At 41.3% G+C, this 144,179-nt stretch overlaps 1 protein-coding gene and 1 long non-coding RNA gene across 7 annotated transcripts in view; both read left to right on the top strand.

Annotated features, from left to right (window-relative positions):
- nlgn1 (neuroligin 1) overlaps positions 1 to 9,989 on the top strand; it is a 401,351-nt gene extending 391,362 nt beyond the window's left edge. For all 6 annotated transcript variants that reach the window (XM_055646263.1, XM_055646262.1, XM_055646264.1 and 3 more), the window contains one exon: positions 5,029 to 9,989. In XM_055646263.1, the coding sequence (XP_055502238.1) occupies positions 5,029 to 5,854 (826 nt within the window). In that variant the 3' untranslated portion in view covers positions 5,855 to 9,989. The remainder of the gene's footprint in view (positions 1 to 5,028) is intronic.
- Positions 9,990 to 78,939: 68,950 nt separating this feature from the next.
- Positions 78,940 to 133,175, top strand: LOC129703645 (uncharacterized). Its single transcript, XR_008724599.1, has 3 exons — positions 78,940 to 79,089; positions 99,276 to 99,338; positions 125,141 to 133,175. It is a non-coding gene; the product is annotated as an uncharacterized LOC129703645 (long non-coding RNA).
- Positions 133,176 to 144,179: the final 11,004 nt, after the last annotated feature.

The following is a 144,179-nucleotide window of genomic DNA, read 5'->3' as shown; positions in this document are numbered from 1 at the left end:
AATTTTTTTTGTGTTTATGTATTTACCCTTTTCACATAAATTTTGCAAGAGCAAATTTTGGGAGTTTTGACATGGACAAATTTCCACGACCCAAGTTGGCTTAATGTAGGGATTGCTTGCACACAGGACCAGACATCGCTGTTCCTGGACCCCCTTCAAAATTACGTGAACTGTGCAGGCTGCTACACATTGCGTTTCCTCACAAAACATATCACTCTGCATCAGATTTCAAATCAGTTTATCCGATGTATCCAGTCTGAAAAAGGGTCTCGACCCCAAACGTCACCCATTCCTGTCCCACTGAGTTACTCCAGCATTTATGTCTATCTTCGATTTAAACCAGCATCTGCAGTTCTTTCCTACACGTATCCATGTATTACCCAGTTTATTCGTTTGTTACATTTTTAAATGTTGTATAATTTGCACTTGAAGTACAGGTGCAAGATGCTAATGAAGAATAGCAATTATTCTAAAGATAGACACACAATGCTGAAGTAAATCAACGGGTCAAGCAGCATCTCTGGAGAAAATCTCTGGAGAGCATTTATTCTAACACGGCTCAGTGAAATACTGTTTATACTTCCCTCTACTGAGGAATAAAATCATTCACCTCTGCTTTGCAATCCTTAATTACCTTTACACCCTGGGGGTATAATTTTGTTAAAATCTTATTGCGTTAGTTTTCAAATTTCATTTGAAGATGCAGGTTAACCACATTTCACTGTACCTTAATTGGTGCATGTGACAATAAAATACCTTTGAACTTTTGATCCTTCTTTGTTACATGAACACATCTGTGCAGACTTTAATTTATAACCCGTACCTTTGTAAACGACACTTAATATTGTCCTGGATTATTGCCCCAAAGTTTTCCACAAAACGGATGATCTCTTAATAGGCCCGTAGTTGGCATGGTCACATTTCTGTGCTTTCTTCAAACAAAAATATACCACTTGATCCTCTGATGTCACCTCCATATCCAAGGACAGTTGATACAGTATGGTCCCTGGATCGGGAGATTCCATACTTCCCACAAAAATCAAATTTTTATGCAATCCCATCAGGTGCCTTTTCGCCCTCAAGGACTACAATCTTTAAACTACTTCCTCTTTATTCATATCCAATTAGAAATCATTCTTGTCTTATTTACTGTTCCAGTAGATTCTGTATTCTGGAGACACTGTAGATGCAAAATGTTCGCTACTTCCTCAAATTTATTTTATTTTATCTTCCAAGGATCTTTTCTGTGGTATTGGGGGGATTTCAATATGCAGGTAGACTGGGAAAATCAGGTGGGTTCAGGACCTCAAGAAAGAGAGTTTGTAGAGTGCCTCCGAGATGGATTCTAAGAGCAGCTTGTAATGGAGCCGACCAGAGAAAAGGCAATACTAGTGTTGTCCAATGAACCAAATTTGATAAGAGAACTCGAGATAAAGGAACCGCTTGGAGGTAGTGGTCATAATATGATTAGTTTTAATCTGCAATTTGAGAAGGAGAAGGTTAAATCGGAAGTGTCAGTGATGCAGTTGAACAAAGGGGACTATGAAGGCATGAGAGAGAAGCTGCCCAAGGTAGACTGGAAAGGGATACTAGCAGGAATGACGGTGGAACAGCAATGGCAGGAATTTCTGGGCATAATCCGGAAGACGCAGGATCATTTCATTCCAAAAAGGAAGAAAGAATCTAAGGGGAGTAGGTGGCAACCGTGGCTGACAAGAAAAGTTAGTGATAGAATAAAACGAAAAGAAAAGTTTTCTAATAACACAGCAAAGAGTAGCCGGAACCCAGAGGATCGGGAAACTTTCATAGGACAACAGAAGGAAACAAAACTGACAATATGGGCTAAAAAGATGAAGTACGAAGGGAAGCTGGCCAGGAATATAAAGAAGGACAGTAAAAGCTTCTTTAGATATGTTAAGGGAAAAAGAGTAGCAAAGTCAAATGTGGGTCCCTTGAAGGCAGACACGGGTGAAATGATTATGGGTAACAAGGAAATGGCAGAAGAGTTGAACAGGTACTTCGGATCTGTCTTCACTAAGGAAGACACAAACAATCTCCCAGATGTACTGGAGGACTACAACATCCTCTGATCTAAGGGTGTAGAGGAACTGAAATACATTTTCATTAGGTGAGAAATAGTATAGGGTAGGCTAATGGGACTGAAGGATGATAAATCCCCTGGGCCTGATGATCTGCATCCCAGGGTCCTCAGGGAGGTGGCTCTAGGGACACATTGGTGATCATTTTCCAATGTTCAATAGATTCAGGATCAGTTCCTGTGGATTGGAGGATAGCTAATGTTATCCCACCTTTCAAGAAAGGAGCGAGAGAGAAAACAGGGAATTACAGACCAGTTAGCCTGACCAGTGGTGGGAAAGATGTTGGAGTCAATTATTAAAGAGGTAATAATGGGGCATTTGGATAGCAGTAAAATGATTAGTCCAAGTCAACATGGATTTATGAAAGGGAAATCATGCTTGACCAATCTTCTGGGATTTTTTGAGGATGTGACAAGTAAAATGGATGAAGGGGAGACAGTGGTTGTAGTGTATCTGGACTTTCAGAAAGCCTTTGAGAAGGTCCCGCACAGGAGACTGGAGACTAAAATTAGAGCACATGGTATTGGGGGTAGGGTGTTGACATGGATAGAAAATTGGTTGGCAGACAGGAAGCAAAGAGTAGGAGTGAACGGGTCCTTTTCAGAATGACAGGCAGTGGCGAGTGGAGTGCCGCAAGGCTCGGTGCTGGGGCCGCAACTGTTTACCATATATATATTAATGATTTGGAAGAGGGAATTAGGAGCAACACCAGCAAGTTGGTGGATGACACAAAGCTGGGTGGCAGCGTGAACTGTGAAGAGGATGTTAGGGGGTTGCAGGGTGACCTGGACAGGTTGAGTGAGTGGGCAGATGCGTGGCAGATGCAGTATAATATAGATAAATGTGAGGTTATCCACTTTGGCGGCAAAAACAAGGGGGCGATTATTATCTCAATGGGGTTAGATTAGGTAAGGGGGAGGTGCAACGAGATCTGGGTGTCCTTGTAGACCGGTCACTGAAGGTTGGCGTGCAGGTACAGCAGGCAGTGAAGAAAGCTAATGGAATGTTGGCCTTCATAACAAGAGCATTTCAGTATAGGAGTAAAGAGGTTCTTCTTCAGTTGTATAGATAGATAGATAGATAGCCTTTTATTGTCATTCAGACTTAGTCTGAACGAAATTGCAGCAGTCATACATATAATACAATACAATAAAACAACAATAAACACACATAGGGCTCTGGTAAGACCACATCTAGAGTATTGTGTACAGTTTTGGTCTCCTAATTTGAGGAAGTACATCCTTGTGATTGAGGCAGTGCAGCGTAGGTTCACGAGATTGATCACTGGGATGGCGGGACTGTCATATGAGGAAAGATTGAAAAGACTAGGCTTGTCTTCACTGGAGTTTAGAAGGATGAGGGGGATCTTATAGAAACATATACAATTATAAAAGGACTGGACAATTCTAGATGCAGGAAAAATGTTCCCAATGTTGGGCGAGTCCAGAACCAGGGGCCACACACAGTCTTAGAATAAAGGGGAGGCCATTTAAGACTGAGGTAAGAAAAAACTTTTTCACCCAGAGAGTTGTGAATTTGTGGTATTCCCTGCCACAGAGGGCAGTGGAGGCCAAATCACTGGATGGATTTACGAGAGAGTTTGATAGAGCTCTAGGGGCTAGTGGAATCAAGGGATATTGGGAGAAGGCAGGCAAGGGTTATTGATTGGGGACGATCAGCCATGATCACAATGAATGGCGGTGCTGGCTCGAAGGGCCGAATGGCTTTCTCCTGCACCTATTTTCTCTATTTCTATGTTTCTATGTTTTCTTGCATTCCTTCACATTAATTACCTAGAATCTGTTCCTGTACTGTTTTCTTGTTAATTGACCAAGAATGTTCCCTGCCATGTTCAGGAATTCTCCCATTCTCTCTTTCTCTTCAAGTTTATATTAGAGTCAGAGCGATGCAGCCGAAAACTGGTCCTTTGGCTCAACTTGTCCATACCCGACCACGATGCCCCATCCAAGCCAGTCCCATTTGCCTGCATTTGGCCCGTGTCCCTCTGCACCTTTCCCATCCATGTACCTGTGTAAATATATTTTAAATGTTGTCATTGAACCTGCCTCAACTAGTTTCTTATAGTGTGAATTCTGTGCATCTTTCTGTAATTTTCCAACGTGCTTGTTCATCAATATTCTGCGCACTATTTGGTGGCCATTGATACACAAGCAACGTAGTAACTGAAGAAGGGTCCTGACCCAAAACGTTTCTTATCCATGTTCTCCTGAAATGCTGCTTGTTTCGCTGAGTTACTCAAGCACTTAGTGTCTCTTTTTTGGTAAACCAGCATCAGCAAATCCTGGTTTCTACATAATGTAGTAGCCTCTCATTTGTCCCTAGTTTAAATGCTATTCAAATCTCTCTTTAACTCTTTAATTGCCAAATCTTTCATTGCCTTCATAATTTCTTTACTTTATTCCCTCTATTTCTTTCCTTGCACCCAGAATTATTAGATTACCAGTCCTTGTTTGTGCTGTATTTCCATTATTACCACCATATCGTTCATTGCACCATGTACTGTATAGCACATTGTGCTTGCAGCTCTGTGATCTTGTTTGCCATATTGCTTATATTTACATGTGAGCACTGCAACACTTGAATTGGTTTGTTTTTGCCGATTCGCTGATCCCAGTTTACAACTAAGGAGGGAATTTTATATATGAGTGTGAACAAAAATGAAAATTATTTCTGGGAAAATATGATTGTAAATAAATTTCCACACAGTGCCAACTTACTTTCAGCATTGCTGTTCACTTCATTAACAATCATTTCTCCAAAAAAGCATCAGTTATATTTATTTCCAAGTCCACGCAGGGAAGATTAATTAGTAAAACAACAGAATATCTGGAAAATGTATGATTCTTTTGTTGCTTTTTTGTGCGATTCCATCATGATCTGTTAAATCCAAATGTATTCCCCTCTACAGTGACCCAAATCAACCGGTCCCTCAGGATACCAAATTTATCCACACCAAACCAAACCGTTTTGAAGAGGTTGCCTGGTCAAGATATACTCAGAAAGATCAACTCTACCTGCACATTGGACTGAAACCGCGCGTTAAAGAGCATTACAGAGCCAATAAAGTCAACTTATGGTTAGAGCTGGTTCCTCACTTACATAGTTTGAATGACATTTCCCAGTATACTTCTACAACTACTAAAGTCCCGTCTGAAATTACAAACAGACCATCAAAGAAGTGGTCTGTTACCACGAAACGTCCTGTGACCTCGGTCTTTCCCACTGTCAAGCAAGACGACCAGAAGCATTCTGCGGGCCCTTTCTTGGTTGATCAAAGGGACTACTCAACGGAGTTAAGTGTTACCATTGCAGTTGGAGCTTCCCTTTTGTTCTTAAATATCCTTGCCTTTGCAGCGTTGTATTATAAGAAGGATAAAAGGAGGCACGATGTTCACAGAAGATGCAGCCCTCAACGCAACACCGCCAATGACCTAACTCATGCACAAGAAGAAGAAATTATGTCCCTGCAGATGAAGCACACTGATCTTGATCACGAATGTGACTCCATCCATCCACACGAGGTTGTTCTGCGGACAGCCTGCCCTCCGGATTACACATTAGCAATGAGGCGATCCCCAGACGATATACCTTTAATGACACCGAAGACCATTACTATGATTCCAAATACTATACCTGGTATGCAGCCGCTCCACACGTTCAACACATTTACAGGAGGACAAAACAACACCCTTCCTCATCCTCATCCCCACTCACATTCAACCACTAGGGTATAGCCAGGCAAGATCTGAAGATAACAACAACTCAAAAAGTGTGAGATTGCGAGTGAAGATCATATTTGAATTGGTGTTCATGGTGCATGACCATTACTAAATATTAAGAGGAAACAATCTGTGGTAATTGTCTTTAATACAGTTGGATAAATTCCTAAAAGGCAAGTAAGTTTGGACCCGTCTGATCAATTAAAAAAATTCTAGTAGATGGCAATATTTTGCAGTTCTCTTGGGAAAGGAGAAGTATTTTTCTCTGAAGACTTTGAACTACGTGTTCTGCTTTGGTGCCAAAAGCAATGTTGTCCCGTTAGGCATGTGTTGCACTAATGAAGAAGGATTTAAAACAATAACTTTGAAGACTGCACAAATGCACAAGGAGCAAGTTCCTAGAATGAAACAAATTCTGTCTATTTTCTTTTTGGAACAATGCCATTGTTCAAATTTGCTAATGAAATGTACATTCAGTACATGCTGTTAAGTTTTGTGTAGAGTATTCATGCACAAGGATATGACTGCTTTCTTTCAATGAGACAGAAGAATAGACCAATTACTGCCATGAACAGCTTTTTGCAAAGTGCTTTCAACACAATTTCGGCAAACATGCGACAGGACATTTTTAGCACGATGCGCATGATTATTTATCTGCTTTGTGACTGTGCTGCTCAATAAGCTGTGATAAGAACATACTTTGCTTCCCCATAAAAATTAGTATTAAAAACACTTCCTTCATCAGATGACAACCTGAGGAAGAGTTTGATGCAAATCCAATCAATAAGTTCTTGGTAGTTTCAATAAACAGATCAAAGAAAGTAGTTTTGTACAAAAATGTGCTAGAATAATTGTTGACGTAAACACAGTCATAAATTCTAGAAAAGGGAATTTTCGGTGTTGTAATTTTTCTTCATCAAATTCCAGTCCTTTTCTAATTATTTAGTGCCAGCTTATCAAACAGCAGTAAAAGGAATCTAGTTTGCTCTCGTTCGCAAGTATCATTGACAGTGTGGTTGACAGCAGTATGTTCATTCTAACAATGTGCTGTTGAGAAATGAGACCCTATGCCAAAATAAATAAAGATTTAAGTAAAGTTAAAGTTAGTTTTATTAAATAACAAGTTGATCAGAAATTCTCAGAATGCGAATGCATTGGGAAGGATATTGAATTCAGATTATTTTGCAATAACATTGGCATAAAATGTATAACAAAATAGCAGAATGTGATTAACCATCCTTCTTTCAATTAGTTATGTGAATTGAAAAGTTTACAACCTGCTTAATGTCATGTTACCATTGATTGGATATAACACCACTGCCACTTTTAGGAGGACATCAAAATTGCCAGACGAACTTTCGCCAAATTATTTTTATTTTCTGTTGTATAAATGACTTACAACATTTGATTTTGTTATGCATGCCCCAAAACACTTTTTGTTTATCTGAAAGCATGTTAAAAATTCATCGTTTGTCCCTTTTAAAATAAATATTAGTTGCGGGCATCTTTATATGACAGCCATTGAATTACTCCTGATCATCTGCTCCACGTATACAAGCAGTGTGTAACAGGAGTCTGAAGGAGGGTTTCGGCCCGAAACGTCGCCTATTTTCTTCGCTCCATAGATGCTGCTGCACCCGCTGAGTTTCTCCAGCAATTTTGTGTACCTTGTAACAGATTTCATATGGTTCATTGTAAATCATGCAAACCTAAATGAAATCAATTAAATTAAATAACTTAGTGCTGCATAGATATTTGCTGTTTATTAAACTATTTCCTAATAAGCACGAGTATCAGAACTGATTTGGAATTTTTTTACTCAAGAAAGCTTTTGATTAATAATCTGGAAAAAAATGAGTAATAGGAAGAGATTTCTCCAAGTAGTTTTGCGACATGCGAGGCAATTTATGATGCGAATGGATAATGCTCATTGATTACTTGATGCTTTATTCTAAAACTTAGAATAAAACTTTTGAGTTTTATGGTTTCCCTAGACTCCTAGCAATTAATTAATTCTCATATAAATGATTGTGGTTTGTAAAGCAGTTGTTTACTTAATTTCATTAAGTGATTTTTTTTTTTGGAAAGTCTGGACCTTTTTTGCATAAGTTTGCATTTGGTAACAACATGCTAATTTGATTTGAAATACATTAAAAATTAAGGAACAGAAATGTTCTTTATTGTGCTGTGCTTTCTGTAAATGATTTACCTTGGAATTGCTGTAATTCACATGCACATTGCTTCTGTTGTGTTAAATATCGAAAAGATGCTGCGCAGTTACTATTCGCTAATAGACATTAGAACTGTAACCACCTGTAAAAACATTTTTTTTAATATTTTGTTCACAAAGAAAAGTCCGGTTCGGTTTATTCTCGAGGAACCTCAACATGAGAAATCTACATATTTTGTAAATATTTGCAAATGAGTATTCTGCTCTGAGAGCTCCTGGTGACATTATCTGTAAAATGTATGTAGAAGGTTTTAAAATTGTTCATAGTTGACGGCATGCAGTATAGCATCGGTTGTGATCCCTTATACATTCAGTATGGACATGCTATTTATGAAATCTGACAAGTAAGAAGGATTAGAATGGGAATGAATACTTAAAAACGTTTTACTCCAATTTTATAACTTCACAATTTTGCTAATTTGGATTTTTTTGAATTAAATTACAAGATATCATGAACTTAAACTGAATTTATGACATATTGCGGCTTTAATTGTTGTAAGAAGGCAGAACATGAGATTTATTGCGTGTATTTCACATGAATATTGTGACACAACTGGGGAAATTAAAATAATAAGGGCTGTCAAAAGTGCCCTGACAGTTTGTTGCTTGTAAATTGTTTCTCCTGTGCTGTTTGAGGTAATTTGCCCTTTTCATTTTCCAGTGATAAGTTGTATTTGAGTATTGCTACTTAACGTAAGCGACATTAGATAGTTTGAGTGAACATTTGCCAAAAACCATTTGATTGTTGAAGTGCACAAAAAGCATTTGTTCAGGATCGTTTCCCAAACAAAGTTCATGGTATATTGCACAGCCTGTATATGTTTCTAAGTTTTTGTTTTCACAAGTCAAATGATTTTTGTCATCAAATATTTCCCTGCCATTTGTCACTTGCAGAAACAATCATTTAATTTTATTTGCAAAGGCATAATACCCTCAAATGACTGTGAAATTTATGTCTGAACAACCATGACTCAAACATTTCCTAATATCATTAATAAATATAATATTTTTTAACTTGTCCAGGCTGTTCCTCATTGTTATCTAGTTTTTTGTACTCTGTGACTGGAGTCCCTGTTAGATATTTTATCAAGCTAAATTTATTTCCAGAATTTTATGGAAGGATTTTTTTTACTTTAGAGTATATTTATTTTCCATTTAGTATGCAATAAATCCTCCCAATATTCTCTGTTTCTCCCAAAAATGGCAATTAGTAATAAAAGATTGTATAATGTATATCCTCACAACCTCCTGGCATTCTATACCAGATGGTGCGAAGTCATCTGCAAGGCCAGGTAGCAGCAGCCTGTTTGATTAAGGATCTCAATCATAACTAACCCGAATACCTTTCTCATTCCATTCACATACATCCCTACTTACACACACATGCACCCAAACACATACTCACTAACACCATTTGCCAACAGTAGCCACTGGTTAGCAAGACCATGAACCCTGGTTAAGTTTACAGCACTTCCACTGTCAATAGGGACCATGAATCAAAACTCTACTTTTCCTGATCTGTTTGATGCACCACTGCAGTATAAATAGTAAACCATTACGACCTCAAAACATAACAGGCGGCTGCCATTATTGAATTGTGATTTTGCAGGAGACTCTCTCGCTCTCTTTCTCTCTCTATCTCTCTCTCCATCTTCCCTTTCTCTGCCTGTCTGTCTGTCTCCCTCTCCCTCTCTTTCTCCTCTCTCTGCCAGTCTCTCTCTGGTTCGGTATGTATATGTCTGTCTATCTCTGTTTCTATCTCTCTCTCTCTCTCTCTCTCTCTCTCTCTTTCTCTCTCTCTCTCTCTCTCTCTCTCTCTCTCTCTCTCTCTCTCTCTCTCTCTCTCTCTCTCTCTCTCTCTCTCCCTCTCTCTCTCTCTCTCTCTCTCTTTCTCTCTCTCTCTCTCTCTCTCTCTCTCTCTCTCTGCACCTCTCTCTGTCTCTCTCTCTCTCTCTCTCTGGGTCTCTCTGTCTGTATCTCTCTCTCTCTCGCTCTCTCTCTCTCTCTCTCTCTCTCTCACTGTCTCTCTCTCTCTCTCTGTGTGTCTATCTCTCTCTATCTCTCTCTCTCTCTCTCAGTCTCTCTCTCTCTCTCTCTCACTCTCTCTGGTCCCAAACTGCAAAACTGACACGGGGTAAAATATAAAATATTAATTTTCAGAAGCAAGGGAACGGTCTTCTGATGTGGGATAAAAATGCAATATTGGAACGATATAGCAAATATTCTATTCTAACTTCCAGGTTGGCAATTAGTTCTGTACTCTGGCCTGCTTGATTTTCCTTTCCATGGAAGCAGAAAGAAGTTCTTTGCATAGTACTTCTAACCTGAAGTGCATGTTGATTGAATTCAAACAGCAGATACAAAATGCACAATTTCCCAGTCCCACGTTGAACAACTCTCAACTATAAGAGCACATTATAAATCTAAAAATTTTTATGAAAAGATGTTATTGTGTATTCAGTTGTCCTACACGTTGATGTCTTTGCTAATGCTGCCGAGCCTGATAAACAGTGCAGTTTAAAACTCTGTACCGTATTATACTGTCAATTTACAGTGTTTATATCTGTATATAGTTTTATTATTGTATAAATAAAATTTCTAAAAACAATTTGAAGCTTCATCTTTTGATTAATGTAGTATGTATAAACGTATGTTGTTTTATTGGGCGTTAACCACAATCCTTCAAGGCAAGCTGTAGTAGAATTTGAAGAAAGGTCCCAACCCAAAACATCTTCTGTCCATTCCCTCCGCAGATACTGCCTGACCCGCTAAGGTCCACCAGCACTTTCTGTTTTGCTCAAGATTCCAGCCTCTGTAGTTTGTTGTGTCTCCAAGTATTTATATAATGGGGATAAACACAAAAAGCTGGAATAACTCAAGGAGTCGGGCAGCATCTCTGGAGAAAAGGAATAGGTGACGTTTCAGGTCGAGACCCTTCTTCAGACTCTATCTTTGGTGTAAATCATACTTTATATAATGGGTTTCTTTATTAAAATTAGATGTCTACTTGCGTTATACTTGTAAAACACTAACAAAACAATATAACATCAAATCACATTTTTCTTAGTTATCATTACTCAGCATATATTTGAGCCATTTTGTGCCATTTAGTTTTATATTTATATAAGATGCTTAACATATTTAAATACTTCAACATTGTAATTAACATATTGATTACAGAACAGAAGAAAATTAAGAAAACTGTCTAAAATCTAACCGAGGCATGGATTTTAAACTTGATGTTCATAGAAAAGGGGAAGGGTGAGAGACAGCAGTTTGAGATGGAACTCAAGAACTTGAGATCTGGCCAGGTGAAGCTGTCACTGTGAAGTCAAAGGAGAGGTTTGCATAGATTGCAAAGAAACTGAAGTCAGAAGTGTAGGAAATTCAGTGAGAAGATCACAACGTCTGGAGCGAATCACGGAGAAACTAAGGAGTGTAGTCATGGATTAAATGCAACAAAGAACGTGCAGACTAATTTAATTTAATAAGGACGGGAGTAATGGTAGGTTGGGACTGTAGTAACTAAGGCTTACAGAGCTCGAAGTCAATGGGACAGAGGTAATTGACCCTGGAGGTGACAACAACTCGAGTTTGGCAATAAACACAGAAGATGGATGGTCTCTGTGATAGAAGGTGCAAATCAAAAATCTGATGCAAAAGCAGACGGTGCTGGAAATACTCTGTAAGTGTTAACATTTTAGGCCAAGACCCTTCATCAGATAGATAAGATGCTGTGTAGAGGAATTAGCGTCAGAAAATTAATTTATCATTGAAACGGGCAAGTTAAACTTTGTGATTTTGTCTGAGATGGAGGGTATGGAGGTGAAGGTATAAATACTGGGGAACCAAAGAAATTGTTTTTTGTGAGTTGTAGGACCAGAATTAGGCCTTTCGGCCCATCAATTCTATACCGCCATTTAATCATGGCAGATCTATCGTTCTCTCTCAACCCCATACTCCTGCCTTCTCCCTGCAAACCCTGAAACCCATACTAATCAAGAATCTATTAATCTCCCCTTTAAACATATCCATTGACTTGGCCTCCACAACGTTCAGTGGCAAAGAATTCCACAGATTGACAACCCTCTGACTGAAGAAATTCCTCCTCATCTCCTTTCTAAAGGTAAAGATATTTGTCAGCCCAATGTTTAAAAAGATTCAAGGTTTCTCTGGGAATTGGTCAGAGACAGATCACAACAGGACATATAATATCAGAGACTCTGGCCTGCAACATAATCATAATTCACATTTTTTTGTTATTTAAAATATATATTTTTGGCTTTTTGAGGGGAAATGATTAATAGACAGCCAGGAACACATGGATGTGCCCAGTGTTTTGATTTGGGGGGTCAGTATTTTCCCAAAAATCCAAGGTATAATTGCTGACTCTCATATGCCAACACACATTCTATGCTATCCCATTTTCTCAACTATATTCCCCATATACTGAGGGCAATTAACCTACAAACCTCCACATCTTTGGGATGTGGGATAAATCAAAACATCCGGAGGAAACCCATGTAGGCACACAAAGAATGTGCAAACTCCACATAGATAGCATCCGAGGTCAGGATCAAACCCAGTTCTCTGGCACTGTGAGGCAGTGACTCTACCAACTGCGCCACTGTGCCGCCACTGCACGGATGTATAAATACTTCACAGAACTGAATATTCTAAGCTTTTGTAAATACTATAGAAATATTTTTTGTGGGGGATGAGTTTCGGAAGCTCACCTGCATGTTTAGTAAGTACAGACCAAAGAATATTCCTCAGCCTTCCAAAAAAAAAATGAACTAATTTTTTTCATTTGTGGTGGCACAGTGGCGCACCAGTAAACCTGCTGCCTTACAGCGCCAGAGACACGGGATCTCTGGTGCTGTCTGTACAGAGTTTGCACATTCCCGCTATGACCGTGTGGGTTTTCTCCGGGTACTCTGGTTTCCTCCCACCTCCAAAGATGTACAGGTTTGTAGGTGAAATGGCTTCTGTAAATTGTACATTTTTCCCTAGTGTGTAGGATAGCGCTAGTGTACTGGGTGATCATTGGTCAGCACAGATTCGGTGGGTCGAAGGGCCTGTTTTCGTGTTGCATCTCTGAAGTCCACTTCCAATTCACTTGCATCAGATAACATCAGTTAACAACAGTTGACAGCAATCAGGTACATTTGATGATCTGATCAATGTATCTCACATAGCAGCAGAAGGGCAAATTACTTAGCATTTCCTGGAAGAATGCCATGGTACAATAACTAATAACTTCCCACTGGATGCCAGCAGAGTGCAGATCTCCAGACTGCTTACAATCTCCATCCCCCTTACACAACTATTCTCGGTTCACAATGCAAGTTTCGTTGGCCACCTGTTCTGTCAACGTTTGCCCACCTGATGTGTGTCTTTGATGCCTGATAGCAGCACGTACAATTCTCTGTCAAAGGTCAACGCTGTTGCAGATGTTGCAAATGTTGTAGATATTCTCAGGTGGACTATTTCTGTAATGCATCAATGACGAAGTGTGGAAGGCAATTTACCACGTCGAGCAGTGATCGGGATTTTCAGTCTTCGCAATGAATTGTTAATTCAGCTTAACTATAGGGTTTGTTTTAAGTTACAAAGTGGTGGAGTAACTCAGTGGATGATTGTGGAAGGGAGGAGAAAGCTGGAAAAGAGATGTGGGACATTTCTGTGTCTTTATTGTAAATTGGCATCTGCAGATTTTTTATGTCTATGGTTTGGTTTTTTTCATTTTAGTTTAACTTAGCTTATTGTTACATGTACCGAGGTACAGTAAAAAGCTGCTGTGACTTGCTAACTGCACTCTAGTGTGACAGGATGGTTCAGTTGCCTGATAACAGCTGGGAAGAAACTGTCCCTGAATCTGGAGGTGTGCGTTTTCTGATCTAAAATCGATGTGAATATAGCACCTCAGGACATCACAAATCATTTCACATCAAGAGAAGTGCACATGAGGTGTATTCACTTTGTCTGTGGAGCCAGCAGATAGAACATAGAATGTGGAACAGTACAACATAGGAACAGACCCTTTGACTCACAATGTCCATGCTGAACAAGATGCCAAGTTAAGCTAATCTCAGCCACCTGCATGTGACCCATATCCCTCCATTCCCTACATATCCATGTGCCCATCTACAACCCTCTTGATTTCCAAACACAGAGGGGTTTTTTTATAAATTGAAAAAAATGACCAGAGAAATAAGTGCAAGAAGTGCTGGACAAAACTCCTGGTGTACAGAGTGAAGACAGTAAATTGGTGAATATGTTGCTAAGAATTTACCTGCGAACTCTGGGGAAATAGCTCAGATGGTCTCAGTTTTCAAACTGAATCTTAATCATGTTTCCCTGCCATAAAGTTTCATTTTAAACCTGCAAATTGGTGCAGGTGGCAATCCATCAGCTCAGTGAGCCTCAGACAAATTATGATTTAAATTGTTTTCAGTTCTGGTGTTAGTACATTCACTTCAAGCATAACTTTTTCTCTATTAATGTTTGCCCATCTGATATTTTCTTTAGAGATGCAGCATGGAAACAGGCCCTTCGGCCTATAGAGTCGACCATCGATCACTTGTTCACACTAGTTCTATGTTATTCCACTCTCTACACACTAGGGGCAGTTTACAGTGGCCTAACAGCCTACAAACCTGGACGTCTTTGGGATGTGGAGGAAACCGGAGCACCCGGAGGAAACCCACTTGATTACAGGCAGAACATGCAAACTCCACACAGACAGCATCCAAGATCATGATCAAACCTGGGTCTCTGGGGCTATGAAATAGCAGCATTAACACTGAACGCTTCCAATCCTCTGTCAAAGATCTGCAGATGTCAGCTATGCCTTTTCTCCAGAGATGCTGTTTGACCCACTGAGTTTTTTGTGCCTATCTTCTCGGGAGTAAGCTTGTAGATATTCATTGGTGGACTAACGGATATCTGGCCTACAATGTCTGTCCCAGCATGGGCCCAGCTGGAGATGCAGACTCCAGGCACCGGGCACCTGTTTGATTCTGCAGCAAACTAGGCCCAGCCTCTGCACTCACCTGGGGAGGGAGTGTTTTGGGTGAGAAGGGATGAGTGAATTGAGGAGTTGGATCACTCACACATGTCTCCTCTATGTCCTGTAGTTCTGCTCTTGCTTCCCCTCTCCCCCAGACAGAACAAGGATAGAGTCACCCTGGTCCCAACCCACCAGCCTCCGCATCCAACACATCATTCTCCGTCATCTCTGCCATCTTCAATGAGATCCTGCCACCAGTCACATTTTCACATCCTCACCCCTTTCCATCTTCTTCCTTTCAAAGTTTCAGTGAATAACACTTAGCTCCTGTTAAACAATAATAGTTTAAATATTGCAAATTGGTAATTACATTTTAAACACTGCAATGCTAAATTAACCCGAGTAAGTAATATTGAAAACGAACAGCATGGATCTTGTCTGGCATTCATTTGACTGATGACCTCCCTTACTTGAGCCAGGTCATACCTCCTGCAGAACAGGCCAACAGAGGTCCTATTGCCTTGGTGTCTTTCTGAGCCTCAGCTGAGCTGCACTTGGTGACAACACTGGGATCATGATTGAAGATATTTCCCACTCAAGATAAACACACAGTCATAGAATCATACAGCAGAGTAACATGCCATTCTGCCCAAAATGTCCCATCTAAGCTGGTCCCGTTTGCCTGAATTTGGCACATATCCCTCTAAATCTTTCCTACCTATGTACCTGTCCAAGTGACTGCTAAACTCTGTTTCATACCTGGCTCAACTATCACCTACGGCATCTTGCCTAAGCAACAGAATGTCCCTCGTCTGTTCAACCAGGTAGCTCCATCCATCAAGCTCACTCACTCGTAGAGTCATACAGCATGGAAAAAGGCCCTTTAGCCCGACTCATCCATGCTGACCAAGATACCCCATCTAAGTGGGTCACATTTGCCCCTTTTTTGTCCACAGCACTCTAAACCTGTCCCATGCATGTACGTGTCCATATATAGTACCTGCCTCAACTATATTCTCTGTCAGCTCGTTCCATATACCGACCCCTCTATTTGTGAAAACGTTGCCCCTCAGGTTCCAATCTTTACTCTTTCACCTAAATCCTATGCTCAATAGTTCTTGATTCCCCTACCCTGTGAAAAAGACTGTCCATTCACCCTATCTGTTCCCCTCGTGTCTGTGATATGTTTACAACTTCACAAGCGACAGGAGCAGAATTAGGCCATTCGGCCCTTCAAGTCCACCACACCATTCAATCATGGCTGATCTATCTTTCCCTCACAACCCCATTCTCCTGCCATCTCCCCATAATCCCTGACACCCTCACTGCGCCCTAAAAATACCCACTGCATTGGCCTCCACAGCCGTCTGTGGCAATGAATTCCACAGATTCACCACCATCTGACTAACAAAATTCCTCATCTCCTTTCTAATGGTATGTCCTTTTATTTTGAGACTATAGCCTCTGGTCCTAGACTCTCCCACAAATGTAAAGTGGTAGTCCACCAACGATATGTGTGACAACTGTTCATCATTTAGCATCAGGAGTATACAGATGCAACAACACAGCATCATTAACTGCAAGATATTGCAAAAGCAAAGGCAATAAATTCAATGTCAATGCCAGCATTCAGATAGTCAGAATGCTGTATTTTTTGAGGATGGTGATCAAACTTCCACCCAAAACCGTTTCCTTGTTACAATTGAACCAATGAAGAAATAAAATCTTCCAGCAAAATATCAATAAAAATCAGATTTTCAGATTGTAGAGTTAGAGAACTGCAAGGTCTCAGGAATAATGCATAAACTAAATGGTGCCATTAAGATGACCAAAAGCAAAAATAAAGAATAACTAGATGATAGAGTCATACAGAACTGAACCAGACCCTTCGGTTCTCGATAACCATCGAACACCCATTTCTGCTAATTCCATTTTAATCTTGCCACATTCACGAACAAGGTAGAGGCAAGTTACAGAGGCCAAGTAACCTACCAATTTTGGGGTGTGGAAGTAAACCAGAGCACCCTGATGAGCCCACACAGTCATTCAATATTGTGAAAACTCCACACACATAGCACGGGGGGTCAGGTTTGAACCAGGGTCTGCTCGCTACACAATTGCGCCACCTCTGCATTTAATTGGATTTTTTGGTGAACTTTAGCTGTAGTCACTTTCACCTGATTTTTTAAATATAGAATCGATCTTGGCGAACATTATGTGGAAATTCCTAATGTATCCGTGGACAGTGCAGAATATTGATGATGGCCAGAAGGAAATTTTGGAATTCTCTGCACGTGTTTCAACAAATCAGGTAAAGGACTGGGTTGTGAGTTCTGTCCCTCAACATATATTATCTTTGAATGATCTTGAATTAGATTCTTCGGGATGGCTGCAATGTTTAATCTGATGAATAATAAAATGTTAATATCCTTTTGATCACAGCTTTTAATGCACCTATTCTTACAAAATCTGCTTCATCTCCATTCTCTCTATTATAAACCTATTTATCCACATACAATTACAGTGCATTCCATAATGTTTGGGAATTTAGAAACTCATTTAACTTTTCAATATTTCACATGAAGTAGAATAGAAGATGGAGCATCAAAAGTTATTTGTCTTGAAAACAATAGAATTCTCACTGTTTCTCAAATTAATTGGTATTCCATTTACATGTAGTTGTTATGCTTTGAATTGCATACACCCACCTCTCTCCATATAAATACCGTGTCCTGTACATCACCTTTAAGCTTTGCCCCCTCATCTTAAAGATATATTCTTTAATCTTTGACATTTCTACTCCGGGGAAAAAACATTCTGACTGTCTACCCTATCTATGCCTCTCATAATTTTATATACATTTATCAGCACGGCCATCTGCTGATTAGAGGATCCACCCACTGGGAGTTTGTTTTATAACCAATAAACCCGTGTCATAATGGACTATGAGGGGGGGGGGGGGGGGGAGAGAGAGAGGAAGGGATGGTGTCCGATGTTGCCGATTGTCTGCTATAACCGAATATGATATTCGGATGCTGACTGTACGGAGTTTGCACGTTCTCCTATTGAATGCGTGAGTTATCTCCGAATGCTCCGATTTTCTCTCACACTCCAAAGACAAACAGGTTTGTAGGTTAATTGGCTTTGGTAAAAATTGTAAATTGTTCCTACTTTGTAGGATAGTGCTAGTGTACGGGGGTCGCTGGTCGGTGCAGATTCGGTGGGCTGAAGGGCCTGTTTCCATGCCGTATCTCTAAAACTAAAATACCAAATCTAAAATCTTCATGCTACTTCCTAAATAAACCTCTTGGAGATTTTGCCAGAGACAAAATGTTTAGGTTTTACACAATGGGAAGTTAAAAGTAGTGGGACAATATTATCAGAACCTGTGAATAAAGAAGGTATTTCTAAGCCTGGAGTTCAGACATCGGCTGTTTGATAAAACACTCTTGATAGTCTACTGCCAAGACATTAATTGGCCCTTAACATCCAAAATAATATGACGTGTGTGGTGAGTCACTTAATGCTACCAACAGGTACAAAACGGAAAGTCCTAAAAATATTTTGTATTTCCAGAGAATTTTTATAAAGCAAGGATAACACGTTAACAATTTAAGAATCACCCTTCAATAGAATGCCTCACCTGACCTGCTGAGTGCTTTACCTTTTCTTTTCTTCATCGAGAATTCCTGTTTTAGCAGTAATGAGGCTTTTGTCAAAGTACTGGGTGAAAAGTCAAGCATGAAAGGTCTCGTTTTCAGTATTCTAGTAACTGGATCATATTTAAATCTCAGATGTATTCTATTCATTGACATTGATGCATCAGCTATTCTCAGAACTCCAAGTCTGCCAGAGACTTACTTAACCCAACACAATGACCCTCGAATACACTTCATTGCGCGAGTTATTAGGTAACATTAATATTCTGTCGATGAAAGCAGATTCTGGCTCATTGAAACTGGAAAGTTTGCAAAATGGATACATCAGTATCTGATACACCAAAGCCTACTTAAATACTTATTTGATAATTATTTTGATGAAACAAACATTAGCAGTTTGAACTGAAGCTAATAAACGAAAATAAGATTTAAGGCGAAGTTGGGTGGAGGAGAAGATTCTGAATTTGAAGTCACATATGACGAGTGAAAACGTTTCATGAGAAATATTTAGAGCGGCCATTCAGCCCATCTAGTCAATGCTGATTTTGGCTCGTCCCATTCCCTCACCCTCTCTCCAAAACCCTGCAAATCCATTCATTTCTGATGCATATCCAGCTGCCTTTTGAGTGCCACAGTTGAACTGCACCATTCCTACACCTGGGCGGGCATATCAGATCTTGATTAGTAACTGAATATAATCGTTTTTTTTTCCTTTATCCTTTATTCCTTTATTTGTGTCAAATGGAAAACTTTCACTGTTTGCATCTTCATGATTTTAAATATCTGTATTAGATCCACTTGTAACCTTCGCTGTGCCAAGGAGAGCAAATTCATCTTTGCCATTCTATCACCATAACTAAATACTGGAATAATTTTTAGTAAATCTTAGTACCCTCTCTAAAGCCTTTATAAATTAGGACTTTCCAACTGAACACATTCTGTACCTCCATTTGTGGTCAAATAATTGCATTGTAGAGGTTCACCGGTGCTTATTGTTTGAGTTCCCTGTCTCTACTTATAAACTCATCAAGATTCCACCTGTTCATTTTACCACTTTCCTTGTCTCAACAAAAGATGCATACATTCCCACATATGCACATAAAATTTGAATTAGTCTGAAGATGGATCCTGACCCAAGGCGTTGCCTGTCCATGTTCTCCAGAGATGTTGCCTGACCCGCTGAGTTACTCCAGCACTTTGTGTCCTTTTGTGTTTTAACCAGCATCTGCAGTTCCTTATTTCTACAACATAAAAGATTCCTTTGGTCCCTCAGCCATGCCCTCTCACTCGATGAGCAGATTTTTGGTTTTAGTCTCTTATGACTTTTGCTGTTCACATGCTTTTGGAAAATCTATTGTTTTGACAATCCATAAAGTATAAAGTATCTCTGACCCGAAACGTGAAGTAATTTTCTCTTCCCTCAGATACTGCTCGAGCTACTGGGTGTTTTCAGCATGTTGGAGTCATACAGCATGGAAACAGGCCCTTCGGCCCACTGAGTTTATGCCAATAGTCAATAGTCAATAGACAAAAGACAATAGGTGCAGGAGTAGGCCATTCAATGTGATCATTGCTGATCATCTCCAATCAGTACCCCGTTCCTACCTTCTCCCCATGTCCCTTGACTCCACTATCATTAAGAGCCCTATCTAGCTCTCTCTTGAAAGTATCCAAAGAACCGGCCTCCACCGCCTTCTGAGGCAGAGAATTCCACAGACTCACAACTCTCTGTGAGAAAAAGTGTTTTCTCATCTCCGTTCTAAATGGCTTATTCTTAAAATTAAACTGTGACCCCTAGTTCTGGACCCCCCCCCCCCAACATGTTTCCTGCCTCTAGCATGTCCAATCCCTTAATAATCTTATATTTCAATAAGATACCCTCTCATCCCTCTAAACTCCAGAGTATACAAGCCAAGCCGCTCCATTCTCTAAGCATATGACAGTCCTGCCAACCTGGGAATTAACCTTGTAAACCTATGTTGCACTCCCTCAATAGCAAGAATGTCCTTCCTCAAATTAGGGGACCAAAATTGCACACAATACTCCAGGTATCACCCATTCCCACACCACAATGCCAAGGATCACCCATTGACCACTAGGTCATTGTGGTGCCACTTTCTCATCCACTCCCCACTCACTAGGGGCAATTTACAATGGCTAAATTACATACTAACATTTTCTGTTTTTATTTCAAACCTTAGTGTACTCTCTCTTGTTAAACACAACATGCTATTTCGTGTTCTGATGGCATTTCTTTCTCCTATTCCATGTCCTAACGTTTTGCTTCTTTCTGATACAACTCTTGTGCACAGTTGGTTTAAACCTCCTCTCCCTGCACCACAATGGCAAACCTCTCCTCAGGAACATTGGCTTTAGCTTCCTTTCCCATAAGTGAACACAGTGCCCCAGCAAGCTAACATTCCCCCTCCCACGTCATGTCTTAAGCCATGCAATTACCTGTATTTCCTCCAATTCCCGCCTTCATTGGTGCATGGCCCAGGGACTAATCTGGGAATGACCACCTTTGAGGTTCTGCTCCTTACTCTCTTTCCTAACTCCTTTCAATCTGCCCGCAGAATTTGAACCCTTTTTCCACCTGTCACTGGTCATAGAGTCATAGAGTCATAGAGTATTACAGCGTGGAAACAGGCCCTTCGGCCCAACTTGTCCACACCGGCCAACATGTCCCAGCTACACTAGTCCCACCTGCCTGTGTTCGGCCCACATCTCTCCAAACCTGTCCTATCCATGTACCAGTCCTGGTACATGGATAGGACACTGGTGTTGGCACGGGCCATGACCACTGGCTATTTACTGGCTTTCCAAAGCTCTCTGCAGTTACTCCATAATATCCTTAGGCTGCCTCCTCGAACCAGGTTTAAAATGCTACTGAATCACTGCCTTCCTTCCAGTATATAAAACGACTGGGTATATCAATATCTTACTGTAACTGCTTGCAATAGAAACATCCATATGTATGTCGTTCTGTTAAAAGAGAATACAAGATTTCAGCACATTGAATGTTAGAGTATTTTAAAGTAACCTTTAAGGATATCTTAAAGAGAAGAATAAAATATGAAATTGATTTCTTTTTCTACTGCAGCTCTATCCCTGCATTTTGAATCGTACTTTGGTTGTGACTTATAATGCTTCCCCTTTTATCTCTCCCCCCACTGCCTGTCTTTATTCAGGTTATTTGATCTTTTTCCCTGCTGTATCGATGCAACCACAGTTCCTTTATCTCTTTACTTGCGGTTTTATTCTGTCCATCGTTCTAATTCATGTCCTGGATGTCTCCAGCAGCTTTCAACATTATCATTTCTATTTTAGGTTTGCCAAACCCCTGATACTTTTCATGCAAGGATGCCGGTGATAGCAAGTGGTTCAATGTCAGCATTCCAGATCATTTGAGAAAAAAAAATCAAAGAGGTGTAAGGGAGTGGAGGAGACAAAGGAAATTGAGGAAGAATGTAGAAACAAGGAACTGCTGACATTGGTTAATAGACAATAAGACACAAAGTGCTAGAGTAACTCAGCAGGTCAGGCAGCATTTTTGGAGAACATAGATGATGTTTTTGGTCAAAGACCCTTCTTCAGACTGATTGTGGGGGGGGGGGGGGTTGAGGGGAGAAGAGGGGAGGGGTAGGACAAAGGGTGGCTGGTAATAAGTGGATACAGGCGAGGGGGGTGGGGGCGGGGTTGATAGGCAGATGGTTGGAACAAAGGCCAGAGATAAAAGCCGAAGGTATGAGACAGGTTGCGAGTTGAGAATTGTGAAACTAGAGGGAGGAAATTAGGATACTAGGAAATTGACATTTTTTATGAAAACTAAAGTAGCAAACCCCATTATCAGAATCATTCAGTTGCTATCAATGAGTAGATATAACCCTGGCACCTATTTGCTAGTTTGTATAAAAAAAGACACAAAGTGCTGGAGTAATTCAATGTGTCTGGCAGCATCTCTGGAGAACATGAATAGGTGACGTTTCGGGTCGGGACCTTTCTTCAGACTGATTGTGATGGGGGGAAGAAAAAGCTGGAAGAGAAATGGGGTCCAGGAATAAGCCTTGTGGGTGATAGATGGATACAGGTGATGGGGTGAGGGTTGGTGGAAAGCTGAAAAGAAGATAAGCATCGAAGAGGTGTGAAATGTGAAGCCAGAGGAAGGTATCTCGGTGGAAGGGGACTTTGTTGTCATGCTGTAAAAACTGCTATAACCCTGGTGAAGAGAGGTTATCTTTAAGAGAACATTCCAATGGCCTGTTCATTCTTTAATTGTGCTGTTTTCTAGCTCAGCTGCAGAGAATAAGGATAATATTAGGGGACAGAACCGACTTTATCTGTCAATATGTTTTTTCATTACGATATGCAAGCTAACTTTACACATCACAGTGAGTATGATTTTAATTGAAGATTCTGTCATAAGATAAAGATATAAGCAGATCTTTGGATATTTATCTTCAGCAATTTATCTGACAACCAGTATGGAATCCATCATCTCAGAATGAGGAATGATTAGAAATCCAAATTTAGGTCACAGCCTAACAATGTCCATGTGATAATTGTTGGGTGTGATGTTCAAATAACAAAATGCAGAAGAACAGAATAGATTCTGATTCTGGTGAAGCTTCCAGGCCAGAGGTGGGGAACCTTTTCATGTTGGAATGCCGCATTAAGTTAGCTGTAATCTAATAAGGCCGCAGCCAAGAAACTTCAATTAGATATACTTCAAAATGTACATTATTTTGTTAATATAGCCCTCATGACTTATTAATGTTTTAATTGTGGCCGTCAGTCAGGGAGGATCATTTTGTTGAATCTTCTTTTACTCTTTGGTATTTTAAATATGTTCATTTTAAGATTAAAATAAAAAATTTAAAAAACGAACAAAAACATATTAATGAAAATAAAAGGATTTGTTCTACAAAATTTGGATTAATTCAAAGGGCTGCACATAATGGCCTAGAAGGCCGCATACGGCCTTAGGGCCGCAAGTTCCCCACCCCTGATCCAAGCAATGAGGGTAAGACGGTTCACTGCTTTCCATGTAACCTATGAATGGGCAATCCACTGAAGGGCACGGCGAGAAGTTCAAATATAAAGTATTTAATATGATAACGCAGGGTTTTATCCCTTGGCGTTAACATCTAGAATGACCTGTCCTGGCCCCAGCATATAGATGGATAGGAAAGGTTTAGAGGGACATGGGCCAAATGTGGGCAGCTGGGACTAGTGTAGATGGAGCATTGGTCAGCATGGGCAAGTTGGGCCGAAGAGCCTATTTCCGTGCTGTAAGACTCTACGACTCCATGTAATCGCAGAGAAAGTGAATTGCACCTCTATTTTCTGAGACGTTTAAAGAGATTCGACACATCACTGAAACTCTACAGATGCATTATAGAAAGTATCCTGACTGGATACATCGTGGCCTGTTACAACACACAGGAATGGGAGAGTCTGCAGAGAGTAGTGGACACAGCATAACTCATCGCGGGCACACCCTCGCCACTATTGAAAGCTTCTGCATGGGGCACTGTCTCAAGGAGTTGGCACCTATCATCAAGGGTTCCCAATATTTGGGCCATACCCTCTTCTCGCTGCTACCATCAGGCAGGAGATGCAGATTGGGGGGGAAAATGCTTTATCTTCATCCTATGTTGCATGTTCACTGAAGGATTGGATGAAGGAAATAAAGATAACAAAATGGGACGTTTGGAGATTCGGGCTCGGAAAGTTTGAAACCAGACAGAGTTATGTAGATGCTAGAAACTGTAGATACTAGAATATTGTGGGGGGGAAAAACAAAGTGCTTGAGGATCTCAGTAGGTCAGGCAGCAACTGTGGAAGGAGTGGACTGATGACAATTTGGGAAGGGACATCTCTTCAGACTGATCAGTCATGTATCCATCCCTCCACAGATACTGCCTGACGTTCTGAGTTTCACCAGCGTTTTTCTTCTTGCATCAGAGTTACATTTATGGTACAGATTATCATGACACCTGCCTTCATTGCATGATAGGCCAATTCATGTTTTGCCAGTTGTAGTCAATAATCAGTGGATTAGGATATTTGTACACTTCAACTGTGAAGAGGATGCGCGTATGTTTCCAAAAATGAACTAATATTTTCTCTGCATTTAGATAGAGTGGTATTCATAGATATGTGTCGCAACATCGGTGGCTTGATGCGGTAGATGCAATAAGCAATGATTAGTGAAGTTTCCACATCGTAAGTTAAACAGAAACTGAATTTGTTATAAAAACTACTTATTCATGAAGATTTGATGACTTTGTAGGTCAACATCTAGCAGGACATATCCCTGGCATTATTATATTTTGCAGTGTAATATTGCTGAAGAAGTTCTTCTTGTACTAAGATTGTCATCAGCTGTCCAACTGTTCCACATTATGAGATTATAGACAGAACATTCAGTGGGAAAATGGACTCGGATGTTGGATCTGAAACTATCTGCCAAAATCAACTCTAAATATTGAAACTGTAAGCACAAATTCCCTAATGCAGATAGTCCTGGGGATTTTTTTGAAAAAATATTAAATCCTCCAATCTCGAGCACCTGGCAGCACAAATTAAATCGACTGAACATCTGGTTTGTGTTTTGTTAGCAACTGAATATGAAATATGATTAGTTATTCAAGTAATTCAAACAAAGTAAAAGAGGACCTTTCATCGTATTGACATTTTATTAAACGCAGAAGTAAAGAAGGTTGACCGAATCAAATCAATGACACGGTTTGTGGCCTCCCTGCCGCTTGATTTATAGTGAATGTAACAGGGTGAAAACCGTGCAGGAAATTGAACATCAACCGCTGAATATACAGCCAGTCAGTTCCTCTGGCAGGTGGTTAGTTTATCAACTGTTGGATATTTAGCTTTTCCACTTCTGGAATGGACGGATGTGTGGGTGGTCGGTGTTACTGCTGATGGTGCAAAGGGCCTTGATAACATAAGCAAGACAGGGTCATGCAATGTTACTGCAACTCAGTGCAATTTTCATTTCCACCCACATTGCTACCGCAGCTCTGGACCACCTCATACAAACATTGAACATAGAACAGTACAGCACAAAAACAGGGCCTTTGGCTCACAAAATCTGAACATGATGCCAAGACCAACTCTTATCTGCCAGCTCATAATCCATATCCCTCCATTTCCAGTATATCCATGTCTCCTAAATGCCACTATTGCATCTGCCTCGACCACCACACCCAGGCCACATGTTCCAGGCACTCACGACTTTTTGTGTAAATAACTCATTAGACAATAGACAATGGGTGCAGGAGTAGGCCATTTGGCTCTTCGAGCCAGCACCGCCATTCAATGTGATCATGGCTGATCATCCCCAATCAGTACCCCGTTCCTGCCTTCTCCCCATATCCCCTGACCCCGCTATCTTTAAGAGCCCTATCTAGCTCTCTCTTGAAAACATCCAGAGAACCGGCCTCCACTGCCCTCTGAGAATGCCACAGACTCACAACTCTCTGTGAGAAAAAGTGTTTCCTCATCTCCGTTCTAAATGGCTTATCCCTTATTCTTAAACTGTGGCCCCTGGTTCTGGACTCCCCCAATATCGGGAAAATGTTTCCTGCTTCTAGCGTGTCCAAACCCTTAACAATCTTATGTTTCAATAAGATTCACACATCTCCTTTAATTCAACTCTCCCCTCACATCTCCTTTAATCTTTGCCCCTCTCACCTTAAAGCTACGTTTCCTAGTATTTGTTTTTTTTTTATCCTGGGAAAAAAGGTTCTGACTGTCTACCTTATTTATGCCTCTCATAATTTTAGATACTTCTATCAGGTCTCCCAACAACCTTTGTCGTTCCAAAGAAAACAATCCAAGTCTGTCCAATCTCTCCCTGCATCATTCTGGTAAAGAGCGTGTTGTTTGCCATAAAGGCAGGGCCACATAACTGGGAAAAGACCATCTCCATTGTATTTTTTCAGGGATTCTCACCAGCTTTCAGATAAAATGTTGCAAAAGTTTGCAAGATATTCTGTGTCAGAGAAGACATCATTTGCACTCGGACAAATTTAAATTGGTTGGTATTACCGTATAACATACTGCCCATCTAAGAATCATACGATAATCAAATGTCTTGTTCAGATGGATGATGTGGACTGAGTTCAGTTCAGTTTAGTTTACTGTTACGTGTACTGAGGTTCAGCGAAAAGCCGTTGTTGCATGCTAACCAGTCAGCAGAAAGACAATATATGATTACAACCGAGCCATTTACAGTATGCAGATACATGATAAAGGAATACCGTTTAGTGCAAGGTAAATCCAGAAACGTCCGATCAAAGATAGTCCGAGGGTCATCAAAGAGGTGGACCCCTGGTTGTGATAGGATGATTCAGTTACCTGCTAATTGCTGGGAATAAACTATCCCTGAATCTGGTGGTGCGTGTTTTCACACCTTTTGCCTGATGGGTGTGGGGAGAAGAGGGAGTGGCCAGGGTACGCCTCGTCCTTGATAATGCTGCTGGCTTTGCCGAGGTTAGCGTGAGGTGTAAATTGAGTCAATTGAAGGGAGGTTGGTTTTAGTGATGGTCTGGGCTGCAAACAATTTGCTGCAATTTCTTGCTGTCTTGGATGGATCTGTTCCCAAATCAAGCTGTGACGCATCCCGATAAAATGCTCTCTGTGGTAGAAGTTGGTGAACGTTGTAGGGGACATGCCAAACTTTCTAAGCCTTCTCAGGAAGTAGAGGCGCTGAACAAGAACGTAAGCAATAGAAAGAAGAGTAACTCCGGGAGTCCAGGACTTAAAAATACATCTAAAACAATACTCCACAGGGGACCCACCAATTCATGTTACACCAGAAAAGAATTTTAATTTGTGCTAGGAATGTGCTTAAGCAGTATGCGTCATGATAATTCAGCTGCTAATTTTGACAGTCACTATATTCATTCATAGCTTGAGTTCTTAAGTGGTAGTTTTCAACTGGAATTGGAAATTATGACATCAGAAATAAGCACAGAGGACAGATTGGAGCTGTTCTCTGAGGTGTTTTAGTTTTAGAGATACAGCATAGAAACATGCCCTTCGGCCCACTGAGTCCATTGATCACCAATTCACGCTGTTTCTATATTATCCCACTTTCTCGTCGACTCCCTATTGACAGAGGCAAACTAATTTACAAACCCACATGTGTTTGGGATGTGGGAGGAAACTGGAGCACCCGGATGCAATCCACGCGGTCACAGGGAGAACGTGTAATCACCACACAGACAGCACCCAAGGTCAAGATGGAACCAGGGTATCTGGTGCTGTGGGACGGCAGCTCTAGCCAGCTGTGCCACTGCACCATTCCCACCACAAGTATAAAACAAACTCACCTAAATAATGCTCAGAGCACATTGCATCCAAGATTTCTGTACTGAGCTTATCAACAAAAGTTACCAGTAAATCTCTCAATTACAGTCTCTCCAAGGGCAACGTATTCTTCATAGAACATGTACAACATTTGGAGATGAGTTGCTATTCCCACCTTAACTTCATCTGATGCCTTACACCGTGACATTTATGTTGATTCTGTATCACCACTGATCTACAGGAATGGAGACTTAATGATATTAATAGATTCAGTAAAGCCCTTGTCAGCAACTAACCTATTTAATTCAGAAGTGACAGCACTTTACATTATCCCCAGGACTCCAGTACCAATTCTGAACGGTCATGGACAAAGTGTTGACTTTTATTTGGGTTCTAATGCAAAGGGCTCCTAGAACTAGCTCACAACACAGTAGATGATATTGGTATTACATTGTCCTCCAATGTCCTGGTCAAGCATTTGCTGTATTCAAGCTTTCAACATGATTAATTATTTAATATGCTCAAGGTACAATAAAATAGTCTGCATTATGAGTATGTGCAGGGAAAATGCTAAACAGGCTCGTGATCAACAATCAAATAGATCTTGGAATTGAATTGGCATCTGACCAACATGCAAATGATTAAGTAACTATACTATATTTAGATGTAAATTACACGAGTGGCATTAGTTTTAATTGGAGGAAATATGCATGATTTGTGGAATCAGGTTCAGAGTCATTGAAAGAATTTGCAGTGCCTTGCAATTATGACCTTTCGTTAGGAATCATCGGCTGTGGAGGCCAAGTCAATGGATATTTTTAAGGCAGAGATAGATAGATCTTGATTTGTCTGGGTGTCAGGGTTTATGGGGAGGGGGCAGGAGAATGGGGTTGAGAGAGAAAGATAGATCAGCCATGATTGAATGGTGGAGTAGACAATGGGCCGAATGGCCTAATTCTGCTCCTATCACTAACAAAACCTATGACCACTTAACACATAGGATAATTTATTTTTGCTGCTGGATTGAGCTCTACATATTCATGCAGGCCATTTTATTTTGAAGTTTGCGGAACACATACGGTATTCACAGTTAATATTGCATTGCAGTTGGATAAAACTAGATTTATGTTATATTGGAGAAGGAGTACAGACATTGCAGGTGAAAATAATGCGTCTAGTGAATTTCGTGAGTCATGAAATTCTCCAGTAATTCAGAGTTGATTGCTATGAATTTGCATTGTACATTCTGCACACTCAGTAGATTCCAGCTTTGGAATTTATCACATTCATATATTCAATACAGTGAGTGGTTTACAATGTTTTGTCACAATGGCAGAGAGGAATAAATATTCACAAAACTAAATGTTGGAAATATTATTTTGCAGCCTTCTTCATTTCGGGCTCCAGGTTAAGTTAATGAGATCATTAAACTTACTATCTTCTGGTGTCTTAGAAACAGAACTCAAACTAACATTCAGCTTCTTGGGATACACAGGGGCTCCTTGGGTTATGAGTCATATGGCTTACAGAAATCCAAATTTGTGCAATTTTTTCTACATGTTTTTGAAGCTAATAATAATATAATGTTTCATGGTATTCATTAATGAGAAGATGCGGTACATATTCCATTTGTTTAATTATGGTGAACATTAGGGTGATTATTCAATGTAGTGAATGAATTATAACAAGTGTGGGTAGAACGATGCAGTTTGGGTAGGTATGGAAAATGGATGCTTCCGGTTTACGGAAAAAAAATGTAGTTCTCACAGTCCTCACTGAAGGAGAGTCTTGTTCCGAAATGCCACCTATCCCTGTTTGCCGGAGATGCTGCCTGACCCGCTGAGTTACTCCAACACTGTGTCCTTTTGTGTATAAACCAGAATCTGCTGTTCCTTGTTTATGCCTCAAGAACAAAACCATTATGTAACCCGTATGACATGTGCTTGCTTTCCATAAGCTGTGTTAAACCAATTAATATTGTTGTTGCTATCATTTGTTTCAACTGCAGAATTCTGACAATTGCATTCTTTAAAATCCTCACTTATTCATTGCAGTGTGTTGACAGAACCACAGAACTGCCAGGGTTTTAAGCCACTAGCACATACAGCAAGAATGTTATTGATCTTCCCCCTTCATTACACCCTAATTATTCCCTCTCTGTGCAGGTACCAAGGCTCTGAAGACCATTCTGAATGATTCCAATTCAGAACAAATATTGAATTTTATAAAGTGAGGTCTCTGTGGTGCTGTGCTTTCACTTGTTCAAACGCCCTGTATTATTCAAGATGAACAGTCAGTTAATGTGTGGCAAGTAAGTGGATATGTCTCCTTCCTGCATTAAGTTAATTTGGATGAAATGGTTTAAGTGTTGAAAGAAGCTCATACAAGATGGCATCAGAGCCAAGTGACTCTTTGTGCTGGTCTCAGAAGTGGAACTGCTGTCAATCATAACAGTTGCTCCACTCGTTTAGTCTTTATCTGTACAATGTGGGCCAGTTGATTGGGTCTGAAGAAGGGTCTCGACCCGAAATGTCACCTATCCTTTCTCTCCAGAGATGCTGCCGGCCCCGCTCAGTTACTCCAGCTTTTTGTGTCTATCCTCGGCTTGATTGTAATCATGTACACTTTTCTTTGACTGAATAACGCGCGACAAAAAGCTTTTCACTGTACCTCAGTACACATGACAATAATAAACAATAACAAAGTGTCAGAGGCCCGGGTTCGATCCTGACTATGGGTGTTTGTCTCTACGGAGTTTGTACGCTCTCCCCGTAATCTGCGTGGGTTTTCTCAGAGATCTTTGGTTTCCTCCCACACTCCAAAGACGTACAGGTTTGTAGGTTAATTGGCTTGGTGTAAATGTAAATTGTCCCTAGTGTGTAGGATAGTGTTAGTGTGCAGGGGGATCCCTGGTCGGTGCGGACTCGGTGGGCCAAAGGGCCTGTTTCCATGTTGTATCTCTAAACTAAACTAAACTAAACTAAACTAAACTATAAGTAAAACCTTAATGAGGACATGGACAGAAAGTGTTCTGAAGTAGGAAGGAAGCAAGGGTTAGGAGGGTGGTTTGGAGTGAACAACAGAAGATGGAAAATGGGGCTGAAGAGGAGAGGCAAGAGTTATGAGAGGACATCAGGTCAGATTTTATCACACTCAGCTGGGGATACAGCCCATGGCTCTGAGATATATTTTCAATAACACATCATACAACATTAAAGACAAACAAGAGGCAAGGGGGAGCAAATTAGAGAGAGTGGATTTAAACAGAAAGATAACAAAATTGACCATTCCACACATTGCCACAAAGTTCTACTATTATTTTAGATTACGCCCAATCTTTTTCTCATCGTCACCTAATTGCCTTTTGATTTCTATTGATACTTACAACAGCAAAAATCTGAGCCTCAAATTTAACATCAACGGAAAGCAGGTTCCTGTTTCCCTTGTAAAAAACAATGCCACCTCTTCCTAATCCTTCATGATTTGGGCATCATGCTCCTCCAATTTGTTGTCAACTTTCCACAAAACAGCAGTTGTGCTGTGACTTTTCACACAGTTAGTCGGTGGTATACATTGTGTCGTGAAGCCTTCATTTTCTTTGCATTTCTGATGAACCTGAAAATGAAGAAGAATACATCTTTTCCGCAACAAGATAAAATAATGTCTTTTGCTAAAAGAATGATACATCATTATTTTTCACGATAGGCTTAATTTACTTTAGTTTAAGCATTCAGCATTAAAAGAAGCTCACCGAGACTGCGCCGACCAGCGATCCCCATACACTAGTTCTACCCGATACACAAAGGACAATTTACAGAAGCCAATTAACCTACATACCTGCACGTCTTTGGAATGTGAGAGGAAACTGGAGCACCCGGAAGAAACCCACGTGGTCACAAGGAGAATGTACAACCTCCATACAGACAGCACCCATTGTCAGGATCGAACCCTTGTCTCTGGTGCTGTAAGGCAGCAAGTCTATCATTGCACCACGGTGCTGCCCACAGCATCATGCAACATGGAAGGCCCAACTCATCCATGCCGACCAAGATTCCCCATCTAAGCCGGTCCCACCTGCCCACATTTGGTCCTTGTCCATCTAAACATTTCCTATCCCTGTAAAGGATAGATTTATTGGATGGCATTGGGAGTATTCCCAGGTGATATCAGCCTTCCCAACTTTGCAGTCACCTACTTCCTCAATACTTTCTCTGCCCTGAATCTGCAATGAAGTCTCCTTAAATATAATAAGCGCAGAGTGACTGCAACAATCATTTCCCCCTGTGGCCTTTCTCCCCGATTGTTATGCGCAGCATGGTGCTACAAAAACCATAGGAGGGATTGCTTAATTGAGTTTGCCTTAAGGACATGCATGGAAGCCCATCTATCAGAGTGCTACCCACAGGGAGTATGCTACCAGGATCATGCATCACGTAAGTACAATACGTGGAAGGAATTGACAGAAGGAACAGCAGTTAAGGATGTTAAAAAAAAGTGCTATTAGTGGGGAAAGAGCTGATGAGAAATGTGCCTATGCATGAAATGGGCAATCATGAGAAGCTAACTATCAGACTGTGTGGATGGGAGGAAGCCATTCATGCATGCATATTTAATACAGGCCATTAATGTAATGTTATGGACAAATCTCTTTGCTCTAACGAAGACAGTAAGCTTCCTACAACATTTTAACCAGGGTCACTGAATAGGATTGTTTGTGTTGGAATGTCAAACATCATTCACCCGATCTTCTGACCATCTAGGAAAAGAAATAATATCTCCATTCTGAAGAATAATTCATCGTACCATTTCCACAGCTCCAGCTGAAATTAGTAACATTTTCCTACTGGTAAATAGTCGCAATAAGTTTATACTTGTATTTGATATCATTATAGCCTGTCCCTTCAGAAAATAAATGAGATTTTATGCAACATGACAAAAAAGCTGAGCCATTACTGAATCTCTATATGTACAGCAGCACCTAAGTGCATTAAAATAAAATGTTGCCTTGCTTCATTCAAATTAACGAGATCTATAAAATATAAATGAAATACTGCAGGGCATAGCAGTAAGGTGAGTGGGGGAAAGTTTATAGAAAATGTGTAGGGCAAGTAATTTACACGGAGGGTGGTGAGTGCTTAGAAGGCACTGCCAAGGATGGTGGTGGAGGCAGATATGATAATGGCATTTAAGAGGCTTTTAGATAGGCACATGGATATGCAGGGAATGGGTTATGTGCAGATAGATAAGAGATGGTTTTGGCATCATGTTTGCCACAGACAATGTGGAGTGAGGGGCCTGTATTTGTGCTGTACTGTTCCATGTTCTATATGTTCTATAAAGTTACTGGTAGCAGGAACATGGTTTAACAATGACCATAGTTCCTCATGATGGACAACAATTCCAGAGTAGAAACAGAAGGTTTTAAATTTCCTGTCTAAATTTGGTCTTTTTCGGTGTGTGAGCTGTAATTGCAGATTATATTCATGTAGCAGATGTTCTAAACGTATTTAAGATGTTTAATTACATTCAGAAGTCTCAATTGAATAGATGTGGAGCAATGCTTCTTGCATAAAACAGAAATAGTCAGCAGGTCGGGCATCATCTGCAGAGAATAGGGTACACAAAAAAGCTGGAGAAACTCAGCAGGTGCAGCAGCATCTATGGAGCGAAGGAAATAGGCAACGTTTCGGGCCGAAACGTTGCCTATTTCCTTCGCTCCATAGATGCTGCTGCACCCGCTGAGTTTCTCCAGCTTTTTTGTGTACCTTCGATTTTCCAGCATCTGCAGTTCCTTCTTAAGCAACCTGTAGAGAGTAAAACAGTTAACAATTCGGCTCAATACCATTGACATTTTCTGTTTGTATTTCAGCTTCCCAATAACTGCTACTTTTGATTATCAGCAAAGGAATTATTATTCATTGAATACGTTCGGGACCACTCAATGGATGAGTCTTTATTCTAAGTAATTCACTGCATCTTGTTGCAAGTGTCCATGTTTGCTAAAATGTTTCCTGTCTCCCACTGCAGGAAAATATAACTATTGCTTTCTGACTCAGATGTAATCCCATATTTATGTGAGATTGTAATACCAGAGCAATTCAACTTTGTATTGCAGTGAGGCTTATTTAATGGACACTGCCTTAAGGGACTGTCCCACTTGGGCGACCTAATTGGCGAGTTTAGGAGAGTTTGAAAAAATCCTTCGACTATGTAGAAGACCGCCTTCAACCTCCTTTGACGACCAGCTTCGACTAGCTACGACTAACTTCGGGAAAATTGGACACTGAGTAGTGGAGAGTGAAGACGACCTCCTTCGATCTCTTTCGACCTCCCTTTCGACTATGATGAAGACTATCTACGACTACCTTCGACTACCCTCAATTACCTACGACTAACATGCCGACCTACTACGACTAAACCTACGAGTAAAAACAGTATAGATTTTTCGCATGGCACCTTTTTTTAACATATTGAAAAAAATGGCGCGACCTAGCTGAGGCCTCGAGTACGCGGAGACCACTCTCGAGCATGAAGAAGAGTTACGAAGACCTCTACGACCTCCTCGAGGGCAAACTCGCCAGAACTTGCGGATTAGGTCGCCCGTGGGACAGGCCCTTTAGGTTTTGAATTAAAGTACCAGAGAGTTTTTGTAGCCACTTGGACTGTTGCAGTTGTGCTGGTTTAGAGTTATCAAGTCACACAGCAGAGAAACCTGCCCTGAGGCCCATCTCGTCCATGCTGACCAGGATGCCCCGACTAAGCAAGTCCCATTTACCTGTGTTTGGCCCATATCCCTCAAAACCCTTCTTTTTCTAACTAGCCTTTCTGTATTATTCATCTGCTGGAAAGCATACAAAAATCTTGGGAATATCTCGGCACTGAAAAACATAGAATTAGCGTCAATTTATCTTTATCCCAACTTCAAGTAAGTACCATATTTATATATACACTATATCTTGATATTCGCTGAATGATATTGTGAGTTGGTACCGTGATAAACTAACAGACTTCATGGCGAAGAATGTGTTGTTTGTAGACAGAAGGATAGTATTGTTCTTCAACTAACTGAGAAAACCGTTTTGCATAATAGTTTGGCTCTTTTAGACTTCTGACTTGATTCCATAGATTTGTTTCCATCGCCCCGGCGTGGAGATTTTGTTTCAAAACTAATTTACAAAGTCAATTATCTCAGAATATAATGTACCATCTGAAAAAAAGAACAGCAGAAAATGTTCTTAGTTAATTCAGTTCTTAGTTAATGGAGCAATTACATTACTCATTCATTTTATTCCATGAGGGATTGTTTTCCCCTTGTTTATGCAACTGTGTTCTGGAACTTGTGTTTAGAGATACTGCACGGAAACAGGCCCTTCGGCCCACTGATTCTGTGCTGACGAGCGATCGCTCTGTACACTAATGCCCCTGTCCCACTTAGGAAACCTGAACGGAAACCTCTGGAGACTTTGCGCCCCACCCAAGGTTTCCGTGCGGTTTCCGGAGGTTCCCAGAGGTTTTTGTCAGTCTCCCTACCTGCTTCCACTACCTGCAACCTCTGGCAACCACCTGCAACCTCCGGGAACCGCACAGAAACCTTGGATGGGGCGCAAAGTCTCCATAGGTTTCCGTTCACGTTTCCTAAGTGGGACAGGGGCTTAACACTTTCCTACACACTAGGGACAATTTACAATTTTACCGAAGCCAATTAACCTACATGTGTAGGAAAAAACTGCAGATGCTGCTTTAAATCGAAGGTGGACACAAAATGCTGGAGTAACTCAGCAGGACAGGCAGCATCTCTGGAGAGAAGGAATGGGTCACCCACCCGAAACATCACCCATTCCTTCTCTCCAGAGATGCTGCCTGACCCACTGAGTTACTCCAGCATTTTGTGCCTACCTCCAATTAACCTACAGACCTGCATGTCTTTAGAGTGTGAGAAAACCCTTGTGCTCACAGGGAGAACATACAAACTCCATATAGACAGCACCCATTGTCAAGATCAAACCAGTGCTGTAAGGCAGCAACTCTACCACTGTGCAGCCCCCTATTCAAAAACCTTACAAACAGCATCCATAAAGATACAGTGGACTCCAGCATTGGAAACTCTGATGCTGATATGATTTTCACTCTGACACCATCTACATGAGAATTTGTGGCATCTAGAAATGACGAGGTTAACAAGCAGGCTATCCAATAAATCAGATAGAAGAATTCTCACAGGGAATGAATCGATAAGGAAAAGGCTAGGATTACTGTTAACCTTTTACTCAAGTTATCAAAACGAAATGAAAATTGGCAAGAGCAATTGGGTTCACGATAGAAACTGAAATATCATAAATTTGACAAAAAAAAGTGACTTGCATTCCTCTGAAAATTAATATATTTAAGTTTTAGAGGAAATGATAAACTATTTTTTTTACAAAACAAGGTGGTTCTTGCGCAGTAATAATGAGATAGGACACCATTTTAAATCACAGTTACAATTTATCCACAAGATTTAGCATTCTCAATGGATTTTACGAAGAGAAAATGGGAAAAATGTTTACATCTGCATCACAACACTGTCTCTAAGACTGCATCTGAAAAAAAACTTGAACAAATTCTACAAGAGCAGCATTTCACTACCAAAATTATCCGGACTTCCAAACTCGTATGTGTGTGGATGGCAGAAGTTGTCAGTTATACGCTGTAATGATGGCGAACAGTGACAGTTCCACAGTGATCACCACCTCAAATTCTGAGACAATGTACCAAAGGTTATGCCGGCTGCAGTTTCAGAGCTTGTGCAGAGCACCAGTTAGTAGTCGAGTTGCATGTGTGCCTGCAAGACAAGACAGCTGTCAGCCTCTTTCACAGTGAAACATCTTCTATTGTCTCCCAGATTTGGTAGCTGTTCATCTATTCAGTTGCTTAATCCATCTTGTTAGATGAGAAATGCTATTTTGCTCACTATCTCATTATATGCATTGTGCACTGAGGAAAAAAAATCTTCGGCATCTCTTGCACAATAAATGATTTGTAACTTACTTTATCAAATGCACTGGAAGTTATTTTTTAAATAAAACAGGCTATAAAATCATTATAGAAAAGGAGGCCACTCAGCCACTCTAGGCAATCTTCAAGAGTATTCGAGTCAATCATATTGTCTGTATCCCTGCAAATATCGCTACCTCGTGATTTATCCAGTTTGCTGTTGAAAGTGACAATCGAATATGATTCTACCATCCATTTGGCAGTGAATTCAATATGTGAGAAAAAATCCTCGACTCAACCTCAGCTCTGTGGCCAAACACTTAAATCCATGCTCTCACTATTTTCTCTAATGGGAAAATTTTCCCATTTTTTCATACTGTCCTTTGTGACTTTGAACAACTCAATCAAATGACCCTTCAGCCTTCTCTGCTCTAAAGAGACGTGCAATTTCTCAAACTTGGACTCTCTCTCTCTCTCTCTCTCTCTCTCTCTCTCTCTCTCTTCTCTCTCTCTCTCTCTCTCTCTCTCTCTCTCTCTCTCTCTCTCTCTCTCTCTCTCTCTCTCTCTCTCTCTCTCTCTCTCTCTCTCTCTCTCTCTCTCTCTCTCTCTCTCTCTCTCTCTCTCTCTCCTCTCTCTCTCCCTCTCTCTCTCTCTCTCTCCCCCCCTCTCTCTCCCTCTCTCTCTCTCCCCCTCTCTCTCTCTCTCTCTCTCTCTCCCCCCCCCCCCCCCCCCCCTCTCTCACCAGTGTGTGTTGACCGCAGCCAAATGTTGATCTGTAGTTGCAATCAAACCAATGTTTTACAGCTGTTCAGAATAACCTTCTAGTTATAATCCCGTATGTCTACCTATAAAGTACAGGATTTGAATGCTTTTTCAATCTTTCTCAACCTGTCCTGTCATATTCAATAATTTTGATATACATACGAGACTTTCTCTGACTCCGCATCCCCTTTAGAACTAATTAACTTTTAGATTACATTGCTTTAACTCAGTCCTCCAAGCAAGATATATCACTTCATGCTTCCATGTATTATATTTTATTTGCAGTGCATTATTCTATTTCACAGGTTTTCTGCGTCCTCATAAATTCCACCATTTTCCTCTTTTCCATTTTCCCATATTTCCAGGTTTTGTGCCATCTCCAGATTTTGAAAAAAACCCCTGTGCAACAGAGTCAATGACATTATGTTCCACATCTTGAGAAATGTAGCAAGTTTAAGGATGGCATAGTTGATAGAGCTGCCGCATCACAGCTCCAGGGACCCAGGTTCAATCCTGACCACTGGTGCTGTCTATGTGGAGTTTGCACGTTCTCCCTGTGACTGCATGGGCTTCCTCCGGGTGCTCCGGTTTCCTCCCACATCCCAAAGATGTGAGGGTTTGTAGGTTAATTTGGCTCTGTAAATTGCCCTATATGTGTATGGAGTGGATGACAATGTGGGATAACATAGAACAAATGTGAATAACCATATAACCATATAACAATTACAGCACGGAAACAGGCCATCTCGGCCCTACAAGTCCATGCCGAACAAATATTTTTCCCCTTAGTCCCACCTGCCTGCACTCGTACCATAACCCTCCATTCCCTTCTCATCCATATGCCTATCCAATTTATTTTTAAATGATATCAATGAACCTGCCTCCACCACTTCCACTGGGGGCTCATTCCACACCGCAACCACTCTCTGCGTAAAGAAGTTCCCCCTCATATTACCCCTAAACTTCTGTCCCTTAATTCTGAAGTCATGTCCTCTTGTTTGAATCTTCCCTATTCTCAAAGGGAAAAGCTTGTCCACATCAACTCTGTCTATCCCTCTCATCATTTTAAAGACCTCTATCAGGTCCCCCCTTAACCTTCTGCGCTCCAGAGAATAAAGACCTAACTTATTCAACCATATGAATGGGTGATCGATGGTCTGTGTGGTCTCGGTGATATGCATGTGCTGTCACTAATCTAAATCAAACTATATCAAACTAAACCAAACTAAACTAAACTAAACTAAAATCTGGACATCTAACTTTTCCCTCTGCAATGCTCTCATGAAGCAAGGGTTTCCCACAAAGGCAAGGGTGAAAGAGGGAAGCTCGGACTTCCTCATACCTGACTGTTGGTGATTTCCACACAGCTCTCCGATGTTGGGCTTTTCATGGATTGTGGGGGTAACACACCAGCTTTCCAGCAATTACGATGAGAAATCAATCTAGTGAACTTCCAGCACATCAAACTTTGCATATGATCAGTATCTTCATTCTTTCAAAGCAGTGAATATAGAGAGGTAAGGTTTAATGATTTAGATTTTTTTTAAATAATAGAGTATACTTACATTTTTTATCCTTTCTTTTTATAATATATTTTAATATTTAACAATGTGCTGATTTTTTGTTAGTTTTTAAATGTCTATGAATACGAGAGAAATAATCAATTTGATTGCTGGTTCAACGCAAGGATATGACTTGAGCAATCACTGTCACATTTCTGTGAGTGATATCTGTCATGACTGCAGTGGATCTCAATGGCAAGGTCAGTAGCAACTTCCTGGGCTATTTTCCACTTAAAGTCTGCACAATGTAACCTTCTTTCTGACCGAGAAATGACCATTCACCGTGAGTTTGCTTCTAGCCCAGTTGTCGCCAGGCTGCATCTTTTCCCATGTTCTTCAATCTTGCAGATAGCTTATTATACGGCACCTTATCAAAATCTCTTTTGAAAGTCCATCCATAGCATCACTTTCAACAGTTCTGTATTAGCTCATCAAAACACCAAATGAAGTTAGTGAAGCAGAATTTAATCTTAAAAAATTATGCTGGCTATGTTTTCTTAATCTGTACATATCCATGTGGCTATTAACTTTATTCTCGTTTATGGTAGCCGTGGTTGTCAAGTCTAGTCAAGTCAAGTTTATTTGTCACATACACATACAAGATGTGCAGTGAAATGAAAAGCGGCAATGCTCGCGGACTTTGTGCAAAAAGACAAACAAACAAATAACCAAACAAACTACAAACAGAATGGAACCGAATCACATATTCTTTTACATATTAAATATTGTGCGCTGAAGGAAAAAGGAAAAAACAAAAATGGAAAAATAACCACAAAAAAAATTAGCAATTTTTTTTAAAAAGCAGTAGAGTGGTACAGTAAAGTTAGTCCCTGGTTAGATAGGAGTTTATAGTCCTAATGGCTTTTGGGAAGAAACTCCTTATCAACCTCTCCATTCTCACAGCATGGCAACGGAGGTATTTGCCAGAACATAGCAGTCCCATGATCTTATTGGCTCTGGAGTTGCACCTCCTGATGTATAGTTCCTGCAGGGGGGCGAGTGAAGTTCCCATAGTGCGTTCAGCCGAACGCACTACTCTCGGCAGAGCCTTCTTGTCCTGGGCAGAGCAATTCCCAAACCAGATGGTAATATTTCCGGACAAGTTGCTTTCCACAGCCGCTGAGTAGAAGCACTGAGTCCAACACGAAGGTTAAACTGACTTCCCTGCTGTGGCTGGGTTTATCTTCATGTCCTTTTTTTAACGTAATGTTTGCATTATACTAGCCCTGTGGTCTTAATACTCAGGGAGAATTGAAAGAAGACAATACCTCTGCAATTTCAAAGCTTCAGCAACGTAGGATGTTGTTATATATCCACATATTATCACTTGAAACTGTCAGCTTCTTGCAATGACTCCTTTATCAAATCCAGTTTCCCAATTACCTAACAACATTTAAAAGGCATGTGGACAGGTATAGGCAAGTCAAGTTTATTTGTCACATACACATACCAGATGTGCAGTGAAATGAAAGTGGCAATGCCTGTGGATTATGCAAAAACAACAGAACAACAGAACAGAGCAGAATCAGTATTTACATTTTTTTTTAAAGATACAACACAACAGTAAATTAGTCCCTGGTCAGATAAGAGTTTACAGTCCTCATGGCCTGTGGGAAGAAACTCCGTCTCATCCTCTCTGTTTTCACAGCGTGACAGCGGAGGTGTTTGCCTGACCATAGCCTCTGGAACAGTCCGTTGCTGGGGTGGTAGGGGTCCCTCATTATGTTGCTGGCTCTGGATCTGCACCTCCTGGTGTATAGGTCCTGCAGGGGGATGAGTGTAGTTCCCATAGTGCGTTCGGCTGAACGCACTCCTCTCTGCAGAGCCTTCCTGTCCTGGGCAGAGCTGTTCCCAAACCAGATTGTGATGTTGCCGGACAAGATGCTTTCTACAGCCCCAGAGTAGAAGCACTGAAGGATCCTCAGAGAGACTGGATTTTCTCAGCTGCATGAGGTGGTAAAGGCGCTGCCTTGCCTTTCTCACCAGTGCGGCAGTGTGTGTTGTCCATGTCAGATCCTCTGTGATGTGGACTCCCGGGTATTTAAAAGGATTGGAGGGATATGGGCCAGGTGCGGGCCTAATGGGACTCACTTAAATGGAGCATCTTGGTCAGCATGGATAAGTTGTGTCAAGGGCCTGTTTATGTACAGTTTGATTCAATAATTCTATGGCATTACCTCCTCATTTACTAGAAGTGTCATCTTCTCTATCAGTAACAGATGAAAAGTCATCTTACTTATAACCATTCCTAATGTCCCTGCAATCCAAAGCCCTCCTTCCTGCACCATTTTCTCAGACAAGTATTCACCTGAATTAGACTCTTATTCTAATACAACTTCATGTCCGGAAACATGGTAAGCCTGAGATTGCTACCTTCTGTGGCCGCTATTTTGTAACCTGTTTCTTGTGTCCTAAATTCCGACCGCACAATCTCGTTGTTCTTTCTACATTCATGAATGGTTCCGATACTCCAGGTCTCAGAATTTACAGTGTTAATTTGGTTATATTTTATCTGTACCAGAATTTTTTGTTTTATCTTAGAATTGCACCTACATTCACAGGATGATCTTTCACTGTAGCTTTTCTGACCTCCCATCTCCGCTGCTGTTCCCTCTACCTTTGCAACCCCCCAATCCCCCGGTACAGCAAAACCACTCAAGCTTCCTTGCACTGTCTGAAGAAATGCCTCCTTTACCAGAATTCCTAGCTGATTGGAGAGGAGTTGAAACTACTGCAATACATGCTTGCTCGGCTTTGATTATCAAGCAATCACCCTTTCCCTATCTGCTAGTAGACACTTAAGATAAGGGAGAGCCAGCTCTGAAAAGATGCTATCCACGTAGCTCTCAAACTTGTTACGTTGCCAACTGCTGCTCAAAGCTCAAGCAGCATTTCTCACTTGGTTCTTGGATCATTATATGAGAGGCTCCCTGGATTGCCAACGTCTTAAGATGTGTGTTCACTGAGAATGCTTTGCCCAGTCATGCCTCTGTTAAATAAAATAAAAAGAAAAAATCTAACATCTGCTCTGACACCAGCTTGACATAGAGTCATACAGTGCAGAAACGGGCTCTTCAGCTCAATTCCTCCATGCCAACCTATAAGCCCAATGAAAGCCAGCCCCACCTGTCCACATTTGGCCCATATCCATCTTAACCTCTCCTGTTCATGTACCTGTTCAATTATTTTTAAAATGTCATTATAGTGCCTGCTTCAACTACCTCCTCCGGCAGCTCGTTCCATACGCCCACCACCTTCTGAGTGAACAAGTTGCCCCTCAGGTTCCTATTAAATTTTACCCCTCTCACCTTAAACTTCTGTCCTTTGGTTCTTGATTTCCTTACCCTTTTTTTTATTTATTTAAGAAGGATTATATTCTTAATTTATCTCAATTTATTTTACTTTATTTTTAATTTTTATCAGTTCTCATTTTCCATCTTCATAACTTGAACCACGGCATTTCTCTCGCTGGATTCTAGAAGGATGAAAGGGTTGTGTCATTGAAACCTAGCCAATAATGAAATGCCTAGATAGAGTGGATGTAGAGAGGATGTTTCCAGTTGTGGGAGAGTCTATGGACCAGAGGACACAGTCTCAGAATAAATGGACGTACCTTTAAAATAGAAACAAGGAAGAATTTCTTTAGTCAGAGGGTGGTGAGTCTGTGGAATTCACAAATGGCTGTGGAGCGCAGGTCATTGGGTGTTTTTTAAAGTGGAGATTAATATATTCTTAAGTAGTAAGGGTGTCAAAGGTTTTGGGGAGAAGGGAGGAGAATAGGGTTGAGAGGGAAAGATAGATCAGCCATGATTAAATGGCATAGAGGTCTTGATGGGCCATATGGTCTAATTCTGTTTCTATGACATATGGGCTTTTGGTCTTTCATTGAAAACCAGAAAACCCTGTGGTGCACGCATACATTTAGTTTAGTTTAATTTAACAATACCGCACAGAAACAAGCCCTCCGGCCCACCGAGTCCACACCGACCAGCGATCCCCGCACATTAACACCAGCCTACACACACTAGGGACAATTTATACTTATACCAAGCCAATTAGCCTACAAACCTGTACGTCTTTGGAGTGTGGGAGGAAACCGAAGATCTCGGAGATCTCGGAGAAAACCCACGCAAGTCACGGGGAGAACGTACAGTACAAACTCCGTACAGACAGCGCCCGTAGCCAGGATCGAACCCGGGTCTCCGGTGCTGTAAGCGCTGTAAGGTGGCAACCGCGCTGTAAGGCGGCAACCGCTGCGCCATCGTGCTGATACAAACGAATAATTTTTATTCAAAGTATTTTACGGAATAAATAGACCTGCAGGGTCCATTTTGGCTCCTGCCCTCAGCAAGTTCGTGAAAAGTATTGAGCCATTTGCTTCATTAATGTTCTCCAATTCCAATTGTTCCTATCCATGCCCTCACTCCCAGTATATGTGTTCAGGAAGGTCAGTCCAACTCTTAGAGTTAATTTAACAAATTTCAAGGGAATTGTACAATGTTCTGCATCCCCTTTAGACGATTCTAGTTGCTTGAGGAAGTACAAGTACATAAACCTCCCCTTGACCTGGAAAACCAACATGGAGGATCGCAATTGAAAAAAGCACTGGGCCTTAGCTCCAATGTATTCATGGATATCTTGAAATGCTTTCTAAATCCTTCACCAACATATGTGAATGGAGAGCAATTAAAACATGGTAATGAGTATAACCTTTTTGTCACTTGCCCTACTGAAGAAACTGCAACTACCTAATCTCTCTGCTCTGTACCAGTGATTCAATCTTGCTTCAGTCAGATTTGGAGACAGCAATTTTCAAGATACCAATAATTCCACAGCTAGCAAGACCCCCAGAATGCATTAAAAATTAATCATCATAAAAATGTATAATTTCAACTGAAGGTCTGACATCATATAACTGTTAAAAGTACTTTATTTTTACATGTTTTCGGAGATGTTTGGCGTCTTTGTTCATTTCATTTCAAGGCTACGCAATAGTAATGCATAATGATCTGGAAGCTTTCTACAGGTGTACAGTTGTGACACAGTTGCACAGCTGGTAGAACCACTGCCTCGCAGTGCCAGAGACCCCGGTTCTATCCTGACCTCGGGTGGTGTCTGTGTGGGTTTTGCATGTTCTCCCGTGGGTTTCCTCTGGATGCTCCAGTTTCCTCCCACATCCCAAAGACATACGGGTCTGAAAGTTAATTGGCCTCTGTAAAATTGCCCCAAGAGAGTGGATGAAAAAGTGAGATAACCTGGAACTAGTATAGATAGACACAAAATGCTAGAGTAACTCAGCGGGATGAGCAGCTCATTCATTCTCTCCAGAGATGCTGCCTGTCTTCAATAGTCAATAGTCAATAGTCAATTTAATTGTCATTTGGACCCCTGGAGGTCCAAACGAAATGCCGTTTCTGCAGCCATACATTACAAACAAATAGACCCCAGACACAACATAATTTACATTTTACATAAACATCCATCACATTGCTGTGATGGAAGGCCAAAAAAAAAAACTTATCTCTCCACTGCACTTTCCCCCCCCCGATGTCAGAGTCAAAGCCAAAGCCCCCGGCTGGCGATGGCGATTGTCCCGCGGCCATTAAAGCCACGCCAGGTGATGCAAGGTCGCACACCGGGTCTTGGTGTTGGAGCCCCCGGCGTGCGCTCGCAGAGTCCCGCGGCCATTCCAAGCCGCGCGGGGCAGTGATGTAGGCCCCGCTCCAGGAGCTCTTCGACCCCGCAACTCGGGCGGGAGAAGTCGCCGTTGCAGGAGCCCTGAAAAGCGGTCTCCCTCCAGGGACCCGCGGGCTCCCGGTGCCGCCGTCCGCAGACCCGCAGTTGCAGCCTCAGCGCATCAGCAGCAGCAGCGGCAGCAGCAGCAGCAGCTCCACCACCGCTCCACCCGCTCTGGACTCGGCCAGCTCCGCGACGGTGAGGTGAGTCGGCACCAGAGTCCCCGGCTTCTTCTGTTGGAGGCCGCTCCTCATTGCAGCCCCAACGACAACTGAGACCCGACAAGAAAAGGTCGGGTCTCCAGTGCTGGGAGAGATTTAAAAGATTTAAAACCCCCACCCCCCCACACACACACCCCCCAACAAAAAATAACAAAAACTACATATAAACATAGACAAAAAAATAATAAAAACGCGGACGGGCTGCAGAGGCCGCTGCTGACCATAGTCGCGCCGCCTACCTTGCTGCGTTACTCCAGCATTTTGTATCTATCTTTGGTGTAAAAGCATCTGCAGTTCCTTCCTACATAGAACTAGTGTGGTGTGGAGTTGGTGGGCCAAACGTTTCCGTGTTTCCAAGCTGCATCTATCAATTAATCAACAATACAGACCTGTACTACTGTGCTCTTGCTGCCCAGAAGTGAGAAACAAGGCCAAGAACTCTGTTCATTCAAAACAAGTGAATCACAGAAGTGATAACAAGCAGATATTTTTCCACCATGTTAAAAGGAACATTGCGATGGAAATGCAACCACCGAGGTACATTCAATTATTAAAACTTACAACCAAACTGAAAATAATTGCATTTGTTGCAGTGGGTGTGTTTTAAGGCACACTTGGCTTTATTTATTTAAAATACAATTGCGCCTACAGGAACACTAAGTCAGCATTGTAGCATATTACCAATAAAACAACAGTTTGAGACAGTGAAAGGAGTTTAGAGACAAAAGAGGCTGTAGATTCCGGGGCCTTGAGCAAAACACAACTCTGCTGGAGAAATTCAATGAGGCAGGCATCATCTTGGGAGAGAATGGACAGACAACTTCTTCAGATGGGTACACCGATGTCTTTACCATCATAGCTGGGGACTTCAACAAAGTCAACTTGATAAAATCACTCCCGAACTACCACCAACATGTCTCCTGCAGCACCAGAGGATTAAACGCCCTCGATCACTGCCTTATGACCATCAGAGATGCCCATCGCTCCATCCCTCGCCCTCACTTTGATAAATCCGACCATTCAGCGGTGCTGCTTCTTCCTGCATACACGCAGCAACTGAAGAGCGCACACCCAGAGGTGAGGACTGCACAGGTCAGGGGAGGCAGAGGAACAACTGTGGCACCCCTTGGAGTCAGTAAGCTAGGCAATGTTCAAAGACTCGGCAACGGACCTGAATGAATATGCCACAGTCGTTACAGACTTCATCAGGAAATGTGTGGGGGACTGTGTTCCTCCAAAAAAATATCTGAGTCTTTCCTAACCAGAAGCTTTGGATGAACCAGGAGACCCACATTTTTCTGAGGACAAGATCCCGGGCATTCATGTCTGGTAACGCACAGGTGTACAAGAAGTCCAGATTTGATCTTGACAAGTCCATCAAAAATGCCAAAGGGGACTTTCTCTCTAAACTGGAGGATGAGAGAGAAAGTGGCAGGGCTTGAATGCCATCACTTCCTACAAGGAGAAATCAGGAGGCAGCTCATGTGACAGCGAAGCATCACTCCCTGACGAGCTCAATGCGTTCTGTGCACGCTTTGATAGGGAGAACACGGATGTGCCTTCCTGAGCGCCCATACGCCCTGATGGTATTACAGTCACAGTTACAGAGGCCGACGTCAGAAGATCCTTCAAGGGTGTGAACCGTCGGAAATTGTCTGGATCTGATGGTATACCCGGTCAAGTTCTCAAAACCTGTGCAGACCAACTGGCTGGAGTTTTTGTGGACATTTTGAACCTCTCATGGCTGAGGTCTGAGGTTTCCATCTGCTTTAAGAGGGCATCAAGAAGAGTAAGGTGACGTGCCTCAATAACTATCGACCGGTGGTACTAACGTCCGTGGTGATGAAGTGCTTTGAGAGGTTGGTTATGGCGCATAATCCTAGCTCAACAAGAACCTCAACCCAATACAATTTGCCTACCGCCACAAAAGGTCAACGTAGGATGCAATCTCACTGGCCCTCCACTCTGCTCTGGACCACTTGGACAATAAAAACACATAAGTCATGCTGTTGCATATAAACTACAGCTCGGCGTTCAATACCATCATCCCCAAGCTGGTTACCCAGCTCACGGACCTGGGTCTCTGCACATCCCTCTGCAACTGGATCCGCGACTTCATCATCAACAGACCACAGTCTGTTATAATTGACAGAAACACTTATCCCTCAATAACAATCAGGACGGGGGCACCTCAAGGCTGCTCTACTCACTCTATACTCATGAATGTATAGCCGGACATAGTGCGAACTTCATCTTCAAGTTCTCCAATGACACTATCATTGTTGGACGAATTACAGATGGTGATGAGCCATTTGTCAATCGACCGATTGACAAAATGGTGCCAGCACAACAACCTGTCTCTCAATACCAGTAAGACCCATGAACTGATTGTGCACTTTGGAAGAGGAAGGACGAGGACACACAATCCTACTTACATCAATGGGATGATGGTGGAGAGTCAAAAACTTCAAATTCCTGGGTGTGCATATTTCCAAAGATCTTTCTTGGACCCAGCACTGATGCAATTATAAAGAAAGCACATCAACGCACCTACTTCCTGAGAGTATTACGGAGATGCAGTATGTCTGAGAGGATTCTCTTGAACTTCTACTGGTGTGCAGTAGAGAGTATACTGACTGGTTGCATCGGAGGGAGCGAAGAAGACTGCAAAAGGTTGTGAACACTGTCCAGTCCATCAACGGTTCTAACCTCCCCACCATCGAAGGCATTTACCTGAATGTGTAGGAAGGAACTGCAGATGCTGGTTTAAACCGAAGATAGACACAAAAAGCCGGAGTAACTCAGTGGGACAGGCAGCATCTCTGAAGAGGAATGGGTGACATTTTGGGTCAAAACCCTTCTTCAGACTAGTTAGGGAAAAGGGAACCGAGAGATATAGACGGTGATGTAGAGAGATAAGGAACAATGAATGAAAGATATGCAAAGAAGTAACGATGATAAAAGAAACAGTCCATTGTTAACTGTTTGCCGGATGGAAACATGAAGCTGGTGTGACTTGGGGAGGGATAGAGAGAGAGGGAATGCCGAGGTTACTTGGTTAGAAAAATCTATATTCATACCACTGGGCTGCAAGCTGCCCGAACGAAATATGAGATGCTGTTCCTTCAATTTGCATTTATCCTCACTCTGACAGTGGAGGAGACCTAGGTCAGCGTGGGAATGGGAAGGACTATTAAAGTGTTCAGCAACTGAGATATTGATATTTTTACTGCAGAAAATGCAAATATTCTGCAAGTAGAATGGTTGTAATAAATTAAGATGATTGCAATTGGATAATGCAAATTATATAATTAGCTTTCCAAAGACATAGAACAAAAATAAACAGGCACAAGTGAAGCAATAACCTTCTCAAACAAGGTTAAAATATAGACAAGGTAATTAGTCTGTTCTGTTTCAATGGAAATTTTCCAAATTCAATTTGCTTTTCAATCGAAAAAAACGTATTGGAAGAAGGTATACTAGGATAATAAACACAAATATATCACTAAAGAGATTAAATGTGTTTCCCCAGTAACCATCATAGAGGTCCTCTCTCTCTCTCTCTCTCTCTCTCTCTCTCTCTCTCTTAGAATGTGGATGTTTTTTCACTGGAGTTTCCACAATTCTCCTGTTCGTTTAGGTTCAGAAGATCAGCAAGAAGGGTGGCATAGTGGCGTGTCAGGTAGATCTGCAGCCTCACAGTACCAGAGACCAGGGTTCGATCCTGACCTTGGGTGCTGCCTGTGTGGAGTTTGTACGTTTTCCCTGTGACAGTGTTGGTTTCCTCCGGGTGCTCTGGTTTCCCCCACACTCCAAAGCCAAGGCGGGTTTGTAGGTTAATTGGCCTCTATAAATTGCTGTTAATGTATAAGGAGTACATGAGAAAGTGGGATAACATAGAACCACAGTGAACAGGTGATCGATGGTCAGCTTGGACTGTTTCAATTAGGTCCCCCCTAGTTCAAAGCAACAGCAAGAAACCAAGCTCACCAAGTCCAAGCTGACCATCGATCACCTGTTCACTCTGGTTCTGGTTCTAGTGAAAGGCTTGGATAGAGTGGATGTGGAGAGGAGAGGATGTTTCCACTTGTGGGAGAGTCTAGGACTGGAGGTCGTAGCCTCAGAATTACAGGACATTATTTTAGGAAGGAAATTAGGAGAAATTTCTTTAGTCAGAGGGTGGTGAATTTGTGGAATTCTTTGCCACAGAAAGCTGTGGAGGCCAAGTCAGTGGATATTTTTTAGGCAGATATAGATAGATTCTTGATTTGTACAAGTGTCAGAGGTTAGGGGAAAAGGCAGGAGAATGGGGTTAGGAGGGAGAGATAGATCTGATTAAATGGCAGAGTAGACTCGATGAGCCAAATGGTCTAACTCTACTTGGTATGAGTAGACTCGATGAGCCAAATGGTCTAACTCTACTCCTATCCCTTATGACCTTATAACTAAACCTATTCCACCCAGTTTACAGTATTGGAAATGCACGGGTCCTCCTCCGTCTCAAGACCTTGAACGTAACCACAGCTCCGCCGACAAGTATGTCCAAATAATCCAGCGAGTGAGAGAAACCCGGAACGATGTTTGGAGGTACTGTATGTCCGATGTTTATGAGAACCTCTCTTGTAAAACCTAGAGCTCAATGCTCTTAAGACAGTGGAATTGATTGTAGACTTTAAGAGAGCTCCCCCTCCCCTCACCCCGCTCACCATCAACAACACCACAGTCATATCTGTGGAGTCTTTTAAGTTCCTGGGAACCATCGACAAAAATGTACAACAGAGGATGTACTTCCTACGGCAGCAGAGGAAGCACAATCTGCCACAGGCAATGATGGTCCAATTCTACACGGCCTTCATAGAGTCTGTCCTCACCTTCTCCATCATGGTCTGGTTTGGCTCAGCCACCAAGCACGACATCTGGAGGCTGCAGCGAATCGTCCGATCAGCAGAGAAGGTTATTGGCTGCAACCTTCCCTCCATTGATGAACTGTACACTGCAAGGGCCAGGAAGTGAGCGGGCAAGATCATCTCTGACCCCTCTCACCCTGGCCACAAACTCTTTGAATCACTTCCTTCTGGAAGGCGACTTTGGATTGTCAAAGCTGCCACAGCCAGACATAAAAACAGTTTTTATCCACGAGTAGTTGCTCTACTCAACAGCCAAAAAATCTGAGCCTCCCTTTGATCTGGTATTTTGTTGGTTCACATGCTTGATCAACGGTGTTTTGTCATTAATGTTTTATTATTATAAATGTTTAGTGTTTTCTGAGTCATTCGTAACTGTCACTGTATGTCATGTTGTTACTTGTGGGCAGAGCACCAAGGCAAATTCCTTGTATGTGAATACTTGGCCAATAAACTTATTTACTTACAATGCTATTCCCTTATTGCAACGTCAATGTCATCCCATAACTCCCAAACTAACAGAAACATGAATGCATATTCAGCTCAGATACTGCACAGTTCGAAAACATGACTTAACAAGATCCTCTCCTGGATAATTAAGCATAGGTATGAATACAACATATTGTTAACAATGACCATATCTCGTGAAAGAATGAAAATACATCCTTTCCTTATTTAAAACCTAATTATTTGGCAGTGGTTTGAATGGGAATGCTTATCTAAATGTAATGTTTAAAGACTTTCAAGTCGGGAATGTTATTGAATGTTCTCTGACAGGAGATATTTATTGCTTGCCACTTGTAAGCAGTGAATATATTATTTTTTAGCTCGTTAAAATGTTATCCAAATCTTCCTTTACGAACTGTTTTATTGACTCATCCATGTGGGTGCTGCTTAGGTTCAATGTCAAGAAAGCTGAATGCTGGGGCCGTCTACTGCTCTTGACCCAAGGAGAAAGGAAATTAATTTCTAAAGTACAAATTCTCTGTCACCTTACCAGCAACTTGTTGCAAGCTAAGAGATGTGGCTGGCATTGTGACAGCTTTGTGGAATGGTCTGGGGGAAAAGTGTGAGGCAGAGGCGTCTTTCTCATGGTAAACTCTTTGTGGTGGTCCTGTCCCAATTCCTGCCCTTCACGCCTGGAACATCTGGCGGTCAAGTGCCGACCCTTCTGCCTCTCAAGGTAATTCACTTCCATCATCGTGCCCATGGTCTACCACCCATCCCAGACAGGCATTCATGTAGCGCTAGAAGGGCTGCAGGCCGTGGTCAACAAAAAGCAGACAGCGCACCCCAACACCTTTCCCATCATAACTAGGGATAATGACATAAAAAGGCCAATTTGAAGAAGTCTCTTCCAAACTACCACCAGCAAGTGTCCTGCAGCACCAGAGGATCAGACACCCTTGATCATTGCTGTTCCGCCATCAAAGATGCCCATCGCTCCATCGCTCACCATCACTTTGGCAAATCAGAACACCTGGCTTTGGTCCTTCTTCCTGCATGTAGGCAGTGACTGTAGAGACCAGCTCTTGAAATGACAACTGCACAGAGCTGGTCAGGGAAGGCAGAGGAACAACTCCGAGATAGGGCTCTTAAAGAAAGCGGAGTCAGGGGATATGGGGAGAAGGCAGGAATGGGGTATTGATTGGGGATGATCAGCCATGATCACATTGAATGGTGGTGCTGGCTTGAAGGGCCGTATGGCCTACTTGCACCTATTGTTGATTGTCTATTGTCTATTGTATAGAAACATAGAAACATAGAAATTAGGTGCAGGAGTAGGCCATTCGGCCCTTCGAGCCTGCACCGCCATTCAATATGATCATGGCTGATCATCCAACTCAGTATCCCGTACCTGCCTTCTCTCCATACCCCCTGATCCCCTTAGCCACAAGGACCACATCTAACTCCCTCTTAAATATAGCCAATGAACTGGCCTCAACTACCCTCTGTGGCAGAGAGTTCCAGAGATTCACCACTCTCTGTGTGAAAAAAAGTTCTTCTCATCTAGGTTTTAAAGGATTTCCCCTTTATCCTTAAGCTGTGACCCCTTGTCCTGGACTTCCCCAACATCGGGAACAATCTTCCTGCATCTAGCCTGTCCAACCCCTTAAGAATTTTGTAAGTTTCTATAAGATCCCCTCTCAATCTTCTAAATTCTAGAGAGTATAAACCAAGTCTATCCAGTCTTTCTTCATAAGACAGTCCTGACATCCCAGGAATCAGTCTGGTGAACCGTCTCTGCACTCCCTCTATGGCAATAATGTCCTTCCTCAGATTTGGAGACCAAAACTGTACGCAATACTCCAGGTGTGGTCTCACCAAGACCCTGTACAACTGCAGTAGAACCTCTCTGCTCCTATACTCAAATCCTTTTGCAATGAAAGCTAACATACCATTCGCTTTCTTTACTGCCTGCTGCACCTGCATGCTTACCTTCAATGACTGGTGTACCATGACACCCAGGTCTCGCTGCATCTCCCCCTTTCCCAATTGGCCACCATTTAGATAATAGTCTGCTTTCCTGTTTTTGCCACCAAAATGGATAACCTCACATTTATCCACATTATACTGCATCTGCCAAACATTTGCCCACTCACCCAGCCTATCCAAGTCACCCTGCAGTCTCCTAGCATCCTCCTCACAGCTAACACTGCCCCCCAGCTTAGTGTCATCCGCAAACTTGGAGATATTGCCTTCAATTCCCTCATCCAGATCATTAATATATATTGTAAATAGCTGGGGTCCCAGTACTGAGCCTTGGGGTACCCCACTAGTCACTGCCTGCCATTGTGAAAAGGACCCGTTTACTCCTACTCTTTGCTTCCTGTTTGCCAGCCAGTTCTCTATCCACATCAATACTGAACCACCAATGCCTTGTGCTTTAAGTTTGTATACTAATCTCTTATGTGGGACCTTGTCGAAAGCCTTCTGGAAGTCCAGATACACCACATCCACTGGTTCTCCCCTATCCACGCTACTAGTTACATCCTCGAAAAATTCTATAAGATTCGTCAGACATGATTTACCTTTCGTAAATCCATGCTGACTTTGTCCAATGATTTCACCACTTTCCAAATGTGCTGCTATCCCATCTTTAATAACTGACTCTAGCAGTTTCCCCACTACCGATGTTAGACTAACTGGTCTGTAATTCCCCATTTTCTCTCTCCCTCCCTTCTTAAAAAGTGGGGTTACGTTTGCTACCCGCCAATCTTCAGGAACTACTCCAGAATCTAAAGAGTTTTGAAAGATTATTACTAATGCATCCACTATTTCTGGAGCTACTTCCTTAAGTACTCTGGGATGCAGCCTATCTGGCCCTGGGGATTTATCAGCCTTTAATCCATTCAATTTACCCAACACCACTTCCCGGGTAACCTGGATTTCACTCAATTCCTCCAACTCCTTTGACCCGCGGTCCCCTGCTATTTCCGGCAAATTATTTATGTCTTCCTTAGTGAAGACGGAACCAAAGTAGTTATTCAATTGGTCCGCCCTATCCTTGTTCCCCATGATCAACTCACCTGTTTCTGACTGCAAGGGACCTACATTTGTTTTAACTAATCTCTTTCTTTTCACATATCTATAAAAACTTTTGCAGTCAGTTTTTATGTTCCCTGCCAGTTTTCTTTCATAATCTATTTTTCCTTTCCTAATTAAGCCCTTTGTCCTCCTCTGCTGGTCTTTGAATTTCTCCCAGTCCTCCAGTATGCTGCTTTTTCTGGCTAATTTGTACACATCATCCTTCTCTTTGATACTATCCTTGATTTCCCTTGTTATCCATGGATGTACTACCTTCCCTGATTTATTCTATGGAATACTTGACTTAACGATAGCCTGCACATATAAATAAGTGTTTTGGGAATAAGTTATAAATTTGAAGATGATGCCGAAACAAATGCTCACCCTAACAACATTTTAGATGCAATAGGTACTTTGGTCCAAAGTGAGGCAATGTCAACTTAGCCAAATTTTACTTATAACTTAATGAATGCACTGACAGAGGTCCACAGATGTTCTAAACTGCTGGAAGTCTTCATCTTCTTTATATGGTCATGCATGGGATAGATTTTGCCATTGCCATTTTTGGTTTTCCCTGCAGTAAACAACGACAGCAATAAAAGCAATGGGCCAATTGTTCCAAAATTTCAAGTTTGGAGTTTCCTACTTTCTTGGGAGGAGTTGGTTATTGATCAATGTGAACCTTTTCCCAGGCATCCAATTCTATTACTCCGTTGTCCAGGCCAATGCTGGAGAAACAATGTGCTTATTCCTGTCACAACTTGGTATTTTTCACAGCTGGTTACCAATTGCATCCATTCTAGCATCTAATCCAGTAACAGTTTCCAGCTAAGCTTGTGCTTAGTATAACCTCAAATTTACAAAAGGTGAGAAAAGGCAGATGATGGAAATGCAAAATAAACCAGAGAATGTTGGAAATAATCAGCAGGTTAGGCAATGCAATTTTTTTACTTTTTAGTTTTAGAGACTACTGTCTGCACTGACCAGTGATCCCCACACATTAACACTATCCTACACACACTAGAGACGATTTACATACACACCAAGCCATTTAACCTACAAACCTGTATGTGTTTGGAGTGTGGGACGAAATCGAAGATCTCGGAGAAAACCCATGTGGCCATGGGGAGACCGTACAAACTCTGTAGTTAGGATCAAAGCTGGGTCTCCAGCACTACAAGCACTGTAACATAGAAACATAGAAAATAGGTGAATGGAGTAGGCCATTCGGCCCTACGAGACAGCACCGCCATTCGATATGATCATGGCTGATCATTCAAAATCAGTACCCCATACTGGCTTTTTTCCCCATATCCCTTGATTCCCTTAACCATAAGAGTTAAATCTAACTCTCTCTTGAAAACATCTAGTGAATCGGCCTCCACTGCCTACAGAGAATTCCACAGATTCACAACTCTCTGGGTGAAAATTACAACTCTCTGGGTGAAAAGGCGTAAGGCTGCAACTCAACCGCTGCACCCTCTGTTTTATTTCTTCAAAAATCACATAGTCTCAAAAAAGGCCCACAAATCACCACTAAAGTTTATTGCTTTTGACACATTGGTTGCATACTAAAATCACTCCATGTGGCTGTAAGTGAAATTGTGGGGTGTAGCCAACGGGATCTGTGCTCTGCTAATCACTGACCCACATATTAGCTATCAGTTCAAATCTGGTGAAGTTCTGATGTAGAGATCAGGCATGTATATATTTAAAATGGTAATAAGTCAGTGCCTGGGAATTCTAGACTGATTACTTTGATATAATTTTGGTCAGAATTAAAAGAGAGGCTCTTTAAAATCATTTGCAAAGGTTATTATGGAATCCCAACATGGCTTTTGGAAATGGGGTCTTGTCTCATCAGTTTAGTTTAATTGATAGATGATGTTAGTGCAGCGGATATCATACGTCCTGATACCCAAAAAGCCTTCAATAATATGGCAATTGGAAAACTGTTAGGTGAGGTGGCTTTCAATGTGACAGGCAGTCAAGTTTTAAGCTTGGCAATAAATTGGTGGGATTGGTGTAAGGTGATTATAGGTAATAGGACAAGGTGTTAAAATGGATGTACAGTAATGAGGAGTTCCATGATAAAAAGCACATACAAGAAATAGGTGTTTACACAAAATGAACATAGTCCAATCTGATTTCCTTTGGATTCCACATGACAAATATTTTTTTATGGGGAATAACTGTAATATGATGTTTGTATAATGAAGGGTTATGTGGTTAAGCCTGCAAAGCGGGTGAGGATTATGAGGTTATAAATGATGATACATTGAAAATTGATAACCAATTTTGCAAGGCTTTAGAAAAAGCCTGCTTTTCTACTGAAGGTATAAAATGTACTCTTTCTGTTATGTGGGTGGCCCTGAGAGTGAGAGTGTCTGAGAAGTTTCTTAATCGACCGTAGGCAAACTGTTGAAGCTATTTCTATATCAATGATCAGTAGGGAGTTCCAGTATTTTAACCTTTTAAAATCATGATGGAGGAATTCCCTTCACACTAGAGAAGATCTTGCAAGTGGTGATTTTACCCATGTACAGCACCTGCTTTCTTCAAGGTGATGGTGTTGTGAAATGCTGGCAACAAATGCCTTGCAGAGCTGCTGCAATGTCCTTTGGACACTCTCCATCCATTGGTGAAGGAAGTGAATGTTTAGAATAATGGATCAAATGGGGTGTTTTGTTGTTGGTGAAACGTTGGTTCCTTAAGTGTTTTTGGAACGGAAGTCACCCAAGCAAGTGAAGGGTATTCCATCATATTCTTATTGAGCATTATAGATGGTGAACTGACTTTGGGCACTTGGAAGATAAATTGTTCATCACAAAATAGCTGGCATCTGAGCAGTAAGAACCCAAGCCTTTGGTCAATGCTATAACCACCTACATACACCCTGCAATCATCCATCTTCCTGGGATTGCCATGGTTAGGCTTCAATAATGATTTTGCTGTTTAATTGCATCTCATGTATTGCATGCAGTGCACACAATAAAACTTTAGTTTGGTCACAGCTGGAATGTTACATGCAGTTCTGGTTAGCATACGGTAGCGGGGGCAGGGGGGGGGGGGGCAGGAATACACTCGAGAGGATACAGAGGGTTGTTCACAAGGTTGTTGTGTCACTAAAGATGGATTGTCAGAGCTTTGAGGAAAGACTGGAGAGGCTAAGGGTGTTTCCCTTGGGATACAGGAGATAGATGGAGGACTTGAAAGAAGCAACAAGATAACGAGGCCTTCGGTAAGATGGCTGATGGGAAGCCTATCTGCAGGATGGAGATGTCTAAAACTAGGGGGCGTATGTTTATGGTGAGGGGTAAGAGGGATTGAGGAGTCCAAATACTTTTTCTCTGCCCCTAAAGGTGACAGTTGTCTGTAACGCACTGCCTGAGAAGGTGATGTAGGCAAGTAACCATATAACCATATAACCATACAACAATTACAGCACGGAAACAGGCCATCTCGGCACTACAAGTCCGTGCCGAACAACTTTTTTTCCCTTAGTCCCACCTGCCTGCACTCATACCATAACCCTCCATTCCCTTCTCATCCATATGCCTATCCAATTTATTTTTAAATGATACCAATGAACATGCCTCCACCACAAGTACTCTTACAACGTTGAAGAAGTATCTGGATGTGCACTTGAATCGCTGAAGCATAGAAGGCTATGGTTAATGGGATTAGTAAACATGGGAAGGATGACAGCATGAACATGATGGACTAAAGGTCTTATTTCTCTGCTACATGCATCTACTTCAGGTGGTCTCCTCTTGTCACTGGAGAAAACAAATACAGATTGTGTGATTGCTTTGTGGATCACCTGCATTCAGCTCAAAGGGCCAAATGACCTAATCCTGCAACTGCATTTTATGTTCTTATGACTGTATCTCTCTGTGTTTTTTTCTTTCTCCCAGTTCTGATGCAGAATCTTCAACCTGAAACGTTAAATCTGGTTGCGATGCAAGGAACTGCAGATGCTGGAATCTAGATTAAAATAAACACGGTGTGAAGGAGTAACTCAGCAGGTCAGGCAGCATTGGTGGATGGAATGAATACATGACATTTCAGGCTAGGACACATCTACTAATGCTGAGTGTTTGCAGTAATTTCTGTTCTTAGGGTATAGTCTGAATGAAGGTCTGCACAATTTGATAATTATTTGCTCTGAATTGTGTGCCGTTTTGGTAGTGCGGTTGAAGATTTGTCGCTGTTGACCGCGTTTTCTGACAGATGACACCTCTGAGTTCAGAAGTCAGAGAAGAATTTCCCAGCAAGTCTTGCATGAATGTTCTGCCTGTCCCAGAAGGTTACAGGATGTGTTAAATCTGCACACAAACAGCTCCATGCCTGAATGAAACACAGTGGAAAATAAATTGTCATTTCTTTTCTTGTGTGTTGTAATATTCCTGACTAAATTAGAAACCGGTGTTCAACCACAGAAGTGATCTCAATACTCGTAGCTGCTTAAAATTTACACTCCAAGTCAGATTAGGTTCTGTTACCATAGCAACATGCATTGTTATCCTTTGGCATTGGATTTAAAGACATACATTTTACTTTGCAAAATTGAGTCTAATGTTTTGAAATTTATGATATGATTGTTTTTCTGAATTGTTGTTACATATTGTATACTATAATTGCAGTTTACCAGGAATTAAATTAGTAAGAAAGATTGGAAAACATAATTAGAAATAAATGCCTAATCTGCAATGAAATTGCATGAGGCAAATGGTAGATAATACTCACGTACAATAAACGACAAAACAAAAATTAAAGAGTTAAACATATCTTGACAAATATTACAATCCAAACTGAATTGTATCTAATTGTGTTTTGAAGCCTTATGAGGAATAGTCACAGGATAATCATATAGCACAGAAACAGGCCATCCTGCCCAACTTGTCAATAGAAAATAGGTACAGGTGTCGTCCATGCCAACCAGGATGCCCCATCTAAGTTAGTCCCATTTGCCAGTGTTTGAAATACTTTGTCCAAACCTGCTTTCAAATGGAGTCCTATTGTGACTTAAATGCTAAATTATGCACTTGATTTTACAACATATGTTCATTCTTAATATTGTTCATCACCAGCAATTCAGCCTTCCAAAGCAGACCTCTCAGTCCTGGCAATATTTTCTTTGAGTTTATATTTGAAGGTTTAGAAAGTTCATTGACCTGCCAGTGATAACGTGAGATTGCAGGTGTACCACTATGATTTTCCACTCAGATAGTAATTGGTTCAGGGACATGTTTACAGTCATCTGAGTGGGTATTATTGAGGTTTAGAAACAGCATTGCCTGAGGGAGAGAATTTATGTTATTCCATTTCCTTTCAGTTCTACAATATTTTGTATTGCTTCTTCACAGCTTCAGAAATGATAGAAACTTGCTTTTTGCAAATGTCAGGTCTTTCCTGGATATTTTCTCAGATTTAGTCTTATTCTAGATATGCCATTTATTGTCACTATACATGTACAGTGAAACTGAAAGCTGCTCGTACTCAGTGCATACATACAATTTTACACAAAAAACAAGGAAAAACAAAACAGAAGGGAGATGGGGGGGGGGAATAGGTGCACAAATTCTACGGCGCTACATACATATATACATATATACAGATGGAAGTCCGTGTTGGGCGGTGTAGTCAGTGCATGTGTGGATTTGTAATGCATGTGTTATTATATAATTAGGATGTACTTAGCGCCTTCCAGAGGGCAGCAGGTATCCAAACGCACAATCAACAGATCACTATTCAATCACCAAATGTGTGGCAATATGATCCTGGGGTGTAATAGTGAAACTTGACTCCTTCTAGAATACAGATTGATTTGTATTTTAGTGAGTTAAAATCAAATACAAACCATCAAGCTGCCTTATTTTACAATTAGCAAACAAATATCTGAAGGAACAAATCAGCAAATTCTTGTACTTTGGAGAGAAAATAAATCTTCACACTGATCCTACTTGATGGTGAAGTCTTTCAGTCTTAGAGTAAGATAGCACAGAAACAGACCCTTATACTCTTTGGTCAAATTTATGAATGGAATCTGATGGTATCCCTGTGCTCAATCTCCTTGCTAGGTTTCTGAATGGTCCTTTCATAACCAAGGATACTGTCTGATTTACCTCTACCCCATTGTGAACGTCAATGCAACTGCCGCACAACAATGCTGAGAACTATATTCTGCACTCTGTATCTTCCCCTTTGCTCTATCTATTTTACTTGAGTTTGACGATTGCATTTATGTATCATATTATATGATCTGATTCAACAGTATTGCAAATCAAGTTTCCAATTTGCTATCACTCGTAATGCATGATCAGTATTATCCCTCCGCACTACCCTTCCACAAGTATGATGGAGCTATGGGAACAATGTTACTATGTGCTTTAATTTCACTCTGTTCAGTCTAAATAAATAGGAAGTTGTTTGTAAAATCAAGAGTATCCGTGATAAATGATAGTGACAACCACCTTTCAATAGCAATGAACGTTAGAACTCATTAAATTGGATCGGTGACCATTTTTCAGCACAAAATGACCTTCTATGCTTATGTACATCATTATTAGTGCATTGCCAAGGAATTTATTTCTGTTATTAAACAGGGGCCAAATCTAATAAGTTTTAAATGGCAAGTAATCCCTACCCTCCGTGAACTAATGTTCTCCCCTGTTTGACTGCAAATCATTTCAAACTAATAAGCCCATTGCTGGATGATATTCTGCATAGCGTTAAACCCGTGAGCTTGAAAATGATAATACTCTTCTCTGGCTGATACACTTCATGAATAATTGGACCAGATGCTTCAAAATAGACCCTTGACTATTGTGGAATGGTGTTATATGGCTGTATAAAAATATATTTTAATTTAAGATGCCATAGACGGAAGTCACAAAGGGAGCTAGTGGAAAATGCATGTGGTAAGATCTACCATAGCCACCGGCTGGAAGTTTTCCTCCCCTCCCCCACCGCCCCTAACCTATTATTGCTACTGGTTAAATCTTCCTCAACCACAACCACTGGTTACACCTTCCTCAACCTTCCTGCAAACCTGTACGGTCCCTGACCTGCTTTAAAGTCTACACTATTGTCCCTGTACCCAAAAAGATAACTATTACTGGTCTTAATGAATACAGGCCTGTCACACTGACCTCTGTAGTCATGAAGACCCTTGAAAGGCTTGTGCTGGCCAAGCTGAAAAATATCACAAACCCCCTGCTGGACCCTCTGCAGTTTGCACACCGGACCAATAGATTAGTGGATGATGCAGTCAACCTAGGCGTGCACTTCATCCTCCAGCACCTAGACCGCCAGGGGATTGTTTGTGGATTTTAGCTCTGTATTCAACACCATTGTGCCAGAGTTACTACACTCCAAACTCTCCCAGTTGACAGTTTCTGAACCCCTCTGTCAGTGTGGATCACCAACTTCCTGACAGACAGGAAGCAGCATGTGAGGCTGGGAAAGCACATCTCGGACCCGCAGACACTCAGCGTAGGAGCACAGTAAGGCTGCGTACTCTCCCCTCTGCTTTACTCTCTCTACACCAATGACAGGTGTAGATGGATAGAAAATAGGTTGGCAGACAGGAAACAAAGCGTAGGGATTAACGGGTCCCTTTCAGAATGACAGGCAGTGATTAATGGGGTACCACAAGGCTCGGTGCTGGGACCACAGCTATTTACAATATACATCAATGATTTGGATGAAGGGATTCAAAGTAACATTAACAAATTTGCAGATGACATAGGGTGGCGGTGTGAACTGTGAGGAGGATGCTATGAGAATGCAGGGTGACTTGGACAGGTTGGGGGAGTGGGAAGATGCATGGCAGATTAAGTTTAATTTGGATAAATGTGAGGTTATCCACTTTGGTAGCAAAAACAGGAAGGCAGATTACTATCTAAATGGTGTCAAGTTGGGAAAAGGGGAAGTACAACGGGATCTGGGGGTCCTTGTTCATCAGTCTATGAAAGTAGGCCTGCAGGTACAGCAGGCAGTGAAGAAAGTGAATGGCACGTTGGCCTTTATAACAAGAGTAGTTGGGTATAGGAGCAAAGAGGTCCTTCTGCAGTTGTACAGGGCCCTAGTGAGACCACGCCTAAAGTATTGTGTGCAGTTTTGGTCCCTTCATTTGAGGAAGGACATTCTTGCTATTGAGGGAGTGCAGCGTAGGTTTACAAGATAAATTCCCGGGACGGCGGGACTGTCATATGCTGAGAGAATGAAGCTGCTGTGCTTGTACACTCTGGAGTTTAGAAGGATGAGAGGGATTCTTATTGATACATATAAGATTTTTATGGATATTTTTATGGTTCTCTGGATACTTTCAAGTGTGAGCTAGATAGGGCTCTTAAAGATAGCGGAGTCAGGGGATATGGGGAGAAGGCAGGAACGGGGTACTGATTGGGGATGATCAGCCATGATCACATTGAATGGCGGTGCTGGCTCGAAGGGCCAAATGGCCTACTCCTGCACCTATTGTCTATTGACTTCTCTGTCAAACTTCTCAAATTTGTGGACGCCACAGCCATTGTAGAGTTTGATTTACCTTCTCCATCATGGTCTGGTTTGGCTCAGCCCCCAAGCACGACATCCGGAGGCTGCAGCGAATTGTCCGATCAGCTGAGAAGGTTATTGGCTGAAATCTTCCCCTCCCCCATTGACGAACTGTACACTGCAAGGGCCAGGAAGCGAGCGGGTAAGATCATCTCTGACCCCTCTCGCCCTGGCCACAAACTCTATGAAGCACTTCCCTCTGGAAGGCGACTCCGGTGTGTCAAAGCTGCCACAGCCAGACATATAAACAGCTTTTTTCCCATGAGTAGTAGCTCTACTCAATAATCAAAAGTCTGAAGCCTCCTTTTGCTCTGGTATTTTATGTCATTCACATGTTTAAACTATAATGTTTTGTTCTTAATGTTTTAATGTTTTATGTTTTATTCTTAATTATTTACTGTATATCGTGTTGTTACTTGCGAGCGGAGCACCAAGGCAAATTCCTTGTATGTGTACATACTTGGCCAATAAACGTATTCAACTTATTCTTTCATCTTCCTCAACCACAAGACGCTAATGGAGCCACATAATCTGTGAGGCTGGAGTGATGAAGTAGAGTAGAGGGACCACAGCAGTCCTTCCAGGTGACACAAATGTTCACGTGCACCATCTCTGACCTCATCTACTGTGCCTGGTGTTCCCAATGTACATCAGCGAGACCAAGCGTAGACTCGGCGACCGTTTCTCCATCCGCCAAGGCCTACTGGATCTCCCAGTTACCGACCATTTTAACTTCTACCCATTACTGTACTGACCTTTCAGTCCTGGGCAGTGCACTCCATAGCCCTACATACCTTTGGACTTTTTAACACTATTCTTGACTGTTCAATTTTGCAGAGGTTTAGAAATGATTTTGATTGGGGTATGAACTAGACCGGTGTTCACTGCGCAAAGAGAAACACCGACAGAAGATAAAATATATGTGGGGGAACTGTAAACAGAACTCGAATTTCAATGAGCCAGGAGAAATGTACAGATTTTGTCATAGTCAGCAACAGATTCCCTCTGTTCCTTCAAATATATGTTCCTCTTTTGAATGATCCTCCATTGACTTTGTCCTTCCACTTCTGCCTTACAGCACCAGAGACTTGGATTTGATCCTGACTTCGGGTGTTGTCTCTATGGAGTTTGCACGTTCTTCCTGTGACTCCATGGGTTTCCTCTGGGTGCTCAGGTTTCCTCACATATTCCAAAGATTGGCTTCTGTATGTTGTCCCTAGTGTGTGTAGGATAGAACTAGTGTACAGGTGATCATGGTCGGCACAGACTCGACGGGCCGAAGGACCCGTTTCCACGTCATCTCTCTCAAACTAAAACTACAGGGTCTTGGTGAGACCACACCAGGAGTATTGCGTACAGTTTTGGTCTCCTAATCTGAGGAAAGACATTCTTGCCATAGAGGGAGTGCAGAGAAGGTTCACCAGACTGATTCCTGGGATGTCAGGATTTTCATATGAAGAAAGACTGGATAGACTCGGCTTGTACTCGCTAGAATTTAGAAGATTGAGGGGGGATCTTACAGAAACTTACAAAATTCTTAAGGGGTTGGACAGGCTAGATGCAGGAAGATTGTTCCTGATGTTGGGAAAGTCCAGAACATGGGGTCACAGTTTAAAGATAAGGGGGAACTCTTTTAGGACCGAGATGAGAAAAACTTTTTTCACACAGAGAATGGTGAATCTGTGGAATTCTCTACCACAGAAGGTAGTTGAGACCAGCTCATTGGCTATATTTAAGAGGGAGTTAGATGTGGCCCTTGTGGCTAAAGGGATCAGGGGGTATGGAGAGAAGGCAGGTACAGGATACTGAGTTGGATGATCAGCCATGATCATATTGAATGGCGGTGCAGGCTCGAAGGGCCGAATGGCCTACTCCTATTTTCTATGTTTCTATGTAAAAACTTCTGCGAATTACTGCATCGGGCAGTTTCATAGCCTGGAGATTTTGGCAAATGGACCTTGACTATTTTTCAAGATTTAGGCAAATGAAGCATGATTTGAGAATATCAGTGTTGCATCCTCTGAGTGTTGTACACATCTCATTATAACAACACTTAGGTTGTGTCCTGGACCACCACATTGGTGTCATTAGCTGTGATTAGATGTGATCTCCTGAGTTCCCAGGAGCCACTCCAATGCTTTCTTCATGGTGAGATTGAGATGTGGCAGCTGACAAAGAAGTGAGCGTAAATATGCAGATTTTGATGCTGATGGTGAGAAACAAATGGGCAATTTGATATGGGAATAATTCCTTGTTGATACTGGCGTTTTTAATTAAGCAAAGGATGTAGACAAAACCTATGTAACCTTGGCAATCCCATGAGTGTACGCAGTTCATTGGCTTCTCCTGCTGCTGCCAGCTGAAGTGAATTAAATGGCTTGCTTACACAAATTGTAATTGTGACATTAGATATCTCCGCACACCTGTTTGGCTCGTGTTATAGATATCATCAACAGTAACCTTAAAACATTAGAAACATTAAGAGCACTTCCAGTCTCTACATTTTCTTCTTCTCCGGGCAAGCAAGTTGTGCAATTTCCACAGGGTAACCCCTTCTTCTCTATGTGGGATGGGATGAAACAATGGAAACTCCTCACTTTGGGAAAATGGGATTATTTTAGATTAGACATTTTAGCTAACATGGATTACTTGGGCCAAAGGACCCGTGTCCCTCCAATATGATTATATGATTCATCGAAAAGACCAAAGGCAAATCCTGTAGGCACCTAAAAAGACTTTGTATCCATTGCTCTCTCTAGATACATTTTTCTCTTTGGTAATTCATAATTTTGGACACTTTCTCCTTTTCTTATCCTGCTACTTCTTCGAGCTCCTTCCTCACCAACCTCAATGTAAATTTAAAGCTATTGTAGTTCACGACAAAGATCGTGAATTGATCATCATCACCATGAAGGAGCTCAAATTCAAGAGGATCCTGCCACACATTGCAGCAATCATACTTCCTGGATAGTCTTGGACAACTGTTTTACTGGCCTAGGCATGTATAGGCTGACTGAATGTCACCCTGAGAAAATTGGATTGGATTCCTTTATTGTCATTCAGACCTTTTGGTCTGAACGAAATTTCGTTGCCTGCAGTCATACACATAATAATAAATAACAAAACATACAATAAACACAAATTAACATCCACCACAGTGAGTTCACCAGGCACCTCCTCACTGTGATGGAGGCAAAAGTCTTAAAGTCTCTGTCTCTTCCCTTCTTATTCTCTCTCTGCGCCGAGGAGATCCAGGCTTCCGTTGTTGTGATCAAGAAGGAACTGCAGATGCTGGAAGATCGAAGGTACACAAAATTGCTGGAGAAACTCAGCGGGTGCAGCAGCATCTATGGAGCAAAGGAAATAGGCGACGTTTCGGCCCGAAACGTCGCTGATTTCCTTCGCTCCTTAGATGCTGCTGCACCCGCTGAGTTTCTCCAGCAATTTTGTGTACCTTCCGTTGTTGTGACCCCGCCGGATGATGGTGAGTAAGTCCCACGGCTCAACCGAGCTCCGCGAACGGCAACGTGTCCATGTTCATTGAAGTGATGCTCCTGTTAAAAGACGGTGGCTGAGGATTTCCTCACCAGTTCTTAGTTTCCCTTTGAAGGTTTTTGAAGATATTTGCGGCAGCTTACATTGTGTGCAGCATTTGTTCATGAGAGTAAGTGTGAGAATAGCAGCAGATGGTAAGTGGGAGTGTGCAGGCAGAAATAGTGTGGTGAAATCTCTTGGAGTTGAAACTGAACTCAAAGAAAAATGCAAGAAGCTGCACATCGGCCCACATGCAGTTATAGAACTGTACATTAGAGAAACTGGCCCTTCATCCTAGTGTGTCCTCCTTTTTGTCCATCTGCATGGTTGCTATTTGCCAACATTAGGATGTATCTGCAGATGCTGGTTTAAATCAAAGCGAGACAGAAAATGCTGGAGTAACTCAGTAGGTGAGGCAGCATCTCTGGTGAGAAGGAATGTATACTTTTTTTTGTCTTGTAGACGTAAAGAACTGCAGGTGCTGGTATACAAAAAGAGATTTTAAAACGTGCTGGAGTAACTCTACTGATCAGGTAGCATCCCTGGAGATGCTGTGCGAATCAGTGCAAATAGGTGAAGTTTTGGATCGGGACCCTTCTTCCGACATATTCATCTATTCATGGGTGAGAAAGAACTGCAAATGCTGGTTTAAATCAAAGCGAGACAGAAAACGCTGGAGTAACTCAGCGGGTGAGGCAGCATCTCTGGTGAGAAGGAATGAGCGACGTTTCGGGTCGGGTCTGAAGAAGGGTCTCGACCCGAAATGTCGCCCATTCCTTCCTGTCTCACCCGCTGAGCTACTCCAGCATTTTGTGTTCACCTCTCCATGTTCTCCAGAGAGGCTGCCGGACCAACTAAATTAATCCAGCACTTTATGTCCTTATTTGTCTTGCCTTTTTGAACATCTCTTAAACATAGGGATTGTATCTGATTCCACCACCTCCACTTGCATCAAATCCAGATATTAACTACTCCGTGTAAAAACACTTACCCTTCAGATATCTTTTAAAAGTTCTTTCTCTCACTTTAAACCTACACCCTCTTGTTTTTGATACCTCTATCATGGAAAAAAAATGTTGATTATCTGCTCTATTTATGCCTCATAATTTTCTATGTATCCATCAGGTCCTCCCACAACTTTATTGACTTGGTCTTTCTGACCTTGCAAAGGCATTCACCTCTGTCAACTGAGCAGAATCTTTCCTAAATTTAACTATCATCAGAAATTCACCTCTGTCTTACTTCTGTGTAGGAAGGAACTGCAGATGCTGGTTTAAACCAAAGATAGACATAAAAAGCTGGAGTAACAGTGGGACAGGCAGCATCTATGGAGAGAAGGAATGGGTGACGTTTTAGTAACCCCGGCATTCCCTCTATCTCCATCCCTCCCCCACCCAAGTCACACCAGCTTCTCGTTTTCACACAACAAACAGCTAACAATGGCCTGTTTCCTTTATCATTGTTACTTTTTTGCATATCTTTCATTCATTGTTCTTTATCTCTCTATATGATCGGCTATATATCTCGTTTCCCTTTCCCGTGACTTTCAGTCTGAAGAAGGGGCTTGGCCGGGAAAAAACGTCACTTCTCTCCAGAGATGCTGCATGTCCCATTGTTACTCCAGCTTTTTGTGTCTATCCTCTGATCTATGATGACCTGATAACCTCTACAACCTATCCTCGTGGCAAACCCATACCACACACTATCAGAGATGTTTCATTTTTCTTACATTCCCCTTCCCCACATCTTTCTACTTCAACCTACCTTGATTTCTCTCTTCCCCTGTTCACTTGAAGAATCTTGACTTATTTTCTCTGGTGCTGCCTAACTTGCTGAGTGTTTCCAGCATTTTCTGTTGTTATTACAGCTAACAGTTAAATGCCACAAACATATCATTGCTACATTTCACATATCTGCACCGATTTTTACAACACATTTTTTTCACAACCAGTGCCATCTCCTCATTGCTATTTTCAGCCTTGAATTTCTGCAGTGATTAAAAAACATTAGCTACAAAATATAACGACAGCATCCGCGAATGAGAATTAAGACATCAAATGGAATTAGATTTTGTTTCTACAGATTCCATATGCAGTGAAGAATTTAACTGTGTTTCTACATGCCCACTTTTCCAAAGAGTGAAAATTAATTACAATTCTATTTTTGCAATCCCCATTAGTCTGAAGGGCCAAAGACAGTTCCAATTAAATTGAAAGAGGTATCTTCAACCAGTCTTATTTAAATTGGGTAGTCAGTCTGAGACCATTGGGGAGAAAAAGAAAGGCCAGAAAGAGACTTCATGAATGGTCAAAGATTTTTAATGTGCTCCAATTTGCATCACACTTGAGTGCAGAAAATGCAGCATTTATGATCTTTTGCCCAAGGAATGATTCTTTAGTCTGAAATCACACACAAAAAAAAGATAACGGCTTCAAATGCTTGGCTGAACAGGAGTAATAGTATCCTTGTTATAGTATCTTCCTGGCCATTTAACTGCGAAAGAACTTGGGACATTAAGAAGGCTGTATTTCTAATACATTAAAACCCATGCCAAGACATAGTGCAGCAAAATAATTATTTAAGAAGCCAAAAATAAATGAGACAAATCAACAAATATAATGAAGTGATTACTGGACCAAAGCAGCTTGAGTATTGGAATGGAGCAATTAGAATCTGTGAACCAAAAGGGACTTTGTAGGATATCTATGAGACGCCACTAAATTATAGAAAGGCGATTAATTTGTTATTCAATTTAGATTGCTGAACCAAAATTTGAGAGAAATTTAATTTGTTATCCTTACAAAATTACTGAATTGGAGTCTGAGGTGAGCTTGATGAATTCTTCAGTATTGACTGGGATTGAAAAAAAATGAGTTAGCTCCACAGAAGTAACTTATCAAGGGGAGCAGAGAACTAACAATTATTTTGTTCAAGACTGAGTTATTACTAAGATTGTAGCAGAAGGGCTAGTGGGTGCAATGTAATTTGGTGAGAGCAAATGGTGAATGCAATGGTGAAGGAGATTGATTGAGGGGAGCAGAGAACTAACAATTATTTTGTTCAAGACTGAGTTATTACTAAGATTGTAGCAGAAGGGCTAGTGGGTGCAATGTAATTTGGTGAGAGCAAATGGTGAATTGATTTGAGGAGAGGGGTGAGCGTGAGGCATGAGAATGAGTAAATAAGGTGAGCATGAGAATGGATGAAACAAAATCAGGTGACTGCATTCAACCTGCATTTCTGTCTAAGCAATGACGGCATGCAATTTAAAATTATTCATGAAATAAACAATTTGTTGCTATGGCAGCACCGTTCAACAAATTAATTTCTGAGAATCTAATCATGGGGGGATAAATTATTCTGGGAATGTGATATTAGTGGAATTGAGAATCATGAAAATGTTGCTTTATCTAGTTATTTATTTACTCCGTCGAGGGATAAAAGGAATATGCTTTGATTTGTTCCAGTCATAGTGGCAGGATGAAAGCAATGACATGTAGAACTTCATACGTCATCAGCATTGGTGGCAGGTTCAACTGAAGACACAAACATGTATTGCAGAGAGTTGTAGATGTATCCCAGTCCATCACCCAAACCAACCTCCCTTCCACTGACTCCATCTACACTTCACGCTGCCTCGGCAAGGCCACCAGCATAATCAAAGATCAGTGGCACCCTGGTCACTCCCTCTTCTCCCCTCTTAAAACTGTGAATTTATTTTTCTGATGAGTCCTTGGACAGTAGCTTTTAGTTGCCTGAAATAAGCTGCCAGACTTTACTCCTGCCCTTCCTCTCTTCCAGCAGTCAGCCTGAAGATGGATCCTGACCCGAAATGTTTCCACGCCATGTTCTCCAGAGATGCTGCCTGATCTGCTGAGTTACTCCAGCACTTTGTGTCTCTTTTGAATTATCGTGACATTGCCTGACTGTCTAAAAGCAAAATAATGATCATAACTTAGTTTGGAGGAAAGGACCTCGACCAAATCATGATCTAAATTTTCATTTAACATATGCTGACTGACAGACTGATTATTTTTCATGTTTTCTATTTTATTATTTCATTACTATATATGCCTAGAAAAAAACTTGAATTGGGGTTTAGTTATGAAATTACATTGCTTTCCTTTCACTAAGCTTGTTAAGTTACAGTTTAAAGCTATCATGAAAACTGTGTTAGTTTGATCCTATAACAATGGTTTTCAATCACACATGATCCATTGCTTTCAGGTTTCTTGTTAGTTAAATAGAAAACCCAGGAACAATATTAGCAGATTAAAAAAGTACAGCGTGTTGCAACCATCGTACTGTGTTTTGTGTTAACCTATAATTCTGCTTGTTTAACAGTTTTGCTTTAAGAAGATGGGAACAGGAGAACTCACTTAGTTCCTCAAACTTGCTGTCATTTAATTAAAGGTGGTTGACTTGTATCTCAGCTCATTTTACCCATCATTATTTCATATCCATTACATATATACCTATCAAAATATATCTCCAGTTTGATTAAAAGAAAGGTATCTCAATAGCTTGGAGCCACAAGAAAGATAATAGACAATAGACAATATGTTCAGGAGTAGGCCATTCGGCCCTTGGAGCCAGCACCATTCAGCCATTCAATGTGATCATGGCTGATCATCCACAATCAGTACTCCGTTCCTGCCTTCTCCTCATATCCCCTGACTGCTATCTTTAAGAGCCCTATCTAGCTCTTTCTTGAAAGTATCCAGAGAAACGGCCTCCACCGCCCTCTGAGGCACCGAATTCCACAGACTCACAACTCTCTGTGTGAAAAAATGTTTCCTCATCTCTGTTCTAAATGGCTTACCCCTTATTCTTAACCTGTGGCCCCTGGTTCTGGACTCCCCCAACACCGGGAACATGTTTCCTGCCTCTAGCGTGTCCAAACCCTTAATAATCTTATATGATTCAATAAGATCCCCTCTCATCCCTCTAAATTCCAGAGTATGCAAGCCCAGCCACTCCATTCTCTCAGCATTTGACAGTCCCGCCATCCCGGGAATTAACCTTGTGAACCTACGCTGCACTCCCTCCATAGCAAGAATGTCCTTCCTCAAATTTGGTGATCAAAACTGCACACAATACTCCAGGTGTGGTCTCACTAGGGCCCTGTACAACTGCAGAAGAACCTCTTTGCTCCTATACTCAACTCCTCTTGCAATGAAGGCCAACATGCCATTTGCTTTCTTCACTGCCTGCTGTACCTGCATGCTTAGTTTCATTGACTGATGAACAAGGACCCCTAGATCCCATTGTACTTCCCCTTTTCCCAACTTGACACCATTTAGATAATAATCTTCCTTCCTGATTTTGCTGGAATCTTGATAAAAGATCCAGATTTTTTTTTTATCTAGGAGGAACTCAGCAGGTCATGCAGCATCTGAGGAGAGAATAGACAAACAGCGTTTCAGATCAGGATCCTTCTTCATACTCCATTAGATGCAATGTCCCAAACTGAATGTATTACATGAGATGTGATCTAAAAGGAGCTTTATACAGCTGGTGGCATCTATCTATATTCCAGCCTTCGTAAAGAAATATCTCAAATTCCATTAGTCCTTTTAATTACTTTTGTTCCTGGCCACTGGGTTTTAGTGATTTCTGCTCCTCCACAGTTTTTAGTTTCTTCCCATTAATAAAATATTTTAATCTAACTTCCCTCCCTGCAATGTGGATGAAATCACATTACCTCACATTGAACTCTCAAGTGCTGCTGAGGTTTTTGGTCTATGTTTAACCTAGCAATGTTCCTTTGCAATATTCTGTTCCCGTCAATGCTATTTATTGTGCTGACATTATGCCACCAGGAAACATGAATAAAGCACAAAGGTTATGATTTTTGTTTCATCAGCACGTTGTCCAATGCAGTGTCCCTAGGCTATACTATTTTCAACGACTACATCACTGAATTTACTCTGCACAGTGGCGCAGCAGTAGTGTTGTTGCCTCACAGCGCCAGAGACCCTGGTTCAATGCTAACTATGGGTGCTGTCTGTACGGAATATGTACATTCTCCCTGTGACCGCGTGGATTTTCTATGGATGCTCCAGTTTCATAGAAACATAGAAAACTGGTGCAGGAGGAGGCCATTTGGCCCTTCAAGCCAGCACCGCCATTCATAGTGATCGTGGCTGATCATCCACAATCAGTAACCCGTGCGTGCCTTCTCCCCATATCCCTTGATTACGCTAGCCCCTAGAGCTCTATTTAACTCTCTTTTAAATTCATCAAGTGAATTGGCCTCTACTGCCTTCTGTGGTAGAAAATACCACAAATTCACAACTCTCTGGGTTAAAAAGTTTTTTTCTCATCTCGGTGTTAAATGGCCTCCCCTTTATTCTTAGAATGTGGCCCCTGGTTCTGAACATTTTTCCTGCATCTAGCTTGTTCAGTCCTTTTATAATGTTATATGTTTCTATAAGATTCCCTCTCATCCTTCTAAATTACAGTGAATACAAGCCCAGTCTTTCCAATCTTTCCTCATGTGACAGTCCCACCATCCCGGGGATTAACTTTGTGAACCTACGCTGCACTGCCTCAATAACAAGGATGTCCTTCCTCAAATTAGGAGACCAAAACTGCACACAATACTCCAGATGTGGTCTCACCAGGGCCCTGTACAACTGCAGAAGGGTCTCTTTACTCCTATACTCAAATCCTCTTGTTTTGAAAGCCAACAGGCCATTAGCTTTCTTCACTGCCTGCTGCACCTGCATGTTTACTTTCAGTGACTAGTGTACCCAGGTCTCATTGCACTTCCCTTTTTCCTAATCTGACACCATTGAGATATTAATCTGCCTCCTTGTTCTTGTCTCCCAAACTCCCAAGACATGCAGGTTTGTAGGTTAATTGACTTCTGTTAATTTTCCCCAGTGCGCAGGATAGAACTAGTGTACAGGTGATATCTGGTCGGAATGGACTCGGTGAGCCAAAGGGTCTGTTTCCACGCTGCATAACTAAAACTAAAACTAAATCCGTAAGCTGGAAAGAGAGGATATTCATGGATGATAAAACTGTACTCAACCCCTTTCCAATTCCTCAGGTAATGAGGCAGTACTGCCTGCATGGATGATATATTGAAATGACTCGATAAATCACAGCAATATTCATGCATTACAAGTGAAAGCATTGATCATCTCAAACAAGGGAGAGACTAACCATCTATTCCTGAGATGTAACAGCATATCCATTACAAAATCTTCCACCATCAATATCCTGAAAGATATCTTGACAGGCACATAATAACTGTGGTTACAAGATGCACTGCAACAATTAGCCAAATTTGTGATCCCTACCACATAATAGAGACATTTCTGCTTTATAGTAGTGTTGTCTGTTCATTCTTCGGCACTGTCCTTCTCTCAACAGTGGCCCAACCAGTTCCCTTTCACTAATATACCCTTTGTATGACTGAACGTGTTCTTATATTGAGGAACAACAAATGTACAATCCCCCTATAACTCTAGTCTGCAGCAGGGTCACCCTCCAATCTTCTTTCCTCAAGGAGTGAACCAACCAGTTCTTCTCCACCAACCCACGCATTCGTCTGGCCGAACCTGTTCTCAATTTGAACAACTTTCTTTAGGCAGCACAGGAATATCTTTAGTCAGAGAGTGGCAAATCTATGGAATTCATTGCCACGGTGGACTGTGGAGGTGAAATCTTTCGGCATTTTTAAAACAGAGAATGAAAGGTACTTGATTAGTAAGGGTGTCAAAGGTTATGGGGAGAAGGCAGGAGAATGAAAGTTGAAAGGGAAAGATAGATCGGCCATGATTGAATAGTAGAGTAGACTCGATGTACTGAATAGCCTAATTCTGCTCCTATGAAGTATGAACATAGAACTCTGCGACTCTTTATCTAACAGGATCACCATAGCAGGTCAACCTCCATGTGGTCTGCCCTGTTTCGACGAATGCAATCAACCCGGCGTGCACAATCAAATAAGATAAAATAGAACTTTGTCAAATAGAACTTTAGGCTGCGCACGCCATACGCAAGAAGAAGACCATAGCAGGTTAAAGAGGGGATTCGTAATCAAGTGCTTTGCAAAGTAAAAGATGGATAATAAATGCTGGCCTTGTCAGAGCCGCCCACGTTGTATGAAATAATTCATATTATAGGAACTTGATTTAATGTAGCCGAGTCCATATGTCAGGTGCCCATAACTTGCAGCAGCCTGTACCCACTACTTGTATTAATTTTGACAATATCTGAGAACACTATTAATGCCTCACACCAGTCCAAAACATAGCACAATATATAGAGTGTGGGGAGAAACTGCAGATGCTGGAGTTACTCAGCAGGTCAGGCAGCATCTCTGGAGAAAAGGAATAGGTAACGTTTCGGATCTGAAGAAGGATCTCGACCCGAAACATCAACTATTCCTTTTCTCCAGAGACGCTGAGTTAGTCCAGTTATATGTGTCTGTCTTCACAATATATTGAGGTGCTTGCACCCAATAAGTATGTACATCAATGCAGACTACAGCTCTATATCACTTTCTTTTTAGCAAATCTACAGGTGGTTCTGCTAAAACACGTGTTTCCCGAATGCTAATTGGATGGAACGATAGTGATGCATTGTGGAATGATATCCGCATTATGCGGGCCACATTTATTATATCTCAATTTCGAGCGGGAACGGGAGAACCACTCAAAAGTTACTTTAGAATTGACAAAGCAGAAAAAAATGCTGCCATTCTCTCCCTGTAATTTCCCCGGAGTAATCAGACACAATTGTCCCCTAAGAACACAGCTGCTACTTTAACCACGGGTGGCCACTGAAATTGACATGCAAACTCAAGAATTTCCAGTTGATTAACATGGGTCTTGTTTGCAACCATTTGCACAAATAAACTTCTGCTTTCCAGGTGGCAAATTAAGCTTCCTTTTCGTGACAATTTATTGTGATCACAATCTTTGCAGGGGAAAATAATCTTTCAAGGTGTAATTAGGAGAGGATTCCCTGAGTCAGTCTGAAAACTTCAGAAACGAAGAAATGCAGATGTTGGTTTACAAACAAAGACACAAATAGACAATAGATGCAGGAGTAGGCCATTCGGCCCTTCGAGCAAGGACCGCCATTCAATATGACCATGGCTGATCATCCCCAATCAGTACCCGTTCTTTACTTCTCGCCATATCCGCTGATTCCGCTATCTTTAAGGGTTCTATCTAACTCGTTCTTGAAAGCATCCAGAGAATTGGCCTCTATTGCCTGAGACAGAGAATTCTAGATTCACAACTCTCTGGGTGAAATAGTTTTTCTTCCTCTCCGTTGATCCGTGGGGTGGGGGGGGGGGGGGGGGGGGGGGGGGGGGGGGTGGGGGGGGGGGGGGGGGGGGGGGGGGGGGGGGGGGGGGGGGGAGGCTTTCTGGAGCGCTAGTATGGGTGTTGTGGGCCGAAGGGACTGGTTTCCAGAGGGCTAGTATGGACATTGTGGGCTGAATGACTTGGACCGATCCTGTTACTACGATCCAAATGTGCCATATTTTATAATTGACTCTAGCATCTTCCCCACCATCATTAGTGGACAAATCTAGAGCACACTAGACTAAGTGGGACCTGTTGGGTCCCAGTCACATGGGGGGGCAGGGCTTAAAGCCCCTGTCCCACTTAGGAAATCTGAATGGAAACCTCTGGTGACCTTGCGCCCCACCCAAGGTTTCCATGAGTCGCCGGAGGTTTTGGTCACTCGCCTGGAAAGCCTCGACCGAAGCGAGAGCTGCATCTACTGACCAAAGATCCTACAGGATCTTTGTTACCGACCACACACACACACACAAACAAACACGTCATGAAGGTGGGGGCCAAGGATAGCAGAGGAGCACTGTCTGCACGATGAAGATGAAGGTAAACGGCTGCCACAGAGCACGGTAAGTCCTTTAGAGAGTGTGGGAGGGAGGGAGAGAAGGGGAGAGAAGGACAGAGAAGGAGAGAGAGAAGGGGAAGAGATGGGGGGGAGAAGGGGAGAGAGAAGGGGAAGAAGGGGAGAGATAAGGGGATAGAAGGTGGAGAGAAGGGAAGAGATAAGGGGATAGAAGTGGGGAGAAGGGGGGAGAGAAGGGGGGAGGGGAGAAGGGGGGGAGGGGAGAAGGAGTGGAGATAGTTTTAAGAAGTTTAATAAAGTTAGCGGGTATTTTACCTTCCGGCGGATCTTCTAGGTCCTGAAAACCAAAGGATCTTTGCTGAAAACTCCAATGAGCCAATCAAAATGGCCAGTCAGCGACGGAGATTGCCTTCGACTGCCTGTAAGTAAATAGCAACCCCACTCCACTGGCTTCGACGAAACGGCAACCTATTTTTAGTCGAGGCCGGTTTTGGTTTTGTTGAAATAATCGCAGGAACATAGAAGCCTCGCCTACGCGGAAACCACTTGTGACCTTTAGGGAGAGTGACCAAAACCTCCGGGAACCTCAGATTCAGATTCAGATTCAGATTCAATTTTAATTGTCATTGCCAGTGTACAGTACAGAGACAACAAAATGCATTTAGCATCTCCCTGGAAGAGCGACATAGCAAACGATTTGAATAAATAATAATAAGTGTCTGGGGGGGGGGTGGTGATTGGCAGTCACCGAGGTACGTTGTTGAGTAGAGTGACAGCCGCCGGAAAGAAGCTGTTCCTCGACCTGCTGGTTCGGCAACGGAGAGACCTGTAGCGCCTCCCGGATGGTAGGAGGGTAAACAGTCCATGGTTGGGGTGAGAGCAGTCCTTGGCGATGCTGAGCGCTCTCCGCAGACAGCGCTTGCTTTGGACAGACTCAATGGAGGGGAGCGTGGAACCGGTGATGCGTTGGGCAATTTTCACCACCCTCTGCAATGCCTTCCGGTCGGAGACAGAGCAGTTGCCATACCATACTGTGATGCAGTTGGTAAGGATGCTCTCGATGGTGCAGCGGTAGAAGTTCACCAGGATCTGAGGAGACAGATGGACCTTCAGTCTCCTCAGGAAGAAGAGACGCTGATGAGCCTTCTTGATCAGAGTAGAGGTATTGTGGGTCCAAGAGAGGTCATCGGAGATGTTGACTCCCAGGAACCTGAAGCTAGAAACACGTTCCACCTCCGTCCCGTTAATGTGGATGGGGGTGTGCGTGCCGCCTCACGGAAACCTTGGGTGGTGCGCAAAGGGCATAAGTGGGACAGGGGCTTAACTCAGCAGGTCAGACAGCATCTCTGGAGAACATGGATAGGTGACGCTATGGGTCGGGACACTTCTTCAGACTGAAGTCAGAAAGGAATCAGTCTGAAGAAGGGTCCCGACCCGAAACGCCACCTTTCCATGTTTTCCAGAGATGCTGCCTAACCTGCTGAGTAATTTTAGCATATCTTTTTTAGAACTTCAAGGGTTAGCCAATAAACACTTCATATGTGGATTGAGGCTGTCTTGAAATTATCAGCTTATTTTTTTATAACCTGCTTCTAACAATTTTCACATATTCAGTAACATGATTTTATCAGCGGAATTAGAAATTCACTTTCAAAGACACACTACTTTTACCATCTACCAATAACGTGCACATTAGATACTGAAGTACTGTATTGTGGGTAAAGTAATTCTAATTCTCTCAAAAGCTCTTTATTTATGAGGTTATTTCTGATAGTAAATTGCCATCAGTATTTCTTCATTCCTTTTGTAGAACGTAATTATAATTAATCGGTGAAAAACAACATAAATGCCAATGGGGAAACTGAAATTAACAATGCTATCGAGGATTCACTGCACGGTGGCTCTATCTGCTTAAAAATTGAAGATTACTGTATTTAGGTGCTTGGATTGTACTTTTGTTGCATATTTGTAGGTATGTTATAAAACCTACCTGAATCGTGGCTGAGCATCTGCCCCACCCCTTGTGTGTGATTTTGGCGCTGTTTAGAGGGGGCGGGTTTAAAACGCGATTTTTACTAGGCTGTTCCAATCGAAAATGTTCAGCCTAGTAAATCATTAACGGAAAATCGCTGAAAGACACCGTCGCAAAAGGTATTATTAGTTTTTATGGCCTTGTATAATATTTATAGTAGTTTAAAAATCACTCTCTCACTCCGCAACCTCTCGCAGCCCCAGGGTTTTATAAAGCAAACAATTAAAGGTATGTACCTTATTTTTACATTAAATGGGGCTTGTATATAACCCTGTATATAAGGTTTTCTATAGCGAGTAGTTCATTTTGGGCTTTTTATATCCCGCAGTGTTTTTCTGGGCATTTGAGGGCACAAATCCAGCGCAATGTGAACGTTCTAAACCAGCGCGTTCACAGGAACCCACTAGAAAGCTGATTTAAATTGACTTTAATTTGCAGCAATTGAACATTAAATTCCTTCCATTTGGCCTATAAATTGATGTAAATGAGATTTAAAAATCATGTTTTATTGTGAATTATTTGTGAATATTATTTGGACACTTGGGCTATTTAAAAATGTTAATCATTTATTAAGAAATGGATAGATGTTTAGATCTAATAATTGAAGTTTGAAATTAGCTACAATTGGGTAACTAACTAATTATATGCTTTAATTTCAGGTCATCCAAGTAAGATTATTTTATATTTTTCAGAATGCTTCAATCTATGATAACTGAAAATTTCATTCAGTTCTCTTAATTTTTAAGAAGGTTATGGGCTTTTGACTGTCCACGATCACAGCTTTTTTGTTATGTCCATAGAAAATCAATAGGGAACAAGATGCTAATTTCCGAGTATGAAAATGGCCATAACTTTTTTATTACTTGAGATATGAAATTGAATTAGGTGTCAAATTAAACTTATTGTTATGCTTTATCTGGTGGGATAAATTGCAGACTTGATTTTTTAAATCTCAAAATTTTGTAACATTGCTAATATTTGCGACCCGCGATATATTGATGATTATTTTTGTAATTAACAGATAATCGAACTCTTTCTCAAAGAATACATAATTGATTATATTTTTTACGTTGTGATTTAGAGCCATCTTTGGTAATAATTTAGAGTTTCTATAATATGAATTCGTTGCTAAAACTGGAGCTGGAGTAATTCCTGCAACTTCTTAGAAGTTAGAGCGCTCGAAGTTTGTTGCATGCGTGTGCGCTGCCACTCCTGTTGTTAACAAGTGAGGTAGGAGGGGAGCGAGTTTGGGAACCTGCTGCAGGGAATGAAGCAAATTGAAGGGGTGTGTCGGACTGTAACCGAGAGAAAGGCGGAAAATAAAAGAAATGGCATCGGCACTTTGTTGCAAGGCAGGTGGGTGATTGTTTCTTACAAACAAACAAACAAACAAGCAAGCAAGCGGGTGGGTGGGTGCAGAGTGGGAGCTGCAGCTGGGGCTGGGCGGGCGCGCGGGCGGTCCAGGCGCGACCTCTCCCGTTCCCGGGAGCTCGCGGGGATGGAGGGAGCCCCTCTGTTGCCCCGGGATACGGCGGCCGTGTTCTCCGCCCCCCTCCCTTCAGTTCCCGCTCTCGGCGCGAGCCGCCTGCCCGGCCGGCGTTGCCCCGGTGACCACCAACGGTCCCCCGGGCGTAGTCAGCGCGGCGGCGCGGGACTCGCCTCGGACGGAGGGGAGTCAGGCCGCCGGCCTGCGCTAGGCCCGGCACGGCCCGGCCCGGCGCTCCAGCTCAGTCAGTCAATCAGTCAGTCACCCGGCGTTGTCAGGAGACTGCTGCCGGAAAAGAATGAAGCCCCTTGAAAAGAGAGAGAGAGTGTTTGATCATGGTGAGACAATGTCAACAAGTAGAACAGCTTTAAATCACAAGGAGTCAGGTTGCTTTTGCTGGGCACTGAAATACTTTCTACAAACTGTGAAAACTTGCACCTCAGCATAACTTTATGTTTCAGCAAGGGTATTGTTGGGGCCGTTCACAATGCCAGTGGCATTTTCACTGATACTCAGTGATCTCACGCGTGGGAAATAAAAGTTGTTGAAAATCTAAAGCCGTTTACAATAATATCCTGAATGGGGTTTCTTAAAATAAAAATATTTTTTCCTTTAGGGCCATCAATTAAGCATTCCATAGTTAAATCTCTGCCTTGTGACCTCTTACTTTCTTCTAATCTGTTTACAGATCAATTTTGACTCGCAATATCTCTTCACTTCTCATATTATCAAGTCCCAAAACTAGTTTAAATAGTATTAGCAAGGAAATCTGCAAAACACAGTATTGTTGACATTAGTCATTCCCAGTTATACTTTTAGACTTTTTGGGCTTTTACTTTGGTTGCTGTGGTGATTTGTTGGCAGTGGTGATTGAAAATAATTTGAAAGTGCTCAAATTTTTATACTTCAACAGAGAGACCAATACCAAGGGTAAGGAATTGCTGATAAGGAAACCACAAATTGAGTCTGCTCTGTCAACAATAATCTACTGCTGTCTCATAACAAATGTACTGAAGCAAAATAATGTTTCTTTCCTTCTCTCCAGAGATGTTGCCTGTTACTCCAGATTTTTGTGTCCATCTAATGTTTCATACTTTTCTGTTGTTGAAAGATGGTGGAATGTTTATATGTTCATGATATTTACTAAATACGGAACTATGATGGAAATACACCTTTTCCTGTTAGTAGACAAAATGCTGGAGAAACTCAGCGTGTCAGGCATCTATGGAGCGAAGGAAATAGGCGACGTTTCGGGTCGAGACCCTTCTTCAGACTGATGTGGGGTTCCTTTAGTTAAATCCTCCTGGTCCCATTTACTTTTATCACTGTGTTTTCCTGCACCTCCCCATCTTGAATTGGGACTATCTAAACTAAATTGGCACTTTTCAAATTGGCTCTCACATTGTTTCATTTGACTGCACCATTCTGCTGTTTTGCCATAATCATACTTTATTAGCCAAGTATGTTTTGCAACATACAAGGAATTGATTTGCCATACAGTCATACCATTAAAAAGCAACAAAACACACAAAATACATTTTAACATGAACATCCACCACTGATTCCTCCACATTCCTTCACTGATGGAAGGCGAAAAAAAAGTTCAATCTCTTCCCTTTGTTCTCCTGCGGTCGGGGGCCACGAGCCTTCCGTTGACAGGGCGATCAAGCTCCTGCATCGGGGGGATGTCAGCTCCCCCGCGCCGCGTGATCGGACCCTGGGTGGGTGCTAGTCCAACCTTCTGCGTTGTTGGAGCTCCCGACTCGGCCTCTACCTGAGACTTTGAGCTCCGTGATGTTGAAATCCGCAGGCCGCGTTTGGAGCGTCGATTGCAGGCAAGGGATCAGCTCCGATGGTATGTCCACGCTCCCGCGGTGGGGCTCAAAGTCAGTCCCGAGCAAGGCCTCCAGCTCCATATTGTTAGGCTGCAGAGCGACGGGAGATACGATCTGGAAAACAATTGCATCTCCGGCAAGGTAAAAGCTTTCCCCGACTCCCTCCCCCACCCCCCACCCCCACATAAAACAAACCAGAGAACATTAACACAAACTTTTAAAACACACCTAAAACAACAACAAAAAAAGAAAAAACAGACAGACTGGCAAGGCTGCCATTGAGCAGCACCCCTTGGCCCTTTGTACTAAGCTTTGTGTTTATTGTTGTATTTATCAATGCCATGTAAATGTTTACATCAGTATCAGTATCAGTATATCTTTATTGTCATTTCCTGAGTACTCACATACCCAGAGGAAACAAAAAAACGTTGCTCAACCAGTGTCCATTCAGTGTGCAGTACAAATAACAACAAATAAATAGAAATAAAAATACATATATCATGAACAAATTAAATTAAACACTCTACTCTCTACTAAACATCAACAGGCGTTCCGATCGACAGCTGCTGCAGTGTGTCCAGGTTGATGGTTGGTGCGCGATACTTTGGCAGGGGGCTAAGTCTGTTTATCAGTCTTATAGCCTATCGTCACATTCTGATCTTCATGTGAATGAGGAATTTCATCATATCCTGGTGTATATGACAATAAACAAATTTGAATCTGATTCCCCCTCCCCTCCCTCCCCCTTTTAATTGCCACAACAATTTTTGGATCTACAGACTTCTGTTAAAATAGAATCCATCCGTTACCATGAATTTTGACATTTGACCACAGCCCTAAGTGAAACGTAACTGTTTCTCTCAAGCTTTGACCTCAATGGGCTCCCAAAAACCAAAAGCAAGCCTAATAATTTCAAATCTGGACACAGTAGTTAAAACTTCATGTTTTATTTTTGCACACTTGAAGTTCTGAATAGTTCAGGCTATTATAGGGTAGCGTACTGATAGATATGCTGTCTTAGACTCTAATGACTCAAGTTCAATCTTTACCTCTGTGTTTTCATATTCTCCCCCAGTTGTTCCAGTTTTCTTTCACGTAAAAAGATGTGCTGGTTAATTGACAGTTGTAAATTGCCCCTAGGGTAAATGGATGAGAAATTAATGTGGGTGTATGTTTAGTGAAAATAAATGTGGGAATGGGGTTTCTGTGAAAGCCAACATAGACTTGATGGGTCACCTATTTCATAGAGGTCATAAGGATTTTACAGCATAATTGGTGGTTAATAGTTGGTCTAGAATTGATGGATGGAAAAGCCTGTATCCATGCCGTGACTATGTGAGGTTCACCTCTTATCTTAAAACTATTGTCTCTTGGTTTTGATGCCACTACCACGGGAAAAGGGTTTTTGGCTAGCCATACCTCATAATGGGACTTTATTACTCCAGGGAAACATGAAGTATCATTACCCCAGATTCGGACTCTCCATGACCAATGATAGCTTGCTCTCACGTTGATGTGTTAGAATGGATTATTTTCCAAATTAGCTACATGAGTATAGTAATATAGATTGTCATGTTACTCAGTAATTCAGACACACAATAGATGGTGTGCGTAAGAAGGAACTGCAGATGCTGGTTTCAACTAAAGATAGACTGAAGAAGGTTCTCGACCTGAAATGTCACCCATTCCTTCTCTTCAGAGATGCTGCCTGGCTCGCTGAGTTACTCCAGCTTTTTTGTGTCTATCTACGCATATTGATACAATTGATAGGGAAATGGTCTGGAAATCCTTAACTATGAAAGTCGTAGATTTTCATAAAACACATTCACTAATGTAATTTAAAGAAGTGTATTTGCCATTTGTCTTCCTTTTGGCTAATGTGATTGAAGTAATACAAGAATATGTTCATCTTTTAACAGCTCTGACTCCTGACAAAGTAAAATAAAAGATGAATTAGGGCTTTGATTTAATATGGTTCTGATGTCAGCTTTTGAAATTGGCCTTGCTCCAAATGTTACTCTGCTCTTATTCCTGCTTTCATCAAGTTTAGACAATGGCCAATGGTTCTTTGTATGTTTTCAATATTTAAAAAAAAAGGACTTTAAAATGGATGGTAAGGAGGCCAATTTGCGTGATTTAGCAATAGCTTGTAATACAGCTTTGTAATCATGATGTCAGGGTTATGGAGAGAAGGCAGAAGAATAGGGTTAAGAGGGAAAGATAGATCCACCTCCAGTTTAAATTCCATTTGGAATATTTTGTAGGACCAAGAAACCATGAACCGAGCCATGATTGAATGGCGGAGTAGACTTGATGGGCCGAATGGCCTCATACTGCTCTTATCACTTTTGAACATGAATATTTAGTTATCATCAAGGCTATTGCTATACAAAACTAATACATCCAAACCTGAATTCTGTTTATAACACATGACTACACTAACTTTGTTAACTGGCACTTGTCATGTCATAGTACACAAAAACATAAAGAAACAAGGCAGCACTTCAGGATCATATAATTTGTGAATCACATTGCCTAAGTGCCTTGGTGCAATTTGAATAAACTTGCATTCTCAAAGATTATTAAACTTTGTAGCCTTAAAGTCCTGTCCAATTGTACGAGTTCACTCGAGCTCTCCCGAGTTTAAAAAAAAAATCAAACTCGTGGAAGCACGTAGAATGCACTTCGGAGCTCGGGGATGTCTCTTAACGGCTCGTAACACTAACGGCAGGTACTCGGGAAACGCGGTAGCTCGGGAAGACTCGTGAACATTTTTCAACATGTTGAAAAATGGCCACGAGAGCCCCGAGTACCTGTGAGCGGCCATTACCGTAATTCTCCGAGTTCGAATCAGGGCAAACTCAGGAGAATGAACAGTAGGACAGGGCTTTTAAGGTAATGGTCATTGAACTTAGGTCACCTGTACTGATCTATCCTTCATATTCTGACCTTAGAAAACAGCAATCTGATTTACTTGTCACACCAGAGAGGGTTTGCGAACCCTTGTATGTACAAGAAACCTTGCATTTAGGAGGGTTTCTTATAAAAGTGCTACTTTCTACTTGAGATATCACATTTTATTGACCGTTCTTTATTACGAAGGAAGACATCAGTAAATTATTCTCCGTATAAGTAGGAGTTATGGAGCAAAGCATGTGGAAGAAAAGTTCAAAGACTCCGTGTCATTTGTGACAACCAACAGTCAAGAACAAAAAATTAAACCAAATGAATCATTTTATGCTGCATATCATGCTTTTCTTAAGAAAGTGTATTTTTTTTTTAATTGGCTGTGTAACACAATATATTATAATGCTCCACTTAACAATAATTTGGCAAATTTAACTCTCTGATTATTTGTGTCTTTCAGTCTTTTTATTTTTGATTTTGCTTGGCAATTTTAGCTTTTACAAAATTGTCCTGAACTTGGTTTTGAGTTTTGTGTCAGAATGTGACTTTCTGGGTTAAGTCAGACCCTGCAGTCAGAGCAAGTGTAATTTGTTTAATTTCTGTTGATCCAATGGAATGTTGTTATTGTAATTGTTAAATCACTTTCTCTTTGACTTTTTAATGGTATCTGGTTGGTTGGGTTTCCAGAATTATTGTCTCCTGCTAATGGTTTTACATTGAGTTCTTGCAATTTAACTAGCACTCTGTGTTCTGGAAGAAGGCTATCCACTTAGCAATGAATAGATCTAATCATATCCCGGTGTACCTTTATAATTTGGATGAAAAAAATCATTTGCGAGTGATTTAAATGCTAACAGTAAATTTTGGAAGCTGTATGAATTTAAAAAAAATATTCATTTATAATCCAAAATTTGTTCAATTTATTCAGTGGGGAAAAAAACAAGTTCATTTTTTAAGGTTTTACGATGGATTGAGTGAAGCGTGCCTATTTGGTTGCATGATCTACATTTGTCTTGCATGAGTTACAAAGTCATCCCAGTTTTGCAGAATAACTGCAAATATTACTCAAGTAATATGTTTTCAAGATAGGGTTATATTTAGCTCTAGGGGCTAAATGAATCAGGGGACACGGAAAACGCGGCAATGGTGTACTGATTTTGCATGATCAGCCATGATCATATTGAATGGTGGTGCAGGCTCGAAGGGCCGAATGGTCTACTCCAGCACCTATGTTTCTAAGTAGATAATGAGTTCACTTTGTTTTCTTCATTTTCTCATAACCATGGTATCCTCTCCAGGAATTGCGTTCTTGGAGTACACTTTTTTAAATGAACACTGAAAGAGTGCAATCATACCCTTGGCTTCTCTTTGCTAGCAAGTCCTAATTCCGGCAAATTAGGGTCCCTGGTAATAATTACAGGCAAAACCCCTGATTCACCCCAAGCAAGACTATTAAAAAGATGCATAATTTTAAATACTGTATATTGTAATTTTTCAAAAATGTGTAATATTTACCCTTTATTCATTTTGTATAGAATTTGCTGAATAGAAACCGAGTTAACGTAAGTTGCTAACTAAGTAAATCAGGAAATGTTGATAGGAAGTGTGTAAATTATTCAGTTTTACAGCTTTTCCCTACTTGAATACGTTTCAGTGCTAATAATAGATTTTATGGATTCACTTTTAAATGCAGGGATATGTTAATGAATTAAAAAAAATGCAAGCTCAATTGAAATAATGACTAAAGTACAGATCAGCAAACCTATTGTCTCAACCGACATGTCACATGTTCCTTTTCTACAGAAATGCTGCTTGACCCACTGTGACTGCAGCATTTTGTGCCTCTTGAATGTAAACAAGTTTTGAGCAGTTTGCCGATTTGTCCTTGAAGTCAGTTACTAACAGAAATGTAAAGAGCTGATAACATCATAGATTGGACAAAATAAAGTTGGTGACGGCCTGAGAAGTTGGAACTGCTCCCAAATCAGGCATGGTTTAATCAATCTTAGGCATTTTCCCTCGCTGTTTGCAGAGCTTTCTGCTTGCATGGTGCTTTCTAAATGTTATTAGCTGACCCAACACTGAATGTTCACTTGAATAATTTTCAGTATTGGCATAAATTCCAAGCTGAAGGAAAATAGGCTGATCTTTCTGTTGCATAGAATTTATTTGGATCGGAACTGAGAGACGGTTGCAGATGGATTTACATAATGTGGAGAACTTTGCATAAAGAAGCTTATTGTCATTCTACTAATTTGCATTAAATAGGTTAGTGTATCCTTTTTGACTTGCTGTAATGTTTGCAGACTACATAAATATTGATCCTACTTTAAAAAACAAAAATTTCAACCCTAATTTAAGTTACTGAATTTAATTTAAAAGCATATTTGAAACTTAAGATGGAATATATTGAAATCTTTACTTTAGATTGCATTAAAATAACTTCATGCTCTCCTGAAAGTGGGATTGTGCATTCTAGTGGATAAAGCAGTTTTATGAATATGTACAAAAGCAAAATACTTAAGATTTCAGATCTAAAATAGACAGAAAATGCTGAAAAAAATCATGCAAGCAGCACCTTTCGAGAGAGAAATGGTGTTAATATTTCAGATTGAGGCTTTTTTAGAATCTTGTTTTCCCTCTTGTGAATAAACGACTGAGGTTGATGGGATAGAAGTACTTTAGGAAAAGGATTAGTAAAAGGACAGGTAGTGTAGATGGTCAACTTATTTTCTAATAGAGATATCCAAAACAAAAGAGCATAGGTTTAAGATGAGAGAAATACGTTTTAAAGAGGATTTGAGGGATGGGTCTTTTCACAGAAAGTGGTTGATATTTACCTACATCAACCGACTCCAACTGGTCCAGAACGCAGCCGCCCGACTCATCACCCACACCAAATCCTGGCATCACATCACACCAGTCCTCAAACAACTTCACTGGCTTCCCATCTCCCACCAGATCAACTACAAAATCCTGATCCTCACCTACAAAGCCCTCCACCATCTGCCCCCCCCATATCTCACTGACCTCCTCTCCCCCTACCAACCCTCACGGTCCCTCAGATCCACATCAGCTGGTTTCCTCTCCATCCACAAGTCCAACCTCCGCAGTTTTGGGGACAGAGCCTTGTCCAGGGCAGCTCCCAGGCTCTGGAACTCCCTCCCCCAACTGATCCACAATTCCGTGTCCCTCACCATCTTCCAGTCCCGCCTCAAGACCCATCTCTTCACCTCTGCCTATCCTTAGCCCCACGTCCCCCTCCCTTTTCATCTGTGCATTAATTGCCTCATATTGTGTTTTGTATTGAATTCTGTCTTTACTTTGTGTACTAGTCATGTCTCTACTATTTATTTCATTCCCCTTACATGTTTTTCCTCTACCTGCTAAATTTTTGTAAGGTTTCTTTGAGACTTTTGAAAGGTGCCCATAAATATAATTTATTATTATTATTATTATTATATTTGGAATATGCTGCCAGAAGAAGTGGTGGCATTGGATACAATTACTGTAGTAGGTTTAGAGGCATTTAGAGAGATCATTAAATTGGCAAGCATAAAAGGACACAGCGGTTAATGCAGGCAAATGGGATAAATGGGTCGACGTGGAACTGATGGCGAAAGATAGATAGATAGATAGATAGATAGATAGATAGATAGATAGATAGATAGATAGATAGATAGAAAGAGCATGTTTGTGCTGTACGACTCAGACTTTAAAAGAAGGAATGGTTGTTGTGCCAGTCAGATAAGAAGAGTTTCTGTGAACTGAGGAATTTTATTGTTTTGAACTAATTCCCATACAAAGATAATTTGATCAAAAATTATTGAAAACATTTATTAAGATGCCCAAACTTTCTTAACAATGCAGTAGGTGGCCAAAAGATGAAGTTCAAGTAAATGTATTGGAGGAATTACACTATTTCAGTTCTTAATTGCACTATTTCAGTCTGAAAAAGAGTCTCTACCTGAAACGTCACCAATTCCTTCTCTCCAGAGATGCTGCCTGTCCCGCTGAGTTACTCCAGCATTTTGTGTCTATCTTCAGTTCTTAAAAGGTTTGTTAGATGTTAGACTATCTGGAAAACCTATGGTCTCATGTGGAATTATCTAATATGAAGCCTGCAGTTTGCATCTTGTTACATTAAATACATTTAAAGTTATGTAATATATATACGGTAATTAGAATTTGAACTAGTGGACCAATTCCTTAATTTTCCTGACATTTCTAAGCAGAAACTGATTGTCAAAAATTAACTGCAGGGCATTATAATACCCACATCTCAAGGATATGACTGACCATTTGACTATTAATATACAGCATCTAAAGACAACACTGACATTTTTAGGAGGTTTGTTCCTATTGTAATGCAGAATTTGAAATGAAAAAAATATTTGCAGCATTTTTCCCTGTTTGCTGCAATACTTTCTGACCTTGATAAATCTGTTTTCTGTCTTAAAGGAAGTTCATGTATATTGGTGCAATCATGTCTTTCAAGAAAGCAAATTACTTAAGTTATGTGTAGACGGATGATTGCATTTTAATGTTGAATTGGGAGCTACATATGTTCAGAAACATGAGATACAATATCAGTCTGAAAAGGTTGCTGAGAAATAGTTTTTACTTTGTGGATTACTTTATGAATGAAAGCATATGCCTAGATGTCAGCTGCATTAGCAAATGTTAACAGTTGTATTTAAGTACTAGACTAAGTGGGAACCATTGGGCCCCAGTCACACTGGAAGCCTGATCCACCAACGCAACCCATTCCCCAATGCAACATTCCACCACTCACCTGTTGCCCCAACGCAACGGCGGGAGCGTTCTGTAGCTGGGGGATGGCTTCAGGCGGGAAGCGTCCTGCAGCCAGGGGAGTGGGCGGCTTCAGGCGGGGCCTGCTGGGGGCTGGTGGTGGTGGGGGGGGGGGGGGGGAGGGGGAGGTGTGTGTGGGGGAGGGGAGGTGTGTGTGGGGGAGGGGGAAGTGTGGGGGGGGGGGGGGGGGTGGGGGGGGGGGGGGGGGAGGGTGTGTGTGTTGGGGAGGGTGTGTGTGTGGGGGGGACAGGGTGTATGTGAGAAGGGGAGGGGTTTGGGTGGTGGGGGGAGTGGGGGAGGGTGTGTGTGCAGTGGAGGGGGTGTATGTCAGAGGCGGGAGGGGTGTGGGTGGTAGGGGGTAGTGTGGTGGACGGGGGTGTGGGGGAGGGGGTGTGGGGTTGTATGTGTGGTGGGGGGGTTTTGGGGGTAGGGGAGGGCGTGTATGTGGGAGGGGGGAGGGGTGTTGGTGGTAGGGGGGAGTGTGGGGAAGGGGGTGTGGGTGTGTGGGCTCAATGCTTCCCGGTCCCAGCTCAAACCGCACTGCTGGCTCCAGGACCCGGCTCCGGACTCACTCAACTGTTCCCATCCCCAGCGCCTGTCGCACTCACTGCCCCCGCCCGCGAACACAGCCCGCCCTCGCCCGCGAATACAGCCCACTCCCGCCCGCCGAACACAGCCCGCCCCCGCCCGCGGAACACTGCCCACACTCCGCTGTTTTAGCTTTATTCTTGGCGGCTTTTGGACGGGCGGCTACTGGACATGCTCACGGACTCAGCCCCGCCTCCGGGGCTTTATTCTCCAGCGGGTGCTGGAAGGGGCATTACATTCATGGTGACTGACAGGCGAGAAGACCAATCTACGGATCTCATTATTTTTTTAAACCTTCATAACTTTTGTAATCTTCCACCGATCGGAACAAAACCCGGTGCACTTGGAGCAGAGGAGACAGGTAAGGTGGCGATATAGGGTACCATTTCTGCACAAATTTAAAAACAACGTAGACTGGAAGTGGTCAAGATGAGAGTTTTAGTAGTAGTATAGATAAATAGATAGATATTATGGAAAGACAAGAAATAGATAGATATTATGGAAAGACAAGACAAGATAGAAAGTACCTGAGGGTGATAATAGAATCTTCTTAACATTGGCCCGAATTTTCCAGAGAATGAATGTCAACAATATTGGATTGGGTTGGTGGCATTTCTGGAGGAAACTGTCAGAAAGTTCAAAATACATGCGCAAGCTGTATGAACATGGAAGTCCTGAACTTGCTGACACTGCAGTGGAGCAGCAAAGCTTGTAGATCTGGCAGTTCTCAACATAGGGTATTTGTCCACTGGACAAGCACCAGTGTGGACATACACAACAGAAACAGCAGTTCCCTCTATTACAATAGAGAAGGATAGCTGCAAGGAACCAAGGTCAGCATTTGGTCATTTGTTTCTAAATTAATTGAGTATATACATTTTTTGAAGTATTTAATGCGGTCTAACTTAACAGTTATTTTTGTCATTATTGTTTTGGAATATTTTTGGCTGAATTGGATTTATTGCTTGGTTATTTATCAAAAAATTTAAGACAATCCTATGACTTATTGTCTCCATTGTCTGATCCATGTGCTGTGAAGAGTGTCGCTAATGATAGTTGGTACAGGTTGTGCAACAAAAATCTTGATAACTAGTTTCTATAAGCTCTGTGTGCACAGCAAATACATAGCTCTGCAGCTGGGAAGTCCTGGATTGACTTGTTAAGTCTATATGAATTTACAATGGTGACAATAATTTTATACAAAATAAGGACATATGGTAATAAGGCACGAACCTGGATAGAAATTGGCCAAAGGACTAAAGAACAGAAAAATAAAATTATTATTATTTTCCTGAATAGCAGACGATCAATAATGATGATCCACAAGAATCAAATGCTAGATTCTCAGTTATTTAAAATCCAGGCATTGCAGTATAAAGGGATCTAGACTTAAGACTATGTTTAAGAAGGAACTGCAGATGCTGGACAATCGAAGGTAGACAAAAATGTTGGAGAAACTCAGCCAGTGTGGCAGCATCTATGGAGCAAAGGAAATAGGCGAAGTTTCGGGTTGAGACCCTTCTTCAGACTCATGTGAGGGTGGGAAGGAAGAAAGGAAGAGGCGGAAACAGTGGGCTGAGGAAGAGCTGCAAAGGGGAGGGGAAAGAAGGAGTAAGCAGGGACTACCTGAAATAGGAAAAGTCAATGTTCATACCTCTGGGGTGTAAACTACCCAAGCAAAATATAAGGTGCTTCTCCTCCAATTCACGGTGGTCCTCACTCTGGCCATGGAGGATTCAGTCCAAAACATCAGCAATTCCTTTTTCCGCCCATCAATATGATTCTAGATCTGCTGATTTCCTCCGGCAAGTTGTTGCTCCAGATTCCAACATCTGCAGTCTCTTGTGTCTCCAATGAACGGGAGTAGTTTATCTATAGCTATCACAATTTTTAGTTGTTGAAACTTCAGTCAATGCACCTTAATTTTCAAAGCTCCATGGAATATATGCCTAGATTATATAATCCTTCCTCATAATTTATTCCTGCCCAAGTAATTTAAAAAACAATGAGAAACTGCTAATTATTATTCTGAGGGATTTGGATATTACAATAGACAAAATAACTTGACTTAAAGGTGCTGCAAGCAAGTAGGATGGCAAATGACAAGATAGTTTGGGTACTTGAGGGAAGTCTCACAAAATACTGTGCAGGGCATTGGTGAGACCACACCTGGACTACTGCATGTGACTTTGGCTTCTCTACTGAATGAAGACACGCATGTCCCAGAGGATCTGTAATGAATGCTCACTGTCCGACATGGAGTTATTGATGATTTCAGGAGTTTAGAGCAATGTGACATGATCTCATTAAAACTTGTATGTCTAGAAATCAAAAGATAGTGCTTAGGCACTTTAAACAGTTTGTGGTCAATGTTACACTTGAGGGCCAGATGCTGGGAATTTGTAGCAAACAAGGCACACAGTTTTAAACTGCACTTAATTGATTTAATATAGTGAAAGGCCTTTCTTTTGCATGGTCTGCCACTATGAAGCACAGGAAAGGAGTCAGATGGGGTTGGATCTGAGGGTGGCAGAGATATGGAAAGGGAATGGAGGGAAGGGCTAAGAATATGAGGTGACAGAGGGTTGGTCAGTAGGTAGTAGAGTCAGGCCTAATTGGTGGTAAAGGTTTTGGAGCTGGGTTAAGTAATTAGTTGTGGCAGATGGTTGACAAAAGGATTGCGTTGAAGGTTGGCTGCTGAAGATTTTGGTTGTTGGGATGGTTTGGATAGTTAGGAGGGAATGAGAATCAGTGTTTGGAAGGTGGTGCTGATTTTGAGGGTGAGGCTGATATTCGAGTGAAGGTTGGTAATTCAGCATTTGGTGGTATGTGAGATAGAAGAACGTTGTTAGGTTTTTGGTGTCTGGTCAGCAGATTGATGGTGGGGGTGCAGCTTCCGACAGTTTCAGATAAGAGTTACCATCTCAGGAAGGGGTGTGGGTGGCAACTGGCAGACAAGCATCAAATCGTGAATGCCATTATGTTAATCCCTTTGTTCAGATGGATGGAGATCCTGTAAGGAAAATCATGGATTGCTGCTTGATGTCCTGTTTTATTTTTCATTGTGATTGTGTCCAGTGTAACACGGAAACATGGCACAACACAGTTGAATTTCTAAGTAGTCAAATTCTAAGATAATTTCACGAGGAGGTGAGAAAGCTGTTTCTTCTGGCTCAAGACCAGAACAAAGATCTTCAGGAATGGAAAATACATGCGTATAAATGTCTGAAAGCAGAAATTAGCCAAGGGAATCTTTTTGTTGTAATCCAGATGAATTATAGTGGAGTTCTGGAGAGAGTACTTTAGATGTGTTTCTGAAATTAATTATTTGAAATATGTATGACATCTGAACTAGCAATGTCTTCTTTAAATACAGTCAAGAAAATTATTATTGTCTCTTTTTATTAACGCAAGGATAATAGTCTGAAATAAATGTTGAATATGGGAAATACTATTGCTCACAATTTGTCATTTATTACATGTATAACTTTTCATAAAGGGTACAATGAATTTTGTTCATGTTGACAGGTTTATCACGAGCATTAAATGCCCCAAGCTGATGAGAATCAAAGCGTAAAATTAATTCTCTCTTTGAGAGAAGTTTGCCTCTGCCAGCAGAGATGTTTGTGGTTATTTAAGGTCCATCGTCAGCTTCAGGACGTTGCTGCTGAAGTTTCTCAAAGCATTTGCTTAGCTCCAACCACCTTCAAGTAGTTTGCTTTGTTCTGAATGCAGTTGTATCTGAGGATTATTGGAACTGCTCATATCCAACATGTGAAGGGTTTTCTGTCACACTTTCATTTCCACAAATGAAACTTCTGGGTAAGCATGCTGAAAGTTCTGGATAATATTTAAGTAAGTGGCAGATAACATTCAATGAAAAGCAATGATCATCTCCTGAAAGGTGGAATGTGACGTTAGTATTAGTTGTCAAGGGCTTAATTGGCTGTCAAGGGCTTAATTGTGTTCCATCTATCAACATTAAGTGGGCTGCCACGAATCTGTAACTTGGTTATACATGTATAAAAGTACCTGTATTGAGTAACTCAATTCCTGATTCCTCCAAATAGAGAGAGAGAGAGAGAGAGAGAGTCGTAGTCAGTGTGGAAACATGCCCTATGGTCCTACTTGCCCACGCAGGCCAACATGTCCTAGCTACACTAGTCCCATCTGACTGCGTTTGGCCTGTATCCCTCAAAACCTGTCCTATCCATGTACCTGTCTAAATTATTCTTAAATTTTGGGATAATCCCTGCCTCAACTTCCTCCTCTGGCAGCTTGTTCCATACTCCCACCACCCTCTGTGTGAAAATATTTCCATTGTTTATTTCCAAGGCAAACCTGAGCTGTGACAGAATATGCTCCACTTGCTGAATAAGAGCAGTGCCAATAACCCTCACATCCAACCGCTTTCAGAATAAGATAACATGTTTAATTCTCATTCTTCATATTAGTTTTGTAAAACACTTTGTTTGTAGATCTTCAGTTTAGTGCCAACCATTTGCCAAGGCTAGTGTATTAAGAACAACTGCATTGAAATGAATGAGGTCACCAACCTGAATGGGGAAAACAATTTTTTTTGCTCTATTTGTATTCATTGTAATGTTTTAAATTAATTCTGTCGGTTTAAAGTTATTTTTAAATTCATTTTTAATTATTTAATTCTATTTAATCTGTTTTTAATTGTCTCTGATAGCAGACATCTGGAAACATTTGAAAAGGCCTTTGACAGCATTAGCTGAGGCCTATTTGCAGCTAGTAGATTGTTTTTTTTTCTTTCAATTTTCTGCTTTTTTTCAGTTGTGTTTGTTGGTTAATCAACTAATTAACTATCTCACATTCACACAACTCACTATGGTTATTTTATTTTCTCTTGCTCTAAGCTGCATCAATACCAATTTTGAGATTTGATGCTGAAGGAGGGCATGCTTGTTTTTCAGTTCAAATAATGGAATTTTATTTTAATTAATCTTTTCATCAGTTGGATGTGAACATCTAACTTCTAGCATTTCTGTCCTGGTTTCATATGACCAAAATTTGAATCAACTAAAATGTGTCCTGGATGTAGGAAATTATTTGAATGTGTTCTTTCTGACACTACAAGGAACAGTAACCTCAGGGCACCAAAACAAATGCAATGCATTTGCAGTATGAAATGTTAGAACCTCAGATTGGAGGGGAGGCAACGTGGTAGGTGGTGGATGTATATGAAGAATCTAAGTGGTAGTCAAAATACAACAAAATACAAGGCTGTGAATCAAGGTTTTCCTCTGCTATGGTAGGTATGTTACAAAACCTACCTGAATCGTGTCTGAGCATCTGCCCTACCCCGTGTGCGCGATTTTGGCGCTGTTTAGAGGGGGCGGGTTTAAAACGCGATTTTTACTAGGCTGTTCCAATCGAAAATGTTCAGCCTAGTAAATCATTAACGGAAAATCGCTGAAAGACCCCGTCGCAAAAGGTATTATTAGTTTTTATGGCCTTGTATAATATTTATAGTAGTTTAAAAATCACTCTCTCAATCCGCAACCTCTCGCAGCCCCAGGGTATTATAAAGCAAACAATTAAAGGTATGTACCTTATTTTTACATTAAATAGGGCTTGTATATAACCCTGTATATAAAGTTTTCTATAGCGAGTAGTTCATTTTGGGCTCTTTACATCCCGCAGTATTTTTCTGGGCATTTGAGGGCGTTCACAGGAACCCACTAGAAAGCCGATTTAAATGGACTTTAATTTGCAGCAATTGAACACTAAATTCCTTCCATTTGGCCTATAAATTGATGTAAATGAGATTTAAAAATCATGTTTTATTGTGAATTATTTGTGAATATTATTTGGACACTTGGGCTATTTAAAAATGTTAATCATTTATTAAGAAATGGATAGATGTTTAGATCTAATAATTGAAGTTTGAAATTAGCTACAATTGGGTAACTAACTAATTATATGCTTTAATTTCAGGTCATCCAAGTAAGATTATTTTATATTTGTTTCAGAATGCTTCAATCTATGATAACTGAAAATTTCATTCAGTTCTCTTAATTTTTAAGAAGGTTATGGGCTTTTGACTGTCCACGATCACAGCTTTTTTGTTATGTCCATAGAAAATCAATAGGGAACAAGATGCTAATTTCCGAGTATGAAAATGGCCATAACTTTTTTATTACTTGAGATATGAAAGTGAATTAGGTGTCAAATTAAACTTATTGTTATGCTTTATCTGATGGGATAAATTGCAGACTTGATTTTTTAAATCTCAAAATTTTGTAACATTGCTACTATGTGCTCTTTGGCCAAGAAGACAATGGATAGGTCAGGTATGTTTTCACATGACTTATGAAGTGTGATTTTTAGGAAATGTACAAGAGGAGCTACAATGGATTTTCCTCCAATTCATAACTCTCAATGTCATATTTCTACCTCCTATAGATAACTCAACTGAGAGCAGTTAGACTGATAATGCATCTGAAGTTTGATCGAATTTGTAGCTGTAAACAGATTTATAAAGTTCAGAAGTAATACATAATCTGCTTGAAAGCAAACTCCTTTACTTTAGTTGATTACACAGTACATTAACTTCACTACATCGAGATATATTTTCAGTGTAACATTAAAATGCTCTACATTGGTTTTGTCTTTTATTTAGCCATAGAGCCATTGAGTTGTATAGCACAGGTGTGCCTTTCGTCCAGGCTGACCTTTTGCCATTCTACACTAATTTGCTGATATCCCGCCAGCCTTGCCTATTTGAACGTCTATCGCAAGGTGCTTCACCAGCACCTCTGGCAGCATTTTTTATACCTCTCATATCACTCTTAAAAGTCCAAACAAAACTCTGCCCTCTTGTTTTCATAGACTGAGCATTGGAAAAATATTTTGACTCTTTCCTAATACTTCTCTTTCCTTATACTTCTTTCACTTCGAAGGTAGACAAAAGTGCTGGAGAAACTCAGTGGGTGAGGCAGCATCGATGGAGCAAAGGAATAGGTGACTTTTGGGTCGAGACCCTTCTTCAGACTGATGTGGGGGTGGGGGGGGGAGGGAAGAGGAAAGGGAGAGGCGGAGACAGTGGGCTGTGGGAGAGCTGGGAAGGGGAGGAGAAAGAGGGAGAACGCAAAGACTACCTGAAATTGGAGAAGTCGATGTACATACCGCTGGGGTGTAAACTACCCAAGTGAAATATGAGGAGCTGCTCCTCCAATTTGCAGTGGGAGTCACTCTGGCCGTTGAGGAGACCCGGGACAGAAAGGTCGGATTCGGAATGGGAGGGGGAGTTGATGTGCTGAGCCACGGGGAGATCAGGTTGGTTATTGCAAACTGAGCGGAGGTGTTAGGCGAAGCGATCGCCAAGCCTACGCTTGGTCTCACTGATGTAGAGCAGCTGACACCTAGAGCAGTGGATGCAATAGATGAGGTTGGAGGAGGTGCAGGTGAACCTCTGCCGCACCTGGAAAGACTGCTTGGGTCCTTGGATGGAGTCAAGGGGGGAGGTAAAGCGACAAGTGTAGCATTTCCTGCAGTTGCAAGGGAAAGTACCAGGGGAGGGTGTGATTTGGGTGGGAAGGGGCGAATTGACCAGGGAGTTACTGATGGAGTAACTCTGCGGAAAGCCGAAAGGGGAGGAGATGGGAAGATGTGGCCAGAGGTGGGATCCCGTTGGATTATCTGTTGTATGTGATGGTTGGTAGGGTGGAAGGTGAGGACAAGGGGGACTCTGCCCTTGTTAGCCTCATCTACAGTCGAAGAGGTGAACCCCTGTTCCCTAAAGAATGAGGACATCTGCGATGCCCTGGTTTGGAACACCTCATCTCACCTAACAAAGGGACAGCCAGCAATGTTAAGGCCGCAGTGCCCAATCAATGTTAAGGCCGCAGTGCGGATGGAGAAACGATACGGAAAAAGTTGCATCTCCGTCGAGGGAAGGGATAAAAACAGTTTGCTCAACCCTTCCACACCCCCACTGGGGCCCCACATAATACAAAAATTAAAGATACACTAAAACATACAAGTAAAAACAGACTAAAACCAACAAAAGAGGAAAGGGACGAGATAGGCTGTGGAGAGGCTGCCTTATAGTGGCATTCTAAGACATTGTTGCCTGTTAACTTCTCTGATAATAGACAATAGGTGCAGGAGTAGGCCATTTGGCCCTTCGAGCCCCGGCTCTGCTATTTTTAAGAGCCCTATCTAGCTCTCTCTTGAAAGCATCCAGAGAACCTGCCTTTTATGTGTGTAATTAGTGAGTAAAATTAGCGCACACTGTAATGGGGGTATTGATACGGATAGAGAATTGGTTGGCACAGGAAACAAAGAGTAGGAATAAACTGGTCCTTGTCAGAATGCCAGGCAGTGGCGAGTGGAGTTCCACAAGGTTCGGTGCTGGCGCCGCAACTATTTACAATATATATTAATGATTTATGAAGGAATTAAAAGTAACACTAGCAAATTTGCAGATGACACAAAGATGGGTGGCAGTGTGAACTGCAATGAGGATGCTAGGAGGTTGCAGGGTGACTTGGACAGGTTGGGTGAGTGGGCAGATGCAGTATAATGTAAATAAATGTGAGGCTATCCATTTTGGCGGAAAGAACAAGGAGGCAGATTATTATCTCAGTGGTGTCAGATTAGGAAAAAGGGAAATGCAACGGGACCTGAGTGTCCTTGTACACCAGTCACTGAAAGTAAACATGCAGGCACAGCAGGCAGTGAAGAAATCTAATGGCATGTTGGCCTTCATAACGAGAGGATTTGAGCATGGGAGTAAAGAGGTCCTTCTGCAGTTGTACAGGGCCCTGGTGAGACCATATCTGGAGTATTGTGTACAGTTTTGGTCTCCTAATTTGAGGAAGGACATCCTTACTATTGAGACAGTGTGGCGTAGGTTCATAGGGTCAATCCCTGGGATGGCGGGACTGTCACATGAGGAAAGATTGGGCTCGTATTCACTGGAATTTAGGATGAGAGGGGATCTTATAGAAACGTGTAAAATTATAAAAGGACTGGATAAGCTGGATGCAGGAAAAATGTTATGAAGGGGAGGCCATTTAAAAGTGAGATGAGAACCCAGAGAGTTGTGAATTTGTGGAATTCTCTGCCACAGAAGGCATTAGAGGCCAATTCACTGGATGAATTTAAAAGAGAAAAGATGAATTTAGATAGAGCTCCAGGGGCTAGCTGAATCATGGGATATGGGGAGATGGCAGGCACTGGTTACTGATTGTGGATAATCAGCCATGATCACAATGATCTCGAAGGGCCAAATGCCCTCCTCCTACACCTATTTCTCTATGTTTATTGCATTTAGTTCATTTCAGTATAGTTTATTGTCGCGTGTACCGGGGTACAGTAAAAAGCTTTTGCTGATAAAATGCATAAAATTATTTAAATAACAACATTTAATGGTTAAAGCTATAAGGATTTAATTCTCTGAATAACTGCATCAAAATGATAGAAAATAAACATAGAAACATAGAAAATAGGTGCAGGAGGAGGCCATTCGGTCCTTCGAGCCAGCACCACCATTCATTGTGATCAAGGCTGATCGTCCCCAATCAATAAATAGAAACATAAAAAATAGGAATGAAGCCAGTACTCAATGAGTTAATTTGGCTTTGTCTGGTGATAATCCTTGCTGAATTATCAGGTTATACGGGTGAAAGTGAAGGCTTTGATTTTTGTTGGTAGAAAGTATTAGATGGTGGTCCTAATGCAGAATCTCATTAAAGAACCTGTCAGGACTTGTCCACTTCGTCATCACCTGGGTTATCCTGCAAGAGGCAACTGTCGCTTCTTGTCAGTGCATTATAAAAGAGGCATTTACAAATAAATGAAAAATGTCACATTTGATATCAGTCTTTAAAGCTTATCGTATGTCAACTTTGCCACAAACTGCCCCTGTTGCTCTATTACAGGTTTTGCCGTCTTCAGCAGTCAATAGTTTTAGGATGGGTGGAGTCTCCTCCATTTTATTAGAGGTAAGCACCATAAGAATTGACTATATTGAAATACCAGAATTGTTTGAATTGCTGCTTCTATTGCCAACAAAAAACAGTAGGAGCTTCGTGCGAATGGTATGGTAATGCTAAAATCTGAAAGAAGTTACGGCAAAGATGTGTTTTTTTAAATGGATTCAATTCCAAAAAGTAATCTATAAAAGTAATTTATAAACAAGTACAATGGTGGACTTGATTGCTTGTACAGTATTGTTCTACTTTAACATAGCTTTTCCTTTATATTCATCCCTTCCAAAAGCAGAGCTTCCAAAGGCACTTCACTCATTTCTCTTTTCAAGTGCCTTATCTTAGACCGATATGTTTGAGATCTCACATGCCTATTAGTTACGCAGAAAATAACGGCTTTTAATGAATATGTTGATCTGAAGAAGGGTTTAAATTCTCAGTCATAATATTTTCTGGCATGGTTAATTTGCACCAATTTCAGTAACTATTGATTTGCACATAGTGAGCTTTATGTATATTTATACATGTGAATACCATGCAGTGCGATGAGAGTAGGGCAACATATCCAGTTTTTATTTGAAAATAATGTGGTTCATCCACTTGCATTTATGTGGACTGTGGAAATACCATTCTTGTAAATTGTACCTCAGTCTTCTGTAATAAAAAAGGCAATATTCCAAATCATTGCAATTATCACAAACAATGATGCTTAAATATTTGCTTTTCTTTAGTTGCATTCTTAAAATATTACTGTTTCCCAGGCTTAAGCATTATGTTTGCCTTGGCTCAGATTTGCTTGTGGTGTCCAATGAAACATTATCTAAATTCAAATTGAATTCCAAAATGCCTTTAAATGGATTTTACTTGCAACACTAGAGAATTTAATTTTAAGGAGGTTCCAGAAATTGAGGGATGACCAGCAGTTTGGTTGAATCATCTGTCTTCTCCAGAGATGATGCCTGAACTGTAGAGTTACTGCTGCGCGTAATGGCTTTTTTTGGTTGAATCGTTCGTTGGTATTGACCAAAGAACAATGATGAGCAGAACATGGTGCAATAAATAATACAGCAAAATTTTGCAGGTACCTGTAATGATAAAATGGTTTAGAAAGAGTAGGCAATATGGACATTTTGGATACACATATTGTGCTGATAGTTGAAAAGTGACCATCAAATATAATTAAAAGTCTCATCTTTACCACTTCCTATCTGCGCTGTATATTAATTTTAGAAAAATGCTACCATATATCGCTATGATTTTTGGCCATCTTACAGTCCTCTTCCACTGAGCAGGCCCCGAGGATTTTTCCCATCGATGAAAAATAAAAAAGTTATGAGTGTTTAAAAAACCTTGAGATCCTCTCGCCTGTCAATCACCGCGATGAAGGTAACACCCCTTCCCGGGGAGGTGGTGGGGGGCAGGACTATAAAACCCCGGATGCCTGAACATGACTCAGTCACTCTGCAAGATCGCGATAGAGAGGCCACGACTCAATCTAGGCTGTGAATCAACTGAACTGTGAGTCTGCAATGTACTTGCAATAAATGATTTGTCAGCCCTTAATGAAAATGAAATGAGTTGTTTGGCCTGCCTGTGCTTGAAACTGCAATTGAATTGAAATGAAAATGCAATGACCTGTTGTATAATATGCTGTAGTTCGTAACAGATAGGTAAATAAATTACAATTTCTAGCAATAGACCAAGTCTTTATGGAGAAGATCAGTTGCTAGCTGGTACATTGGCATATCATAATCAGTAGCATCATCATACTCCTCAGATTGTAACCAATAAGCAACTCTGTACACCTTGTTTTTCCTCAACGTTTCAATTTTGGCATTGTAAACTACAAGTTTTTGCTCTTCAAACCACACATGACATGCCTTTCTGCCCACTAATTTCCCATTAACAATGTCCTGTAGATTCCATTTCTTAAGAAAAGGATTAAAAAAAAAAATAGCCTAAGTATCCAAATAACAAACTAATCCCATTCACACAAGAATTCACAATATAACATGATTTTTAAATCTCACTGTCATGAATTTATTTCCCAGGTAGAAGGAATTTAATGTTTAATTCCCAAAAATTAATCTAGAAACATCCACCCAAAATATAATCAAATTATTGTTTTTTGCACAATACATGCGACTCAAACTGTTGTGAATATTTAGTTTAAAAATAATGATCATGGAGAGAGAGAATAAGACAAAATATAGACTATTTGGATGGCTAATCTCCCCAAAAAATGGGCATTTTAATCATCTTGCTTCTGGAACGCGAACGATTGGAACGTTGCATTTGCGGTGAATTTGAACCCCATATCGGCAGGAAAAACACTGCTGGTTCGTATGGGGCTCAAATCACATTTTCGCAACGTAAAATTAGATTAAAGCCATCCCAAGAAGCAAGATTATATGTAAAATATCCGACTTGCACTTTGTTTCGTCCCGTTCTTGCGATCCATCACGTTGTAGGCGTTGAGGGCATTCAAAGTCACTTTTTATTTTAATCCAAATATTAAATTGTCCAGCGTTTAAAAAATGTATTTTTTAATATAGCGTGAATGGGTGGCGGATCGATTATTCTTCAGCAGCTAGCAGCCCGAGGAAGTCTGCCTCCGATGGGCAGTACAAAACGGCATTGTAGCATCGCTACTAATATTTGTAGGTTCTGATGGTCTTACTTACTTAGACTTCTTTCCTCACACACTGTTGAGTGCATTGGGCAGCAAGCTTTCGTCATTCTGTTTGGTCATGTGCGACGTGATGGTCAGGGCACACAATTCACATACCTGATATCAGACCTTTGAAACTGATACAATGCTGAGGTCTGCAATGAGAAGTGATCATAGGATGGACTAGGTTACAAAGTTAGAGAGACAAAATAAGTTGATAATATCATGTTGATAATTTAGAGTTGTGATGATTGGGATTTCTAATAGGCTGTGGGCCGAGCATCGAAAATGTGTCAAGAAATCAACTTTCGTGACCCATGTCTCGGAGCTACATGAAATTCTGCACAGATTTATATCAAATATAATTGAGAAGGAAGTCATAACTCGTCAATGCCAAAAGTTGCACATTAATTAATTAAACTAATTAGAAAATGAGATTGAAAAAGTGAACGTCATCTAGTGTCCAATGCCCATATTACACCATGGGGAGCCTATTTCTGTTGCCGTCTATTTAAACCAAATATTATTATCCTATATATATATATATATATATATATATATATATATATATATATATATAATGTGTATATGACTAATCATATATAATTATGTATAAATATATTATATAAAAATAATATAATCAATATTAAAAAAAATGTTTTAATTGTTTTTAGTAGAAGCGTAAACACATAATAGCATCACGGTTTGTTTATCAATTACATTCATACAAAGCTTCTGTTCTTTATAGAATTTTTTAAAAGATAGAACTGAAAAGAATGATCTATAAACCAATAGAAGGGAAGAGATAAAGAGAAAAAAAAGGAGAGAAAGAAAAAACGAAAAAAAACAAACAAACAAAATTACCAATAACAGTTTTGGAGATATTGTGGCATCAGCCTATACACGAGCCACTTATGCTCGAACCCTCGACAGGAGGTATGAGGGCAGGCACGTGACGTTATGGGCTAGAGGGAGTGTCCTGGTACTTAAGGTCATCTCACCTCGAGACCTTAAGGAGTCAACCGGTAGCTGAGCCCGAGTGAACAACCTCGCTCAGCTACAGCAACACTGTTATTATAGTTAGTGCACCAACCTAACGTGTCACCACTGAATAAACGACTGTTTGAACCGGCCTGACGTCTCACCTTTATTCACCACGTTTGGTGCCGCTACAATATGTCCATAGATTGTAAGACGTAGTTATTCATCCAATCCTGAGCTTGGGTTTCAGTCCAGCTTCTGTGTTGAACCAGTTTACCTCTTTAAAAAATCAATAAATGGAGACCATATTCTAACAAATAATTCTGGTTTGTCAATTAAAACAAATCTAATTTTTTCCAAGTGTAAAGTCTCAGACATTTCTGTAATCCACATTTTAATTGTGGGGGTTGTTGGATTTTTCTGAAATCTTAGTATTCATTTTTCCCCAGTAATTATACTGTAATTAAGAACATTTCTTTGATTTGTTGTAAGTTTTATACTTTGTTCTGATATTCCCAATATTATTAACTTTGGATTGGAATCCAGTTGAATTGGTCGGGTGGCCAGAAGGCCCGACAGCCCGACCGATCCTCCACAGCGTCCATCGGCCTACCGACTAGCCCGAATGACAGACTGACCAACTGACCCTGACCCTGACCCTGACCCTGACCCTAGCCCTAGCTCTACATTTGTTATATATCATTTTTATTTAACAGTACACATCATAAATTTATAAAGATAAATCAATTGAAAAACAAAATGATCAGCAAGGTTAGCATTACCTTTATTTCTTGGAAACCTTGCTATTGTTTTGATGTAATGTAGAGGCAGCCATGATCCCAGGGTCCTCGCTGCCTAGTGACCATAAAACAAAGTGCGGGATTGGTCAATTTGTGCCCGACCTCAATGTCAAACGTGCATTGATTGGACAATTACTACTCTGAAAATTGGAAGTTTTTGTCATATTTTTAAAAAATGTGCAGGTTTTGTTCTTGACGAGTTTCAGGTATGATTTATATAATATGATTTATATAATATTTTCGAACGAATGAAAAAGCTCCTCGGCCCACAGCCTATAACAGAAAATAAATAGTAAACTTTGTTGCATCTGTACTTATGAAAAAAAGACTATCTTTTAATTGTAGTCAGTTGATGTGAAAGGCGGAATATTTATCTCTCATTCTGTAGTTTATACAATAATTAGTGGTGCAACTAAGATATGCAGATATGCATCATCATTAACTCCAGCCATTAAACATAAATAATGAGATTAACACAATACAATTATATTGAAGCCCTATTGTTTCCAACCCATTCTGAGATGCTTTGTACAGAATTTGTTGATTTTTCTTTTCAACGCCTAATTATATTTTAATTTAATGAAGATTTATTTTCAGTTTCAAACTAAGCAATAATTAGTACCACTGGCAAATCATCTCTGTAAATTAATTTATGCAGCCAAATTTGAATGGAAAATATTCAGGCTATTCTCTAAATGGGGAAAGGATTCAGAAATCTGAGGTGCAGAGGGACTTGGGAGTGCTGGTGCAAAATTCCCAAAAGTGTAATTTGCAGGTTGAATCGGTAGTAGGGAAGGCAAATGCAATGTTAGCATTCATTTTGAAAGAACTAGAATAAAAAAAACAGGGATGTAATGCTGAGGCTTAATAAAACACTGGTCAGACCACGTTTGGGGTATTGTGAGCAGTTTATGGGCCCCATATCTGAGGAGGGATGTGCTGGCATTGGAGAGGGTTCAGCTGAATTGAAAATATCACTCCACCATAACCAAAATCATAATTGATTGGTATGTGGACTATATTTCTAGTGGCTGACATGATCTTCTAATCTGTGGTGGTCGTCTAAAACCATCTGAGTGGGAAGGCGGAGGTTTTAATAGTGCAGTAGTCCTTCAATATTTCAATGTTAGCTGAAATTTTGTGGTTAACTCGCAAGTTAACGGGCTTTGCATCACATTTTTAAAGATTAGAAGTGAAAATTAGCACGTAGCCATGACTAAGAGATGTTATGTTTTAATTACTGTTGCCATTGCATGTGACTGCAATTGAGTCATTGTTCAAACAACTATCGTGTCAACTCAGTGGGACTTTCATACTTGCTGAAATTTAGTATTCAATTGAAAATATTCTGAGAAGTTTTACCAAAGTGACAAGATACGTTCCCCCATTCTGTTTGTGGACTGTGTAGAAATAAATGATCCTAATTTAAAATTGTGATATTAATGCTGAAATTGGTCTAGGGTGAGCAACAAGTGTGATAGAGGAAGATTCGGGTAGGATTTCGGTTTTGTGTTATTGTCCAGTGATATTGGTTGGAAGATGACTGTGTATAAAGTGAGAATGGAATGGGGATTGGCTAAGTTCTCCCTCCATTTAAATAACATACTATTGTTTTCTCTTTAATAATAAAAAATGGAAACTGATGTTTTGGGCCATTTTGATGGAGTTAGCAGAGCAAAGTAGTTGGTGCAGCAGTGGTCAGTGACCATTATCAGCCCAGATTACATGGGCTTCCTTGCAGTTGCACAATTGGACAGTAAAATGATCTACCAAGTGGCAGTGCTTGGACCAGGGTGTTGCTTGTCCCTTTGATGCACCAGTGTGTTTGTTATGATGTACATGAATTTTGTCGGGCGAAGACTGCATTGGCGTTAGCTTTCCCCATATCTTGTAATCACACCTTATCTCGGGTGCTATTTCTTCTCCAGAATATAGTTGTTCAGGAGGATCAATTTCTCTTACTTTAGTGATAGGGAGTAGAATTCTGTTTTCATTCTTGGCCTCGCCTAAAGTTTCTAGGGTTGGAATATATGCACTGATAACTGCAATGTTTTGATTCTGTTTAGAATGAACCAAAGGTTTAGTTTTGTGGGAGAGTTGCTCATTTTGAGAAGGTGGAATTCTGATTCTGGTTTGCCTCACCTGGAGAAGGAGTTCTTTAAAACTGCTCTCTCCTGCCTATCATGTCTCGCTTATTATGGCGATGTTCTTGTTTGAAATCCTTACCCATGAGAAAAGAGCGTTCATGACTCGAGTTATTGGGATTGTTAAGGATCCAGTTGAAGATCTAAAAGTGATGAAGAGCTTCTGCAACTTTAGATACTTCATATGGATAGAGGGTGACGATCCAGACACCTTCTTCAAAAAAGTATTCAAAAGACTGACTCAAAGTTATGAGTAGAATACAAAGTACTGGATTAACTCAGTGGATCAGACTGCTTATCTAGGGGACATAGACAGGTGATGTTTCGAGTCGGGACAGTCGGATTGTAGATGCCTGACCCGCTAAGTTACTCAAGCAATTTGTGTTAGAACATAGAATAAAAAACTTAGAACAGTACAGCACAAGAACAGGCCCTTTACTGTGAGAGAATGATGCCAAGACCAATTCTTACTTGCCTGAACATAATCTATATCCCTCCATTCACAACATGTTCATATGCCTATTGAAAGGTCTCTTAAATGCCACTATTGTGTCTGCCTCAGCCACCTCCCCCGATAGCGTGTTCCAGGCGCTCGCCACCCTCTGTAAAAAAAAAACTCGTCCCGCGCATCTCCTTTAAACTTTGCTCCTCTCACGTTAAAGCTATGTCCTCTAGGATGGATGAATCCATCCTGCGAAAAAGGGTCTGACATCATGCCTATGTTCGGCACCTGCAGTTCCTTGTGTCTCAAAACTATGAGTACTGTTCTTTCCGCAATCAGCGTGACCTCTGCACTTACCAGAAATTATGCAATCAGCGTGACCTCTGCACTCACCGGAATTTACGCGATAATCGCGACCTGTCCACTAAGCGGAAGTCACAAAATGAGCGGGACTTTTGGACTAAACACAGTCGGACGTCATAAAGTATTTATTCCTTCCAAACACAGTCGGACCCAATAAAGCATTTATTACTTCCAAACACAGTCGGACCTATTAAAGCATTTATTCCTTCCAAACACAGTCGGACCTAATAAAACATTGCAGTTTCAAGCACAGGCAGGGCAGCAGGCCAAACAACACATGGCATTGTCATTTCATTTCATTTCCAATAAAACATTGCACTTTCAAGCACAGGCAGGGCATCAGACCAAACAACTCATGGCATTGTCATTAAGGGCTGACAAATCATTTATTGCAAATACATTGTTGATTCGCTGCTTAGAATGACAGTCAGTTGATTCACAGCTTAGAATGACAGTCATGGCCTCTCCCTCGCGATTTTGCAGAGTGACCGACTCACATCCAGGCATCTGGGGTTTTATAGTCTTGTCCCCCCCCGGAAGGGGCGTTACCTTCATCACGGTGATTGACAGGCGAGAGGACCAATCAGCTGATCTCAAGGTTTTTTAAACACTCATAACTTTTTTATTTTTCATCGATGGGAAAAATCCTCAAGGCTGGCTCAGCAGAGGTGGACTGTGAGTAAGATGGCCAAAAATCACAGGGATACAGGGTAGCGTTTTTTCTAAAATCAATATACAGCGCAGACAGGAAGTGGTCAAGATGAGACATTTAATTATATAGATGATGAAATGACTAGTGGAACAAGAAAAATAATCAGGAGGGAGGTTTTAGGGCCATCCAGTTTCCTCCATCATTCAATAACATCATAGCCAATTTGGTTAATTCTAATAGATAAACTAATTAGTCGGAGTTTCAATCATCCCGGCGAGAGGGCCTGAACATTGGGCCGCCGTGGCATCGACTGCGGAGGGCTCGAGACCCCGACCACAGGTGAACAACGAGGAAGGAAGATGACTGAACTTTATTGCCTTCCCTCATAGTGGAAACGCTGATTCAGCTGTGTGGGGATGTTCATGTAAAATTCTATTGTGTGTTGTGTTCTTTTTATTCGTATGGCTGTATGGTAACCCAAATTTCACTGTACCAATTGGTTAAGTGACAATAAATGAAAACTTGAACTTGAACTAGTTGAAAACTAGTTAAATATCAAATGAATAGAGATTTTCAACGAATTGGATATATAAAACAAAAATGCTTAACGATGGCATGGCAAGTGATGTGTTATAATAGCTGCAGAGATGGCCGATGCTTCACTGTTGGAGAATGAATCAATCAAGAAATGAGATCTTAGCAAAGTTAATACAATCTTTTTAGAATCTTTCATCTTCAAATAGACTGGGCAAATCAAATTAGTGAAGATAATTTGAAGTATAAATTCATTCAGAATAGCTTCCTGGATCAGTACATTTATTGAAATAACAAGAGAGCAGCCAAGTTTGGACTTTGTTTTTTATGGTGAGACATGATTAGTTAATAATCCCAAAGAAATGAATCTATTGCAGAAAAGTGAGCACATTTAGAGATGTTAATTGCCATTAAAGTATGTAATTAAAATTAATGTAAATGGAAAAAATCAATCAGGCACATTATTGGGAGCCAATTGTAACAATTACCAAAAAACCTTCCCCCCCCCACCTTGTGGACACACTGTCACTGTGGCAACTAGCATAAGATCTAGGAGTGAAACTGACAAAGTATCTCATCTCCTACCTGTCCGGCAGGTACTGAACTCCAGGTAATAGGTGATTGGGTCTTATTCCTGCTACCGTAGAATCAATTGAGCATTAGGGATCTCTGTGTGATGGAAGGGTATGGAGAGATGAAGATGAGTTGGAGAGCATTGCGGAGGGGTGAGAATAATGGAAAGGTAATCCATGAGGCTCGCAAATGAGAAAGGACAACACTGGGTTCAATAGCAAATGTTGGAAGCAATTAAAGTTGCAGTCCCACACCCAAAATGATTATTTGAATTTGTAAAGGCAATCTGCAAGTATGCTTATTTTAACCTGTCTCCCAGGAATCGTGAAAGTTAAAATGTAATGATCGAGCAGACCAGGTAGATTTTAATGTCTCACCACTTTGTAACAGTGGTGTACCATTATATTTAATGTCTCTTAAGTTCTTAAAAATGTGAAATGACGATTCATGTGGAGCAATTCTTTATTTTATCCTTCATTAGTTAAGTCTTGGTATAAAACTTAATGTGGCAGATTTCTTAATTACTGTTTATGATAATTTAATTAGCAGTTTTTGATTTAATCAATTGATATTTGTGTATGTACAGGCAAGCTGTGATTCCAATCATTCAATCCAATATTTCTGAGTCTTGCTGTATGATTTCACAACACATCTGGTATTATGCTGTATAATTGTACAAGATCCGGTTAGCTAGCCTAACATGACAAATAATTTGACAAATTCTGTCAAAGATGACAGCTAAGGCTTTTCCTTCAGTACCTTGATGTTGTCTGCATTAAATAGCTAGAGCATTGTGCTCCATTAAACTTTCCAACATGAACTGCCAGCCACTCGCTGTCTTAGTGGTACTGAATCGCATTTCCAGTTAACATCAAAACATGTGTTTCTTCTGAGCATGTACACTCAACAGGTGGTTACAAATTATTGATGTGAAGCTGAGTTTCTTTGGTCAGGCTAACATGTTCTGGAAAATTAAGCCTACCATTTATTGCTGGATTGTTTAAATATGTATGTAAATCAGCATCTGCAGTTCCATGTGTCGATGTTTAAATATGCTGTTTGACTGTGTTGAAAGAAATCTGCTGATAGGAGTCACTGTTAATGATTGTGCTTTGGATCTGCACAATTTGTGTTGATGCACCTGACAAATTCTGCAGGAATTGATGTGATAAACATGAAATTTCAATCCTGCAATTAATTCTGCACATCATCATCAAAGGCCCCCCTCGGTCATGACAGACCATGGGTGATGCATCCTAGTTGTTGGCACCTCGGCTGGAGCAGCGTCGCTTGTGGCTGAAGAGACCAATGTGGGAGTGACAGTCTATGTCGCAACGGTCACTTTCGTGTGTGATCTCTGGTTTGTTAAAGTTGCTGCGCACCTTCCTGTGTACCCGCTTGTCCGCCGCTGCGTTCAACAGTTTCTCTTCCCCTGTTTTGAGATGTTGGTTCAGGGTACCTCTCCACCTCGTGCGGTCGGCTGCAAGGCTCTCCCAGGATTCCACATCGATGTCGAGTGCCTTCATATCTTTCTTGCAGACATCCTTGTAACGTAGCTGGGGGCGGCCAATGGTTCTCCTCCCAGATGTTAGCTCCCCATAGAGGATGACTTTTGGAATACGGCCATCCTCCATGCGGTGGACATGGCCCAGCCACCGCAGGCTGCGCTGCCTGAGTAGAGTGTACATACTGGGAAGGCCAGCACGAGACAGGATCTCGGCGTTGACACTCTGTCTTGCCAGGATATGCCCAGGATATGGCGGATGCTTCTCAGTAGAAGGTGTTGAGTCTTCTCTCCTGCCTGGCATATGTAGTCCATGTCTCACAGCCGTACAGCAGCATGCTGTTGGTACAGGCGTTGTAGACTGCTATCTTTGTCTTCACTGTCAGCTTTGGGTTGGTTCACACTCAAGTTGTGAGGCGAGTGAGGGTTGTAGCTGCCTTCCCGATCCTCTTATCAATCTCTGTGTCCAAGGAATGGTTGTCGGTGATGGTGGAGCCGAGGTACGTGAACTGATGGACAGCATCAAATTTGTAGTAGTCTTCTTCAGGCTGATGGTCAGCCCGAAGTCCTTGCATGCCCTATAGAAGTGGTCCATCAGTGTCTGTAGTTCCTGCTGGGTGTGGGACACAACTGCGGTGTCCTCGGCAAACAATATGTCTCTGATGAGAGCTTTACGTACTTTTGTCTTTACTCTGAGGCGGGTGAGGTTGAAGAGCCTGCCATCTGGTCTAGCACCCAGGTAGATCCCCTCTATTGCAGTGCCGAAGGCATGTTTCAGGAGCAGAGCGAAGAAAATCCCAAAGAGTGTGGGAGCGAGGACACAGCCTTGTTTGACGCCACTGCGGAAGGATTCTATCATGCTCTGCAGTTTTGGTGGGCAGCCGATCTTTGGCAGAGCCTTAAATAGGCCATCTCTGCTGAAGAGGTCGAACGCCTTGGTGACGTCAATGAAAGCAACATACAGGGGCATCCGTTGCTCTCTGCACTTCTCCTGGAGCTGGCGAAGGGAGAAGACCATGTCTACTGTTGACCTTCCAGCTCGGAAACTGCACTGTGACTCTGGGTAGACACGTTCTGCCAGCTTCTGCAGGCGGATCAAGATGACCCGAGCAAAGACCTTGCCGACGATTTTGAGGAGGGAGATGCCTCTGCAGTTGTTGCAGTCGCTTCTCTCGCCCGTGTTCTTGTATAGGGTAATGATCGTGGCATCCTTCATGTCCTGCAGCACAACTCCTTCCTGCCAGCTCTGGCAGAGGACTTAATACAAAGGAAGCAGTAAGGTAGTCTTGCAATGCTTGATCGGGTCAGGGGGAATCCCGTCGCTGCCTGGGGCCTTGCTTGGGGCCTTGCCTGGGGCCAGGCTGTCAATGGCCTTGCTGAGTTCTTCTACTGTCGGCTCTGCGTTTGATTCATCCGTGGTTGGCAGGCACTCGATGGCATCAAGGGCTGAGGGGGACACAATGTTCTATCTCGAATAGAGGTCGGAGTAGTGTTCCACCCATTTCTCCATCTGCTGACATTCGTCTGTGATTACTTTCCCAGTGAATGATTTGAGGGGGCTGTCTTGCTATGGACTGGTCCTAATGCCTTCTTAATGCCATCGTACATTCTCCTGATGTACCCTGTTATGGCCGTCTGGATATCCTCACTAAGCTGTGTCCAGTAGTCGTTGCGCAACGCCTGGCAGTCTGCTGAACCTTGCTCCTGGTAGCCCTGAGAATCTGCAGGTTCTTCTCGTTAGCTGACCACTTGTACTCTGCTAGGGCGCAGCGCTTGGCTTCGATGACGGGAATCATCTCGGTCGACGTCCTCAAACCAGTCATACGTCTTTGAGGTCTTCTTCCCAAAGCTAGCCAAGGCTGTGCGGTGCATGGTGTCCTGCAGAATTTCCCAGTTCTCGGTTGCAGAGTCTCCAGGACACGAGGTGCCGAGTTCGCTCTCAAACGCCTCTGCAAACTGTTGCACGAAATCCGAACAGGGCATCTTGCTGACATCGATGCGGGGGTTCCCCTGCTTCTTGGTACAGTAAAACCTCTTTGGCTGCAGCCTGATCTTGCAACACACCAAGGAGTGGTCTGTGTCGCAGTCCGCACTGTGGTAGGAGCGTGTGTGGAGAACGTTCTTGATGGCGGCACGTCTGACTAGGATCAGATCCAGTTGATGCCAATGCTTTGAGCTTGGGTGTCTCCAAGAAACCTTGTGCTGGAGCTTTGTCTGGAAATACGAGTTGGCGATGCAGAGGTCATGGTTAGTGCACAGCTCAAGCAGTCACTGTCCGTTCTCATTCATTTTGCCCACACCAAATTGCCCAAGGCAGGAAGACCCTCTCTGGCTTTGAAGTCGCCCAGGAGTACAAGTTCTTCCTTGCTGGGGATGCTGCTGATGATGAATGCGAGGTTCTCATAAAACCCATCCTTTGTGTGTGATGTGGAGGACAGTGGCGGGGCATACACGCTGACAAGAGTGACTGGGCCTGCGGTGGTGTTCAGGCAGAGAGTCGGGAGTCGCTCTGAGCCATTACTGCCTGGTTCCACCGTATTCAACAGGCTGTTCCTTACTGTGAAGGCTACTCCGTGCTCTCTGGGCTTCTCAGGAGTCATTCCCCTGCCAGTAAAACGTGTACTCCTTCTTCAGTGTGCCCCAGTCTGCCAGCCTTGTTTCCTGAAGGGTGGCTATGTCTACGTTGAATCTCTCGAGCTCGTCGTTTATGACAGATGTTTTCCTGCAATCGCTGATGTCCTATAGGTTTTCAGAGAGGCCGGACATTCCAAGTTCCCAGTTTTAGAGCTGGTCTCTTTTGACGTGTTCTTTTGTTGTTAGGTGCGAAGGTTGCGATCTGCTGTTCAGATGGTTCCTAATCCCCGTGCACCCAGTGAGGATAGCAGACCATGGCGGGACAGCACCTTATTGGCTGGGGGCTGGCCAGCTTGAGGCGGGCGGTAGCTGTCCAGTGAGATCCGAAAATGCCTCCCACCGCCGGGAGCATCCCCTGGCGCCTCACTTTACGCCAATCTAGCGATGACTTATAACCGGTAACTGTTGCTCCCCGTGTTGTGTCGATCCTGCAGGCGAAGCTGGAGTGTCCTCTCCAGATTGTAGGTGTAGATTTGCAGGTGATGTATGGTCGGATGCAAGCCTGGGCGATGTCATATGGAGGACAGGCTGTTGCCCAAGCAGCACGTCCCCCCTCTCCACGTTGCTGATCGATCCAAAGGAACAGCAGGGACGTTACAGTTTGGCACCAGCGCCGTCGCCAGAGCGAGGTTGTGGCCAATGACAAACTGCCTTAGGGACTCCGACTCCGGATTTTCTTGAGGTTTACTCCCCAGCCTTTTCCATGACTGGATATAGCCACAAGGCAGTGGAGGTTTTAAATCAGAGTTTTCCCTCTCCTAGATGGACTGCCTTTCCCTTGGCTGACGAGCCCCATCTGTCCGAGACTCATGGGGGTGAGAGCGTCTACCTTCCCGTGCAGGCCTATAGCACCCGCCCACTGCCCTAATTCTGCACAACTGTGGTGTCAATTGGGGTAGATTCTACCTGACTGACAAGTTCATACTCTTGAATTTTTAACCAGAAATTGCCTTTCCTTTTATTGCTACTAAGGATCTCTTGTGGCTTTGCTCACACTGTTTTGGAGGCCATGCTGTAACAAGAAAGAAGGGCTGGATTAGAGAGGGTTACTCTTGTGAATTAAAGATGAAGGTAAAATTGTGTGGAACATTTAATAGACAAAAAAAGCAGTTGTTTTTCATTGTTTCCTAAAACAAATATACCCTGTTGCTCATTTATCAAAGTTGCATTGAATAAATCTATGTTTAGTATAGTTTAGTTTAGTTTAGAGATGCAGCGCGGAAACAGGCCCTTCGGCTCACCGGGTCTGCGCCGACCAGCGATCCCAGCACATTAAAACTGCGCCACCGTGACCATATGATGGATGAGAAACTTCCACACACAAAACAAGACTGTCTTCATCCTGCCTCACTTGCAATAATCTAGTTTATTTATTTTCAGTTTTTAACATGTAGTATTCAGTGATTGGAATTGGCCTGTGGTTTCTCAATTTTGCTATTTTTATTCAGCCTCAAAGGTGGTTTCATCTCTGCCAGCTGGATTAACAAATGGGCCATTGCCCAGAAAATTTGCATTTTTTCATAAAAGCCTAAAGTCACATGTATATCTATTTCACGGTTTCAGATTCTTCCTTTCTCAGCCAAAAAGACCAATCTATCCAGTATTTCCTCAAAACCAAGGTAGCTGACATTCTTTCTGCAATGCCTGAAAATATCTGTAATGTAGACCTACATATCATTGCACTGTTTGAAATGCTGGTTTTGGATGAAATATTAACTGAAGCTCCAATCTGCTCTAGATTGTCATTTGAAATTCCATGAAACAATTTGAAGAATAGGGTATCCTTCAGCCTGGGCAACATTTATCTCTCAACCAACAATATAAAAAAAATGACTGTTAGACATTTTTCTTTATCCTTTCTTGTTATCTCATTATAGGAACATTATCCACTTACTCTTCACTGTAATATATACCACATTTCAACATGTACAATTGGCTGGGATGTGCTTTGGTGTATTCAGTGATAGTGTACCTGGCCACCTTCTTAAAACCTGCACAGACTAACTGGCTGATGTTTTTGTGGATATCTTCAACCTATCACTACTATGGTCCGAGGTCCTACTAGTCTATTTGTGATACCAATACCCAAAAAGAGCAAGGTGGCATGCCTGAACAACAGCTGATCGGTGACAATCGAATCCATTGCGATCAACAGACAATAGGTGCAGGAGTAGGCCATTCGGCCCTTCGAGCCATCACGGCCATTCAATGTGATCATGGTTGATCGTCCACAATCAGTACCCCGTTCCTGCCTTCTTCCCATATCCCCTGACTCTGCTATCTTTAAGAGCCCTATGTGTTTCCTCATCTACATTCTAAATGCCTTACCCCATTTTCTTAAACTGTGGCCCCTGGTTCTGGACTCCCGCAACATCGGGAACATGTTTCCTGCCTCTAGCATGTCCAAACCCTTAATAATCTTATATGTTTCAATAAGATCCCCGCTAATGAAGTCCTCCATGAGGCTGGATGATGTCCTCTAAGAGGCTGGTTATGATGCATATCAGCTCCTGCCTTAGTAGGGATCTGGAGCCAATTCAATTCATCTTCCGTCACAACAGATTGACAATGGACGTAACCTCGCTAGCTCTTCTTTCTGATCTGGACCACTTGGCAATAGCAACATGTGCAGCGGCCAATGGGCCCCAGCTCCGGGAGTCGGGAGAAATTAATCAGCATAGAAACATAGAAAATAGGTGCAGGAGTAGGCCATTCGGCCCTTCGAGCCTGCACCGCCATTCAATATGATCATGGCTGATCATCCAACTCAGTATCCTGTACCTGCCTTCTCTCCATACCCCCTGATCCCTTTAGCCACAAGGGCCACATCTAACTCCCTCTTAAATATAGTCAATGAACTGACCTCAACTACCTTCTGTGGCAGAGAATTCCAGAGATTCACCACTCTCTGTGTGAAAAATGTTTTTCTTATCTCGGTCCTAAAAGATTTCCCCCTTATCCTTAAGCTGTGACCCCTAGTTCTGGACTTCCCCAACATCTACAGGGGACGGAGAAGGCGTTGTGCCCAGAAAAGGGTGGAACAAGGACGGTCCCTCTGACAACAACTCCAGCGACACCAGAGGAGATCCTCCTTCTTGAGGATGCCGGCACCCAGTACCTGAGCCCCGAAACGGTGCTGCAATTCACCAAAGCGGTGGGCATGAGAGGACAAGATGACGGTCAGTGACATTTTAAGGACAATGGAGCTAAAACTGGTATCGCTAAACTTGCGCAGTGAAGAACACTGCACGATGTGTAAACGCCTTGCAGTACTTGGCCAAGGTCAAGGCGGATTTGACTTTTCTGCAGGTGTGCGAGCTGCCACACCTCCGCGGCTATCGGAGGTGGGCGCGATGGTGGCCCCTTCGGACTGTCACATCAAATCAAATCAAATTTATTTATAAAGCACATTTAAAAACAATCCACGTTGACCAAAGTGCTGTACAGACCAGAGCAGGTAGCTAAAATCACAAAAAGAAACGGACATACACAGGAATGCGCACAGCACATAGGTACAAATAATCAGCTCAAAGACCCAAAACATAGATCAGCCTGTTGGTTTGGTCTGGGGGCAATAACTGTCGCTCCTTCCAGTCTTGCTGCGTGGAAGGAGCTTCGCCATCACTGAGGGTGAACCGGGGGAGAAGCGAGGCCATGTTCTTTGGCTACTGGCCCGACTGATCTTCCGTCCCCTTCACCATCAAGCCTGACTCCTTGAAGGTACTGAGGATCTGGTTCAGGGGGGCTGAGGCGTGTGACAAGAATTGGCTGGAGCGGATAGCCAAGGTGGGGAAGAAACTGGAGCTGTGGAAGCAGTGTTCCCTCTCTATAGCAGAAAATAAATTGGTCATCAGGTGTGAGGTGCTCTTGGGGCTGCTGTACTTGGCGCAAGTGTGACCTGTCCCTCCCTCCTATGCTACAGGGATCACCTGGGCCGACTTCCAGTTCATCTGGGGGTCGAGGATGGACCGGGTGCGACAGGCCACAATGCACAAGTCGGCAGACAACGGGGGTAAAAGCGTCCCCAACGTCGCCCTCACCATGATGGCCACCTTCGTGTGTGGCTGCATCAGGCGGAGCGTAGGGCCAAGGCACGTGGGCACCAAGTGTCACTACCTGCTGCGGTTCTACCTGTCCCCGATGTTGCGAAGGATGGGCCTGGTGCAGATGCCACGCAATGCGCCAGTCAGCTGGACATTGCCGTATCACCTGTCATTCGTGGAAAGGTTCTTCTGGCCCGACACCTTTGACCACGTACATTGGGGAGTGATCAGCACGGAACGTCCTGCAGGCACTGCAGGGAAAGGACTCGATGGATTCGGTGGCATGTCTCCCAGAGCAGACTGCCTAGCTTGTCTAACTCAGGCCCTCGAATCCTGGCAACATCCTCATGAATCCACTATGCATTCTTTCCAGCTTAATAACATCTTTCCTATAACAGGATGACCAAAACTGAACCCAATAGTCCAAATATGCCCTCACCATTGTCTTGTTCAAGCCTAACCATCTTCACGCATCTGCAAGATGCAAGTAATTCTGAACAGTTTTAAGTATTTTGCATTAAGTATTGCTTCATATAACTTTCTTTTGTCATCATTTTGATTAATATTTTTTATGTAAACACTTGCATTACAACATAAATGATTAACTATACTCCGTCCATCATCAGGGGTGTGGTGAAACCCCTCAATTTATATTTATGAATTCCATCCCTTTTTGCCTCAATTTTGGACCCTGTTCCATGGCCTAATGTTCTGGTCACAACTCTGCTTTTCTGCACTACACTTTTTCGACATGGTGTTGGCCATCTGGGTGTAGGTCCAATACAGATCATCAGAGAAGCACAACCAAAATCTTGAAGTTGTTGAATATAATTATAATTCGTAAGGCTCAAAAAAAAGTAACAACTTGAAAGTTCATCAATTTAAATTTTAAATTGCCTCCCTTTATATTGTAATGATTTTTTTAGAAAGATATGTTTTGGTTATCCCATACCCTGTATTTGGTTTATGACAGCATGATTTAATGATATAAATAGCTTTACAAATTAGTAGGGAGCTTTTTAATTTTCTTTCCTATCACAGTCGAGTCTTCTGCCTGATTATTCCAGTGAAGCTCTCTTTACCAGAAAATCTTACAGTTAATGTACAATGTGCAGAGTAGATTAACAGGATTCAAATTAACCTCTTTACTGAGCGATCATTTGGAATTGAGCATCTTGGACAGTTCCATTTTGGATCATTTGTACAACACAGCATGGCTGCAATGCGCAGCCTTGTTAATGATTTTTAAGCAAATTTTTGTGGAAAAGCTGGGAGTAATGGATGTTTTAATTAAAATATCTGGGAGAATAGGCAGTCAATCTTTGGCAAATAGGTTGTTTAAACAAAACACTTTCCATTCGTGTTCGTTAAACTCATTCTGTCCATTTGCGTACTTGCTTGAGGATATTTTTGTTTGGATCAATTTTTTTTAAATTTCAAATGTTTAAGAAAGAACTGCAGATGCTGGAAAAATCAAAGTAGACAAAAATGCTGGAGAAACTCAGCGGGTAAGGCAGCATCTATGGAGCGAAGGAATTTTTAAAATTTCAGCTAAAATTTAGGCAGGAGGCTGTGTTAAGTAATGGGAGTGAATGAGCAGAAATTCTGCAAATCACTTTAAAACAGCATGCCTTTGAGCAATTGGAATTGATGCTTCTTTAACTTCTTTGGGGATTGATGTCCTTGAAATGTCCTTGTTTTGATTCTGTTATGGATCAAATGATTGAAGGTAAGGAACAATATTGTCATGTGAGATATATTGGAAAGTTAATAAGAAAATGCAGATATTACTTTCAATTCCTATACTGAAATCGTAGAAAAGAATTGGAGGTGAATACTCCTATTTTACCATTTTATGGCCCTTGGCAAGTGTTATTCATTGATGGTCCCTTGAGTTTAAGCATAACGTGTTTCCATTTGATTTTTATGGGTTCTGAAGGTGCCCTATGAACAGAGCTAAAGAGTGTTCCATAGCAAGGGCATGAGGTGCGTGGGACGATGAACTGTGAAATGATTTAAACGACTCAATATTGCTTCATTGTTTCTGTTTGGTTTCTGTGCAGTTTCATTGAAGCAGTCTCAGTGCTCAAATATATCTCTCCTAGTTTGAGTAGTTTTTGGCATGGGTCCTGCGTGGATTTGTGTTGATGATGTACTTTTCAGAGGTTCTCTGAACTTCTTTGAAGCATTCTGAAGATCACTTGCTGTGGTAGAATTCTGATGAAGTATCTGACCAGTGAGAGCAGTGAGAACGGAGAGGTTGAGAAGGAGTTTCTTCCCAGAGGCAATTCGGACTGTAAACGCCTTTCTCACCAGGGACTAACTGTACAGAACGTTTTTCCTTCTATTATTTATTATGTAAAATAATATGTGTGTTATGATTGTGTTTATAATTTGTTTGGTTGTTTCGTTGTTCTGCGAGCATTGCCACTTTCATTTCACTGCACATCTCGTATGTGTATGTGACAAATAAACTTGACTTGACTGGACTTGACTTGACCTGAAACAAAAACTCTTGTGCCATTTTCTTGAGATGCTGCCTGACATATTGAATGTTGCCAGCTTTTTCCATTTTGGTTTTGAATAGAATGTTTGCTTCACAGTCTAGTATCATGTTTATGGACAACGTGGCCTGCTCAACAGAGGTGTTTAATCACGGCCTCCTTGTGTGCATTGTCTGTTTAAGGGAGGAAATTGTGAGTTTGGCTATAGTTTGAGGTCTTGGTCTTTGAACATTGTCTGACATCAGATAGCTGAAAGCTACCCCAGCTCACTGGAAGCTAGCAATTTTCACCAGTGTCATCATCAGCATCGTCCATGCTGAGGAATGGCTTCTGAGATTTGGAAACTGCTCTTCATTTTCCAAAGATTTGTCATGGATCTTTATTAACAGAGGTGCGGGTTTGATGTGAGGTGGTCAGTGAAGGACTTTTGTCTTCTGGGTGATTTGTGTGTGACACTTCAGTAAAGATGCAGACAATGCCGACGAGACTCTGGCTGAATGTGCGCACTAATGTCATTTGGGTAATCTTGGCTCTGGAGAGGTGGTAATGGAAGTTGAAGAGTCTTCTGTTTAATCTCAGGATCAACTCTTCTCCAGAAAGAAGCTTGTTGATGGTGATATGAAGTGTTGTGGCAATGAACATTAGAAAAAGATTCATGCAATAACACTGGCTTGCTCTACCCTAGTCTTAAAAGGCATTATGTCTTTGGGGGGAGTCACTGGCCTTATGAAGAATAAAAATTAATTTTTGATCATCTTGATAATACACAATAGGCTGTGGGCTAAGCATCAAAAATGTGTCTAGAAATCAACTTTCGTGACCCATGTCTCGGAACTACACAAAATTTTGCACAGATTTAGATAAAATATAATTGAGAAGGAAGTCATAACTCGTCAGTGCCAAAAGTTGCACATTAATTAATTAAACTAATTAGAAAATGGGATTGAAAAAGTAAGCGCCATCTAGTGTCCAATGCCCATATTACACTATGGGGAGCGTATTTCCGTATTGCAGTCTCTTTAACCATATATCATTATACCATCTATATGTGTATATATATATATATATATATATATATATATATATATATGACGTGAATATGACTGTAATATATAATTATGTATAATTAATATACATTATATATATAATTATATATAATTATGTATAATGATATTATATAAAAATAATATAATGAATATAATTGTGAGGTTTTTTTTAATGAGACTGCTGCAGAGGTCCTCTTGAACCAGTCTGATTAATGGGTGAGTGCAGTTCCTGTGGGTTCCCCTGTTTACTGAACCCACTGACTGCCAGTGTGCAAAGTGGGTGACATGACCATAGTGGGACTGGGGCAGTGCCAGGCTGGGGGAAGGCTAAGGCAGGAAAATGCCTAACCTTAACTCGCCCCCCCATCCAGAGCTGCCCAAGGCTGGAGCTGGAGCTGTTTTGGGACCGGCTGTGGGGTCCGTACGTGCGGCCCCCCAGCTCGTCCACCTCGGCCAGCATGCCCTTCTGGATCATCATGATGATGGTGGGGAACAGCACTGCCCTGCACGCCGCGCTGGCCGCCTTCAGCACCCCATAGCGCCAGCTCCGTCAGATCGCCCGCTCGCTTGCTGCAACACCGGTAGCCTGACAGCCCGACTGACCGCTCGCCGCACCCACTGGAGGCCCAGCCAGACCCTCACCAACCCAACGGAGGCCTGGCCAGACGCTCACCAACCCGGCGGAGTTGATTCCAAAGAATTCCAAAGATTCACCACCCTCTGACTGAAGAAATGTCTCCTCATCTCCTTCGTAAAAGAATGTCCTTTATTTCTGAGACTATGACCATCTCTGTCTAGACTCTTCCACTCATGGAAAGGTCCCACTAATGGAAGCATTTTCATACTCCATGGATTAAATTTGTTCCAAAGGTTTGGGAGTATGGAGGGAGAGTTTTGAGAGACACAATATGGAAACAGCCTCTTAAGGCCACTTAATCTACATCAACCACCAACCTTTCACTGTAAACTAATTCTACCCAAACCCTTTTTATTCTCTCAAAATGTACCTAACTCTCCCCAGAATCTGTCATTAGCCTACTCACTGGGGGCAATTTACAGTGACCAATTAATCAGCCAGTCCACAAACCATTTGGGACATGGGGAACCAAAGCACCTGGTGGGAACCCATGTGGCTACGATTGAGCCCAGGTATCTTCAGCTGTGAGGCACTGGTTTTACCACAGCACCACTGTGCTACCCTTTGTTGACTTTTAGTTTTTGAGAGATGAGTTGAGAGCACAGATCAGTACCTTACAGCAAATGCTCAACCAACAGCACTTGTCCACAATATCAGTTCTGTCTTGAAGTCCATCATAATCAACACTTGTGAAGAAATGCTTGTTTCTCCACCAGAGTATGCGGAGGGTTATTTGGTGGAAACAACCAGAATATCCAGCAACTAATAAATTGTAAATGCAAGGCTATCGTGAAGCACCGTTATTAATCAAGGACCGACCATGCTTAGAGCCAAGAATGGAAGGAAGTTCATCTGTCCTGAAGCAGTCACTGCACGCTGGCAGGAGCCTCCAAAAGTAAGACTGATAAAAACATTACATTTGTTTTAGCAACACGACAACTATTGTGTAAAATTGATGGGCTATAATTTCAACGACAAGGAAGATTAAAAATCAGCAGAGACTTATTTTTCACCACCTGCCATTTTCAGTCATCCAATACCACAGAAGGGGTTAATAATGTCCTGATATACATTTGAGAATTCTAATTTATTGTATCTGAAAATCAGATGCTGCTTGCTGCATCTGTAAATTGCATAATTCCTGTACAACTCAGATAATTTATTGAGAATCCCTCTGCTTTTTAAATCATATTGTAATAAACCATGTGGATGCCAATCTTTTGTCATGAAGCACTCGTTAAAAAGCATGTAGATTTGCCGAGAGACAGTAGGCTCTTTGCTCTTTGACAGGGACATCATTCCTTTCTCCATTTTATTTTCATATGATTTGATGTAAATGTAATTATTTAAAAAAAAATGTAATTAGTCTGTGTTTTAAAAAAATGTAGTTTAAAAGTTCTAAGGTGATAGTTTTAACAGAGTATTTTGTTTGCAATTATTGTATTTACATTTGTAAAAGGTCAAGTCGGGGGGAGTTCCCCTCGCCACGGGTATGATGTAATCCCATGCTACCAGCTCCATGGTTGGATAGTCGGCGACTAAACCGTCTTCCTCTCCTGGTTTGCCAGGTGAGGAGGGGCCTATGGACCCCAGCAGGACCAAAAACAAGACCTGTCAAAGGGCGGATGAGCTTCCAGCGAGCCAACGGCCACCCACACTTCAGTAGAACATAGAAACATAAAAAATAGGTGCAGGAGGAGGCCATTCACCCCCTCGAGCCAGCACCGCTATTCATTGTGATCATGGCTGATCGTCCTCATTCAATAACCCATGCCTGCCTTCTCCCCATATCCCTTGATTCCACTAGCCAATCTAACTCTCTCTTAAATCCATCCAGTGACTTGGCCTCCACTGCCCTCTGTGGCAGGGAATTCCACAAATTCACAACTCTTTGGTTGAAAACGTTTTTTTCTCACCTCAGTCTTAAATGGCTTCCCCTTTATTCTAAGACTGTGGCCCCTAGTTCTGGACTCTGAAGTTGCGATTACTGTTGTACATAGCATTGCAGGTAATGATGATAAAACACACACGCCAAAATACTATACTTCTAGCGGCTTAAGTCCGCAGGAGCTAGAGGACAGAGATGTGTGGTGCGTCCATCACCGTTCCTGTCGGAAGTCAGCACTATTGTGTCGCTAATGTTTTCAACGATGATAAATTTGTAAAAGGTTTGTTTGCTGCTCTAGCTATTTCTTGGCTACAATCACTCCTCAGTGAAACAGAGTAAAAGGGCAAAACACCTGGTTTGGTATAAGACACAAAACTAAGAAAGATGATTAGTGGCAGTCAGAAACAATTTGGAGACTTCCGGTGGAGAATTAAGACGCGGCATTGAGCTTCTCCCCTGTAAAATAATTGTGAAAGCCGTTTTAAGTCAGCACCGATTTTTAAAAAAACTCACCGAAGTCGCCTGGTGTTGTATAAGGGTGATATCATCAGAAGGTGACATGAAAATCGGGGAGATTAATGGCGAAATCGGGTGTTTAAATTAGTTTAAATGAGCAGAGATAATCGTTCAAGGGTGCCAGAGAAAAATACTATCAGTCTTCAGCTCGAGAAAGTATTGGATACTCTGCAAACGACAGAAGAAGGTTCAGAAGAAGAAGAATCTTACAGCCAAGGGTCTCTGCTTGAAATTGCAACAAAAGGAGACAAGAAGGAGAAAGAGATAAAGCAAATGCTTTTAGATATGACTGCTACAATCAACATTACACTGGAGAAGATGCAAAGTATGGAGTCTCGTATGGAGAGTAACAAGCAGAGTATGGAGACTAGCATGGAGAGTAACAAGCAGAGTATGGAGACTAGCATGGAGAGAATTTCTCAAAAAATTGATAATACTTGCAGTGAGTTAAAAGAACTGAAAAAGCAGTATAAGGAATTTGATAAGAGATTAAAATCAGAGTGTGTCAGAATTGAAAATGATTACAACAAGAAATTTAAAGGTGTAAAGGATGATATCGGAAAGCTGGATGAGATAATGGAAGAGATGGAGAATGAGATAAAAGAGATTGTCTCGGAAATAAAGAGTTTGAAACAATCACAGAAAACTGAAGAGGAAAAACTTGGAAGAATGACTGATAAATGTCTGGACCTGGAATCAAGAACTCGGAGATATAACTTGAGGTTTCTCGGAGTAAAGGAAGGACGAGAGGGACATGAATCTCAAGCATGTACTTTCGTTACTGATTTAATCAAAGATGTCTTTGAACTCTCGGAAGAACCAAGAATAGATGTCGCTCACCGAGTTGGGTATGCTGCAAGAGGAACAAATTATTCAAGACAGATAATTGTGAAATTCTGTGACATCTCTTCAGTGGAATTTATATTGAAAAAGATCACTCATGGGAAGAAGCTGACATACCGTGGGGATAATGTGCGAATATTTCGCGATTACTCTCCTGAAGTAGTCCAGAAAATGAGATTGTTTACACCGGCAAGACACACTTTGAGGGATGTCCCGGGAGTAAGATATGGAATTTACTTTCCCGGAAAAATGAAGGTATCTTATAACGGCGTTGAACGCTCATTTGCAGATCCCGGAAAAGCTTTAAAGTATGCAGAGGATATCGTTAAGAAAACATCGGGGCAAGCTGCCGACAAGGAAGAAGATTGAACTTTTTACAGAGTTTTGAACTGATTAAAATGGCCGAGCTACCCAGACAATTAAAAAGCTTATCTCGTTGGAATGTGTTATTCAGAGAGCTTGGTTATATTCAACCTTGGATGAAAAGCTCAAAGTTTAACCCCTTGGCACCTGCTTGTACGGTAGTTAACCCTTTGGTACCGGCTTGTATGATGTATGGTAGTTATAGAATGGGATATTATGTAAGAATCCTGGGTGGATATATATTGGAAAGTTTAGATTAGATTAAGATTGGATAAATTGGAAGGACATATATACTTATATAATCGTGTATATGTTGTGTTCTATATTTGTTTTTTTTTTTTTTTTTTACTCCTTATGTCTCTTCCTGATAATTTTTTATTTTTTTATTTTTTCTCTCGGCTGTCACTGGCGCTGGTTTGATAAACTCATATAAGAAAAGACAAAATATGAAACGGTATGTAACTTTTTATGAGGATTCACCAAGGGGGAGGAGCTCAATGTATAACAACATCACGGAGGTCTATACATTTTTTGCCATCATTGATGGCTATTCGGCCTTAAGGTATCTTCCCTTAGATACCTTAATAGCACCTTTTTTTTAAAAGCACAATCAAGATTTTTATCTGTTTAATTTTTTTGAAAGTAATTGTATATCACATTCTTTCTTTCTTTTTCTAAGGCACTTTACAAGAAGGAGATGCAATATAAATCTAATAAACCAGGATGACCACCCAAGTCCTAAAATTCTGAGGTATTTGGTTGCACCATATGATTCAGGAATATTACCTTGATTTACAATGCAAGACGATAGACAAATAAAGAATGGAGGAATTACATTTTGTAGTTGGAATATAAGGGGTGCCAACGAACCAATTAAGAGGGGTAAAATATTTGCCCAACTAAAATCGTTGAAAAGCGACATAATGTTTTTGCAGGAGACACACATGAAACAACAAACACAAATAAGATTAAAGGCGAATTGGATAGGCCAAACATACTACTCCTCATTTACTTCTAAATCTAGGGGTACAGCTATTCTTATTAGGAAAGGTATTCCTTTTAAATTAAAGAATACTATATCAGATAAAGAGGGAAGGTATATTATAGTTTCGGGTGAAATTTATGCAACCCCACTAACTTTGATAAATATTTATGCTCCGAATTTTGATAACCCCCAATTTTTTGATAAAATTATTGACATAATATCAGAGTTTAATTACCAAAATGTGATAATAGGGGGGGACTTTAACTGTGTTTTAGATTCATATCTAGATAAATCAGCAAAACAAAAGAAGAGTAATTTAAAATCTAAGACTAGCGAATTTCTAAATACATATATATATAAAAATACTAATATAATAGATGTATGGAGATCTGCTAATCCAGTTGGAAGGGAATACTCGTTTTAATCTTCGGTGCATAAAACTTATTCAAGAATTGATTATTTTTTAGTGGATATGAAATTAATGCCATATACAAACAACCCAACATACCACATTAGTAATATCTCAGATCACTCTCCGTTGACATTTTCAGTAAAATTTGAGGGAATGCCGAGTAAAAAAATGTTTTGGAGGTTTAATACACATATTTTAAATGACGTGCAAGGCTATCAATATTTAAAACAACAAATGAAACTTTTTTTCGATACAAATGATATACCAGGTACTTTGCCTTCTTTATTATGGGAAACTTTTAAGGCATTTATGAGAGGAATTATAATTTCATATCAAAGTTTTCAAAATAAAAAGAATAAGACAGAACAATTGTTGTTAGAACAAGAAATCAGACAGTTAGAGTTGGATAATGCCAAAGATTCCACGACAGATAAACACAATAAGATAATATTACTGAAATTTAAACTTAATCGAATTTTATCGGCAAGAGTAATAAGACTATTCCAAATTACAAAACAGGAACATTTTGAGTTTGGTGACAAACCACATAAGCTTTTAGCTCGCCAATTGAAAAAACAAGAAAAGGAAAATACTATAACCAAAATTAAATCAGAGAAAGGTGAATTACTAATACTACCTAAAGATATTAATAATAGATTTGCCCAATTTTACCAAAACTTACATACATCTAAAATTAAAAAAGAAGATAGCAAAATAAAAACATTTCTAGATAACTGTAATCTTCCAATACTGGACCTTTTGGAACAAGAGGAACTAGGAGCTCAAATTACAATCAAAGAAATAGGTGAAACAATAAAATCGCTGAAAAATGGTAAGACACCGTTCCAGATGGTTTTAATAATGAATTTTATAAAAAAATTCATGAGATAACGACCCCTTATTTATTTAATTTATACTCCCATGCTTTTAAAGAAAACAAACTACCTGAAACACTAACAGAATCAACTATTACGCTTATTCCAAAAAAAGATAAAGATTTAGAAGATCCGGGCTCGTACAGAGCTATATCACTTTTAAATACAGATCAGAAAATTTTAGCAAAGATTTTAGCAAGAAGATTAAGCAAATATATTAGTAAATTGATAAACCCTGATCAAACGGGGTTTATACCTAAAAGATACTCATTTAATAATCTGAGACGCCTGTTTAATATAATGTACTCGCATAAAGTAGAGGAAGAAGATATATCAATTATTTCTTTGGATGCAGAGAAAGCATTTGATCAGGTAGAGTGGCAATACTTATATAAAGTACTACAAAAATTTAATATGGGAGAGAATTTTATAAAATGGGTAAAATTATTATATGATAAACCGATGGCAAGAATTTTAACTAATAACATGTTATCTCAAAAATTTCAACTATCAAGGGGTAATAGGCAGGGATGTGCACTATCACCCCTGCTATTTGCCCTTATGATAGAACCCCTGGCTGAAAGTATAAGAATTCATCCGAATATTCAGGGCTATAATACCAGGGACTCAAAGAATAAAATCTCATTATATGCAGACGATATACTTTTATATATTACAAAGTCACAAACGAGCATACCAAATTTATTAAACTTAATAGAGGAATTTGGGTATTTTTCTGGATATAGAATAAACTGGAATAAAAGTGAAATCATGACATTAAAACCTCAAGAACCTACACACTTATTGAAGTTCCCCTTTAAAATCGCAACAGAAAAATTTAAATATTTGGGTATTCAGATTACTAGAAAATATAAAACATTATTCAATGCTAATTTCATACCTTTATTAAATAAACAATACGCTGATTAAATTTTGGAAAACACTTCCCTTATCATTATTAGGTGGAATAAATGCAATAAAAATGAACTTTCTACCACAATTACTATACCTATTTCAGTCTATACTGGTATATATACCAAAATATATATATTTTAAATTAGACTCTAATATTACTAATTATATTTGGGACTATAGATCACATAGAATCACAAAAAAAACACTTATGTAAACCAAAAGAGGTCGGGGGACTTTCACTTCCGAATTTTATGTATTATTACTGGGCAGTGCATATTAAGAATATGATTTATTGGTTGGATAGTTCTACCCAACAGACAGAATGCATAAAAATGGAGAAGGAGGATTGCCATCCTTGTAATATAGGAACGATCCCCTTCTCCCCAAAAAAACTGAATAACACAATATATAAGAAGAACCCAATTATATATGGTACAATAAGAATTTGGAAACAAATAAAATTATCTTTAAAATTAAGAAATCTATCACTGTTAATGCCAATAGCGAATAACCCTTTATTTAAACCATCTCTTATTGATAAGACATATAACCAATGGGAAAGTCTCGGAATTAGAAGGATCGGAGATATGTACGAAATGGGAAACCTACTATCATTCCAACAACTACAATTAAAATTTAAATTGAAAAACAATCAATATTTTAAATATCTTCAGATTTGCGATTTCGTGAAAAAATATATACAAGGATATCAAAAAGTAACTCCTGATTTATTGGAAGAAGCAATGAATATTGAAGCTGACTCACAAAAATTAATATCATATTTATATAATAATATTCTAAATATAGACCTACCATCGACAGAGGTACTTAGAGAAGAGTGGGAACGGGAACTAATGATAAAAATTACGAAGGTTAAATGGGAAAAATACCTGATATATATTCACAAATGTTCAATTAATGTAAGACATAATCTAATTTAATTTAAAATTGTACATAGATTATATTATTCAAAAACAAGATTGAACAAATTTTATCCAAATATATCCGCCACTTGTGATAAATGTCTAGCCCAAAAGGCAACTATAACACACTCCTTAGTTTCCTGCATAAAACTTTGTAGATTTTGGAATTATATTTTTGAAATATTTACAAAATTATTCAAGACAAGAATGGAACCTAATACTGAAATGATTATATTTAGTGTAATGGAAGATGGGAATTAATTGAACACATCTCAAAATCTATTCCTTAACTATGGTTTAATAATAACAAAAAAATTAATACTTAAATTTTGGAAGGGTACATCAATACCAACTCTTAAAATGTGGATTGCAAGTATGTTGGACACCGCTCATCTTGAGGAAATGCGATTCCTCCTAATGGATAAATCAGACCAATTCATAATGAGTTGGTCTCCATTCGTCGTTTTTTTTGGAATCTTATGGTGCAACACAATTGTAAAAAATAGCTGTTTCAGGACTGGACGAGGGTTGGTCAAGATTATAAATAATGATCTCCTTTTCTTTTTTATTTTATTTTCTTTTCTCTATTTTCTCTCTCAACTTTCTTCATTTACTCGTTTTCTTTCTTCACACACTATATATTTCACATCTTTCTATCCTTTACTATCTAACTTCTTTTTCTTATTCTAATCTTTTTTCAATGTAGCAAAAAAAAATAAGTTGTACATAAAATGTATTATGAAAATATATATTAGGCACTTTGGTGCCATATGACTACTTACTTAAAATAAAATATTAAAAAAAAAAAAAAAAAAAAAAATTTGGATCAGAGCTCGAAAACAATTTATCATCTGCACTAAACTCAATTTTCAGCATTTTTCGTACAATAAGCATACTTGGCATAAAATCAACTTCAAGAAAGCATAAAATAGTGGGTAACAGATGGGCTGCCTATTTTATACACTTGTCAAATCCATTGGGATTTTCTTTCCATTCATTTAAATAGTTAACTAGGCATAATTTTCACCAGTCTCTCATCTTCATCATATTCATCTTTGACTCAAATTCTCCTTCATTCCGATTCTGTTGATGGGTCTTATGCATTAATTTAATGCAACTCCCGCAAGCACCTAAATCATTCCCCTCCAGATCATTGTTCACTCGTAGCTGCAGACCTTCTGTTTCTGAATGACAAATGCCGTAAGAAAATGGAAGTTTCCGTCCATCATGGTTAAAAGAACACAGTTTCAGCAGTTTAATTTTAGCTTTTTGTACATCTTGGGAAAGACTTCTAAGATTTTACCATGTTTCGAAGGTCAGGAGAAAATGATGCAACCGAGTAGAGATTCACGGAGACTCCATTCAGGGGAAAGCAATTATGTTAGAAATAAGATTTAAGGGTTAAAGATATGAGTTGGGGCAAGCTAGATTTTTCTTCTGAGAACAAAGAATGAGAATCAAATAAAATTATACTTGGGTCATGCATTTCAAGATTAAAGAAATTATTAGAGGCTCTTCAGCTTGAAAATGTTGAATTTGTTGAACATGCTTGGTAGCATATTGTTTAATGATTTATGAATAATGTGCTGATTGGATGTGTGTTTGGGAAGTATGTGCAAGAAGTAGCAACTTTCCAGAGTAAGTGGTCTTTAACACTGAAAATATAGATCCGTCCAGACGATCATAAAGTAATATAACAGAGGTCATTCAGCCATTATAACCATATAACAATTACAGCACGGAAACAGGCCATCTCGACCCTTCTAGTCCGTGCCAAACACGTATTCTCCCCTAGTCCCATATACCTGCGCTCAGACCATAACCCTTCATTCCTTTCCCGTCCATATAACTATCCAATTTATTTTTAAATGATAAAAACGAACCTGCCTCCACCACCTTCACTGGAAGCTCATTCCACACAGCCACCACTCTGAGTAAAGAAGTTCCCCCTCATGTTACCCCTGAACTTCTGTCCCTTAATTCTCAAGTCAAGTCATGTTTGAATCTTCCCTACTCTCAGTTGGAAAAGCTTATCCACGTCAACTCTTGTCTATCCTTCTCATCATTTTAAAGACCTCTATCAAGTCCCCCCTTAACCTTCTGCGCTCCAAAGAATAAAGCCTTAACTTGTTCAACCTTTCTCTGTAACTTAGTTGCTGAAACCCAGGCAACATTGTAGTAAATCTCCTCTGTACTCTCTCTATTTTGTTGACATAATTAGGTGACCAAAATTGTACACCATACTCCAGAATTGGCCTCGCCAATGCCTTGTACAATTTTAACATTACATCCCAACTTCTATACTCAATGCTCTGATTTATAAAGGTGAGCACACCAAAAGCTTTCTTTACCACCCTATCTACATGAGATTCCACTTTCAGGGAACTGTGCACAGTTATTCCCAGATCCCTCTGTTCACCTGCATTCTTCAATTCCCTACCATTTACCATGTACGTCCTATTTTGATTTGTCCTGCCAAGATGTAGCACCTCACACTTATCAGCATTGAACTCCATCTGCCATCTTTCAGCCCACTCTTCCAACTGGAATAAATCTCTCTGTAGACTTTGAAAATCTACTTCATTATCCACAACCCCACCTATCTTAGTATCATCTGCATACTTACTGATCCAATTTACCACACCATCATCCAGATCATTGATGTACATGACAAACAACAGTGGAACCAACACAGATCCCTGTGGCACCCCACTAGTCACTGGCCTCCAACCTGACAAACAACCATCCACCATTACTCTCTGGCATCTCCCATTCAGCCACTGTTGAATCCATCTTGCTACTCCACCATTAATACCCAACAATTGAACCTTCTTAACCAACCTTCCGTGAGGAACCTTGTCAAAGGCCTTACTGAAGTCCATATATACAACATCCACTGCTTTACCCTCATCAATTTCCAGAGTAACCTCTTCAAAAAATTCAAGAACATTAGTCAAACATGACCTCCCAGGCACAAATTCACGTTGACTGTTCCTACTCAGACCCTATTTATCCAGATGCTTATATATACTATCTCTAAGTATCCTTTCCATTAATTTGCCCACCACTGACGTCAAACTAACAGGTCTATAATTGCTAGGTTTACTCTTAGACCTCTTTTTAAACAATGGAACAACATGCGCAGTACGCCAATCCTGCGGCACTATTCCCGTTTCTAATAACATTTGAAATATTTCTGTCATTGCCCCTGCTTTTTCTACACTAACTTCCCTCAATGTCCTAGGGAATATCCTGTCCGGACCTGGAGACTTATCCACTTTTATATTTCTCAAAAGTGTCAGTACTTCCTCTTCTTTGAATCTCATATTTTCCATAGCTGCTCTACTTGTTTCCCTTACCTCACATAATTCAATATCCTTCTCCTTGGTGAATACCGAAGAAAAGAAATTGTTCAATATCTCCCCCATCTCTTTTGGCTCTGCAGATAGCTGTCCACTCTGACTCTCTAATGGACCAATTTTATCCCTTGTTATCCTTTTGCTATTAATATAGCTGTAGAAACCCTTTGGATTTACTTTCACCTTACTTGCCAAAGCAACCTCATATCTTCTTTTAGCTTTTCTAATTTCTTTCTTAAGATTCTTTTTACATTCTTTATACTCCTCAAGCACCTCATTTACTCCATGCTGCCTATAATTATTGTAGATCTCTCTCTTTTTCCGAACCAAGTGTCCCATTTCCCTTGAAAACCATGGCTCTTTCCAATTTTTACTATTTCCTTTCAACCGAACAGGGACATAAAGATGCTCTTAAAATTTCACCTTTAAATGTCCTCCATTTCTCTTCCACATCTTTCCCATAAAACAAACTGTCCCAATTTACTCCTTTTAAATCCTTTCGCATCTCCTCAAAGTTAGCCTTTCTCCAATCAAAAATCTCAACCCTAGGTCCAGTTCTGACCCTCTCCATAATTATATTGAAACTAATGGTATTGTGATCACTGGTCCTGAACTGTTCCCCAACGCTTACCTCTGCCACCTGACCCGTCTCATTTCCTAACAGGAGGTCCTGTTAGGAGGATTGATGTTATGCCTAACATCAATCTCTTTGTAAGGCTCCTGCTCCCTGCTCTTGCCCTGTACATGTGTATACGTTTTTTATACTTTCAATAATTTACCTGCTTCTGACTGGAAAGGTATACTAAATCTGCTTCTACCAATAACCTACTTGGGGTGTTGCAAATCATATAAATTCATCGTTGTTCAAAAAGACATCTGGTTCTTTTGCTATTCCTCTTAATTCTCTGTAGCCATCTGCCACTGGAGAGTTCCTCCTCATTTACTTTATCAAAAACATATTTGTTTTTGAAAATTTCCATAACATTTCTTAATTGTCTCAACAAATATTCCATGCACCTGAATAATTTTTATGCGCATAAATCTCCAAGTATCACTGTACCTCCACCATTTTAAAAATGGAACCACTTAGTTCGTGTTTCAGCATCCTTATTAAATGAATCTCTTCTTGATCATGTGGTAAATTTTATCTGCTGTTTGTCATTCTTTTTCATTAATCTGTCTGTGTGCTCCTGAAGTTCTTGACTGTACTTCCTCAAAACTTTGAAGAAATTTGGCATGTCACCGAATATTTCATCTAAGTTCTTCATGTGCCACTGCATCACATCAATGTTCTTCATGTGCCACTGCATCCTGACCATGCTTTCTTCTCAATGTCTCCATTGAGAAGGAAGCATAGGAGTCTTTGAGTACCTTTACCTCCAGGTTCAAGGACAACTTCCTCCAACTACAGACTCTGCACCACTATGTGTTTGTACTTCAGTTTTTGCATTATCATGATCTCATTTACTTAAAATATTTGTTAATTTATTGTATATTTCAAGATTCAAGATTCAATTTAATTGTCACATGTACCAATTAAGGTACAGCGAAATTTGATGTATTTGAAATATTCATTTTTGTTGCTGCATCAAATGTTTTTGTAAAGTTACAGCAAGTGAGAATTTCATTGTTCTCGTTCACATCTGGTGCAAGTGACAAATGGACACTCTGGGCTCTTGACTATTCACTTCACTGTTTATTAGTTTGTTGTGATCTGATCACATTGAAATTATATCTGTATGCTCAAACCGAGATCAGTGTGGTTAATATATTTCTATATTTTCTTCAAGCTTTAATGTGAACCTCGGGGGATATCACTGCATACTTTCTTGAAATCTGAAACCAACTGTTCTATACTTGTTATTTCCCCGAGCTAATCTTTCCATGCAGCCACTGCATGGGGACAATCAATTTTGATACCGATAATGTAACATTTTAGCAACTGCAATTAGAAAGTCAATGCATATAACTTTAACCACTAAACCGCAACAAAAGTCTCTATAATTTTTGTTGTTTCATTATTAATGAAAAATAACCACCAAATCAAAGAGGAGCCTTAGTTTCTTGATAGCTAAAGTTATTCGTACTTGGGCACCTTACTGCCCTAACCTCCACATTATGTATAAAATAAACCATGCATCCTTTAAATTTGATCCATACGGATTAGTGTTCAGTGTCCTTATTTCCTATTTCCCTGATTAAACTCGTATTAATCATATGAATATTGAAAATCTGAATTAAAACCAGATGCTTTAAACACACCAACGGGGAAACCAATCGAGTTAATGTGTCAAGTTGATGACCTGGGAAAAGTTAAGCTGATCCTCAACTCCGTGGCATGTGACTCACCCCCTGTATTAAGCTTCCAACATCATATGAGATTTACAAAATAGAAATAAGCTATTTGGCCCATTGATTCTATACCACCTCTTACGTAGAGCAATATAATCAGTTCCATTATCCTGCTTATTTCTTCTTGACCTACAAACTGGAAGAACTAGGGGGCGGTGGTTGAGGCAGATGTGATAGTAGCAATTAGGGAGACTTTTGGATAGGCATATAGATATGCAGTGAATGGAGGGATCTGAATTATGAGCAGGCAGTTAAGAGTTGGTCTCAGCATCATGTTTGGCACAGACATTGTGGGCCGAGGGACTTGTAGTTGTGCTAGACTTATCTATATTCTATTTCCCCTTAATTGCCTACCAGTTACTTTATAAAAGGCCTGTTATGACTGTGTCCTTCCTCCTTATTAGCAGTACGCTCCATGTCATTGGCTTTCTGCTCCCCAAAATGTTTTTACTAATTTCCAACTCTGCCCTGTATCTATAGCTCATCACTTATTATTCTGTGTCTCATTTTCCTATTAAATATTCATTAATTAGAAGAAATTCTATCCATCCCATCGCTATATTTAAGAGGGAGTTAGATGTGGCCCTTGTGGCTAAGGGGATCGGGGGGTATGGAGAGAAGGCAGGTACGGGATACTGAGTTGGATGATCAGCCATGATCATGTTGAATGGCGGTGCAGGCTCGAAGGGCCGAATGGCCTACTCCTGCACCTAATTTCTATGTTTCTATGTTTCTATGAACCAACACTATCAAAGCTTCTTTGAAATTTTTTGCTTAATGGAAAACAACTCGAGCTTCTCCAGTTAAACCTTGTAGTTAAAAATTCCAGTAATCCTTCTCTGTGCACTTTAGGATTCCCACACTCCTCCTAGTGTGGCGTACAGAATGGGACACTGTTTTCAAGCTGTAGCCTAACTTGTATTGAATTTTACTTCGGAGTCACGTGAGTGATTCCGTGAAGATCCCAGCCCAGTGCGCAGGTGCGGCATTATCGCACAGCTGTGCAAACTGCGGCCAGCGGGAGTCGGGCGCTCCAAGGACGTGAGGTAAGTACTTACCTTAATCGGGCCGTGGTTTTTTGCTCCAGGGGGAGCAAAGTAGCAGAGGAAGCGGCCCCCGTTCGACTCCAGCGAAGGAGCCGACAGTGGAGGGGGAAAGGCGCAAACGGGACCGCACAGGCTGCGGACCGCTGACAGGGAGCTGCGCTATGCCGGTCCGCTGAACAGCTGTTTGGTAACAGCAGCGGACCGGCGGGAAGTTTAAAAACCCGACCGGCAGCCCTGCAGACTCCTGACAAGGAGAATCGCTGCCCGGGAACCGCTACAATGCCGCCTGAAAAACGACAGGCAGCCTCTACATACAGGTAAGACAAAAAACGTACCAAAATTACAGGTTCTACAGGAACCAACTTCCTCCAACACTGGAACAGGCTGGAGACAGCAAAAACAAGTATGTCTGTCTCCCCAAGCCAGAGGAGGTCATGGAGTTCACCTCCAGGGAAAACGAGGGGCACTGGCTGAATGCCAAGGGAGCTGACAATCCTACCCCAGTGCTATTGCACTAGCCATCTCCCTTGTTGAGGGATTGATACAACAATGGAGTTTGAGCTATGCCTCCTCCAATTTATAGCACACCCTTTTGCTCCCTCTTTTGAGGCTAGCTAAGGAGGCCAGGGCTGGGCTGGCTTAAACGCTGGGCAGGCGGACGAGAACAGCAGTATGCCAGAGGAGCAGGATCAGGAAGAGCTACTGGGTGTCGTGGGCCACTACATGGCTCCTCCACGCGACCATCTTCCCAAACAAAGCCCTGCAGGAGTAGGCCTTTCTAGAGGCAAATCCGCAGGCAGCTGGGTCAGCAGACTCGCAGACAAGAGCTAAAAGCAGCGAACTTTGAAGCTCCTAACAGAGGGTTAAGATGTCACCGCCTTTGCTCGTTGTTTCCACGGATCATACTCACCTGGCAGGCGAGACGCCATGATCACCAAGGTGGTTCTCCCAGGATGAGACTATCCCGTTGCACTACGAGTGTGCTGACGCCTAAGATGTTCCCAAATTTGGGATACTCGACTGACATGGAACGAGCAGGACATCGCATCCAACACCCAGCTGGCAGCACCCCTTGGCATCCACCAGCAAATATCGAACAAGGACTGGTGAAAGCCTGGCGACCGCTTCACATTACCCCCAAAGTTCTTTTTAGACAGGGGCCCAGAGCGGAGCCGTGGGAAAATGCGCCGCCCCACCGACAGCACCAGCATACCAGCATAACTAAGCCTTCATGAAAAAACAATAAACATGGAGGTAGGTAGTCTGGTTCCTCCCAGTTTACACTAAATAAGGGTGTTCTACTAACTGCGGGGGGGGGGGGGGGCATTTACACTTGTTGATAAAGCATGGGTGCAGTCACAAATAACTAATATATACTCAACAGTATTAATGGATATAAACTTGAATTCAAATTGGGCATATTACCACCAGTTCAGCAAAGCGCCCAAAGGGCATTTTCTCCCTCTAAGAAAGAGAAGTGAGAAGGTCAAGCTGAACTAGAAAGGCTCATCACTAAATGGATCATGAGAGTAAACATGAACCATTGGAATTTGTATCGAATATATTCACTAAAACTACAAAAGATCGTGAATGTAACATCATCATTGATCTAATATCACTAAATAAATCTGTTGAGTATATACACTTTAAGATGGAGACGGGTTTTTGTCACTGCCAGACATCTGATCTCCAAAGGATACCTTATGGCGAGCATTGATATGGAAGATGCAAACTATCTATACCCATACACTAGGATCATTGTAGATACCTAAAAAATTTTACCTGGATAATGGATATCCCGGTTAGGGCAACTATGGAATAGAGCATTCCCAATGGTCTAACCTCAGCCCTAAACTATTATAAATATTAAAAATAGCCATGAAAATATTAAGAAAACAAGCAATGCATTTCGTTGTTTCCAATGCATTTCGTTGTCTCTGTACTATACACTGACAATGACAATTAAAATTAAATTTGAATCTAATCATGGCATATATTGGATAATATCCTCATATTAGGGGAAACAAAGGAATTAGCTGTGGCAGCAGTTCTAGCTACGAAACAGCTCCCTAAAGCACTGAGGTTCATCCCACGCCCAGATAAACCAGTATTGAAGCCGTTAACTACCATGGATTATCTGGGCTTCAATATCAATTCCATCCATATGACTGTTACTCTGCCAAGGTGCTTGGGTCACTATAATCAAATCATGAATGTACCCACTGAAGCTATATCACAATTACAGTGGTGGGCAGACATATGTTTGGCATAGTTTTCAGCCCTATTATTGTCACCAATCCCAACTTGGTTATTAAAAACCGATGCCAGTACTTTAGGCTGGGGAGCAACTAAACTCCATATCCAGCACAGGTAACAGATGGACCAATTCAGAATCATCATTACTACACACACCGGGCACCAACTATTTGGGATTGGTGATCGCCTATTGGGCTAAAAAGCATATGTATTTCAAATGCAGCACGTACTTATGCGGTTACGGATTGATAATACTATGGTGGTGGCTTATATCAACCATATGGGGAGCATAAAATCACTATCGTGCAACAAATTGGAAACAGATCTGGCAATGGTGTGTCAAAAGACATTTTAACTATCAGCTGCCTATTTCCTAGGAAGCTAGAACAGTGGGAGACACCACGTCACGGGTAAAATTTATGATAACATTGAATAGATGTCAAACCCAAAATATCTGCTAAAGGTATTAAGCAGTTTGAAAGCCAGATATCAATTTGGTTGCACAAGACGGAATCGCAGTAACCTATGTATGTGACTTAGGAACCAGATCAGAGGCAGCAGCGATAGATGCCTACACGCTGGAAGGGGGAATTTCTGCTTTGCCTTCCTCCCTTCTGCCTCATCCGTCGGGCACTTCGTAATACAGATGGAATCTGTCTCCGAGATATTGAACGTGCCCGACCGGCCTACACAGCCATGGTTCCCAGTTCATCACGACACGGTGGGCGAGTCACCTATGGATTTCCCTAGTGGACCATGGTTGCTGACTCAACCCAGTATCAGGCACAAGCCACCCATGCCAGAAAAACATCAAACTCCTGGGTGCAGGTTTTGAATAGACCTTACCAGGGACTGGGATTATCCAAAGGAACCATTACCACCATGTCGGCATCCCTGTGAACAGTCACCAAGAGCTAACATGGGTAAAATACTGCCACGACGCAGGGACAACATACCAAACTATTCAACCACTGACGTATTGGAGTTCCTGGAACATCTACACCATGACTAAAAGGTGAGTTACAGTGCCGTAAATACAGCATGGAGCGCCTTGTCTGCTTATCTAAAGCAGCATGACAGCAGAGCATGGGATCCCATCCACTGAAGATAAACTTATGAAGGGCAACTATAATAATAAGCCCCAAAAACCCAGGTATACCCATGTATGGGATATTGGTGTGATATTGACATATCTCAGAGAATGGCACCAGCCAGATCCCTCAGCTTGCTCAATCTATGTTAAAAACGCTCATGCTTATGGCTCTCGTATATGCTCACAGAGTCCAGTCACTCCATAAAACTAGACTGGATAACATGGTGATTACCCCAGACGCATCACGTTCATATTCTAGGTCTGGTAAAAATCTAACTCGCAGGTATATGGGACTAGGCGAGATTATGAGTTCGGCACGGACTAGTAAGGTCGAGATCGCCTGTGTTTTCCGTGCTGTAATCGTTATATGGCTATATGGACCAGGAACGCCCAATTCACTGGTGGGATTCCGGGCCTACCCACCAGAGTCCAGGTTGAGTGTGGTGACCCATCTACTACAATATATAGACACAACCCACAATCTTAGAGGGAGAGGAAAGCCTATGGGTCAACCACAGAAACCCCAAGACGGGGTACGAGCCAAACCACTCCAAGGTGGCTCAAACAGGTACTGAAAGCTGCCGGAATAGATAATAATACATTTTAATCCCATTCCACTAGGGCAGCATTGATATCAGCGGCTGAACGAATGGACATCCCGGTTGACCACATTCTCAATACGGCAGAATGGTCAAGGGAACGACGTTCAGAACATTTTTATTGTAAACCGTTGATAAACCTGATTTAATTGCAGAAAGAATATTACAAACTGCAATATTAATTTAAGCTCAGGGGAGCTCTTTATGTTGTTATTGTTAACAAATACCTTTCTGTTTCTTGTGAAAGCAGATCCACTGGTTGATTACGATAACACTTCCTCCCTCAAAAACTTCGGCAGTGAGTGAAATAAAAACTGTTACACGGTTTGAAATCACAGACCTTTGAAGTCTTCACGGAATCACTCACGTGACTCCGAAGTAAAATAGTAAGATTAAACGAGTACTTACCAGTATGAAGTTTGATCTGTATTTTATGAGGAGTTACGGTGAGGTATTACGTGCCCTCCGCTCCCACCCTCAATATATAGATCAAACTAATAAACTGATGTCTCATGATCTTTACTATCTTACTTCAAATATTGTGTCTATCCTGTGATTTCACACCGCTGCTTCGAAGTATGCCGCACTGGGCTGGGATCTTCACGTAATACCTCACCGTAACTCCTCATAAAATACAGATCAAACTTCATACTGGTAAGTACTCGTTTAATCTTACTATCAAAGTTCAACATAACAAACCTTTTGTTCTCTTGCCTATGTAAAGCCCATGATTCCCTTTGTGTTAACATTGAGACAAAAGGAACGGCAGATGCTAGAATTTGTAGAGTAGAGGTGCAAAAGTTTATCAAGGATGCACTTATCTAAATCATCAACATAAACAAAAAAATATCTTGGTTTGGGTTCACCATAGTCCACCATTCATATACCATTTCTGATGGCACTCCCTGATTTTTGTCCATATTCCAGTGATCATTTTATTCTATGGACTCAATTTTGCTATTGCACATTCTTTCTCCTCAGCTAGGTGCCAGTGCAGACTCATTGAGAAGAAGTAATCTCCATCCATGCCGTAGGTAGACAAAAATGCTGGAGAAACTCCGGGTGAGGCAGCATCTATGGAGAGAAGGAATAGACGACGTTTAGGGTCGATATCCTTCTTCAGACTGATGTCGGGGGAGGGGGGCGGGAAAATGAAAGGAAAAGGCAGAGCCAGTAGGCTTGTGGGAGAGCTGGGAGAGGGGAAGGAGGGAGAAAGCAAGGACTACCTGAAATTGGAGAAGTCAATGTTCATACTGCTGGAGTGTAAATTACCCAAGCGAAATATGAGGTGCTGTTCCTCCAATTTGCGCTGTGCCTCACTCTGGCAATGGAGGAGGCCCAGGACAGAAAGGTCGTAATGGTTTTGAAATTCTGTATTTCTTTCCATTGTGATGAGATAATATCGCCGGGGTGGAGGATTGCAACCTTCACGTGGTCCGCCCTGTTTCGACAAATGCAATCAACCCGGCGTGCACAATCAAATAAGATCAAATAGAACAAGTTGTTCAACAACTTTAGGCTGTACACGCCGTTCGCAAGAAGAAGAAGATAATATACCCCATTTCCTCAACTTCCATGCCAAGAACCACCATTTTAAACAAATCATTTATTGAACAGCACTCTGATAATCCGATAGCCTCAGAACTTTCTTGGTGCCAAATAGTTTTTTTAGATTACTGAATATTACTTCTATTAATAGCTGCAATACACTTTTAAGTCACCTTTTTTGCATATTACACTTTAGTGTGCAAATTTTCCAGTGAACCGTGAGTTTACATAGAAACATAGAAACATAGAAAATAGGTGCATGAGTAGGCCATTCGGCCCCTTGAGCCTGCACCGCCATTCAATATGATCATGGTTGATCATCCAACTCAGTATCCTGTACCTGCCTTCTCTCCATACCCCCTGATCCCTTTAGCTACAAGGGCCACATCTACCTCCCTCTTAAATATAGTCAATGAACTGGCCTCAACTACCTTCTGTGGCAGAGAATTCCACAGATTCACCACTCTCTGTGTAAAAAATGTTTTTCTCATCTCTTAGATTTAGTCTAGAGAAGCAGCGTGGAAACAGGCCCTTTGGCCCACTGAGTCCAGGCCGACCACCGATCCCCGCAAACTAACATTAGGGTCAATTTTACATTTTTATACCAAGCCAATTAACAGACAAACCTGTACGTCTTTGGAGTGTGGGAGGAAACCGGAGCAACCAGGGAAAACCCACACGCTCACAGGGACTCCGTACAGTCAGCACCCATGGTCAGGATCGAACCTGCGTCCCTGGCGCTATGAGGCAGTGACTCTACTGCTGCACCACCGTGCCGGTAATGGGAATGGAGCCCCTATGAGCATGGGGAAAAAATGATGCAATGAATATCTGATTTGCTTGGGATTAACTTTCTTCATCAGATGAGCACTTGTTTTAAAAAAATTGAAGCGCTCTTGCATGCGAGTTTTACCTGTCTTTTTCGATTGTGGTCATTATTTTAATGTATAACTGGGTACTATTGTTCTAATCTCCTGGATGCTGATGTTGGAGATGTTCGTGTGAAGAAAATCAGGTAAAGCTCTGTGCTTGGGCATAGGTAATGAATTTTGCAGCCATTAAATAAAATTAATTCAGACAAGTTGTTTAATATAGATGGCCCTACTGGTTGGCCAAGGCGCATTGGGACAACGGGCCTGTTTCTAGGCTGTGCAAGTGTAATTCGAACCATCTGGCAATGGCTTGTTGAAGTGCGAAGTTTTCACCAATACTGGTGGTGAGCGACTCCAGGAGGTCTCCAAAGGTCTCCAGGCTGGTGACTCTCCTGAACCTGAAATAAATTCATAATTTGAATAACGAAAGACATGTGAATTTTTGCACTGTTTTATTATCAACTAGACCAAGTGTGACCCGTTGGGTCGCTAGTCACACGGGAGGCCTGATCCCCCAACGCAACCCTTTCCCCCAACGCAATATTCCACCACTCACACATAGCCTCCACGGGAGTCGTGGTCCCCCAACGCAGCCCATTCCCCAACACAATATTCCACCACTCACCCGTACCCCAACGTAACCCGTTCCCTCAACACAATATTCCACCACTCACCCATAGCTCAGGGGCAGCTCATATCGCCTCATCTCCCAGCACTCCCTCTCCTCCTCTTAAAAATCCAATTGCACTTGCTGCCCTTGCCCTTTACAAAGTTACAAATGACAGGACTCGGTGTCCTGTAATTTGCAACATTGTGATGGGCAGGGGCAGCAATTGGATTTGGCTTTTTGACAGTGAGAAGTTAAGTGAAAAGTTAAATTTGTAAAGTTTAAAATGAGAATAACTTGTAAAATATACCATCAATCAGAATGAAACTTGATGCACCACACACAGATCAATGGTGAGTAAGGTGGTCCAAAAATTGTAGTGCTATCGTGTACCATTTTGGCGTAAGTCAGGGCATGGCTCACAGACAGACACACAGACACTCACAAACAAACAAGATGAGAGTTTTAGTAATATCTATTAGACGAAGTGGGACCCATTGGGTCCCTGTCACATGGGAGGCCTGGTCCCCCAACGCAATCTGTTCCCCCAATGCAATATTCGACCACTCACCCATAGCCCCTTGGGAGGCCTGGTCCCCCATTGCAACCTGTTCCCCAACGCAATATTCCACCACTCACCCGTTCCGCCAACGCAATATTCCACCACTCACCCGTTCCCCCAACGCAACCCTTTTCCCCAAAGCAATATTCCACCACTCATCCATAGCCCCCAACTGCGCAGGGGTGGCTCATTTCCCCCACGGGAGTCGGCGAGGAAATGTGAAATTTTCAGATAAGGTGTTTTTGGACTCGACGGGAAAAATGTCAATCGGAATATGTAAATATTTTATCGTTACCGCATAGATTTTTCACAAAGATGTAATCACACACACACACACACACACACACACACACACACACACACACACACACACACACACACACACACACACACACACACACACACACACACACACACACACACACACAAGATCAGAGTTTTAATAGTTACTAGACCCTCCTCCAATGCACCCGTCCCCTACACGTAACCCCCACGGGAGGCGTGGTCCTCCAACTCAACCCGTTGCTGAAAGTAAGATTCGAGCACTCCTCAACAAAGATCATAGCTCTTGAGCCTCCCCCAGCACTGGAGTTGACAAAAAAAATCCCAATTGCACTTCCCCAATTGCAATACCAATTGACCCTCCCCCTCTTGTCCTGCCAGGAACTATGATGGCAACATTGTTGCAAATGTCGGGTGCATTTGCTGTGAGATGCCATTGAGCTGAAAAGTTCAGAGGTTTTCCTGCCAGTGTTCCTGTCTTGCAACTTTGTATTGAAGTGTGTTGGAAGCTGTGAGGAATGATTGTAACAGTAAAAACCATTTTAAATTCAAAGTATTTTTAAACATTTTCAGTAATAAGTTGAGAAATAAAGCATGACATTTTTAGATAAGGAGTTTGGATATGACGGAAAAAATGTCAACCGGATATGTAAATATTTTATCGTTACCACATAGATATTTTGCTAAGATGTGATAACACACACACACACACACACACACACTCACACACACACACACACACACACACACACACACACACACACACACACACACACACACACACACACACACACACACACACGATCAGACTTTTAATAGTTACTGGACCAAGTGGGACCCGTTGGATCCCATCCCCTCGGGTTGCAGGGTGAAGGGGGGGGGGGGGGGCGGCTGGGTCACTCCCCACACACACACACACTAACCACGCCCCTTGATATTATATCAATATTATTCCTTTGCTCCTTTTACCCCATCCCCCGCCCTGTCCCCAGACTGGAAAAACATGTATTAAATTTGGTCTGGGTTTATGAT

Source organism: Leucoraja erinacea, chromosome 14, assembly GCF_028641065.1.
Source record: "Leucoraja erinacea ecotype New England chromosome 14, Leri_hhj_1, whole genome shotgun sequence".
Taxonomy (NCBI): Eukaryota; Metazoa; Chordata; class Chondrichthyes; order Rajiformes; family Rajidae; genus Leucoraja; species Leucoraja erinaceus.
Note: the sequence above shows the minus strand (reverse complement) of the source record. Positions and strands in the feature narration are given on the sequence as shown.